Consider the following 144,179-nt stretch of genomic DNA (forward strand, 5'->3'; position numbering starts at 1 on the left):
TTGGCTTGATCAGCTCAAGAATAATGGTTGGCATTTTTTCTGAGTAGGGTTCTTGTGTGAGGTTCCTTCGGATTTTGATGGAAGAATATAAGCATAAACTTGGAAGCATGGTCTATCGTAATTGAAATGCCGATATGCTTGATAAGTCTCCTAAAGGGATTCTTGGTGAAAGGCATACAGAGAAGCTGCGAAGAAGTAAGTGCTAACCTTGATCCTAGAACCAAAGAGCATTGGTAGGCAGCCCATCTTGACTTCAAGGGAGGAAAGCATGCTCTGCATAGAATTTTGAAAGATGTGCATTGGGGGTTCTACTTTACTCTTTACTTTTTCAAAGTAACCCCATGTATCGCAGAATGTTGCACATGTATATGAAAACTTATGTCCGAATGTGCATGTAAATCTGGCGAACTGTGAACACCGAATTTTTAAAATAAAGACTTACTTTTAACCCTTCAGTGCTGAACTCTTTACGTGGTATAGACCCATACATGGTTTCGCATTTACGGCTATAGCGTGAAGAGTTTTCGTGTTACGGATATGCAAATTGTTTTGTTTCCAAGAAGACATTTTCGTGTTTATCAGTGTCGTAAATAAGAATTGAAAATCTTTAAAATGAAGTTGTTTTTGCAAGGATAAGTATTTGTCAAGTAAGTCTGAGCACTAATCACTGCTTTAAAAGAAGTCTGTGTGCCTCATTCTTTCCCACATAATAAAATAAAGAAATTATATTCTGAGAAGTTTGTCTTTTCGCGTGATGTTCTTTGCTCTAATTTTACATTAAGAGTGCGGTTTATTTATTATATTTGTCTTTATTTCTCAGCTTGTAATATTTTCGTAACTCTCCACGAGCGCACTGTGCAGGCAAGAGTTAGTGCTGCTTTCTGTCATACGATACGAGAACCAGTTGTTCATGGTATATATCTCGTTTGAAAGGCGATGTCTCGAACTTTTATCTGAAATATTTATCGAGTTGGTTTTTTCGTCATAAATGTTATTCCCCTCATTCAGTTTCATCCTGCTCTTTTTGGTCTCGCTGCAGCTTGATCAGTCCGTGTGACGCGCCGCGCTCAATGGCTAGCTTCAGCCGTGGTTTGACTGACAGTAACGTGCTTCAAATATTGTATAATTCAGATGAAAGTTTATTCGGAAGTAGTAGTGACAGTATTATCAGCAGTGATAATGAAATAGATGATGTGGCTGTAACGGATGCAGTGGTAAATGATGAGAGTGACGATGAGGAGGAACCAGTACTTGGAAATTTCGTGTGGGAGGCTATGGATAATTATACAATTCCAATGGAAGTTTTCAACAGTGAATTCTGATTCCTGAATTCTCTAATAATATTCAGACAAGTCACAGGGACAAACATTGAGCAGTTATCTTATCGGGTTTAGCTGATGGGAGGTTTGTTTACAAAATACGCTCGCTCGGGCGGGGAACGAAATATTCAAAGCCGGCGCGCATCAGATAATACAGTTCCAAGGTTGCAGGAAAGAAATTTTATCAGGAAATTATCAGCCAAGAGTGAGGAATCCAAACCTCAGAGACGTTGTATGGTATGTTCAAAACACGGCGAAAAGAAGACGTCGGTCTACTGATGCCAGGAGTGTGACTTGGGCCTCTGCCTCGAAGAGTGCTTCGATCTCTATCAAATGAAACTAAATTACTAAGGAAATGTGAAACAATTATGTAATTATCTGCATGTTTTATCATAAGGAATTCCAACTTTCGTGAATATCGGGCTTCTCTTATACTTGTAGTAACGCTTGAAGTGAATCAATGTATTTCAGTCGCGCGTAGTTGAAATCTCATCCGGATGCGGGATAGGAAGCTCTTTAAATGGCCGTGACGCTGAGGGGTTAACGTATTGTTTGAAATTAACTATTAAGATTCTCTCACAATAAGTATTGGAGGAGAAGGAATTCAAGCAATTGCTTCTTTGTGTTACTGAGCAACTGGCCGTATAGCTATCGGCCTGCATTTGGGGAATGCTGGGTTCGGACCAACTGCCGACAGCCCTCAAGTGCATGTTTTCCATGGTTTCACATTTTCACAGCAAACAAATGGTGCGACTGTTCCTTAATTAAGGCCACATTTGGTTCCTTCCCACTCCTAACCTTTTTTAGCTCATCATCGCCATACGACCTATATCTGTCGGTGTGAAAGGGAAATGGTAGAAACCATCAAATAAACAAAATGCCATAGGTTATGTTTATTTAACTTTCACTTGTAAGGCTTCCGTTTATGATTATAACTGGTCACTGTTCTTTGATTGATAATTACATTTTAACTTTCCACCTTTTTGACTCTTTAATAAACCAAGGAAACTAAAATGTTATATACATAGTCAATGAAAATTTACATTTACAGTTTAGGAATAGTTTTTGCTTCAGTTTTGTAATTAGGATACATCTAAATGTGGCTTAGAATTATTGTAGAATAGTTATTTTATTAGTAAATATCATTCTTACTTTAATGTTACTTAATATTTTCATTGTAGGGGAGACATCTGCTTAGAAATGTAGTTAATTCTATTGTTTCTCTTAACCTGTTGTAATTAGGGTAATGTAAGTCCGGTTTAGAATTGAAGAGTAGCTATGTTAATTAGATAGTAAGTTGCTTGGTTTGGAAACGCCAGAAATCTCACGACATCTGCCAGGTTACATCCAGCAGGAATGGTGTTGACTTCATTATGTGCACACGCCTGAAAGATTGAGTTGCTGAGGTTCAGCGCTATTCAGACAGTCTTTTGTCAATTAAACTCGACATTTCATCTTCTCGAACTTGTGTTTTCTTTGTCACAATCAGGCTGTGATAACCTGGATAAGGAACAGCATTGGCAGGAGCTACCAGATCATATTGTAGCGTGTCCTGAAGATGAGTTTCCACTTCTCTGTGGTGACCTTAATGCGCATGTTGGTCACACTAAGAATTGTTATAGCTGCCATGGTGGTAATACCTTCGGTATGTGATATGATGATGGAACTCTTATTTTAGGTTTCATTTGTGACTGCAGCAAGCAAATTGACCTTATCGTTGTTCAGCACCGTGATCTCCAACTAACAAAGGATGTGAATGTCATATCATTTGACTGTGGACCACCTCTGCATAAGGTAGGCATAGCGGATTTAATGCATCGTAGAGGTAGAGGGAAAAATGCCCCCGAGAAGGTCAAGTGATGGAAGCTTAAATACTAGAAGGAGACCCTAGCAGGCAGCATAAATTTTCCTCTCATTGACCTGAATGCAATTGACAACATGTGGATACAGTCTACAGATAATTCACTGCAACCGTCACTGTAAACTTGGGTACGACATAACGTTGTTCCTACTGTATTGAAAATCAAACGTTCTTATGGATGATTCCAATCTAAGAAGAGGTGTAGGAAAAGACAAAGGCATACTGTATTTAAATTGGCTTTCACAAAAGACTCCAGAACACAGAGAAAGAATTTTCTTTGCCGAACGTGTGGCTAAGAAATCTGTCGCTGAATCGAGGCGCACTCACTGTAATTACCTGTGTACAAGGTGTATTAGAACTGTACTGACAAGGAAATCAGGGAAGCTCTTCGTGTAATGTTGAGGATGATGGTGCAGTTGGACTGCCGGGGAAGTGTTTCTTTTTTGAGGAAATGAAGTACACTGACTGACAGTGACAATGCAACACCAAGGAGGAGTGGTTCGAAAGGGATGAAAGTTGGGGAAAAAACAGAGACGGCACGGACGAATAATTGATGTTTATTTCAAACCGATATGCAGGTTACACAATGCGCACGGTATCGACTCAGTAGGATGTAGGACCACCGCGAGCGGCGATGCACGCAGAAACACGTCGAGGTACAGAGTCAATAAGAGTGCGGATGGTGTCCTGAGGGATGGTTCTCCATTCTCTGTCAACCATTTGCCACAGTTGGTCGTCCGTACGAGGCTGGGGCAGAGTTTGCAAACGGCGTCCAATGAGATCCCACACGTGTTCGATTGGTGAGAGATCCGGAGAGTACGCTGGCCACGGAAGCATCTGTACACCTCGTAGAGCCTGTTGGGAGATGCGAGCAGTGTGTGGGCGGGCATTATCCTGCTGAAACAGAGCATTGGGCAGCCCCTGAAGGTACGGGAGTGCCACCGGCCGCAGCACATGCTGCATGTAGCGGTGGGCATTTAACGTGCCTTGAATACGCACTAGAGGTGACGTGGAATCATACGCAATAGCGCCCCAAACCATGATGCCGCGTTGTCTAGCGGTAGGGCGCTCCACAGTTACTGCCGGATTTGACCTTTCTCCACGCCGACGCCACACTCGTCTGCGGTGACTATCACTGACAGAACAGAAGCGTGACTCATCGGAGAACACGACGTTCCGCCATTCCCTCATCCAAGTCGCTCTAGCCCGGCACCATGCCAGGCGTGCACGTCTATGCTGTGGAGTCAATGGTAGTCTTCTGAGCGGACGCCGGGAGTGCAGGCCTCCTTCAACCAATCGACGGGAAATTGTTCTGGTCGATATTGGAACAGCCAGGGTGTCTTGCACATGCTGAAGAATGGCGGCTGACGTGGCGTGCGGGGCTGCCACCGCTTGGCGGCGGATGCGCCGATCCTCGCGTGCTGACGTCACTCGGGCTGCGCCTGTACCCCTCGCACGTGCCACATGTCCCTGCGCCAACCATCTTCGCCACAGGCGCTGCACCGTGGACACATCCCTATGGGTATCGGCTGCGATTTGACGAAGCGACCAACCTGCCCTTCTCAGCCCTATCACCATACCCCTCGTAAAGTCGTCTGTCTGCTGGAAATGCCTCCGTTGACGGCGGCCTGGCATTCTTAGCTATACACGTGTCCTGTGGCACACGACAACACGTTCTACAATGACTGTCGGCTGAGAAATCACGGTACGAAGTGGGCCATTCGCCAACGCCGTGTCCCATTTATCGTTCGCTACGTGCGCAGCACAGCGGCGCATTTCACATCATGAGCATACCTCAGTGACGTCAGTCTACCCTGCAATTGGCATAAAGTTCTGACCACTCCTTCTTGGTGTTGCATTTGCTCTGTCAGTCAGTGTATTTACTGTATTTGCTATACCAGAGAGTCAGCCGCTGCCCCTTGCTGTGCGTAAGAGTAGGCAAAGGATGGGAAGTGAAAAGTGGGAGGCAAAGATAATGCTCGGTGCGAATGCATAAGTTTCTCGTTCATTTCGCATAGTAGCTTCCAAGCTCCAGTAGGCAGTGTACAATTTGTTCTCCACAAATTGACTACAATGTGATCCCCATAGAAGGAGAAGCCGTACTTGTACCAAGAATACAGGCAGCTTTCCAAGTCGTTCGCCACTCACTACACATCCTGGACAGACTCCAAAAGTCACTCACTACTACATTGTGAACTATGCACCAAAATACGAGGGGGCCATATTGAACATCTACTGTAATTAAACCGTTGGGCGTATTGATTCCTTCGTTTAGTATTTCATTGAATTTACAATGTTGTGGGTGAAGGAATGTTAATGTTAATTAATATAGAATATTATTGTGACATACAGACGAGAGGAGAAATAATCTGGTGCTCTCCTTGACTGACAAGTGTGTCATAAATACAGTGTGTTCTTCAACTGTGTGTGCTGTTACGGCTATTTAATAAATGGATATTGCATGTTACAGACGATCCTATTCAAGTCGTATGAGGAATTTTTGCATATGCGCGAAGCGCTATCTCTGTCTGCAACATACAATCCACAACCCCTCCCTACCCTTGTGTTACGATTGTGAGTGTATATCGAATCAAACATGTTTCAGTATGCAGCAATTCATAGAAGACAGCAAATCATATGACGTAATAATTAATAAAGATTCATGGGCAGGCTATCCAGTAAGAAAGAGGCTGGGACCAATGAGAGGTCAATGGAAGGAATAAGAATAATAATACATTTTAACGAAGACCATATATTCTTTCCTCTTAAAAGATAACCCAAAACACAACGTAGCATTCCGTAACATGGCACATTAATAAAACAATCATCCTTAATAATGTATTTACAAGAAATCCCTAGACAATTTACAGAATGTATGAAATGAGGCAATTCAAAAGGCCGTAGCAAACTGCAACCCTCAGCGTAACAGAATAAATTAACACAGTTTCCAAAATAAACAAGAGGAGGAGGAAGGCAGTAGGGAGGGGCAAGTACGGGATCACAACAGAGGGAATCGCCAAGCACTTTGAGTTGCAGAGTACAGAGTCAGTTCATAGTAAATGTTGTTGAGTCCAGGCCTCGTGTTCAATCATTCAAAAACTCTTGAGTCTATTGATTAATTGGAGGTCATATTTTGTTGGAAAGAAACACTCATGTAAAACTGAAAACCGGCAATAGATACGAAGGTAAGTTTAAGGCCCTGACTGCCAAAGTCCATTAGGCAAACAATAATGATAATAATAATAAGTAAAGCACTCTGTTGCTCACCCAATGTGTTTAAAAAACAGAGTTTCCCGGCAGAATACTGGGAACGCCTTCTACGACTCTCCAACCTCACTCGGTATCAGCGCTGGTCTCAAGACCGAGGAATCGAGGAACGAATTTATTACATCACAGAAAGTTCGTGATAGAAGCGCACATGGGTTCTAGAAACATCAGATTGTGACGGAGCGGGTGACGTAATCCAGTGGTAGATCAGTGTGCGATGAGCTGTCCAGCAGGTCGGGCGCTAAGCGAGGCCAAAGCGAAAGTACAAGGCCGATTATATGAGTGTTGGTAGCGGCGAGTAGGGCAAGACATGTGGAGTTCTTGATAATGGCAGCAGTAATTAGGTGGATGGTCGTTCCACTTGTCTTCCCTGAAGCACGGCAGCAGCTCATCAATTTAATCACGCACCCGTAAGTAACAATTTAAAACCATTTTCTCAAAAATTATAATTTTTCCCGTCAGTCTGATTGAACCTATGTTCTTAACTGAACACGAAGAGCATCCTTGATTTATTGTCGGTGTAGTTCTGATAATCACTGTACACCACTGAGCTCAAAGGAAGGAGAAAATAACTATTTTCCAGCTGACCAAAATTGACACAAGTATTGAGCACTCTGTGTGCATTAGAGGCAAAGATGACCAGTGATTACTGGACAAAGAGGAAATCCTCAAACACTGGCTACAGCATTTGTAGATATTTCCTGCAATGAATCACCACATCACCCTATTCCTGATGGTATGTCCCATCTTATGCATCACATCAAAGGAAGTAGACAGTGCCATTAGGAGTATGAAGAACCAAAAAGCGCCAGGACCGGATGACCTTCCGACAAACTCCTGGAAGTTGTAGCAATTTAAAGAACTCATTATCAACTGGCTGACAAGCTTCTTCAGTGCCAGAGTTGACTTTGGCTCTGTTCCCAGTCATAGGGCTGTAAACATCCTTGTGCCTATTTTTAAGCAAAATGGCGATCCAGCAGAATGTGAAAATTACCATCCGAATTGCACCCTATTGTACATGAGAAGATCTTTTAGAGTATCCTTCTTTATTGACTGGGTGAAATCTTCGGCATTATTGTCAACCAATGCATCTTCGTTAAGGGTGCTGGAACAACTCATGCAATTTTTACTGCCAGAATGCTAACTAAAAAGCACTGAGAGCACAAGCAGGCAGTGTACATTGCCTTCCGTGATATTGGAATTACTTTTGACCGTGTTACTACGGTTTGTTGCTGCGTACGGTGTTGAATGTTGAATGTTGACAGATTTAGAAAGGTATGAAGTAGCAATTACACAACATAGGAACGTGTATACTTCATTAGTCGATGGGCATCGCAGCCGTCACTCGTGAAGCATAGGCTATGTCACCAATGGTTTGGTCATGTTCTTTTGCAGTACCTGACGCAGTTGACAATTTCACCTAATCCTTTGAAATTACTTTACAATATGAAACATTGAATGTAATATACAAAGATGTAAAACAGGAAATGCTGCTGGGATGGGAAAAATTTCTGGGCATATACGAAAGTCAATTCTTTGAAATATTGATTAGAGTATCTATGAAGCAGGTGTACCATATGAATGAATAATTAGTGTAGTAGCACTCTGTGTATAGAGAAAATGTGCTAAACTTAAAGCCAGTAATTACACACTAGTCGTCTTGACTTGTGTTGCATGCAAGCTCTTGGAATGCATTCTTTCTGATTATGTTATACACATTTAAGAAATTACCAACTGGCTCGATAGAAGGTAGTTCAGATTTAGGAAACATTATTCCACTGAAACTCATCTTTTAGATTCCAGCAAGATATAGCAGATATTTTAGAGATATTTTAGATTCACGAGGTCAAATGTATCACGATTGGCATATCTAAGGATTTTCGTAGGGTAGATCTCGGGAAACTACTGATAAAAATTAGTGCGTTTGGGATAGATAAAATAGTGGCTAAATGGGTGACTATAAAGAGGTGGCCAAATTATTAAACATTAAAAATTTGAGAATTGAACAGATAAGATGTTACCAATTTTTAAGTTGATACAATAGTACTTGGTATGCACCCCCTTAGCTTTCATGAGTGACTTGATTAGACTAGGCATACCCTTAAACAGTATTTTACACTGACTGCTTAAATTGTCATCATGACACCAGATCTGAACGAGCTTCTCAATAAAGCCAATTTTTGTCGTTATATTTGTTTTTCTTGGACTTTTCTTTGCTATCGCCCAAAGATGTTCTATGGGGTTCATATCTAGACTGTTTCTAGGCTTAGTGGCAAGGAGGCCCATCTTGCATAAAAATAAATTTCCTTTGGCCAAACCACTCTTGCACCTGAGCTATAAAACGGGTTCTTAATGCTATATTGTTCACGTCTCATAGTTCCTTCTACAATATAAAATCGTCCACAGCCGTACCAAGGAAACATACTCCAGACCATCACTGAAGTTGGATGCCTCACTCAATCTGGATGGAATGTTTCTCCTTATCTTCTGACATATTGACTAGTCTCTTCTTTGACAGGAAATACCGATTCGTCACTAAAACAAACCTGAAATAAATAAAACAAATAAGCCTAGCATTAAATGCAATAAGCTGTACAGTTTGAAAGAAAAATTTCATACATTGACTGTACTGTACAGTCACATCACTTAGATTGGGTTAAAATGGAATAATGATTGATAATTTAGGAATTACAGTAATTGTCATAACTTGGATGACCAATTCTGGAGTGTCTTGGCACACTGGAACGTCTTTGCAGCCATAGCAGGAGTAATCTTCGCATTTCCTTTGAGGTCGTCCTGCTTTCATTTCAGCATTAAACAGCTCTCGCCTCAGAGTACTGGCTAATACAAATGACCCATACTCTTCTAATATCGTACGTAAATCCAAACTAGTAACCTCGCGGTTGTTTACTGACAAATTAATCAGTTTTGCTTCCTCCTTCTGGTTAGTTTCTTCTTTCGCCCACAGTTTCCAACACGTTGTTGACATTTTACCTTCCCCTTATCTTCACATTTTAAAATTCTACTTACAGATTGCTGTGATATTTGCAATCTAGAATCTACCTCTTGCTGTGAACAACATTTCTCAACAAGTAGCTCTCTGACAACGCCTATCTTTCTTGGCAAAAAGCCTTTCGTCTCCCCATAACCTCAAAATTTGACAATTCTGTAGTACCACTCTTAAGAAATATCAACTGAACTCGTGAACTCGTAACATACAGAATGCACAGTCTTAACAATAGGTCACATTATTTACTTCCGTACAGCAACAGTATGAGATATAGACGATAAACAACAGAAAATGTTCACTAACAAAAATTACACAAAACCATGTGAATAAAGAAATTACATTGTGGTTCTCACGATAGCCACAATATGAACAAATAAAACAGCGTGGACAGGGATATCCGAAGTGGTAACTTTACCACCAAACATGTTCAAGGATTAGGTAGGCTATAAAGGTCAATAATTTACATGAAGATAGAAATATACCTTTTACTATTAAAATTTGGACACGTCTGGTGTATTTCTAGAAAATGGATCTCAAGGCATTAGAGTAGGTGAAGCTTTATTTGATCCTGTAACAATTATGGGATTGGGTCCCACAGGGCAGTATTATGAGACCTTTATTTTCTGATACATATATAAACAATATGAATAATGAACTGAAATGATGAGGCTCTGTGTAATAATAAGTTTCAGGATTGTGAGTAACTGCAAAAAGACCTTGACAATATTGTAAGATGGACATCGATCAATGCTATATTGGTAAACAGGGTAAAATGCCAGGTTCTGTGTTTCACAAATAGAAAGAGTCCTCTCTGGTTTAATTATTGTGTTGATGGGGTGAAAGTTCTTCATGGCGATCTCTGAAAGTACCTACTTATTCATAATAAGTGTATATCTTCATTGTAGTAATCATATAGACATATTGAAAATTAAAATTTCAGGTCTCTTAATACGATTATGAGTTTATTTAGGTGTTGTATAGGAGAGGGCATATAAATCTCCAGCAAAGCCACAATGAGACTATGGGACTATCACCAGTATTACTTGAGTAGAGAACAGGAAATAATCCACAGAAATAGATCCATTTTCTGTGGGAGATTTCTAACAAGAGAGTTGAGTTACAGAGATGTTGCAAAGTTTCAGCTGGGAAGACTTGGACAAGCTGTTCGAAAAGCTGAGATGTCATTGGAGAGATGGTTTGGAATGGCTTTAGTTGAAGAATACATTTAAGTCACGTTCTTTAAGTGAAGGAAAGGTCACAACATGAAGATAAGTTTGAATTCATGGGTACAAATTTTGGCAAATGTTCACTTATAGGAAGATGATTTAGTGTTTGAAATAATTTACCATGGGATTTGTTTCACATATTTCCACAATCTTTTTCTACATAAACAACCAACAGCCCTGAATGCTGTTGTTTGATTGACCATTCATCGATTGATTCATTTATTGATTGGGACGTTGACTGATTTATGTTTATGGTCTTAATGTGATGTAGAGAGATTGATGATGGATATTTCTATGCTTATGATTTAGCATTGTCCACTTGTTGGAAAAGTGGTGGGAATACTGTGTGATTATTTGATATTACAGTGAAGCGTTTTCGGAAAGAAAGTATGTAGGAACATGGAAATGAACAAGGAAGTGACACGTCAAATCATGTACATAAATATTGAAACAGGGGAATGTGAATATATGAGGATGATGAAATTAGCTAGTCATTGTGGAATTAGGGATCAACTGAAAGGGAAACAGAAGCAAGAAATAGTATTGGGTTATGATTTGGAGATAGTGTTTATTATAATTTATTTTCCTTAAAGTGTGCATGTACACACACACGGAAGTTCCTCCACCCACACATGTATATGTACACATACTCTGCTGAATATTCACAAATATGTAGGTATTTTTTAATTAGTATATTTACAAATGTTCCTACTTTTCTATGCTACCATGTCTACGGCTATCCTACAGTGTGTTCCTTTTCATGTTCTTATCTATCTTATCAGTTTTATGAAAAGCAGTGGCAATAGGGACTCGGGTTAAAACACTGCAGGTCACTATGCAAGTTAGGTTCCAAAAAGGGTAAAAAATAAAATGAATAAATGCAATGTAAATTTCAATCTAATAGAAGTTGTATAGTATTATTTGAAGTAGTTGCACAAGTTGTATATGTGTTGATTATGTTTGTAATACAGGAGATGTTATGAGTAAAATTTTGTAAATTATATACATTTATTAAGGATGAGCTGTGTGCTTAATAGAAAAAAATTGCGTAAATTGTGTAATACTGTATTTTAGGAAATTGTTTTCTTCTCTGTTCTTTTAAAATTTAGTGCTTGATAATAATAATGCATTTTTGTGTACCATTTGTCACCAAGGTAGACACCTCTCTTGCATTTAAAGTAATTTTGATTTTATTGTTCCTTTCCATTATATATATTTTAAATGGGAGATAAATTAATTATACTCTTATTGTGCCACTATGAAATTTATTTTTTCAACTGTTGCTTGTTTAGGCCTATATATTTTTATTCCCTTACTTCTTTATTCTACTTTTCTTATTTCTTACTTATAGCCTTCCGAAGATACTAAGGAGGAAATATTCATAGAGGAACAAACTGATGATCAGCTCTTGCCGTACATCAAAGAAGAAACAAAGTACGTACACTACAAATCCTACATAATATGGAATATCTTGTACCTATTCACAGCTGTGTTCAGTAGTGGTTGGTTTATCTCCAAAAACTGGCCATTTTCATCAGTTTAATCCTTTCTTCACAAGGTTACATTTAAACGCAAATATCTTAAAATTCTATTGGTTAAAATTATCTAAAATATTCAGGAACTTTAAGATCATATTTAATGTTCCATCATGTACTCGAAGCTTTATTCAATATATATCTACAAAAAGGAATCTCTGTTAAAGCTAGATATTTTGCAGTATATTTGTTTACAATATCTTTAAGCAACAATGGAAAAATTGTTCTTTATTTCGCTGTCTCTGCATCATTTGTTCATCACATTCTTATCATCAGAAATGCCATCTGAAACTATTGCCTCCAGATATTCTGAGTAAATTATACGGCTCTTGATGCAACATATCACAGTGCACATGGTATAGCTACTTATGATCTTCATAATATCCAAGATGCCTCACTGCTCTTTCAAACGAAGATGAAGACATCCATTGTGTTGCTGTGCGAGTGGCAGATGTTACTGTTTTTAACATTTATAAAGCCCCAAACGCACAGTGGCCAAGTACCGTTCTACCTACTGCCCAACATCCTGCAGTTTATATAGGCGACTTCAACAGTCAACACGAACTATGGAAGTACTAGAATAACAGTGAATGAGGAACGAAACTCGTAGAATGGACAGAGATGAACAATCTCCATCTGATTTTTGACCTAAAAGATCTTGGTACTTTCCAATCAGCTGCATGGAATAGAGATTCCGATCTTGACCTGTTTTTTGCTAACTGCAATGAGGGAGGACAGCCCTTACATACCAGTCGTAAAGTGTTAAGACATTTTCCCCACAGTCAACATAGCCCCATCGTAGTGGACATTGGCATCAAAATTCCTGTTGTACGGTCGATACCACATGCTCGGAGGAACTTCAGAATAGCAAATTAGTCATCATTTACCGCTAAACTGGATAATGCGTTTGGTGGATTGCTCCCAAGCACAACAGTTACAAGCGTTTCGTAGGTGCACTTATGATGGCGGCTAAGAAGAGTATGCCTGGAGGCCATAAAAAAGAATACATCCCTGGTTGGAATGTTGAGACTGATGCGCTCTATAACGAATATCTGCAGACTGGTGATGAAGACATAGCTGATGAACTTCTTTCCAGCATGGATACTACCCGGAGAGAACGGTGAATTGAAACTGTGGAGAATATCGACTTAACTCATTCCAGTAGAAGAGCTTAGAGTCTCCTCAGAAAACTTGGAGGAAGGACACCTTTGGTGAAGAAAGAGCCTGCAGTTATTCCAGATGAAGTAGCATCTCACATCGTCACAACTTCCCAAACTCCATCAGATAAGAAACATACCAAATACATACGGCGCCAGCTTAAAACTCTGAAATCAAGAACACCACGCACATCAAGGTATTCACAACCGCTTACGGTGCAAGACATCAATGCTGCTGTCAAAAACGTTAAACCAAATAAAGCTCCAGATTTTGATGACATTCATCCCGAATTTCGCATTCATTTAACGAAGAATGCAAGAAGTTGGCTGGCAAGGTTTCTTACCGACATTCTGCAGAACGGACAACTCTTGGCAGAATTCAAACGAACGAAAATGTTTTCCATTTTGAAACCAGGCAAGCCTGCCAATGAACCAAGCAGTTATAGACCAATTGCCCTTCTTTTTTGAGAGGCTACTCTACAACAGAATCAGCGCAACTATTTTTCAGCGTATTCCAGTTGATCATGCCGGATTCAGGCCAAATCGCAGCTGCTGCGATCAAGTGCTTTCACTGACATTCCACATGGAAGCAGATTTCCAGAAACAACTCAAGACCTCAGCTGTATTCATTTTTTTTACAGCAGCATTTGACGCAGTCTGGAGAGAAGGATTAATTTACAAGCTTCTCCGAATTGTACCCTGTAGGACCATCGTGCAGGTTATAAGCAATATGCTCAATGACAGAAAATTTCGAGTGTGTATGGGAAATAGTATGAGTAGAGAAAGGAAGCTCATAAATGGATTACCTTAAGGATCGGTACTGTCTCCCCTACTGTTCAATTTCTATATCCCCGATCTCCCAGAAACATCATCACGAAAATTTTGTTATGCTGATATCACAACACTAGCCACTCATCATCGAGACCTTAGTGTGACAGAAGAAGTGCTACAAAGACACCTGATTTCACTTGAAACGTACTTCAAGAAATGGCAACTGAATCCTAACCCTAACAAAACAGAAGTGTCATGTTTTCACCTGAATAATCGCCAAGCTGGCATTAAACTTCACATACGTTTTTGTCATCAAGAACTTCGGCACAGCAGCTATCCCAAATATTTGGAAATTACAGTTGATCGCACACTATCTTACAAACAACATCTTATGAATCTATCCAAAAAGGTCAAAACACGTAATATTATCCTTCAGAAATTGTATGGCTTAAGTTGGCGTTCATCGGCAAAGACTTTATGATCTGCTTTGGGACTGGTTTTCTCGTGTGCTGAGTACTGTGCACCAGTTTGGCTGGATAGCCCATATACAAGACTAATTGATACTCAACTGAATGCTAGCATGCAGTTAATATCTGGTACTATCCAATCCACACCCCTTTATTGGCTCCCAATTCTGTCAGGTATAATGCCGCCTGATTTAAGAAGATCAAATGCTCCCATTCGAGTGTTCAAGAAGATAGAAATGAACCCTCAACTGGATGATATTCCTGTTCTCAAGATAACGAGGTTCAGGTCACGACATCCATCTTTGCATGATGCTGTCACATTGGCTGATGGGAATTTTTACTCTTTAGAAGAATGGAGAAGTCGCTGGAAAGTTGCCACAGACAGTTCCTTACACAACATCTTTTCTGGTGAACATCTTCCTGGTGAACATCATCCACCGCCTAAGATTAGGACCACTCTGAATCGGGTGAGACAAATCATGGACGATGCAGGGATGCCCTTTATAAGTGGAAATATATCTCATCACCAGAGTGCGACTGTGGTGCATCTCGACAGATGAACCCCATATTGTAAGTGAATGTACACGACGTTCCTACACAGGTAGCCCGTGTAACTTTTTGGAACCAACAGAGGAAGCCATACCGTGGATCACCCAACTGGACATTCTGCTATAAAACATGTTTCTTGTCTGTGTATATTTGTAAATACTATATATTTGTATCTAACTTGTTGCCCTATGCTAATAATAATAATAATAATAATAAAAATAGGTAAATAACGTAGTGATATAATATTCTTTCAAAATTGTAATTATTGTCACTGTAGTGTTTTTGAACTGTAGTTGTGACATTTCTAATTAATTTTTTTGCTGTCACGCCTTGTTACCTGCGTAACAATTTTTTCCTCTCGGTAAATATTTTTGAACTAGCCACATGGCTGTAGAAAAACTGTATTCTTAAAAGTGGTTCGCCGCTTCGTTATTCCTTTTTTCAAAACTTATATGCTGGAAACTTCTCCGCTGAAAAGGTTATTTGTTGTCCAGCTGACTGTATGCATGTCCTGTCTGTGCCTTACTGTATTCTCCTGCACTCTAGTGGCGTAGGTATGTACTACCTCGCGAAGTACGTTACCACTCGGTCGCTCACCCTCTGTGTACATGTGATCGCTGTGGCTGTGCACTGTGGAATCTCGGGAAGACGCCATTGCTGTTTGGTGAGAAGAAGGAGATGGACGTGTGGGGCTTCTCTCTCCCTAGCGAGATGATTTCTCCAAAACTGTTCGAGCTTGGTTAAGGTTACATTGGTAGGGCTTTGCCCTGGTGAAAACTGCAAGTTATTTTTGTTTAATATTCCTCTCCTGGAAATTGTAGTTTATGCATTTCTTCAAAATACGTAAGTAAAATGTACTACCGATGCGTCCTCACAACTTCATCTGGATGAAACTGTAAGTGTTGTTCCAACTAAACTTTTGCTGATTTATTGTGAAAGACCTGAAAATTTCCCTATGTGAAGAAAGTGTGTGCGACACGATGTAATTTGCGTCATCTAAAACTAAGTCTTGCCTTGTGGAATTTCAAATTTTTTGGCTTGTTAATTGTAACATATAGCATGTGTAATTTACGTCAGTTAACTAGGGACTTGCGTGCTATGTGAACGAATTTTTTTTGAATTCTTCGAAATCGTAATTTGAAATCTTGATGTTTATTAATGGCTTTCTAGGCCTAAAGGTTTTGTGGTAAAAGCTATTATTTAACTGGAATAATTAACCAAGCGAGTCACTCCAGGGATGTGGGGGTTACGTGTATATTCTGTTCCGGTTCTTTCTTCTTTTCTTGCTTCTCTGTTTAATTTTATTTTTAAATTAAATTTTTCTTTTATTGGTATTTGGGTAATTTTCTGGGTCCGGTTTTCTATTGTCCTTTGTAAGTATTCGCCTATTGTTGTTTTGAGGCTGGATGATTGGCCCCTTCCTTCCCTTGACCCATTGTTGGTTGTTGCCATGGCAATGCTAAGATTGTTGATGTTGTTCTGATGGGTTTGATGATTTGTATTGATGTGCCTGTTATGAATTCTGCCTTGTGTGCGGTTTACCTTGGTCCCTTTTATTTTTCTTTGGGATTTTAATTTTTCCTTCTGCTCATTTTTCCTCCTGGTGTTGCGCAGCTTATTATTATTATTATTATTTTAATTTCGAGAATTGTGTACGTGATACCTACCCATCCTTGTAGGGACTCGTTTGGATACATCCTAAACAAGGTTTTCAGTATCAATAAAAAAACTGTTTTTGTCAAGGTTGTTTTTCAAGGTTGAAAAGATGTTTGAAAAACTTAGGTACTGGTCAAAGAAACCTTTTGGTTTGTAAGAAACCTTATGAGTTGATGAGGTGTTTCATTAATCTACGTAGTCTTACTAAGTCCTTTAAAAACTAAATAATATTTTCTTTATTAACGGTAGACCGTAGGGTTTTGGTTTGAGTTTTAAGTTTTTATACTTAATTTTATTTTTCCAGCGAGGATATTCGTTTCAATTTTGTTAATTACTTAATTTTGCTGATTAAATATCTCTTGTTCCCCAAGGTGTTGGTGTTTTCCTTTAAAGGGGTGATAATTTGATATGACTAGGTGCACTTTATCCGTTCCTGTGGGGGCTCTGTTCTTTTTCTTATGGTAAGTGCCTTTCTTCCTTTTAAGTGTTAGTCTAGCAGGTTTCCATGTATCTGAACCGTGCCTTGGGTGCATGGTCAGACCTTCGGTGCTGTCACTTGGGGTAATTGCGGCTTTAATTGCTCTAAGTGCTTCAGTTCGTGGCAGCAGAGCTCTGGTCAATTGATTTGTGTGCCTCTTGCTTGGATCTACCCGTAGGTCTGTTGTATCCTCATTAAATTTATATTGCACTGTGTACTATATGCTTTAATCTCCCTTTCAGTAGCTTATCTATTTTGTTTGAGCCAACTACCTGGGTTTTTTGCATTGTCCCCTTAAAAAAAACCTGGTCATGGGGGAACTTTATATTATTTGAGGATTCAAAGAGAGTAAAAACTGAAACTTGTAATGTATCTTCCTGTGAAAGAACGCTTTTTTTTGGATTATTTTTTTAATTTATTGTTTCATGTACATCAACTATGGCGAGGGCTGTGCTGTTCCCATACCAGCTCAGGAAATCAGAGCTAGTTTATGAACTCACTATCAGGGGTATCAATCCTGCTAACACTGTTGCTGAGTGCGCTGCTTTCCTGACATCGCATGTCCAGGTTCCTATTAATCTTGATTCTGTAAAGATGTGCTGCAACTTTGGTGAGTCCCTAAATTTAATTACCGATTCTCATACCGAAATTGAGATTGTCAGACAAGAATTCATTGAAACTTCCCCCACTAAGGGGCAGATTAACAGACTTAAGGCTAGGGTGTGGCATTATTTAGGTCGCATCCAAGATTTCATTACTATGTGTCCCCAACCCAGTCTTGTTTCTGAAAGTACTAAGCTGTTAACCATTGCTTCTAGTATTTCTGCTGAACTAGACATAATGCTAGCAAGTAAGGATATGGAGAATTTATCGGTTGTTGAGAGGGAAACCTCCTCTTTTCCTAATTCTAATAATGCTTCTAGTCACGCTGATGCCTCACTTAATAATCAAGCTTCATGTTGTGCAGTCTCCCCTGTTCTTGAAAATCTGTTACCCGTTTAAATTGTGCTCCTTCTCACTCTTCACTAAAGGATCTTTTCAACGGAGTTAAAAATTTCACCGTCCATTCAATTGAAGAAAGTACCAGGTTTCTGAGGTTCCTGGTAGAAACGACAGAGTCGGGTAGTGTGTATTCTGTTGACGACTTAGGAATTTTCCGAGCCCTATTCTCTCATTGTGAGGGAATTTTGAAACGTGAAATCTCTGAAACAATTTCAAATAATTTAACGATTATGGAATTTCGTGAACTTGTATTATCTAAATTTATTCCTTCCTTAGCATTGCAAAGTTTGATTCCTCAGTATTGCTTTCGGACTCAGTTGCTCCATGAAAATATTTTAAACTATGTACTAGACTTGCAGTTTTATTGCAGGGTATTTCGAATTTCGGTGCCAGAAGAGGAAATGGTGGCCCGTATTCTGAGAGGTATTTCCCCTGCCTATCGATCTTACCTCTCCCTCACGAAGAGTCCGACTAATTTTCTTGAAACAGAAGCTGCGTGTACCTTTGCTGAAGATGTAAAGCACTGGGAAGCAGCAAGACCTATCTGCCACCCTCCTCCTACTGTGAACCCTGTTTCGCCTCAAACTAGGGATAGTGGAATACCAAAAAAATGTTATAATTGCTGGTCACGTGATCACCTTAGGAATGCTTGCCCCTCAGTCAAGCGTGGCTCTGGTCCTTGTTGTTATTTGTGCAGCTCGAGGCAACACCTTAAAAATAATTGCCCTACTTCGTTCCGAAAACGCAGTCAATGACTAAGACCTAATGGTAATTCTGGTGAATCGCTTGCGCCAGAATTTTACGTGGATTCTGAAAAGGTTATTTGCCCGCAGGAATGTAATAAGATCTCTGCTTTGGTTGAGTCTAAAAGTACCTTCGCGAAGGTGGAACTGAATAATGAACCCATTGTTGCTCTTATGGACTCCGGTAGCGTCGTCACCTTTATTGATGCTAATTGGTATGATGAAATGAGGTCCCCTTGTAAACTGCCTGTGTTGAAGAAGGTCAATGTTGCATGTGTCACGGCTAATAAGGATAATATGAAAATTTTAGGGTCCGTTGATGTGAAATTGCGTATTGGTAATTTTACTTGGAAGGTTCTTTGCCTGGTAACTCCAAAGCTAGTGTGTAGCATGATTTTAGTTACGGACTTCTTGTCAAGAACTGGTTTAATTTTGGACCTCCAGGCTAAAGAATTTCACTTTAAATTTTCCCCAAATTGTAAATTTGATATTATTGATGCTCCTTTGGGTACTTTCAGTGTTTCTTGTGTAGGTAGGCCGCTACCTAGGGAGAACAACGACATAGATCAGTTGGATCTTAGTCATTTGGATTATCAGCAAGCTAATCGTGTGCGTGACTTGTGCCACCAATTTCCCAATTTGTTCACTAGCAAGTTAGGAGTTACTGATGTTCTTGAGTATCAGATTGAGCTATCTGATAACACCCCTGTTAGATCTCCTCCTTACTGTCTTTCACCACTTAAGATGTTAGAACTCAAAAAGATTATTGGTCAGATGCTTGCCGATGGGGTCATTAGACCGTCCACTTCTCCTTACGCATCTCCAGTTTTTCTAGTACCTAAACCCTCTGGGGGCTATCGTGCTGTAATTGACTACAGGGCTTTGAACCGCAAGATCATCTTGCAATCAATCCCTTTACCCGATTTGCACACTTGTTTTGGGTGGTTCTCAGGAGCCAATTTTTTCACTGTGTTGGATCTCAATCAGGCGTATTACCAAGTCCCGTTGTCTAAGTCATCCATTCCACTGACTGCTTTCATTACTGATTGGAACCTTTACGAATTTCTGAGGCTCCCGTTCGGACTCTCTTGTGGTGCGGCCGTTCTTACGAGGCTGTTAGATTCGATACTCTCAGGTATTAAATTCAAGTTCGTCCTTCATTACCTTGACGACCTTGTAATATTCTCAAATTCCTTTGAAGAACATGTCGAACACGTTAGAGAAGTCCTGGATCGCTTGAGAAAAGCTGGACTAACTGTTAAGTTGTCTAAGGTAGCATTTGCTAAGCCGAGTATGTCTTTCCTTGGACATGTGGTTTCCTCTGATGGTGTCTCCATCAACCACTCTAGGACTCAGGCTGTTAGGGTTTTTCAACCCCCTAAAGATGTCAAAGGCATCGCACGGTTCGTGGGCATGGTGAACTTCTTCAGGAAGTTCATTCCAAATTTTGCAGAGATAGCAGTTCCTCTAAATCATCTCAGACGTAAGGATGTCAAGTTCATCTTGGGCCCCTCCCAGCAAGAAGCCTTTGAGACCCTGAAGCTTGCCTTGTCAAATGCTCCTGTGTTGGCTATACCCGACTTCAGTAAACGCTTTATTGTACAAACCGATGCCTCAGGAAAAGCAGTTGCTGTTGTACTCTTACAGGAATATGAGGATGGTCGTAGACCGGTTGCCTATGTGTCTAGGATCCTCAATGATCAGGAGAGTAAGTACTCCATCTATGAATTAGAATGTTTGGCCGTGCTGTTTGCTCTTGAAAAATTCAGACCTTTCATTGAACATGTAAATTTCGATCTAGAAACAGATAATCAGGCTCTGTCTTGGGTCTTGAACCGTCCCAAAAGAACGGGCAGAATCACTAGATGGGCGCTTAGGATCTCAACCTTCAGTTTTCAAGTAAAGCATATTAGGGGGTCGGAAAATGTCATCGCTGACAGCCTTAGTAGAATGTTTGACGGGAGTTTTGGTCTTGATGAAAAATCTAAGGTTGAAGAAAATGATGAAACTAATGTTGCTAGTGTGGGTGCCAATTCTTTCGGATCTACCTTTGTTGTACCATGAGTATGCAGATCATCAAAAGGCTGATCCTGATTTGAGAGAAATCATCGACAAAATTAGTGATGGAATTGTGGTCGAACCTTATTCTCTGGTGAAGGGTGTCTCATGCTGTAAAGGTCGAACTGACGCTAAATTCAAAATTGTTGTTCCCAAGGTTTTAGTGCCAATCATCTTCAAGTACTATCACTCTTGTCCCATTGGTGGCCATTTAGGCACCTTTAAAACTAGGCAGAAAATTAGACAATTCTTTGTGTGGAAAAGAATGGATGGTGATATCCGAAACATGATTAGGTCCTGTAAAATTTGTTCTATCAGCAAACCTAGTTTGAACAACCGTGTGGGTCAATTATCTTCCTCACAAGCCTCTCGTCCTATTGAAAGGTTATTCATCGATTTTGTAAGTCCGCTCCCTCGCTCTACCTTGGGAAACACTCATATCTTCGTTGCTATTGATGCGTTTTCTACATTCTCTTGGATTTTCCCCACTAGATCTACGACTGCTCATACGACTATAAGTTGCCTTAATTCTATCTTCGCATCCTTCGGCCCCCCCAAGTTTCTGGTTTCTGACAATGCCAGTGCTTTCACTGGTCACTTGTTTAAGAAGTACCTTTTTGAGTTGAGCATTTCCCATGCCACCACTACCCCATACTATCCTAACCCTTCTTACGCCGAAAGAATGAACAGGAACCTCAAATCTGCTCTAATTGCATATCATCACAATTTTCAGTCCTTGTGGGACTCTTGCCTGCACTGGTTGGCTCATGCCTTCAATTCTGCCACACACGAAACTCATGGTAAAACCCCCATGTCACTTATGTTCTGCTACACCCCGTACTCCCCTATATCCAATGTTCTGGGCATTGATGATCTTCTTCCAGACTTGTCTAAACCAAATGACGTTCAGAAAATCTGGGATGAAGCCAAGAAGAAGTTGTCAGTATCCTATGAGAAAGGCAGGGTTAAGTATAACAAGGGTAGAAAGTCACCTAGGCTGAAGGTTGGAGATCAAGTTTTTGTCAAGACCTATCCCATTAGCAAGGCTATTAACAAATTTTCAGCCAAACTTGCTCCTCGGTATCATGGTCCCTGTACTATTTTACAGTTCTTATCTCCGGTGTCGGTACTGGTGAGTGACCCCATCGCCAAGAGGATTAGACGGGTTCATTTATCCCAGTTAAAAATAGGTTAATGCATGTTTGGATTGGCGGATGAGAGCTACTTTTCAGTGAGCAAATTTGATAGGTCACCGTGGGTTATTATGTAATTATTCTGGTCTGGTGTGAATTTAATCATGTAATTTTTTTCTTCCTTTTCTCATTACTGTATTTATTTTGAGGAGTTTTCGGTATTGCTTATTGTACTTAACTTCTTTTCCTGTCAAACATGGTTGCTTAGTGGGGTGCGAATTTTTACCACGTGTTTAAGCTTTTGGTACCTTATCTGCTGCGTTCACGCCTCCGGTGATTCTTGGAATGACCATGTAGTACTTTCTAGCGTTTACTTGTTCTAATCATTGTATTTTGAAAAGGTAATTGTGGTTTGCGAGAAGCGTGTGTACTTTCTCTTGCTCTATTGGTACCCAATTTCTTAATTGTTAATATCTATTTTTTTTTTTTTCTATTTGCTTTACGTCGCACTGACACAGATAGGTCTTATGGCGACGATGGGATACGAGTGGCCCAGGAAGTGGAAGGAAGCGGCCGTGGCCTTAATTAAGGTACAGCCCCGGCATTTGCCTGGTGTGAAAATGGGAAACCACGGAAAACCATCTTCAGGGCTGCCGACAGTGGGACTCGAACCTACTATCTCCCGATTACTATTGTTAATATCCAACTACTCTTTGAGTCTGGGTGCAGGTCAGCTCCGTCCATCATAATTCGATTATATCCTGATCATTTACGTTTCCAAAATTTTGATCACAAATTTATTTATTGGCTCTTGTACTGCTGTTGCCTTGGTTTGGTACTCATTTTGGAAAATTGTAGGCAATTTCTGCTCTGTGCATTGTTAATCCGGTAGGAAAGCTGTTAGTCTCTTAACCCCTATTTATCTTGCCCTGTCCTAGTTTTTTTTTCCTAGTTCTTGTTATCTGATTCCTTGCAGGTAATATTTCAGTTATCTATTCCAATTGTGGTATTGTTTGGTGTGCATTTGTTGAAATGAATTATCTTTTGGTTATTTTGTTGGTGTAAATTGACTAGGATCTGGATATACCCGGTGTTAGGTCCTGTTGGGTGTTTTGTTTTGCCTGTGGGTATTGGCAATGGCGGAAGTCTGTCAATCGGAATTGGTGGTGGTTGGCTGTTTGTCTTTACGGCATGGACTTCACAGTCTTCACTGCTTTCTGTCTCCTACTTCTGGCGACGTGATTCCCTAGTTTGCGAGTGCTCTGATGTCCTCCCCTGGGGCATTTCTGTTATCTGTTGTGAATTCCCGGTTTACTGAGTTATCTATTCCTAATCATTCTTGTACCGATGGTTTTCTGGTGAGAAAAATCCAGCCCCGGCTAACCGTATTTGGTAAAAATTTTCTTTGGGTTTTTCTTCCTGGTAGTGGTGGTTAACTTAATGGTTTCTTATTGTATTTCTGCTTGCAGGTGGTATTTATTCTACACTCTTCTGAAGTCCTTACTTCCCTGGTTTTAGTCTCTAATGTGGTGTATTATTCTTGTAGTATGTTATTTAAACGAGTTGTAGCTCCATGTCGTCCTGCCCAGTCTATTTGTTATTGTGGTGTTTTGCACATACTGCACTAATGGATCCTGAACCTGAGGAGTGCGGTCTCCTTTCGTGCCTAGTAGGTATTGGTTTCGATCCTGACTTAGTAAAGTTGTAAACGGTACCGTGGTTTGGTTTTAGGTTTACCTTGTGAGGTGGAATGATGGCTTCACGACATGTTGTTGAGGGTAGTTGCTGTTTTCCTCCCTTTTGCTAACGCATGTCCGTTGTGGTCCATTATAGTTGTATTATTGTCGTGTGGTATTGGTTATTTGTTATGGCGCTTCGGTATGGGCGGTGTTCCCTTTAATTTACCCTGTGTCCCCGTAGATTGGGAAATAAATTCTGGCGTGGATTTACAACTCACTGTAGATGTGTCTTTTCTGCTTGCATTTATTGTTTCATGTACATCAACTATGGCGAGGGCTGTGCTGTTCCCATACCAGCTCAGGAAATCAGAGCTAGTTTATGAACTCACTATCAGGGGTATCAATCCTGCTAACACTGTTGCTGAGTGCGCTGCTTTCCTGACATCGCATGTCCAGGTTCCTATTAATCTTGATTCTGTAAAGATGTGCTGCAACTTTGGTGAGTCCCTAAATTTAATTACCGATTCTCATACCGAAATTGAGATTGTCAGACAAGAATTCATTGAAACTTCCCCCACTAAGGGGCAGATTAACAGACTTAAGGCTAGGGTGTGGCATTATTTAGGTCGCATCCAAGATTTCATTACTATGTGTCCCCAACCCAGTCTTGTTTCTGAAAGTACTAAGCTGTTAACCATTGCTTCTAGTATTTCTGCTGAACTAGACATAATGCTAGCAAGTAAGGATATGGAGAATTTATCGGTTGTTGAGAGGGAAACCTCCTCTTTTCCTAATTCTAATAATGCTTCTAGTCACGCTGATGCCTCACTTAATAATCAAGCTTCATGTTGTGCAGTCTCCCCTGTTCTTGAAAATCTGTTACCCGTTTAAATTGTGCTCCTTCTCACTCTTCACTAAAGGATCTTTTCAACGGAGTTAAAAATTTCACCGTCCATTCAATTGAAGAAAGTACCAGGTTTCTGAGGTTCCTGGTAGAAACGACAGAGTCGGGTAGTGTGTATTCTGTTGACGACTTAGGAATTTTCCGAGCCCTATTCTCTCATTGTGAGGGAATTTTGAAACGTGAAATCTCTGAAACAATTTCAAATAATTTAACGATTATGGAATTTCGTGAACTTGTATTATCTAAATTTATTCCTTCCTTAGCATTGCAAAGTTTGATTCCTCAGTATTGCTTTCGGACTCAGTTGCTCCATGAAAATATTTTAAACTATGTACTAGACTTGCAGTTTTATTGCAGGGTATTTCGAATTTCGGTGCCAGAAGAGGAAATGGTGGCCCGTATTCTGAGAGGTATTTCCCCTGCCTATCGATCTTACCTCTCCCTCACGAAGAGTCCGACTAATTTTCTTGAAACAGAAGCTGCGTGTACCTTTGCTGAAGATGTAAAGCACTGGGATGCAGCAAGACCTATCTGCCACCCTCCTCCTACTGTGAACCCTGTTTCGCCTCAAACTAGGGATAGTGGAATACCAAAAAAATGTTATAATTGCTGGTCACGTGATCACCTTAGGAATGCTTGCCCCTCAGTCAAGCGTGGCTCTGGTCCTTGTTGTTATTTGTGCAGCTCGAGGCAACACCTTAAAAATAATTGCCCTACTTCGTTCCGAAAACGCAGTCAATGACTAAGACCTAATGGTAATTCTGGTGAATCGCTTGCGCCAGAATTTTACGTGGATTCTGAAAAGGTTATTTGCCCGCAGGAATGTAATAAGATCTCTGCTTTGGTTGAGTCTAAAAGTACCTTCGCGAAGGTGGAACTGAATAATGAACCCATTGTTGCTCTTATGGACTTCGGTAGCGTCGTCACCTTTATTGATGCTAATTGGTATGATGAAATGAGGTCCCCTTGTAAACTGCCTGTGTTGAAGAAGGTCAATGTTGCATGTGTCACGGCTAATAAGGATAATATGAAAATTTTAGGGTCCGTTGATGTGAAATTGCGTATTGGTAATTTTACTTGGAAGGTTCTTTGCCTGGTAACTCCAAAGCTAGTGTGTAGCATGATTTTAGTTACGGACTTCTTGTCAAGAACTGGTTTAATTTTGGACCTCCAGGCTAAAGAATTTCACTTTAAATTTTCCCCAAATTGTAAATTTGATATTATTGATGCTCCTTTGGGTACTTTCAGTGTTTCTTGTGTAGGTAGGCCGCTACCTAGGGAGAACAACGACATAGATCAGTTGGATCTTAGTCATTTGGATTATCAGCAAGCTAATCGTGTGCGTGACTTGTGCCACCAATTTCCCAATTTGTTCACTAGCAAGTTAGGAGTTACTGATGTTCTTGAGTATCAGATTGAGCTATCTGATAACACCCCTGTTAGATCTCCTCCTTACTGTCTTTCACCACTTAAGATGTTAGAACTCAAAAAGATTATTGGTCAGATGCTTGCCGATGGGGTCATTAGACCGTCCACTTCTCCTTACGCATCTCCAGTTTTTCTAGTACCTAAACCCTCTGGGGGCTATCGTGCTGTAATTGACTACAGGGCTTTGAACCGCAAGATCATCTTGCAATCAATCCCTTTACCCGATTTGCACACTTGTTTTGGGTGGTTCTCAGGAGCCAATTTTTTCACTGTGTTGGATCTCAATCAGGCGTATTACCAAGTCCCGTTGTCTAAGTCATCCATTCCACTGACTGCTTTCATTACTGATTGGAACCTTTACGAATTTCTGAGGCTCCCGTTCGGACTCTCTTGTGGTGCGGCCGTTCTTACGAGGCTGTTAGATTCGATACTCTCAGGTATTAAATTCAAGTTCGTCCTTCATTACCTTGACGACCTTGTAATATTCTCAAATTCCTTTGAAGAACATGTCGAACACGTTAGAGAAGTCCTGGATCGCTTGAGAAAAGCTGGACTAACTGTTAAGTTGTCTAAGGTAGCATTTGCTAAGCCGAGTATGTCTTTCCTTGGACATGTGGTTTCCTCTGATGGTGTCTCCATCAACCACTCTAGGACTCAGGCTGTTAGGGTTTTTCAACCCCCTAAAGATGTCAAAGGCATCGCACGGTTCGTGGGCATGGTGAACTTCTTCAGGAAGTTCATTCCAAATTTTGCAGAGATAGCAGTTCCTCTAAATCATCTCAGACGTAAGGATGTCAAGTTCATCTTGGGCCCCTCCCAGCAAGAAGCCTTTGAGACCCTGAAGCTTGCCTTGTCAAATGCTCCTGTGTTGGCTATACCCGACTTTAGTAAACGCTTTATTGTACAAACCGATGCCTCAGAAAAAGCAGTTGCTGTTGTACTCTTACAGGAATATGAGGATGGTCGTAGACCGGTTGCCTATGTGTCTAGGATCCTCAATGATCAGGAGAGTAAGTACTCCATCTATGAATTAGAATGTTTGGCCGTGCTGTTTGCTCTTGAAAAATTCAGACCTTTCATTGAACATGTAAATTTCGATCTAGAAACAGATAATCAGGCTCTGTCTTGGGTCTTGAACCGTCCCAAAAGAACGGGCAGAATCACTAGATGGGCGCTTAGGATCTCAACCTTCAGTTTTCAAGTAAAGCATATTAGGGGGTCGGAAAATGTCATCGCTGACAGCCTTAGTAGAATGTTTGACGGGAGTTTTGGTCTTGATGAAAAATCTAAGGTTGAAGAAAATGATGAAACTAATGTTGCTAGTGTGGGTGCCAATTCTTTCGGATCTACCTTTGTTGTACCATGAGTATGCAGATCATCAAAAGGCTGATCCTGATTTGAGAGAAATCATCGACAAAATTAGTGATGGAATTGTGGTCGAACCTTATTCTCTGGTGAAGGGTGTCTCATGCTGTAAAGGTCGAACTGACGCTAATTTCAAAATTGTTGTTCCCAAGGTTTTAGTGCCAATCATCTTCAAGTACTATCACTCTTGTCCCATTGGTGGCCATTTAGGCACCTTTAAAACTAGGCAGAAAATTAGACAATTCTTCGTGTGGAAAAGAATGGATGGTGATATCCGAAACATGATTAGGTCCTGTAAAATTTGTTCTATCAGCAAACCTAGTTTGAACAACCGTGTGGGTCAATTATCTTCCTCACAAGCCTCTCGTCCTATTGAAAGGTTATTCATCGATTTTGTAGGTCCGCTCCCTCGCTCTACCTTGGGAAACACTCATATCTTCGTTGCTATTGATGCGTTTTCTACATTCTCTTGGATTTTCCCCACTAGATCTACGACTGCTCATACGACTATAAGTTGCCTTAATTCTATCTTCGCATCCTTCGGCCCCCCCAAGTTTCTGGTTTCTGACAATGCCAGTGCTTTCACTGGTCACTTGTTTAAGAAGTACCTTTTTGAGTTGAGCATTTCCCATGCCACCACTACCCCATACTATCCTAACCCTTCTTACGCCGAAAGAATGAACAGGAACCTCAAATCTGCTCTAATTGCATATCATCACAATTTTCAGTCCTTGTGGGACTCTTGCCTGCACTGGTTGGCTCATGCCTTCAATTCTGCCACACACGAAACTCATGGTAAAACCCCCATGTCACTTATGTTCTGCTACACCCCGTACTCCCCTATATCCAATGTTCTGGGCATTGATGATCTTCTTCCAGACTTGTCTAAACCAAATGACGTTCAGAAAATCTGGGATGAAGCCAAGAAGAAGTTGTCAGTATCCTATGAGAAAGGCAGGGTTAAGTATAACAAGGGTAGAAAGTCACCTAGGCTGAAGGTTGGAGATCAAGTTTTTGTCAAGACCTATCCCATTAGCAAGGCTATTAACAAATTTTCAGCCAAACTTGCTCCTCGGTATCATGGTCCCTGTACTATTTTACAGTTCTTATCTCCGGTGTCGGTACTGGTGAGTGACCCCATCGCCAAGAGGATTAGACGGGTTCATTTATCCCAGTTAAAAATAGGTTAATGCATGTTTGGATTGGCGGATGAGAGCTACTTTTCAGTGAGCAAATTTGATAGGTCACCGTGGGTTATTATGTAATTATTCTGGTCTGGTGTGAATTTAATCATGTAATTTTTTTCTTCCTTTTCTCATTACTGTATTTATTTTGAGGAGTTTTCGGTATTGCTTATTGTACTTAACTTCTTTTCCTGTCAAACATGGTTGCTTAGTGGGGTGCGAATTTTTACCACGTGTTTAAGCTTTTGGTACCTTATCTGCTGCGTTCACGCCTCCGGTGATTCTTGGAATGACCATGTAGTACTTTCTAGCGTTTACTTGTTCTAATCATTGTATTTTGAAAAGGTAATTGTGGTTTGCGAGAAGCGTGTGTACTTTCTCTTGCTCTATTGGTACCCAATTTCTTAATTGTTAATATCCAACTACTCTTTGAGTCTGGGTGCAGGTCAGCTCCGTCCATCATAATTCGATTATATCCTGATCATTTACGTTTCCAAAATTTTGATCACAAATTTATTTATTGGCTCTTGTACTGCTGTTGCCTTGGTTTGGTACTCATTTTGGAAAATTGTAGGCAATTTCTGCTCTGTGCATTGTTAATCCGGTAGGAAAGCTGTTAGTCTCTTAACCCCTATTTATCTTGCCCTGTCCTAGTTTTTTTTCTCCTAGTTCTTGTTATCTGATTCCTTGCAGGTAATATTTCAGTTATCTATTCCAATTGTGGTATTGTTTGGTGTGCATTTGTTGAAATGAATTATCTTTTGGTTATTTTGTTGGTGTAAATTGACTAGGATCTGGATATACCCGGTGTTAGGTCCTGTTGGGTGTTTTGTTTTGCCTGTGGGTATTGGCAATGGCGGAAGTCTGTCAATCGGAATTGGTGGTGGTTGGCTGTTTGTCTTTACGGCATGGACTTCACAGTCTTCACTGCTTTCTGTCTCCTACTTCTGGCGACGTGATTCCCTAGTTTGCGAGTGCTCTGATGTCCTCCCCTGGGGCATTTCTGTTATCTGTTGTGAATTCCCGGTTTACTGAGTTATCTATTCCTAATCATTCTTGTACCGATGGTTTTCTGGTGAGAAAAATCCAGCCCCGGCTAACCGTATTTGGTAAAAATTTTCTTTGGGTTTTTCTTCCTGGTAGTGGCGGTTAACTTAATGGTTTCTTATTGTATTTCTGCTTGCAGGTGGTATTTATTCTACACTCTTCTGAAGTCCTTACTTCCCTGGTTTTAGTCTCTAATGTGGTGTATTATTCTTGTAGTATGTTATTTAAACGAGTTGTAGCTCCATGTCGTCCTGCCCAGTCTATTTGTTATTGTGGTGTTTTGCACATACTGCACTAATGGATCCTGAACCTGAGGAGTGCGGTCTCCTTTCGTGCCTAGTAGGTATTGGTTTCGATCCTGACTTAGTAAAGTTGTAAACGGTACCGTGGTTTGGTTTTAGGTTTACCTTGTGAGGTGGAATGATGGCTTCACGACATGTTGTTGAGGGTAGTTGCTGTTTTCCTCCCTTTTGCTAACGCATGTCCGTTGTGGTCCATTATAGTTGTATTATTGTCGTGTGGTATTGGTTATTTGTTATGGCGCTTCGGTATGGGCGGTGTTCCCTTTAATTTACCCTGTGTCCCCGTAGATTGGGAAATAAATTCTGGCGTGGATTTACAACTCACTGTAGATGTGTCTTTTCTGCTTGCATATAATGTGTGATTTCTGTATGACCTGGTCTGTTCTTTTGATTTTAATTCTCTGCATACCCTAGTAATCTGACGTCATCATGCAATTATCCTGTACTGAAATGTTCTTCTCGAAATAACCTGCCAGCCTATTGGTCCTTTTCCTTCTGGAGTGTTTGAAAACCTTGGCTATCGTTTATCATCTTGTCATCCTACGGTGCGCCACTTGAGTATGGGATCAGCTGGTGCTTCATAGGCGGCATTGAATCCTTCCCACTATCTGGTGATGTGGTTGTTTAGTTGTGTTTCTTATTTCTCTGTTATTTGGAGTGTTTTCCAGCTACCTGGTTCGTGACCTACCTTTCATATCTTATTTACCTTGTACTATATTTGGTGAGGTACCTGTGACTGAGTGGCCACAGTGTGAGTCTACGGATATCACTTATTTCTAGTCCGGATTTGTCCGAGATTTCTTGTGGATAGCCGGTAGGGAATCTTGTCAGATCTGTGCTCCCATATTCAAAGGCGTTGGCTCAATTGTTGTGCTTTATTGAACCTTTTAATTGATTGAGTCGCCCATTGTTAAGGTATATGTTTGTATGTGTGAAAACATTGTCAGAAATATGATTTTAGATTGGGTAACTCTCCTATTTCATTTCAGCCAATTTCTGTCCCGTTTCATCATGGTGTTAAAGATTGTGTTTCATAACCTCTGCTACCCTCCTATTACTCTTTGCTTGTTGTTGTTTTTGGCTCGTTGCTGATGAACCAACTATACGCATACCCTCCATCTGAAAAATCTTGAAGTCTCCAACTGCAGCCTCTACATTCATCTTGTCTTGAGTAATTATTTACAGTAACCCATGAATTTTGATCCTTACCTAGTATCCTGTTTCTGGGAGTTTCTCTTAATGGTAATATAAAAAAGGTAAACTATATCCAATCCTGTTTCTTGTTTATTTGGGTTTTGCATGGAGTGTATTCGTGGAATTAAAATTTATTTATTGCAAAATTTATTTCTTGACTTTGGTCATGTACTTAAAGGGTTTAAGTCTTGTTAATTGGCTCACTGATTGGTGGTTCTATTCCGTTTTAAATTAAACTAAAAGGAGGTTGTAAGCTTAATTAACTTGTAGTTCTGTGTAACGTGTCACAACATGTTTTTCCTTGGTCTGGGTCTTGGTTTGGTAATATTATGTATGGACAGGAGTTTCTCTTAGCCTTTCTGTTATGGGGATCATTCTACATCCATGAGTTGGTGCTTGTCTGTAGTTTATTTCCTGTGTAACGTTAGCCTCCTGGTTTCAGTTTGTCGATGGTGACGTTATTGTGTAGCCATTCTGATAGGGTTGGTTGTATGTATTGAAAGGTGTTTTGTGGAGGTAACTATTTTTAGTTATCTTTTTTTGTTTTCCTTGTGTGTTGAAGAATGTGTCCTTGGCCAAATATTTAAGTTGGCATGATACTTTAAATGTAATGTAATTTGGTATCTTGGTATGGATTGTTTAAATAATTATTGTATTCTGTTCTTGTGCCATACTGTAATCTTAAGTCATGTTAATCTAGTTTAAGGTTAGGTTAAGTATTTTCCGGTTGGACCTTGTGATTGTGTTTTACGCTCACCAATATTGTTTTACTCCTTTTCTTCCCTTCCCTTTCTGGACGTTTTTCCTTTTTTGGAGTTCTCGTTACCATCCAAACCAAAGGGTGGAAACCAAATGAAGGCGTTTCTTATCTAACGCAAGTCCTATAAATAATTACAAATTTGACAAACATATAGTGATTTAAGTCTAAGTATGTGATCGAGTGCAGTTAAGTCCTAGAAAGTCTAATGTTCTAAAAGCAAACATTTATGAACTTTTCGTAAAGGTGTGTAACCGGGCGAGTTGGCCGTGCGCGTAGAGGCGTGCGGCTGTGAGCTGGCATCCGGGAGATAGTAGGTTCGAATCCCAATATCGGCAGCCCTGAAGATGGTTTTCTGTGGTTTCCCATTTTCACACCAGGCAAATGCTGGGGCTGTACCTTAATTAAGGCCACGGCCGATTCCTTCCAACTCCTAGGCTTTTCCTATCCTATCGTCGCCATAAGACCTATCTGTGTCGGTGCGACGTAAAGCCCCTAGCAAATAAAAGAAATAAAGGTGTGTATGTACCACAAGGTAGTGTAACCTTCGATCAGATGACGCATACGAACTTGCGGAAGTTAATTGTTCACATTAAAGTTTAGCAAGAAATCTGGAGGATAAGTATCTCCTGTGATCTGGACCATTAATAATTTGCCTGCGATTTGTGTGTTGCACAGTTTGGTGCATGGAACCTCATTATAATTGAAAGTGGCTAGACATTTGGTGTCGTCTAAGTGAACTGTACTGTTTCTTTAATTCTAACCACATATGTTCGGGTTCTTGATGATTGTTGGACTCGTCCTGCTGGTGGTGCATAAACTGAGACTGGCGATTGGTGGTCATTTTCACATTCGGACTATTCTACCTAAAAATTTGTTTGCTTCAAGACCACCGCCTTATGATTGTAAACATGTGCTGTACATGTCAAGTTTCGGGGAGGGAGACTGTTACCTGCTTAACAATTTTTCCCTCTCGGTAAATACACTGACTGACAGTGACAATGCAACACCAAGGAGGAGTGGTTCGTAAGGGATGAAAGTTGGGGAAAAAACAGAGACGGCACGGATGAATAATTGATGTTTATTTCAAACCGATATGCAGGTTACACAATGCGCGCGGCATCGACTCAGTAGGATGTAGGACCACCGCGAGCGGCGATGCACGCAGAAACATGTCGAGGTACAGAGTCAATAAGAGTGCGGATGGTGTCCTGAGGGATGGTTCTCCATTCTCTGTCAACCATTTGCAACAGTTGGTCGTCCGTACGAGGCTGGGGCAGAGTTTGCAAACGGCGTCCAATGAGATCCCACACGTTTTCGATTGGTGAGAGATCCGGAGAGTACGCTGGCCACAGAAGCATCTGTACACCTCGTAGGGCCTGTTGGGAGATGCGAGCAGTGTGTGGGCGGGCATTATCCTGCTGAAACAGAGCATTGGGCAGCCCCTGAAGGCACGGGAGTGCCACCGGCCGCAGCACATGCTGCACGTAGCGGTGGGCATTTAACGTGCCTTGAATACGCACTAGAGGTGACGTGGAATCATACGCAATAGCGCCCCAAACCATGATGCCGCGTTGTCTAGCGGTAGGGCGCTCCACAGTTATTGCCGGATTTGACCTTTCTCCACGCCGACGCCACACTCTTCTGCGGTGACTATCACTGACAGAACAGAAGCGTGACTCTTCGGAGAACACAACGTTCCGCCATTCCCTCATCCAAGTCGCTCTAGCCCGGCACCATGCCAGGCGTGCACGTCTATGCTGCAGAGTCAATGGTAGTCTTCTGAGCGGACGCCGGGAGTGCAGGCCTCCTTCAACCAATCGACGGGAAATTGTTCTGGTCGATATTGGAACAGCCAGGGTGTCTTGCAAATGCTGAAGAATGGCGGTTGACGTGGCGTGCGGGGCTGCCACCGCTTGGCGGTGGATGCGCCGATCCTCGCGTGCTGACGTCACTCGGGCTGCGCCTGGACCCCTCGCACGTGCCACATGTCCCTGCGCCAACCATCTTCGCCACAGGCGCTGCACCGTGGACACATCCCTATGGGTATCGGCTGCGATTTGATGAAGCGACCAACCTGGCCTTCTCAGCCCGATCACCATACCCCTCGTAAAGTCGTCTGTCTGCTGGAAATGCCTCCGTTGACGGCGGCCTGGAATTCTTAGCTATACACGTGGCCTGTGGCACACGACAACACGTTCTACAATGACTGTCGGCTGAGAAATCACGGTACGAAGTGGGCCATTCGCCAACGCCGTGTCCCATTTATCGTTCGCTACGTGCGCAGCACAGCGGCGCATTTCACATCATGAGCGTACCTCAGTGACGTCAGTCTACCCTGCAATTGGCATAAAGTTCTGACCACTCCTTCTTGGTGTTGCATTTGCTCTGTCAGTCAGTGTATTTTTGAACTAGCCACATGGCTGTAGAAAAACTGTGTTCTTAAAAGTGGTTCGCCGCTTCGTTATTCCTTCTTTCAAAACTTATAAGCTGGTAACTTCTCCGCTGAAAAGGTTATTTGTTGTCCAGCTGACCGTATGCTCGTCCTGTCTGTGCCTTACTGTATTCTCCTGCACTCTAGTGGCGTAGGTATGTACTACCTCGCGAAGTACGTTACCACTCGGTCGCTCACCCTCTGTGTACATGTGATCGCTGTGGCTGTGCACTGTGGAATCTCGGGAAGACGCCATTGCTGTTTGGTGAGAAGAAGGAGATGGACGTGTGGGGCTTCTCTCTCCCTAGCGGGATGATTTCTCCAAAAATATTCGAGCCTCGAGCCTGGTTAAGGTTACATTGGTAGGGCTTTGCCCTGGTGAAAACTGCAAGTTATTTTTGTTTAATATTCCTCGCCTGGAAATTGTATTTTATGCATTTCTTCAAAATACGTAAGTAAAATGTACTACCGATGCGTCCTCACAACTTCATCTGGATGAAACTTTAAGTGTTGTTCCAACTAAACTTTTGCTGATTTATTGTGAAAGACCTGAAAATTTCCCTATGTGAAGAAAGTGTGTGCGACACGATGTAATTTGCGTCATCTAAAACTAAGTCTTGCCTTGTGGAATTTCAAATTTTTTGGCTTGTTAATTGTAACTTATAGCATGTGTAATTTACGTCAGTTAACTAGGGACTTGCGTGCTATGTGAACGAATTTTTTTGAATTCTTCGAAATCGTAATTTGAAATCTTGATATTTATTAATGGCTTTCTAGGCCTAAAGGTTTTGTGGTAAAAGCTATTATTTAACTGGAATAATTAACCAAGCGAGTCACTCCAGGGATGTGGGGGTTACGTGTATATTCTGTTCCGGTTCTTTCTTCTTTTCTTGCTTCTCTGTTTAATTTTATTTTTAAATTAAATTTTTCTTTTATTGGTATTTGGGTAATTTTCTGGGTCCGGTTTTCTATTGTCCATTGTAAGTATTCGCCTATTGTTGTTTTGAGGCTGGATGATTGGCCCCTTCCTTCCCTTGACCCATTGTTGGTTGTTGCCATGGCAATGCTAAGATTGTTGATGTTGTTCTGATGGGTTTGATGATTTGTATTGATGTGCCTGTTATGAATTCTGCCTTGTGTGCGGTTTACCTTGGTCCCTTTTCTTTTTCTTTGGGATTTTAATTTTTCCTTCTGCTCATTTTTCCTCCCGGTGTCGCGCAGCTTATTATTATTATTATTATTATTATTATTATTATTATTATTTTAATTTCGAGAATAGTGTACGTAATACCTACCCATCCTTGTAGGGGCTCGTTTGGATACATCCTAAACAAGGTTTTCAGTATCAATAAAAAAACCTGTTTCTGTCAAGGTTGTTTTTCAAGGTTGAAAAGATGTTTGAAAAACTTAGGTACTGGTCAAAGAAACCTTTTGGTTTGTAAGAAACCTTATGAGTTGATGAGGTGTTTCATTAATCTACGTAGTCTTACTAAGCCCTTTAAAAACGAAATAATTATTTTCTTTATTAACGGTCGACCGTTGTGTTTTGGTTTGAGTTTTAAGTTTTTATATTTTATTTTATTTTTCCAGCGAGCATATTCGTTTCAATTTTGTTAATTACTTAATTTGCTGATTAAATATCTCTTGTTCCCCAAGGTGTTGGTGTTTTCCTTTAAAGGGGTGATAATTTGATATGACCAGGTGCACTTTATCCGTTCCTGTGGGGGCTCTGTTCTTTTTCTTATGGTAAGTGCCTTTCTTCCTTTTAAGTGTTAGTCTAGCAGGTTTCCATGTATCTGAACCGTGCCTTGGGTGCATGGTCAGACCTTCGGTGCTGTCACTTGGGGTAATTGCGGCTTTAATTGCTCTAAGTGCTTCAGCCTTTATTGGTTACTGTGTGAAATTATCGTTGATAATCCCTGTATAGTCTGGGTTTGGTGCTTCTAACCAAGCCCTTTTATCAGCAGGTCATGCAATGGCTAGTCGTAGCCTAAGGTTTGACTTCAAACCAGATTTGTGACAGAAACTACAACTGCTGAATGGTTTATTTGATTTCGTGTGTGGTTAGTCTTCTCGACTCTTATGTGATGCATTGACTTGTTCCTACTGTACTTTCACAACTAGTGGCAAGAAATATTCATGTTGATCCTCAGAACTACCCAGTACCAGCTCACACTCTCTGATTAGTCAGAGTAGAACCATGCTCACAACTGAAGATCGACCAAGTAGTCAATTCTTCGAGGTTTAAATCCTGCAGTTTCTTTGTAATTCATGTGTAACAGGACACAATAGGCTACGTTAGAGAACAATCTTGTATTATGACCACCAGTAAAAATGTTGCTTATGAATCCTTATCACACACACAATCATATTTCTATTTTTGATGTAGTCTAAATTAGCTTTCTACTTTCTAAACATATTTTGTGCAGAGGCACTCTCGGACCAGCAAAGCGACATGCATTTTATGTGTCTTCTTTTTTCTTGGCATATATGTCAGAGGACAGTCCATTGTCTACGTAGCATAGTCCATTTTACATCATAGATTTTAGATGCTTCTGAAGGATTCAGTCGACCGGATCTTATCTGCGACTTCCCACTTTGTTTTATATCTCACCTCACGCGATATTGTTTCCTCACTCTCATTTCAGCAGTCTACAAATATCATGCCGCAACATAAATGACTTCCTTTAAAATGTCTAAACTATTTGCAATGCCAGTTGGGTATTGAATTACATAAGAAAAGATTTTAAGAATCATAAAATTTCCTAATTGCTGACTTGTGGAAATACACGTATTTCTGAGGTTACCAATTAGTGATGAGATTAACTTCCATTTGTGGAGACACACATCGTCCTGAGGTAAATAGTGATGAGGCTTACTTCTGTTTGTGTAGACACACATGGTCCTGAACTAACCACTTAGTTATGTGGCTTCCTTCCAGCTTTAGAGCGTTGAGTGTCACATGGCCCTGAGCTGACCACTTTGTGCCACACCTCCATGCTCTTCATATTTATAGGCGTGATCGGAGTGAAAATAACAAACTGATTAATATGATCGTCTGCTGTCTATGACGTATGTAAGCAGAAATATGAATTGCAAAATTCTATTCAGGCTAGAATACACTGACGGACTCCCCTCTTGTAGGTACTGAGACAGTATTACGGATTTAAAACTGCTTTCCTAAGGAACGGTTTTGATTTGGCCAATTAGCCGTAGAAAACAGTGTCACGTTTATATTCTCAACTTAGATTTCTCCTACTTGTAAACCATCATATTTCTTAAGTAATTAATTTATTCTCTAGAACTTGCTCTCGATACTTAACTCTCATTCTGCTGTGTGCTGCCATCTGTTATGGTGTGGTCGAAACGTGACCTCGCCTCCGACCAATCAGGGAACTCCTCGCCATCTTGTTGAACTGCTCTCTTCCAGCGGGAGTAATCGGCCATTATGAAATGAGAAGAAGCTTGACCATGATGGAGGAAGGACATGCTACTCACTCGCTCCGGCTTTTGGCCTTAGCGCACATTATGGATCCGACATAATATATTAGTGCGACGGCTTTCAGCCATTCTAAAGGTTTAATTTTTAAATTTTGAAGACCGTCCTCCTTTCTGCAGTAAATGCAATGTTTTGTGATATCATTACGTGAGTATGGAGCAACTGACGCTTTGATGTTACTACAAGCCTGATTCTGCAACTGTAAGTTTCTTCTTCATTTCAATTGAACTTAGTCGCCGGAGACCGGAATGATGTTTTGGAAAACATGCCCTCTTCTAGAACTTTCGTGTGTTTAAGACCTTTGAAAAAGCCATAATGCTAGTTGTTGGTTCAAAAATTTAAAAGGCAGTAACTGTTCAAGTTTTTCGGTTTTCCTCTGTAAAAATTTATTTATATATATATATATATAGTATACATATCCTAATGATCTGGATATGTGTGGTGTGAAGGTGTATTTACGTTTCATCTAGTTTGGGAAATTATGAAAAGTTATGATTATTATTAATGTGGAGTTTTGGGAGATAAGGTGTATCTCCTCTATATGTACTTCAAAGGAACTCTACCTCTTGGAAAGGTTTTAGGACCATGTGAGTTTTCTCCAGGGTATCAGAAATTTAGTTTGGGTCTCTTTTAATTTTATTCCTGCTTTTCCTTTTATTTTTTTCTTGTAAAATGTAAATGAATGAGTTTTGGAATTTCCGGGTTCCTTATGTTTCGACCATTGTTATGCTTATGCTTTGTGATTGGTCATTGCCAACTCTTGATGGCGAATGTTGGTTACCATGGCTACTCTGTAGTGATGGTAGTGGTTGTTTTTGGGATTCTGTCGCTTTTGTAAATATTTTATTTTGGTGTCTGTGTGACTTTAACACTTTATCCAAACTTTCTTGACTTGATATTTTCCCGGTTTGTGTTTGTTCGGCTGTCTTAACGTCGGTTTATTCTTCTTGTGTTTATGTCGCTCGAGACGTAATTACCCTGATCCCCTTGCAAAAGCTCCATGATCACACTATCCGGACGAATATAATAAGTTAAATGAAAGTAAGAGTAAATGAAGAGAAAACTTGTACTTTGAAGGTCACCCTTTGTAAAGCACCCCAAAGGCACTACTCACTTAAAGTAATTATCATGTAGTCATGTACCTTTCACACTTATTTCTGGTTGGCCGACCTCAGTTTTTCAGGAATTTTTCTCAGTTGTTAATTGCCTTATATTATTGTTTGTTTTTCTCTTCTATGGACGGTTTTATTTAATTTTATTTTTATAATTAAAAAAAAGGTAGTTCTACTTTGGGTATCAAGATTAAATTATTTTACCTTCTTAAAGGTATGTTGTTGTTCTTTCTTTCACTTTTTGGTGTTCTGATGTCCAGTACAGGGGTTAATTTAAATTATCCACGGTTTGTTGTGACACTTCTCCACTTGTTAAGGTAAGTTTTTCTTGTTCTCTTGTTGTTGGAAGGAGTGTATAGTGTGTGATTAAGCTTCCACTTATTTCTTACGAACTGGTGCAGTTGTGTAACTGCTAGTTCATACCTTGGGCTGGCCGTTATGGTTGTTGTTGTGGTGTTTGGCAATGTTACGGCACAGTTATTGGTAGCAGAGCGTGGTTAATTGTTTTGTGTTCCATTTACTCGTATATTCCGAAGGTGTGTTGTATCCTTCATTAAATTTATTCTGCACTGTACTGTACCCGAATGTTAACTGAGTGAAAGAAGGACATGGTATTTAAAAGGTGTAGAATGTTATTGTAAAAGAAATGCATTCGTCTTGTTTATTTTAAACGATTTTTGTTTCATGTAATGTCAACGCGGAGTTCCTTGCCTTTCCATTTCTTGCTGTTTTGGTAACTGTTTCGAGTCAAGTGTGTGCGGTTGGTAGCCCTGTTACCAGCTGTTTACTCTCGCTATATGCTGCTCCCTTGGTTTCCTGCTTCTCAGGTGTTGTGTACCTTTTCCTCTCTTGTTTCTTCATAAATTGGTGAGTACTGCTGTATTGATTTAATTCGGAATTTGGTGTATTATTGTAAACCTTGAAACTGTTCCTAGTATTTCTATTCGGACACAAATAGATTGGGCTTGGGCTATGAGCATGCTACGGTTTGCAGTGTGCTCTCCGTGATTTGTGTGACTTATCTGTTTTGATATTTTAAAAAACAACGTGTGTGTTCTCTATACTAGTTCGGTGTGCATTAATTTTAATTTCTACTTGGTAAGCTTGTGTGATTTTATTCACCGTGTGAAGTGCAGTTGGTTTTTGGTTTAAACTATGATGTGATAGTTTGTGATCTGGGAACGCTTTATTATATTATTTGTCCTGGCGTTGTGTTTTGATTCCCAGATTTAGTGTGGTGATTATAATTAGTGTTGTTTCCTGGCCTGTGTATTTGTCAGGGTGTGTACCAACATTTTATATTAGAAACTACTGTTTCTAACAGTGTTCTGATGTGCTAGTACTGGCGTGTGAACCGAAATTTTACTTAACCTAAATTTAGGCCTAACCATCTTGTGTTATTCATTTGTGCCACTGGTACTGTACCATCATATTGGAACCTTTCCCACCGTCCCCCAGATTCTGGAAAATCATTTCATTGTTTCCTGGACTCGATTGAATCTTTATTTACCTTCCGGGTACGTCCATTGCTTTGAATGACCGTCATGGTGATTGCCATAACAATAATAATAATAATAACCACGACATACCGAAAAATTTCCTTAAATAAACATTTATTATTTACTTAGTCATTCAGATTTACCCACTGGTCCAATTACGTGCATCCAAGTGTGAACTAAACCAGTTCCTTGTCATAATTGGCCAATCCTATCCATTTTAACTTAGGCATATGTGCCATGCGCCCAATAAAAGAAAGAATATTAAAATCCGAAAATACCTACCGAAAAATGCCGAAAATGCCTACACGCAAATGCCGAAAATGCCGAAAATGCCAACATGGAGGGCGCCATATGGAACCTTTCCCACCGTCCCCCATGACTCATGGGACCATGTGACAACAAACCAACCCTTTCGGGTCACGAACACATGGGACCATGCTCCACGGAAGTCGATAGTCAAGGGATCTTTTTGGTCTGTGCCGATTTCCCCTCATTGGGATTGTATACTTAATCCACTCACATGAAAGGTTATCGGCCATACGACTCAGCTAGATCAAAGCTACTCTCCCGTTCCTGAGGTCTGAACACGGACTCCTCAGGGCCGAAGACCGTTTGCGGCATATAGAGGCTATCAAACATAAACTATCTTAAAGGCCTACAATGAACGGAAGAGGATTCTGGATGCGTGTTTTTCGGTATAGATAGGCGCAAAATGGTTTAGAACAATTTACTATTCAGTCGGTGAAATATACAAAATTTACATACACTCTTGATACTTATTACACAATTGATATAAGCACTCACTTATTTCAGCAGCGGAAAAATCGGTACTGCCATTGACATCCGCTGTTACCTCCACATTCCACAGACAAAATCTATGTGAACGGCAACGTTAGCTGTTACTTTCTCTAATCCAATAAATTTTCCTTTTTGACACAGACGTTAATATCCATATCCCTCTCTACCAAAACAGAGAATAACCGAGAGGTTGTTAATATGATTTCACTTTTTCACATACTATCACTTTGAATTGCCTGTGTCCTATATTGCTTACATAATTATTACATTAGTTTGGATGTATGCTACACAAATTGTTTTGTGTATTATCGCAATTGTTTTGTGCGTGTTATCACCCGGTTTAGCATAAACCACTGAGTACCCTACCATATTCACAAAAAAAAAAAACAAGCCATGTTCCCCCAATGCGAGTATTCCATGGGACTGAATCCCGTATTACACATTAGACTTTATTTACACAAAAGAAAAATGTCCGCTTTTGAATGGTTGGCTAACTTAAGGAATCAATGAAGTAAATATTAAAACATAATTAATCCGAACATTCTGACCATATCAGAAATCCGTCACTAAAACACGGAGAATGAAAAAGAAATGGACTCAAGTCTTCCATATAAAATTAAACACAGACTTGAACAACGAACTATCACTTGCAATCACTACCAGTGGACTTTCACGAAGTCTAGATTCAAATCGACATCGATTATAAGTAAACAAAAAAAACACATCCTGAAAAAGAAAATATATCAAACACATGTATCAATAAAGACGATGGCTGTAATTTAACCCGTTGTAACCCGCTTTCTTAGCGATCTGTTGATCCCTGCTGCGCTCACACGAGGTTTGAACCTGAGACTCTGGTCGTCTCCATCCAGGGCGCTGTAATGCAAAACCCTAACTAAACTAATTATGTCTCATACAGTAGTTACTCTCTACATTGTTTTCCGGATCAAGGCTAATGGACAGTGTGTATTATTTACATAAAATTTGTGTCTTCTTTCACGCAGTAGAACGCAACATTCTACCAGACACGTTTTCTTAACAAGGCGAATTCTTTTCTTTTCTCTGGTCATAAATCCTGACCCAAGTCCGCTCCCCTGTCGCACCACAGCGAGACTAATTCACCACATTCACAGGCGGCCTTCAAGGAGTCCATAACATCATTCAATTTAGTTAATGCAGGGTCACCTGCTCAAATTAGCTCATTACGATCCTTATGACCAATAATTATTTATTTATTTCTATTACTCAGCCAGATTATATCAAAAACTCCCTCGTTATACTAGCAATTGGGATTTACCCATACATTTCCAATCGTATCCTCATTCACACTTCCAATCGCCTTTCCTCGAACGACAACGTCTCCTAATTCCACCCGTGTGTGTATAGATTGTGTACCTGGCATAACATTAACTTGCCATTTTAATAGATCGGCATGAAATCTTCGATCAAAATATGAAAGAAAATAATAATAATAATAATAATAATAATAATAATAATAATAATAATAATAATAATAATAATAATTTTAAAAAATCAATATTAATTTTAAATTATTAAATCCTGCCAAACCACTAACAGACCTTCTACGTGTAATCACAATAGTGTAGTGGAGGACAAGGGTTCAAACCTCGGCACGTCATTCCTTGAATATCTTCAGTTACAGCCAAAACTTATATTATCATGCAACAAACTATATCTTTACGAACATAGTGCTGATTCTAGCCCAAGCCTTTCCTTTCATACGGGCACTTGTTGATGACTCTGTCACCTCGCTAGTCCCTGCGTAACTTAGGCAATAGCTCAGATGAGATCTACATTATTAATCTACATAGCATTCTACTCCTTTTTCCCCCTCAATTCCACCTCAGCACTAATTAAACAAACTATGATAACATGCAAATCTAGCCACTAAAATGGGTCCCATATTCTATACACTAACACAGGATCACTCCCTTCCCATATCTAATTAATTAATTAAAACAAAAATGAATAAAAGGATTCCCGACCATTCTTGGGCGGATTAAGCCTATTTATAATGTTATTTTAACCCTATACTTCATGACTATTATTTACAAAGGGAAATACTAGCATTGGAGAAGAAAACATAACTTTGTACTCAACGGTTGATGTCTTCGGCCCTATCCGGAAGCTCCGGAGGCCTAGCCATGTTGGATTACTCCATGGCACTGGATCCTGGAGTCATGGAGTTCAGAGGTTCCGTATCTTGTCTCGCGTAATCCATTTTTGTAGCACACGGATCACTGAAATTAGATTGTAATTTACACAATTTATCAATTTCTTGCACACGTGTTACCGTTCTCTCCTATTACTTCTTTGTCTACCCACTGCCAGTTACATGGAGATGAATATATCGGCTACTTTCAGCTAGTCAACCCAAATTGCACTGTTAAGCCGGGCGTTCCCAGCATTCGTATGATGCAGAAGTTTCTATCCCTATCTTCTGTATGGTTTAATAGTTCAGGAACACTCCTCACTAGATTGTTAATCAGTTAATAATCTGACCTGCGCTCTGTTCAGAACAGCGTGGTTTTATACAGTCCTTTGTTCTCCTCGAGAAATTCTACGTACTATCAAGTAGTTGTTATGCAAAATCCTACTTCATATTTCACGAAGTCTTAGTCTACTTTGCAACCGATACCTTAAGTACATCTCATTACCGTAATCGTCTGTTGCCTATCACAAATTATAAGCGAAAAAAAAACTGAAAACTTTCACTCCCGCCTTGTTCACATAGTATACCAAGGAGCGGTAATTCGATAGAGAACCGACCGTCGTTTCCCGTCGAAAGCTCCTCAACGAATGCTGAAGCTCCCTGGAAGTGCGAAAAACTTATACTGGCCCGGCGGTAGGGGCGGCAAAATGAGTTCATCCCCCACTCTTATTTCGACTGCTCCTGGATAAACCAGCCTGTCGAAATTAGCAATACGCTAGACTGTGTGACTTGGTTATGCACAAGTACGCTATGATATGCGGAATTGGATATGTTCGGCGGATCTGCAGTAATTAATTAATCAGCTCGGAGGGGAAATAGGGAGTCCCCGAAGGCATCTGGTTTTTCACTAGGCGTACGTACGCTACCGGAGTTATATAAGTTGTTTACCAACGCCTTTCGCTTGGAGAGTATTTTCTACCAGAACTCCTGACTTTATAATTCCACCAAAATTCAGCACACTACTCTAACGGGTGCAGTATTGTTAATTAAGCCTTATTTATGCCGAAAATGCATTAAATTTTGCCCGATCGCTTTGGCATCGCTGTACGCTGGCATTTGTTTTCCAATATGGAGTCGCTAAATCGTGTTCTTCTCCTGCTTCTTCTATGACGTGTGCCTAGTTCGGGGATTCATTAAGCCACCCAGTGGGCGGGTGAAGGCGCCTCTCTGGCGGGCGTCTTATTGCACAACCTGATGATGCTCCCAACATCCACACAAAGAGAGCTTGCTACCAGCTTCCTTACCAAGCATATCACCTGAAACAAATATTAATTGTGCCGATACGGTCACAATATATCAGAAATTATCTTCTCCTAGCATCGTTATTACCTGGTGCCACGTATTTTAATTGTTTCTGGTGTAGTGTGATTTCCCTGGGGGTCGTGTTTTTCCGTGCCGTTTGTGAATATTTATGTATAAAATCGACCTTTGGCTTGATGGTGCGGTTTTCATGCTAGCTCTGATTTTTCTAAATTAAGTGAATCCTAACCGGTGGTGAATTATTTATGCTGGTTTTGAATTTAATACGCTCTATTGTGTATCAGTAACCTTGGCCTTGCAACCTTATTTAACCGTTAATATTTTACGTTTTCATGCAGTGTCTTGTGGCCAGTTACGTTATTACGTTATTTACTGGTGTGATAGCTTGGCAAGCCTGTAATGCCTGTACTAACCTGTGTAGCATCTGTTTTGATTATTTATGGCCTGTTGATGTGATGGCTCTGCTTTTGTTGCGTGTTTGCTGGACTGTGCTGGCTGTGAGGTTGGTGTTTGCAAAATTGCATGAATGAAGTATTTCATTTTTACCCTGTCTCGTGGTTGGTATGGATTGGTGAACTGCTGGATAGAGGTTTGAGTCATTCACCCACCTCGTCCTTAATATTATGTGTTATGGGGAAAGCATTGGTTACGGTTGTATACGGTTTACTTGTGAACCTTTTACCTGCGATGTATGTGATAATGTGCTGTTGGAAACTACCTTTGGCCTAATTGATATCGTTCTCGTGTGCCTTGCTTCTTTTAATATTTATTGAGATCTAACTGTTGAAAATTTATTTAACTAAATTACTGTTTTCATGTGAGGTGTCAAGTATTAGCGACTTTTGAGTTATAATTATTTCTGTATTGCTTAAAATTGTTTACCTTGAGGTTCGGTCATATTTTCTTGTGGTGATATCTTGACTGAGTATTGAAATTATATCTCCTGCATTATTTATTCTGGTCATCTGGGGACTGTCATTGGTGGTGTGTTCCTGTTCCTGCTACGCTATAGCTAATTGTGAGACTGATGTTTGCCTATGGCATAAATATGTATTACTTTTACCCTGTCTCGCTGCTGGTGTGGGCTGGTGTGTTGATGAGCGGTCACTCGAGTTATTTCACCAAAGATTCTGTTTGTGTGGGATTACTGGGTAGGCATTCGTTTTTGTTGAATTCTGTCAGGCGGTAACAGTGTGGATGCCTTGTTGACCCTGTGTCTGGACCTATTCAGGTCTTTACTAGTTCATCTGTGCTGGTTATTGGTTGCTGGTAGTTTTCTATTTCTGATGGATCCTGTGTCCTCTAATTAATTTAACCTGTTCCCTGGTTATGGTATGAATAGATTTCAACTTGGCGCCAACTGCTGCTGTTGTGTGAAACTCCTCTCCAGTAATCTCGTTAATTAGCCAACAAGTGCCATTTGTGACTTTCTCAGTGTAACTAAACTGTCATTGACCTGAAGCATCATTCAGTATGTCCGCGAAAGAAGCTATTCATCGTGTAGCGTCCATTGAAGATGTTATGAAGGACTTCCAAGGCCGCCTGGAACACGTCGCAAGCTGCACCTGCCGCGCGGATGAGCTGCAGCGGCTAAAGGCTGAGTTCTCCCAGTTCCAAGAAAAGGTGTCTAGTGAGCTGAAAGACATAACAAAAAAACTGGAATTTACTGAACAGCGCCTCGAACAACAGGCCGAACTGCATGATGAAGCTGAACAGTACAGCAGGCGGAACTGCTTAGTGCTGCATGGTATTCCAGAGGAGCCGGCAGAGAACGTTTATGACAAAGTTATCAACACGATGAAGGGCAAGTTAAATGTAGATATAACTATGTCTGATATAGATCGTTGCCATCGTTTAGGAGTGCTAAAACGAACCACAGCTCAGGTTGTTGCTACGGGTAAGCGCCCTATAATTATAAAGTTCGTGCGTTACCATGACCGGGACAGAGTTTGGAGGGCCAAGCGGCTGTTAAAAGGAACTGGCCTTCTACTGACTGAATCCCTGACAGGTATCAGAAAACTATTCTAAACAGGGCACGTGATCACTTCGGACTCCGACGGGTGTGGACACAGGACGGCCGCATTGTTGTTTTGAAAGACAATGGACAGAAAATGTTTGTTAGCAGCATGGTACAATTAATAAGCCTTATGTGAGCGACGAGATTGACTAGGAAAAACAATGAGTGATATAATAGCGTATAATGTTTATGTATGTGAATGTGATAGTGTGTGTGAGAGTGATTGTGTAAATATTTCTGGAGGTGCTTATGAAACAACTAGGGTGAGTAGTTTGAATTTTTCTGTTGACAATGGCTAATGTAAATGAGTCAATTATTTATACCGAACAGCATGTCCGTGATGTCATTGACCCTATCCCTCTTCATTGTCGTCCGCCTTCACCCTTACCTTCCCCTTCACCAGCTGTGGCAGGAGACATTCTTAAGGAAATGTTAGCTCCCCACCAACAATATTTTCAGTGTTGTCATATCAATGCACAATCGCTTCTTTGTCACTTTGACGAAATACAGGCTCTATTTAGTAACAGTAACTTGCATTGTATTTGTGTAACAGAGACATGGTTACAGCAGTCACTCAAATCTGATCTCGTAAAGCTGAATAACATGACGTTACATCGCCTAGATCGTTTAAATCGTGTAGGGGGCGGTTGCGCTATATATTGCCGTAGCGACTTAAAAAGTAAAATAATTATGACCTCAGATCCTAAGACTCCATTTCGACCTGAATTCATGTTTGTTGAACTCTTGGTTAATAATCAAAAACTACTGATCGGAGTGGTATACAAGGCGCCGGACATACAACATATATCTGACCTAGAAGTGGCATTATCGAAGTTAACTCCGCTGTACGAAAACATAATCATTCTTGGTGACTTCAATACTAATCTCCTAGTTACAAGTAACGAATCAACATACTTACAAAACCTATTCCATGGCATGGATTACAATATACTAACACTAGACGCGACTAACCATGTTCACAGAATAAACCACACGTCTCACACACTGATTGACCTTATTATAACAAACAATCCGCAGAAAGTGGTAAAACATGGACAGCTTGCTGTACCAGGTATTTCGACCCACGATCTCATATACTTATGTTACTCTCTCAAGGCACCAAAGTACAAAACCAGGTACATAATGCGAAGAGACTTCAAGCATTTTAATACTGAGATAATACGAAATGAAGCATATCAATTGCCGTGGAATGACATTCTACTGACTAATGACATTGATGATAAGGTTGACAGACTGAACTCTTTAATATTAGGACTGTATGACAAACACGCTCCGAAGAAGCAAATTCGAGTTTCTCACCCTTCGTCTCCTTGGCTAACAAATGAAATTAAGTCGGTAATGGCAAATCGTGATGCTTGGTATAGGCGATTTAGGCGAACTGAAAGCACTAGTGATTTCGAAAATTACCGTATTCTCCGAAATCAAGTTAAGAAATTAATTCGTAACAGCAAGTATAAATATATTCAAGAGATAACAAACAGACGAAACTCAGCACTAATATGGAAACATTTGCATCAGATGGGTATAGGTCGCAGCCTGACCATGCAGACACCCAGTATACCACTTGATGATCTAAATTCTCATTTTACGAAAGCAGCATACACTAATAATGATATTACTGACAATAATGACTATGATGCTAACTATCCTAATAATGATAATAATAATAATCATCATCATCATCAACCAGTTGATGACCTAACTGATGATGATATTAACGCCATAAATGCTCATTCCCGAGTAAATCAAGTAAAATTCACTTTCAAAAAAGTTGGGGCGAACGATGTGAAGCGTGTAATTTACTCCCTCAAGTCTGATGCTCCGGGTAATGACGACATACCATTATCTTTCATAAAAAATATTATTGGTGCCATATTACCTATTCTGACGCATATATTTAATCATTGCCTTGTACAGGGAGTATTCCCAACTGTGTGGAAGCACGGTATCGTCATTCCTATTCCTAAGAAGAATTCTCCTAGTTTACCATCAGATTATCGCCCTATATCCATTCTCCCACCCCTTTCCAAAGTACTAGAACGCTTGGTACACGAACAAGTCCTCACTTACTTGACTAACTTCTCACTGCTTGACCCTTACCAATCTGGTTTCAAGAAAGGACACAGCACAATGACTGCCCTACTGAAAGTAACTGATGATATCCGACAGGCAATGGACACTCGACAAGTGACTGTACTGGTTCTACTTGATTTTTCTAGTGCTTTTGATACTGTTGTTCCTCAACTGCTACTTTCAAAATTGGATTCATTAAATTTCAGCAAGACGGCAATAAACTTTTTCAGTTCGTACCTCAAAAATCGCCGTCAGTGTGTCAAAGTAAATAATAGCAGATCTGAGTGGCTTAACAAACCCCCTGGGTGTCCCCCAAGGGTCTGTACTTGGACCATTGCTGTTTGCAATTTACTTACACGATGTTGCCAAATCGATTACACATTGCAAGTATCATCTTTATGCTGATGATCTGCAGATCTACTACCACTCAAGAACTGATAAAATTCAGAGTGCTGTAGAAAAAGTTAATGCTGATTTAAGTCTCATAAGTAATTTTGCATTGAGTAACAATCTCAAAATTAATCCTCTTAAAACGCAAGCAATAATCATTGGTACTTCAAAAAACTTACACGTCTTAAAACATTACGAAATTCCTCCTGTAGCACTAAACAATACCATTATTCCATTTTGTGAAACAGTTATGTATCTTGGTGTGGCTATAAGCGAAACATTGAACTGGTCGCAACATGTGATGAAAGTGTGCCAAAAGGTATATCGAAGCCTGCATCCTCTGAAGCGGTTTAAAAATATATTTCCTCGGTCCTTGAAAATAAAGCTCATTCAATCACTCTTGTTTCCAATTCTCGAATACTGTGATACAGTTTTTATTGATATCAATAACGAGCAAAGCATGAGACTGCAACGTGCCCAAAATGCATGCATCAGGTATGCATTCGAAATACAACCATACGTCCATGTATCCCCATTCTATACACAATTATCTTGGTTACGACTGAATGACAGACGTAGACTCCACGCAACTACTTTGGTGTATCAAGTGCTTTCTGAAAACGCTCCCCCTTACCTATTCACCAGATTTCGCTACCTTAGTTCCCTGCACCTGTTCAATACCCGGTCAGGCTGTACGCTAGAAATTCCTGTGCATCGAACCACAACCTACAACAGATCGTTCACAATCTCCGCCACGAGCTGGTGGAATGAACTCCCCAATGACATCAGGGAAGCTAAATCTAAGACAAAATTTAAAATCCTTTGCCAGCGTCATCTTTTAAGCACTTCCAGTCTTTCTTGAGTGTGAATGGGATGCATGAATGAGAGTTAATATGGTTGTTTATTGCAATGTGTTCCTGTATATAATTTAGTTATACTTTACTCACCTTAGTTTAGTTAGTGATACTTTAGTTGCTTTAGTTATACTTTAGGTTGTAAAGATTTCATATGTTTAAATTTTATGTAAAATATACATTGTATATACATGAAGTGGTTAAGTGTAAGAAAGGGCCGGGAGCCCTAACTTCGCCACAATAAAGATGCTTTAATAATAATAATAATAATAATAGTCGCCCGATGTGTGGTCTTCCTCGAGGTTCCAGCTCATGTATTTTCTGTCGTGCTTTTGAAACCTAACCTGTTGCATCTGTGAAATTCTGCCTGTCAAACATCTTGCGTTAGTTCTGGTTCATGTGTGGATATTCTTAGGTGACTAGTGATTTTCTTGTGTAGTTTGTGTGGTACTCTGCCGTGCTCATTGTGTTCATGGAATTCCTATGTCGAGAAAATTTCTAACCTATTTGTATTTAATTGCATTCCATTTTGAGTTGTGGATTCCATCGGCCTCCCTACCATTTCTACTGTATTGGTTTGCTGTTGAGCAAATGTGGTCTGTAGCCTGAGGATGGAAAAGCCTCTTAACCTAATAGGATTGGGTACAGATCGGTGTTGGGTGATGAGATTGGTACCAAGTATTTGTTGTTTGGGGTTTATATTTCGGGGTGGGCATGATAGTTTCGCAGCATGTCCTTGAGGGTTGTAAGTGCCCTTTTTTCCCTATTTGGGCTGGCGCATGCATGTTGGAGCTAGTCATGGTTGTTTTACGGTTTCTGTGTTGTGTTGTTGGCTCATTATGACATGTCAGGTATGGACCGGTTGCGGTCTTATTATTGTACCTTGTGTCTTCGTAGATTTGGATATACCCTTCGATGTGGGTTTATTGCTCTGATGGAATGATTTTAACTTGTGTTATGTAACTTGTTGGCTTTGTGTGTTGTGGTTTCTTCGCTCAGTTAATGTTCACCTGTCACTCTTTGACATTTTTTCTCTTCAGTGGATCTAATTTGTCTTTCGACAAGGTTGTTTGGTCATCTTACCGTTCTGTGGAGTCATTAACTTGGTATGGGACTCGTTAATGGTCTTTAGGCGGTACCGAAGTCGCCCAACTGTTAGATTATGGGGTCTATGTGTTGAGTTCCTTTATTCTTCATTTTCTGTGAGCATTTTTCCAACGTCCTGCCATCTTTTCTGCCATTTATATTTTATTTTACCTTGTTTCCTGGTTGTATGGAAAGGTACCTGGTTAGCGGTAATGCTACAGTGTGAATCTGCGGATGTCATATATTTCTAGTCTGGTTATCATCGAGGCCTTGTAAAAGGCAACCGGTAGATTAGGTTGGGTAGGTCATTGCTCTAATTTCTTCATGGTCATCTGGTTTGAGGTGGATTCTATCGCCTTTTCTTACTTAATCAGGTGTCCTGCGTGAAAGCATGTTGTTGAGAATTCAATGAAGTTGGAGGTTTTGTGACTTCGGATAGGTTTTCTCTCCTGAATTTCTTTCATCCATTTTCTATTCTGTTATTCCCATGGGGTTAATGAAGGAGTCCTTATGTATTTACTGTTTTCCATCCTTATATTATTCTTGGCTTGGTATTGTTGTTGCTAGTTCGGTTGTTGATGACAAACATTTAGCGCACCTCACCATCTTATTGAATCAGAAGTCTCCTTCCGTACTACCAGCGTTATCTTGTCTCGAAGATTTTTACCTCTAACCCTAGGATATTTTCATTTTCCTAAACTTGCAGTAGGTGTGTGATATTGTTGAATTGAAGTACTGTTTCCTCTCAGTTCTCTTGCTCAATCAGGTGATGTGTTGTGATTGGGAATGTTGAACCAGTAATTGTTGCAAATTTTACTTGATGTCTTTGAAAAGTTTTTGGAAATTTTAAAAATGCATTTGTTGCTCACCGAGCCGCTATATGGAGATGGTTTTGTTCTAATAATTTGAAATTAAGTGTACCTTCGGAATGTCGGCTCCTGTAATGTGTTATGGTTAGGAATTTGTACCTCTGAATATACCGGGGGTTATTTTATGTTCACTGTGATGTGGTTGGTCGTGACCTGGTTTGGTAAGTACATGCGATGTATGCCTTAAATTTGTGTGTTACCTAGTTAAGTGTTCAGTGGTAGTACTGTTATTTAACTTGGCGTTGTGGATTTTTGATATTGTGATGATGTTAACTGGTAATGGACTTCCGCCGTGTGGTGAATCGGAAATTGATAATTGCACTGCTGATTGAAATTGGTTTCGAAATTTCTATTTTCTAAAACTCGGACTTGTGCACTTATTTAAGTGTCGTTCATTCTGTATTGGTGGAATAAGAGTCACTAATGTTTGTGTGGTCTACTCTTGTACTACTCCGTAGGCAAACCTATGCTCTTATGTGGTATGCTCTGGCCCTGGCTCAGTCGATTGTAGTTTGAAATTTTAAATTCATTTCTGCCTATTTGATCTCAGTATCCGTTGTAATGTATTCACCAATTTAGCCATCTTTTCTCTGTTTGCCGGACTGAGTGGCTCAGACGGTTAAGGCGCTGGCCTTCTAACCCCAAATTGGCAGGTTCGATCCTGGCTCAGTCGGGTGGTATTTGAAGGTGCTCAAATACGACAGCCCCGTGTCGGTAGATTTACTGGCACGTAAAAGAACTCCTGTGGGACTAAATTCCGGCACCTCGGCGTCTCCGAAGGCCTTAAAAAGTAGTTAGTGGGACGTAAAGCAATTAACATTATTATATTATTATTATTTCTCTGTTTTCCTTCTTTGCTCTTTTGCGGTCTTGATTGTGTGGTTATGCCCTATTTAATTTTGAGATGAAACAAGAGGCTGCATTTCTTGATACTTGAAACCCGATTATTTAGATCTGCACTGAAACTCCATGTTTAAACGTTAATTGTACTGCCGAAGTGTATTATTCCTGTTAATCCTATTTGTCGTAATCATTTGGCAATTAGAACTCCACTTGAAAAAAGGTTAATTTTACCTGTGCATCTGCGTGGGTGTTGTGTTAAGATGAACTGATTACTGAAAATTTAATCTGCCGTTACATTGAATTAAAGAAAGTGTGTAATGTTGAAGAGACTCTGGTCTAGTGCTCGCAAGTGCTGTGTCAAAGGTGCTGTATTGGTGGTCGTGTCTGATGTGGACTTCATTTTAAATTTAGACTGTTTCTTGACCACTAATCTAAGTGACCATGTTGGAAAACATGGTCAGTTTCGGGAGGGGAGGACTGAGACAGTATTACGGATTTAAAACTGCTTTCCCAAGGAACGGTTTTGATTTGGCCAATTAGCCGTAGAAAACAGTGTCACGTTTATATTCTCAACTTGGATTTCTCCTACTTGTAAACCATCATATTTCTTAAGTAATTAATTTATTCTCTAGAACTTGCTCTCGATACTTAACTCTCATTCTGCTGTGTGCTGCCATCTGTTATGGTGTGGTCGAAACGTGACCTCGCCTCCGACCAATCAGGGAGCTCCTCGCCATCTTGTTGAACTGCTCTCTTCCAGCGGGAGTAATCGGCCATTATGAAATGAGAAGAAGCTTGACCATGATTGAGGAAGGACATGCTACTCACTCGCTCCGGCTTTTGGCCTTAGCGCACATTATGGATCCGACATAATATATTAGTGCGATGGCTTTCAGCCATTCTAAAGGTTTAATTTTTAAATTTTGAAGACCGTCCTCCTTTCTGCAGTAAATGCAATATTTTGTGATATCATTACGTGAGTATGGAGCAACTGACGCTTTGATGTTACTACAAGCCTGATTCTGCAACTGTAAGTTTCTTCTTCATTTAAATTGAACTTCGTCTCCGGAGACCGGAATGATGTTTTGGAAAACATGCCCTCTTCTAGAACTTTCGTGTGTTTAAGACCTTTGAAAAAGTCATAATGCTAGTTGTTGGTTCAAAAATTTAAAAGGCAGTAACTGTTCGAGTTTTTCGGTTTTCCTCTGTAAAAATTTATATATATATATATATATATATATATATATATAGTATACATATCCTAATGATCTGGATATGTGTGGTATGAAGGTGTATTACGTTTCATCTAGTTTGGGAAATTATGAAAAGTTATGATTATTATTAATGTGGAGTTTTGGGAGATAAGGTGTATCTCCTCTATATGTACTTCAAAGGAACTCTACCTCTTGGAAAGGATTTAGGACCATGTGAGTTTTCTCCAGGGTATCAGAAATTTAGTTTGGGTCTCTTTTAATTTTATTCCTGCTTTTCCTTTTATTTTTTTCTTGTAAAATGTAAATGAATGAGTTTTGGAATTTCCGGGTTCCTTATGTTTCGACCATTGTTATGCTTATGCTTTGTGATTGGTCATTGCCAACTCTTGATGGCGAATGTTGGTTACCATGGCTACTCTGTAGTGATGGTAGTGGTTGTTTTTGGGATTCTGTCGCTTGTGTAAATATTTTATTTTGGTGTCTGTGTGACTTTAACACTTTATCCAAACTTTCTTGACTTGATATTTTCCCGGTTTGTGTTTGATCGGCTGTCTTAACGTCTGTTTATTCTACTTGTGTTTATGTCACTCGAGACGTAATTACCCTGATCCCCTTGCGAAAGCTCCATGATCACACTATCCGGACGAATATAATAAGTTAAATGAAAGTAAGAGTAAATGAAGAGAAAACTTGTACTTTGAAGGTCACCCTTTGTAAAGCACCCCAAAGGCACTACTCACTTAAAGTAATTATCATGTAGTCATGTACCTTTTACACTTATTTCTCGTTGGCCGACCTCAGTTTTTCAGGAGTTTTTCTCAGTTGTTAATAATCTTATATTATTGTTTGTTTTTCTCTTCTATGGACGGTTTTATTTAATTTTATTTTTATAATTAAAAAAAGGTTGTTCTACTTTGGGTATCAAGATTAAATTATTTTACCTTCTTAAAGGTATGTTGTTGTTCTTTCTTTCACTTTTTGGTGTTCTGATGTCCAGTACAGGGGTTAATATAAATTATCCACGTTTTGTTGTGACACTTCTCCACTTGTTAAGGTAAGTTTTTCTTGTTCTCTTGTTGTTGGAACGAGTGTATAGTGTGTGATTAAGCTTCCACTTATTTCTTACTAACTGGTGCAGTTGTGTAACTGCAAGTTCATACCTTGGGCTGGCCGTTATGGTTGTTGTTGTGGTGTTTGGCAATGTAACGGCACAGTACTCATAGAATTTCACCGGATATTCAAACTGTCCTTCCCATTTAACACAGATATACCCATTTTTTATTTTGTTGAGTTATAAAGTTTTCTTCACAATGCATTTATAGGAGTCACTTAAACACGAAATCGAGAAGCGTTCAGCCATTCAAACACTATTTTGTGAAAATAAGTTTTTATAGATATCGGACATAGGCTTTAGGGGAGAAAATTTGAACATACAATAAACTAATTTGAATGTTAGGATGTGTAAAATATCCTTTGCACTCCATTTTTGTAACGGAATATTCATCAGTCTGCATCTGGTGGCAGGGCCCGGTGTTGTGGTTCATTGACTCCAGTTAGTTCGGTCTCGGGCCATGTCTGCATGTAGTCTTCCAACTTTCAGGCCGTTGTGCACTTTATCAGTCTATGCTGTTTGGTTCGTCCCTAGCGCCTCTTTTCACCGACTTTCTGTGTAATACTCTGACTTTCCCAATGTATCGTCCTCTACACGCAACACTTGCCCAAACCAGCGCACACGCCTTTCCCCAATTTTCTTCTGGATCGGTGCAATGCCAAAACGTTTTCTAATAACATCATTTGAAATGTGATCTAGTCTAGTTACGCCAGCCTTCCACCTAAGCAACTTCGTATCCATGATGCTTATTTGGCGCTCTACCTCTAGAGCTGGGCAGCATTCGTTGCCGTAGGAAACGACAGGATGGATATCGATAGGACAGATATCAGTTCGGTAGAACTTAGTTTAGAGATGGCCCTTCGTCCAAAGTTCGGAAGGGCGCCTGTTGTCATTCTCCACTTCAGTCAGGCTTTGTATATCCTTAAGTTGACTTCATCAGTAAGTCGGCCATAATCATAGATTGTGGAGCCAATATACTTAAATATCTCTACTCGTGCTATATCTTCAACGTCAACATGCATGGTTCCAACTTCCCGACGATTTAATGCAATGTATTCTGTCTTGTTCTTGTTGAGGCGCGGGGCTTATTGCGCTAGTCGATTGTTCCAGTCTTCTGTTTGACGCTGCAGGTCTAGCTTATTCTCTTCAGCCAAATGATATAATTTGCTTAGAGAAGTGTCCATGGTATTGAACTGCGCAGGTTTGTGGTAATTGTGTCCAACACAAGAATGAGCTGCAGTGGTGATAAGCCGGGGCCTTGATGGACTCCTACAGTTATGCGGAAGTCATCAGACGCCTCTGCGGCAGCTTGAACACAACTCATTTGTTCTTTGTAGAGCAATTATACCCTCTCAGCAAGGTGCTCTGGAATGCCATGTACTTGTAGGGCTGACTGATTAGGTCATGAAGTACCCGATGGAGGGCCTTCTCAGGGTCCAGAAATTTGTGATGAAGCCTCTTATTCTTTTCACAGTGTTTCTCAAGTAACAGTCCGGCAGCATGGGTTTCTCCTATTGCGCCACAATTTTACACAAATCCAGCTTGGCTTGTTGTATGTTTGGCTAAATCGCTAATCCTTTTGTCGAAGATTTGTTCTAAGTCTCTCGTTGCGAGGCTCAGAAGTATGTTCGGGCCGTGATTAGAAAAATCGCCAGGGCTTCCCTTATTTCTGAATTGATACTCCGTCGCCAGTCTGTTTGTTTATCACCTTCTTTGATGATATGGTTGAAAAGCTTGCTTTAGCCACACTGCTGCATCCCCCCATTGAGAGAAACAAAACTCTGCTGGAAGATGATCGGGGCAGATGGCTTTCCCTGGTTTCATTTCCTTCAGCATAGCCTGAACTTTAGTGACGTCATTTTCCTACGTTGGACCTTCAACAGCGGAGGTGATTAGGATTGGTAGATACGAAAATTCCATGATTGAAATGTTGTCAAAGTAGTTCCGCCAGTGTACTCGCGCTTCCCGCCTGTCCAGTAGCAAGTCGTCTGTTTCCTCATTGATGCCGTAGAAACGTTGGACTTCTGACGTTTTGCGATGGCTCGATTGGACTAGCAGTTAAAAATTCCGCTCGAATTCGCGCATGTCATGTTTCACATATAGTGCTGCCTACCGGTTTGATTATGTTACGGCAAATACCTCCTTCATTTTACGAGTGGCATTCTCGTAGGCATTCCAACGAGCAAGAAACTTGTGGTACAGCTGCTTCTTCAACCGTACTGCATATTTAACATCTTCATTCCTTAGCCATATGTCATGTTTAATCCTTCGTTGTCGTCGCCCTGACTTAATTGTTCCAGGAATAGAGCGAAAGGCGTCTTTCAGTTAAGTCCGGCTCACTTCAACTACGGTGATTTGTGACTCTGTAACTTTTGCAACGACGTTAGTCTCCTTCTTCAGGGGCAACCATTTCATCCCAATTTGTCTATTTCCTGCGAAGTATTGGGCTCTTGATGACTTTATCCGCAGCTTAGATGACTGGTCTTTGTTGCATCGCAAGGATTTAATAAGGCACAACAGTTATCATTAGAACATCTTCGAGATTTCACTCTCTCACAAGGATGTAGTCAATGCGAATTGGATGGGAGCCACTGTAGTACTGAGTAAATGAATATCACTCTTTTTGAACCGTGTGTTTGCGATGATCAGTTTCTGCATAATCGCGAATTTGTTGGGCATCGTCGTTCTTTTCACTAGTCCATGAACGGCATGGACTGTTTGTTCTTCTTTCCTCGGTCCGACACGTCCATTCAGATCAGCGGCAGCGATAAGATAGTCAGCGGTCTTCTTGTCAGGCAGTGCCCAGAACGCATCTTTGGTTTCCATGAGCACGTCAGTTTGTGGAGCGTTGCTGTGAAAAATTGGAATTTCCTTCTTTCCCCAGTGCGGACGAGTTACATCAAGCGATTGTCAAACTTTTGCACCTCGGAGACTGAACCGTCAAATTTAGCTGATATGACAATGTCAACACCATGAACTGTCCTTCGGTTTCTGTTGTACACCAGTTAGTAACTACACCTCTTTTCCCATGACTTTTCTCCATTCCATCTTTTTTCCCGCACCTCTCAGATGCCTACAAGCCTTCTCTCAAGTGCAGAGGCTTATTCGCTACTTCATCCAGGCATAATTCAATGATGGGATACAAAATGGGGGTACTAGCATGGTTAGCCGTCACAGCCCGTGCGACGGTAACCCTAGCATACTTTTCATGCTGACTGGGCCCTGCCAATGCGCGTCCCTGCCAGGGGCTGTACTAACCTTGGCTCCGATACCATGAGAAATATTTCTGTAATGATATAATGGTATTATTTTACGGCCGGCTTGTCTTGAGCATTTTAGAGCTCATGACAGAGGGGAGTAACGCAGCTCCGGACATGGAGAACAGATGCCTTTTGCAGCCACTCCTCTAGAGAAGAAACGCTACCCTCTTTTCTGCATTAACTTCCAGAAATTTAGTGTACCTCTTCCGCCACCTGGTCAATACTGAACGTCTCCATCTCCGCCAAAGTTGCCATTAAAGACTTTGTACATGTTTCGTACGCGAGAGCTTTTATATTTTGCTCATGTTCATCGGCAGGCCAGCGGGGAACCCGTATCCGTCACCTAGGACGCGCCACGAGTTACTGCAATATAGCTGGTTCGTATAGAATATTTATCAATGCAAAATGAAACATTATTTTACTGAAAACTAATTGTGAACCTGATAAATTACTTGTCACGAGAATCACGTATTCATGTAAAGAAGAAGGGTTACAGACGTTTGCACCTGTGCTTGGCGTGATATGCCACAGAACGCATGACATACCATCCAGTGTCGTATTTTCTGCCCCCTGCTGTCTAGTGGTGTCAACATCAATATCTTGTTTGATGATCAAGAGGTTTAGTATGTCATATCTGGAATCAATGTCCCCCTTTCATTTGTCCACTTATTTTCTCCAAAGAGTGCAGTAACAATACATGGTCGAGCCTCCCATTACTTTGCTTGTGAGCCAGTCATACATTCGACTGGGCCATGAGAATTCAGTTCATACAGCATGAATTGGAAAGTACCAGTCCATGTTACGATATATTTTAGCCTGCGTGATCGATTTTCCCATGTGGCAGTTGTAAGCGGATCTCACCTTTAACCCTTCTTCCGTAGAATATGTAGAACTACTCTGTGGTGGGGAGACAGGCACAGAATTGGACGCTATCCAACTATGTTATCAATCCACTAAAAATAATCACGTTGACCGTGATCTTTTGAAATAAATAGAATAACATTCCTTCCTTTACATAGCAGCAATATCCACTACAGTGCAACTGCAGTCTTGTCATCTCGAATTTTGGCTCAAGCCTTGATTTTCATGCTCCTTCTATCCGTATTGTTAAAGTAATACTTGTAAGAATATTCAAGGGCATGATAGGTTGCGTTTGGTTTCAAAATCAGAATATTAGAACATTGTAATAAAACGCTACCACCAAAGCCATATTTTTTGTTGCCTTCATAATGTCTATAACAGCAGTGTCTTGAGGAGTAAGGACAGTATCAATGCTAGGGAGAGAGCCGTCGTATACTTGTTATATTTCAGCTTTTCCAGGATTTCATCTGTATTAGTGGTTTCGTGTTAAATACAGCAGTTAAGACGTAGACTGATGTAGTACATGGTAGTAATTATGAACGTCCTTGTATAAACCTACCGTCCTATATATAGGTTGGCTATGTTTGATTGCACATCAAAGATACATATTTCGGAAAAGGGACACAGTGACATAATAAAATGCTATAGTGATATGATAACAATGTACAAATACAATATGTATATTTGTGTGACAAAATAACATTCATAAAAGATTAGCCATGTTTCAACAGATCTTGCTGAATGTCGGCAAACGTTCTCAACTTTATTAATATCTACAACACAGACATTCTCTCAAACAACCTCAAGAACAAGGTCCTTTACAAAAATTATTACTTGCCTGCGACAAAGCGCAGAGTGGTTCAACAAGATCAAAACTCCAAAGCATATGCCGTTCTTTATGTAGGAGAACAGACTACGGATTTCGGTAGAATAATATGTGCTGGATTAAAGAGCTTGTATGAGTATTTACCCTTTTAGGCTGGACCACTTCTCATGCTTTCTTCAAATGAGGTCTATTAACTCGTACATTTCTAAACCGTGATAAGTTTCTTGCGCGTGATATCGTGATTAAGAAAAGACGCAACACATTCTCGTTACAAGTGAGAGGTTTTGAATTTTAACCTCAGATAATGTTTACTCTAAGGAATGTAATGTTTATGTGTAACGTGCTCTCTGCACTGGATATCAGTGATTGGAATGTCCAGTAGCAAATCCCCTGTGTGAGAGTTGTAGTGGAGTTGGCTGTTGAACTATTGGTCACATGGTTTTAATTTGTCACTGTAGATCGAGACCCGAAATGAGCTATAGAGATCATCAACCTCCGGAAGGCGGATCAGCTAGTTTTAGGTGTAGTGTGTGCAGTGACATCCTGGCTGGGAAGTTGGACCTCTTGCGACATCTGAAGAGACACAAGGAAGATCGACCCTTAAAGTGCGATCACTGCGGAAAGGTGTTATGTAGTCGAAGCAGCTTGTCGGAACACCTCAGGATCCACCCGCTCCAAGTGTGCGTATTTTCTGATAAGTGCTTTACAAAGAGGAATATGCTGACAGGGGACACGCGATTGCATACAGGTGGGATTATAAACGAATGCTCAGTATCTCATAAAAATTTCAGGAAAAGGCCGGACGTTATGCGGTATCACACAGGCGAGAAGCCATACCGCTGCAATGTCTGTAGCAAATCATTCATACAGAAAGGCAATCTAACCAAACATATGCGGACCCATAAAGGTGAGGAGTCATACAGCTGCGGTGTCTGTGGTAAATCATTCATAAAGAAAGGCAGTCTGACCGAACATATGCGGACGCATACAGGCGAGAAGCAATTCAGCTGCCATGTCTGTAGCAAATCATTCATACAGAAAAGCAATCTAACCGGACATCTGCGGACCCATACAGGTGAGAGGCCATACAGTTGCGGTGTCTGTGGCAAATCCTTCATACAGAAAGGCAAACTAACCGATCATATGCGGACCCATACAGGCGAGAAGCCATACAGCTGCCATATCTGTAGCAAATCATTCTTACAGAAAGGCAATCTAACCGAACATGTGCGGACCCATACAGATGAGAGGCCATACAGTTGCGGTGTTTGTGGCAAATCCTTCAGAAAGAGAGGTATACTAAACGATCATACGCGGACCCATACAGGCGAGAAGCCATACAGCTGCGGTGCCTGTGGCAAATCATTCATAAAGAAAGGCAAACTAACGAATCATATGCGGACCCATACAGGCGAGAAGCCGTACAGCTGCCATGTCTGTAGCAAATCATTCATACAGAAAGGCAATCTAATCGAACATGTGCGGACCCATACAGGTGAGAGGCCTTACAGTTGCGGTGTTTGTGGCAAATCCTTCAGAAAGAGAGGCAAACTAACCGATCATATGCGGACCCATACAGGCGAGAAGCCTTACAGCTGCAATGTTTGCAGCAGATCATTCATTCTGAAAGGCATTCTAACCGGTCATATGCGGATCCATACAGGTGAGAAGCCATACAGTTGCAATGTCTGTGGCAAATTATTCAAGAAGAAAGCCGGTCTGACCGAACATATGCGGATCCATACAGGTGAGAAGCCATACAGCTGCCGTGTCTGTGGTAAATCATTCATAAAGAGAGGCAAACTAACCGATCATATGCGTACTCATACAGGCGAGAAGCCATACAGATGCAATGTCTGTAGCAAATCATTCATACTGAAAGGCATTCTAACCGGTCATATGCGGATCCATACAGGTGAGAGGCCATACAGCTGCAATGTCTGTGGCAAATCATTCAGAAAGAAAGGCAGTCTTACCGATCATATGCGGACCCATACAGGCGAGAAGCCATACAGCTGCAATGTCTGTAACAAATCATTCATACAGAAAAGCATTCTAATCGGCCATATGCGGACCCATACAGGCGAGAAGCCATACAGCTGCGATGTCTGTGCCAAATCATTCATAATGAGAAGCAAACTAACCGATCATATGCGGACCCATACAGGCGAAAAGCCTTAGAGCTGCAATATCTGTGGCAAATCATACGTAAAGAAAGGCAGTCTGACCGATCATATGCGGACCCATAAAGGCGTGAAGCTAAACAGCTGCAATGTTTGTGGCAAATCATTCATCCTGAACAGCACACAAACTGTTCATATGCGGACACACACAGACAGGAAGTCATACTGTTGCAAAGTCTGTGGCAAATCATTCAGCCGTAATCATTCTTTGGCGAATCTTTTAGCAGGGAAGACAACCATGTTATTCACATGCGTTTCACACGGACGTAAAGCCTTACTCTTGCAATGTCTGTGGCAAGTTATTCGGCAGTAAATCCGTCCATGCTATTCACGTGCGGACACACATAGATGAGAAGCAATAATGCTGCAATGTCTGTGGCAAGTAATTCAGCAGTAAATCCGTCCAAGCAAGTCACAGACGGACACACACAGTTGAGAGGCCATACTCCTGCAACGTCTGTGGGAATTCCTTCAGCCGGAAAGTCCATCTATGCAGGTCACATGCCTACCCTCACAGGCGATATACCACAGTGCTGCAATGTGTTCGGCAAATCATTTATCCAGAAACGCGAGTTAGGAGATCACATGCGGACACACTTAGGCGAGAAGCCATATTGCTGCAATATCTGTGGCATATTCTTCAGCATCAAAGTCAGCCTAGTAGTTCATATGCTGCCTGGCACAGGCAAGAAGCCAATCTAATGCAAGGTTTGAATCAGGGTATTCAGCAGGAGATCCCACCTAGCACGTGGTATGCGGACTCACACGGGTGTGAGGCGCACTGCCGCAATATCTGTTGCAAATCCCTCATCCAGAAAATCGACCTACCAGTTCAAATGCGGACTCACACAGGCCAGAAGCTATACTCGTGTTATGTCTGTGACAAATATACAGCCAAGAAGGTCCCTTTAACATTTCAGATCAGAACACACACGAGTGCTCTGTTTTGCGATAAAATGTTAAGAGAATTATTTAAGTTAACCACGCACATGTAAACCACACTGGTGAGATGCCGCACTCCATTGTGTTTCTTGGCAAATCGTTCGCACGCAGCACCACGCTCTCGGTTCACACGGGCTATACGGCGCACGAGCGTCACGTCACGTCGTGATTAAGCCGCACGTGATTTAATAACAATGTTATTTTGCTTAACGTCCCACTAACTACTACACAAGTGTTCGGAGTTCCACAAGACCTCCAATTCCGGAGATGTAGCAAGGCGCATGCGATCGCACACAGCAGAGAAGTAGTAAGCTCTTCAGCTAGAACAGCACTTTTTCTGCAACTTCATAACATACATCGGGGAGCGGTCCATCCTTTTGTACCATTTTCTCTGAGAGAAAAGCTTCAGGTAACATAATGCTAGGTCGGTGTACGAAAAGAGCAAAGGTCATTTCATGAATTATCTCCTCATTAACCACAGATATACACAACCGCTTGTTCTCAACCATGGACGACCCTTTTTTTGATTTCGGACCAAAGTAGAAGTGTGCTCATCAACAATCGTTTGGGAGCCGTCCAGGACGAGGATAAGAATTAATTCGGATGAACACAGAAGGATCCTATGACAAAGAAAACCGGTAAAAGACTAGAAGCGCATGAAAGAAGTATTCAGACTTATGAATAAACAATTCAAGGCAATTAGCAAGTGCCGAATCATGTCATAATACGATGCAATTTAAGAAATTGTTGCTGAAACCTGAGCATACCTGTGCTCCCGTTTCCTACATGTCGTGTTTTCTTTTAATTATGAGTAGACCAGTAGCTCAAAACTGTACATGCTCCCTCGGCAGTTGTACGATAATATTGTGTCTGTTAGCCGGTTCTGAATGCAAATTGAAATTTCTACTTCAGTGCCCATAGCTATTCATGAATGTCACGTAATTCTCGAGGGGCGTCTTTAAGTAGGGACTCGTATGTTGACAGCTGCAGTATACTTTTCTCCATTTTAGTTTACCTAAGGGCAGTTAATTGGCCTCTCTCTTTTCTCTAACGGGACCACAAGGAAGTTACTAAATATCTCTTGTATCTCAACGTTGCAAGTGTTGAAGAGACATAGTGAGTAATGAACCCTTTTCGTCATGTCATACTGGTGTTTGCCTGTTCCAGGTCTTCAGCATGAATCGTTAACTCTTGTATCTCAGGGGGTGTTAATGGCTCTTCGTCACTTCCAGACATGACTATTGGGGTGTCAAGGAAGGCCTACATAAATTAAAAGCCTACATAATCTAACTATTTTATTCAATAAAAGACAATGAAAAATGATGGCGGGTTTTTTAACAAATATGGCAATAAACAGTGTTCTGCAGTCAGTGATATTAATATAACGCTGCGGCTGGACGATTTCGAGTTGAAATTAATATCCACCACAAGAAAGTCTGAAGGGCTATTCACAGAAAACCAGTTTATGGTTAACTAGAAAACAACATGAGATTCAATCTGCTCAGCTCCATAAACAATTGTGCGTTATGCATCCGATTTCTCGATCGTCTAAATATGAGGAAGTGTTTTCGATACCTTTTTAATTTAGGCCATCCACTGACTGTTTATCAGCATAGGACGAGATACCTGGACCCTCAATGGAATCTGAGAAACGTCGAAATGTACATCACTGAGCTATCATGGTCACCCACTATATTAATGTTTAAGGTTGAGGACCAAAGTGACCTATCGTTGAAGTTAATTGAATGTGCGTGATGACCACAGTGACCCTCCAAAACAAGTGGACTTCAAGTGCCAGTGAATAATTGAATGTGCGTGATGACCACAGTGACCCTCCAAAACAAGTGGACTTCAAGTGCCAGTGAATAATAGCGTAAAATTATACAACATAAAATAGTGTTATTTGTATTGACTGAATGATGTTTCATGAACCGAAATAACAGGTTGAAGTCAGTGATTGGAATAAATTCATGAAAACCTGTGAAAAGAAATTCTGTTAACATTTAGTTATAACCTTCAGTCAAACCCCAAAATATACTTGACTTATGTGTAACCCTTACATATTTTAGGACACGGAGTTCAACTGCATCCACTTATAGTCCTGCTAACATATAAACACACAAAATATTACAACTCCTTTATGAACAACATGGCAAAAAATCATGGGTATCCCATGGACTAATGGCAGGGTGCTACTACACCCTATGGAATACTATGTGGTACTGACTCATTGTGTCAAACAAGAATACTCACCTGTCATCTAGGAGCAGTTGGAGGGCTACGTAATTTCACGATCCTAGCATGGGCGAGCAATCCCAAGAATCCCTTCCATGCACTTCAACCACCATTCTGCTTTCCACTGAAGGACACGCCATCGGCAGTCCTTAACACCTAGCTGCACTACGAATATATCAAGAAATGGAAATCTTAATATCTAAGGACAACCTTCTGACACCAAAGTAATTATTTAAACGCTCAGTGGCAATACGAACTATGACTGTGTTTTGGAAACATCGAAACTAGAATACATAGTCAAGTGTTCGGGAATGTTACTGAGAATCCACTCTTGTCATTTGCCTATCCAGTAGAATTGCAATTCAAATTACTCCCCATTTATTGTAACATCAATAATGTTGTAACACGGGCCTCTATTTCCTAAGAGGTTCCGCGCATATAAATGTGAACACCTGTTATCTCGTCAAACAGGTTTATACCTGCCGCTCTCCACTGGCTTACACAAGTGAGCAAACAGATCTCGCCACGGATGGCCTTTTACTACAGCACAAATCTTCGTCCAAATCCTTGTATTATCACAATATATCGGTCAACATTATTGCCATCACGAATTATTTCAAGTCTATTGGGATCTGTAGAATTTTGATATGCATTTCACTGGTACTAATGGAGTAATTGGATGAACAAAGAATCCCTCTGGATATACGAAGCTGTTCTGTGTTCAAACCATGGACCTTACCATATTTCAAAACACTCTGTCCTGATTTTTCCCTCGAGCATTTTTACAAAGAATCCTCAGCATTATCTACACCATTACCTCTGGAGTATCTACTAGGAGCATGTCTCACAAACTGAGTCGCATGGTTTCAACATAGACCCCAAACCTCAATACACCGAACCCCGAGCTATCACCTCCTGACAAATGTATCGCAGACTGACACTTCACAAAAAAGCATACCACATGGATGGTAACTATTACTCATTCCATTACTTATTATTATTATTATTATTTCAAAATGTTTTGCCCCACTAAGGAGCGCGATTGTACTTATTTTGCAGATGGTTGTCCTTTCTTCTCTTGCCAGAGTTTCTTCCCTCTTTGTTCTTTATTATCTGTTCTTCCTTCTGTGTAACTGTGTTCTCATCTTGGGTTCTCAGCAAAATGTTGTTTGTTCACCAACGTTCTAAAGCTAGGCGTGTCCCATATAATTTCATCTGGTATGTTGATTTCTTGAAGGTCCTTTTCAATTTCGATTATCCAGTTATTCTGACTTTAAGCGAGGAGGCATTATTAAATTTTTTAGTGAGTCTTTCTTCATCTATTCTTTGAATATGGCAATCAAACTTCAATCACCTTTTCCAAAGATTGTATCTAATATTTCCTCAATATGTTGATATAATTCCGGAGACCTCCTATTCATCCACACTCCTATGCAAACTGGGCCATGGTTTCCCTGGGGACTTCCCTATCTTGTTTTTCGATCATTTTAGTTAATGATCTTTCTCGACTGATCAAGGTTTCTGACGTGTGTAATGTTTGAGGCTTAATTACGGTGTTATAATGCTTTAATATAGCGTTGCTTGATACTGATATTTTGTCGTACTTTTCCATGTGGTTCTATGGCCTACTTGTAATATAGAAATCTCTCTCTGTTTTCCTCATGATTTAATGCAGATTGTTTTTTAATGATTTTCCGAAGTATTTGAAATTATTTACCTGAGTAATTTTGCGAAAATGAGTTACCAGATTTTGTTTGTGTAATTATCGAGTAGATCCTCCCATGTATTGAGTTTTCTTATATGAGTTTTAGATTCGTTTTAGATGCAATTGCACGAAGTTTTCCAGGGACTGAATTCGTTCCTGCCTATTGTTGGATAAAATAATGAGACCTTTTGTGAAGGCCGAACATTTGATATGAATTTTATGATTAACTAGCTTCACGAAATTGTCTTGAGGCAACCTCAAATGCTAAATATCTTAGTTATACTGCCGAGATAGATTAAAATCGAACTCTCCCCTGTCTTCAACTTATTAGCGTTATGAAATCAATTATTGTTATTAGTAAGAGATAATATTTGTAAATATTATTTGTTTTAGTGATGTAGCCACACGCCAAATAAATAAATAAATAAATAAATAAATAAATAAATATTGGAATTACTGACATGTACAAATTAGAATTTGACCAGACCTTTCCAATTTGCATACTCAACTGATCCTCTAAATTTCACTGCTATACTGCAAACATGTTCCTCATTACTTCTGAACAAATTTTATGAGAAATGCACTCAATCTAACGTCCCATACTTAAAAAATATGAATAAATGTCGGTTATAACACAGTGAACTTCTACCATACGCAAGCATCGTAAATTTCTACTTGTGTCTTTTCAGCACAAAAATTAATAGCTGAAACTGTGATAAACTTCCACTAAAATATTACACGGTCAAATCAGACCTACAGATAGCAAAATACACCATGCTACGTTGTAGAAGTTACTATAAAAATAATTTCGTGTGGCTATTTCTAGCCGAGTGCAGCCCTTGTAAGGCAGACCCTCCGATGAGGGTGGGCGGCATCTGCCACGTGTAGGGAACTGCGTGTTATTGTGTTATGTGTGGTGTGTGGGATGCAGGGATATTGGGGACAGCACAGACACCCAGCCCCCGGGCCATTGGAATTAACTAATGAAGGTTAAAATCCCCGACCCGGCCGGAAATCGAACCCGGGGCCCTCTAAACCGAAGGCCAGTACGCTGACCATTCAGCCAACGAGACGGACTGTAGAATTTACTGGAATACACAGACTATATTTAACTTTTATCAGCTCCCATTTTCTGCTCAAATTCGTCCTCTGTATGTACAGGTTTACTGGTTTATGTTACGCAAGTTTTCATAATAATATTTTGCACTTTGATTATTTTATTTCTATTATTCACTTAATTTTAAGAATCTGAAAGACAACACAAAATATATAGCCTTGCAATTTACTGGACACTCTAATAATATGCATTCAGGAAAGTCGCCGAGACTAGAATCTTCGCCGTCCAAAAATCAAGGTCATGTGTTTTGTGGTTGAACACCCTCAGTGCTATCCAACATCCAGATCATCTCCCGTGATGACATTGAGACTCTCACAGTAGAGCTCAATCAATAAGCCACCAGGTACTGTATTTAGATTTGTGGAGCCTTCCAGCATCAACATGTGAATTTTTTGGTTGGTGACATCAAGAGTCATAATACAACATGGGGCTACCCAGGTACCGAAGAAAGAGGAGAAGCTGGCGTAGAATGGACAGATTCGTGCAATCTATTTCTACAGCATGATAACAAACTTCCAGTATCATTCAACAGTGCGAGATGGAGGATGGATATTATCCAGATATTAAATTACAGTATCTGCGTAAGCAAACACATATCTCGGTTTTCAGTGAAATCAGTGCGGCAAACAATCCCTCATCGTCCTGTTATATGCCAGATATATGCTGCAATCTGACCGCAGACAGTTCCTTTTCATACATACATCTTCATTACAGACTTTTATGTCTTTCATCGTTCAGTCTGCGACTCTCTGTGAATTTACAAAACGCCACCACAAAATTCTGTTTGCAACTAGTTCCGTGGCCTCGTCTTAGTTCAATACATCTTACCTTTAAATCGTTAGAATCTGAGTGCCTTTTCGAAGATGATGTCATTTTAAGAAGGCTGATTGGGGGAAATGTATTATTTCACTGCACGAGAACATTCTGAATATGGAGCCTTTTCCTTAATGTGATGATTATGTAAATATCGTGAAAATTTTCTCGTATCTCAATTCGCTGACGGTGAACACTATATACAAAAACTATTGAAATATTGAGAAAATATCGTGATCTCTTTGACAACGATCATTTGAGATCCGATACCGTCCAAGCTGGGGAAGATTTCTTAAAAGCGATATCTAATAACAGGAGCGATGGGGACACTGATCTAAGGAAGGATAGCCAGAAAGGCTGGAGGTTTCTTAAACGTCTGAGTTGTAACCAACCAGTTACAGAGGGTCATGCGAATGTTACAGCTAAACAGATTGCCCACCAGCTCGTGGAAAATGGTAAACCTCACCAACAGACTTCAAAATGTTACAGTCAGAAGAATTAGAGTCTAGTCATCTTATGCGGCTTTTCTGTATGGCAGCCATTGGCAGTTGTAAGAGCGGTAAGAGAGTGGGGACACACGACATCAAGTAACAGCAGATTATCCACGAACCTACTACGCTGCCGTAGCATGGGGAGAGGTGTTACTCCCACGTGCTGCGTCCCAGGTGGCGTGTAGGGGGTTCTTATCTGGCTTTCCAGTCGACGTGAGCGAAATAATATGGCTCTCGCGGACCAAACACACAGATCTCTGTGCGTGGAAGACGAGACCAAGGGATGCTGAATTTTGAACCAAATTACTTTGTGCTTAGTTCCACTATCCTTGTGATTTGTACCACAAACTGAGGAATACCGTGTGTCTGTTAGAGGATCACTGAGTATTTATAGTACCCGTGTATAGTACCCATCACTATGACGGAGGCTAACCCTTTGCCTAGATTCGGTTAGAGGATCCCAGGGAGATAAAAGAAGCTAACGTCGCTCGGGTGTTTCAGCATCTGGTTGTGGAAACATGGGTGTGCGTTCCGAGGAACTCCACCGGATAGTACGAGTCCCAGAGATTTGTACAACTATATGGCGAACACCATGGGTTGCGTTCCAAGGAACATCTGAAGTCTAGGTTTTATCTGTCATTAGTACCCACTATGTGAGGAAAACAACGGGAATGTACGGGTCCCTCAGATTTGCACAACTATGTGACGAACACCATGGGATTGCGTTCCGAGGAACAGCACGGGTCTGGGATTTTCCTGACATTCTTCCCCACTATGTGGGGAACACCACGGGATAAAACGGGTCCCTGAGACTTCTGAAACTATGTGACGAACACCATTGGATTGCGTTCCGAGGAACACCACGGGTCTGGGATTTTCCTGACATTCTTACCCACTATGTGGGGAACACCACGGGATAGAACGGGTCCCTGAGACTTCTGAAACTATGTGACGAACACCATTGGATTGCGTTCCGAGGAACACCACGGGTCTGGGATTTTCCTGACATTCTTACCCACTATGTGGGGAACACCACGGGATAGAACGGGTCCCTGAGACTTCTGAAACTATGTGACGAACAGCATGGGTCTGGGATGTACCTGTGATAAGTACGCACTGTCAGGAACACCACGGTATAGTACGGGTCCCTGTGATTAGTTCTCATTCTGTGAGGACCACCATGGGATAGGACGGGTCCCTGTGATTAGTTCCCACTCTGTGAGGAACACCACGGGATAGTACGGGTCCCTGACACTTGCACAACTATGTGACGAACACCATGGGCTCGCGGTCTCAGGATCACCACTCGTCTGTGTTTTACTTGTCATTAGTACGCACTATATGAGGAACACCAGTACAGGTCCCTGTGATTAGTACCAATATGTGATGAACACCATGGGATAGTACGGGTCCCTCTGATTAGTAACACAATGTGAGGAATACCATGGGATGGTACGGGTCCCCGTAATTAGTTCGCACTCTGTGATGAACTTTACGGGATACTACGGATCCCTGAGAATAGTACAAATGTGTGAGGAGCACCACGGTATAATACGGCTCCCTATTATTAGTACCGCTATGTGAGGAACACCAGGGTATAGTACGGGTCCCTGTGATTAGTACCACTATGAGAGGAACACCACGGGATAGTACGGGTCCCTGAGATTTGAACAACTATGTGAGGAAGACCATGTGCTTCGTTCCGAGGAGCACCACGGTATAGTACGGGTTCCTGTGATTAGTTACGCTATGTGATGAACATCATGGGTCCGCGTTGCATGGAACACCACTGGTCTAGGATTCACCTGAAATTAGTACCCACTATGTGAGGAACACCACCGGATAATACGGGTCCATGTGATTAGTACCACTATGTGATGAATTCCAGGGGTTTGCGTTTTGAGGAAAACCACAGGTCTGCCGTTTACCTGTCATTAGTACCACAATATGAGGAACACCATGGGTCCGCGTTGCTTATAACACCAATGGTCTAGGATTTACCTGAAATTAGTACCCACTATGTGAGGGACAGCATGTGCTTCGTTCCGAGGAGCACGACGGTATAGTACGGGTCCCTGTGATTAGTTACGTTTTGTGAGGAACATCATTGGTCCGCGTTGCTTGTAACACCACTGGTCTAGGATTTACCTGTGATTAGTACCCACTTTGTGAGGAACACCCCTGTATAGTTCGTGTCACTGAGATTTGTACAACTATGTGAGGAACACCATGGGTTTTCATTCCGAGGAAAACCCCGGGATAGAACGGGTCCCTGTGATTAGTACCCACTTTGTGAGGAACACCCCTGTATAGTTCGTGTCACTGAGATTTGTACAACTATGTGATGAATACCATGGGTTTGCGTTCCTAGGAAAACCACGGGTCTCGTGTTCACCTGTCATTAGTACCACAATGTGAGGAACACCATGGAGAATCACGGGTCTGGGATTTACCTGGCATTAGTACCCACTATGTGACGAACACTACGCGATAGTACGAGTCCCTGAGATTTGTACAACTATGTGACCATCACCGTGGGTTCGCATTCCCGGGAACACCATGGGTCTGGGGGTCACCTGTCATTAGTACCCACTATATGAGGAACACCACGGGATTGTACGGGGTCCTGTGATTAGTACCACTAAGTGATGAACACAATGGGTTTGTGTTTCGAGGAACACCACGGGTCTGGGGTTTACCTGTCATTCGTACAACTATGTGAACAACACGACGGATAGTACTGTTCCCTGAGATTTGTACAACTGTGTGAGGTACATTTTGGGTTTGCCTCCGAGGAACACTACGGGTCTGGGTTTTACTTCTCGTTAATGCCCATTATGTGAGGAACAACAAGTGTGTGGGTTTTACCTCTCATTAATACCACAGTGTGAGGAACACCGCGGGATAATACGGGTCCCGGTGATTAGTACCAACTATGTGGGTAACACCACGGTATAGTACGGGTCACTGTGATTACTATTCAATATGTCAAGGAATACCGCGGGGTAGAACGGGTCCCTGTGAATAGTACCCACTATGTGGGGAACACTATGGGTTTGAGTTGCCTATGGGTTGCGCCCTTTTGTGTGGAACACCGAATGTTTACGTTATTTTCTAGAAATACCGTTCTCACAACATAAGGTAAATGTCAAGAGTGTTAGCACGACCAGGGATAAAATAAGCAAAAGGACGACTTACGAATTATCCCAACAGAAAGCCGTCGTTGATTGAGGAAGCTCTGGACACAAGAGGCCTAGCGAATCAACTAAAATAAGCTTAATTAACTAATTGGCTGAAATAATAACTCAAATTAAATTGATCAAACAAAATTTAATTAGGTAAATAATTTAAGAATTTTCGACCTCAAAACTTTTTTTTTTTAAATCAATTACCACTGCACAATGAACGTGAACACCTTTCAGAATAATAAATCAAGGATATCAATTGAAAATAAATTATTTTAACACTAACTCAAATTGCCAGGAGGCAGAAAATCTTTTTGAACAATAAACAAACGTAGATCAATAGAAGTTTAAAATCTTAAGACAACTATTACTGAAAGAAAGCTGAAATTTCCCTAATGAATTTCTCGGTTACTCCAGGGCTGCATTAAAATTAAATTAAATCCTCCAAAAAGCATAACTTCAGTTAACACCATGAAATCATCCGAAACATGGACATAAATCCATAAATAGGATAAATAACCCTAATATTCTCCAAGGTACGGTAGCTTAAACCAAATGAGTTAATCAAACTCATCAGGAAAACATTCCATATGCACGAAGATCCACACCAAAAATCAGCTGAAAATCAAGTTATCAACAATAATTCGATACTCAAATGTCAAATTCAACACAGCATGGCCACGGTATGTTTTCATTCTGTTACACAGAGTGTAACAGATGACGAGCACCGAAATCAAAACAAGCACTTGAAGTACCGAGGAAGTCATTAGAAGCCCGACATTTGATTGAAAATATTATAATAATAAACATAACTTGTTTTGTGCACAAAACCTTAATTAACTAAAGTCAAGGAGATAAACAAATGCCATAATGACCATTACAACTCGAAGCCCGAAAATATTACCATATTACAAGATTATTATGAGGACCTGTTTTAGGAAGTCAATTTCTTTTAAAACCACATGCAGAATTTCAATTTTGAGGTTAAATATCTCCGCGTATTAACACTATTAACTAATACATTCCTTGGTAGCTTAGTTCAGTACAGAAGATGGATGCAACTTACTTACGAGGTCGAAGGAAACAAGATATATTAAATATTCTAAAAGGATAACCAAATGTTCAGGCCTATCGCCTGGATGGACAATCCATCATCCAGGGTCTAATTTCTCAACCATCTCCTCTTCTTGCATCATGATTTTCTACTCTTCTTAAGGCACAATCAGCAGAGAATAGGTTCCAGCGTCTTCAGGTTAAGAAGCAAAAATCAGAACAACTGCTATCTGCATTGTCGACTGACTACGACTGAGAAAGCTTCACTTCTAGCGCCCAGATAGCAGCACAACTTATCTAACTCGCTGCTTAAATTCCAAGTCGACCGCTAGATAGCACACCATCACCAATTAGAGAAAGTCCATGGAATCCTGAAGTTTGAATACACGGTGGGCCAGACAAGAAAATGGACACATAATCAATATGCATCGTATCATCGCGAAGATTAATTTTAAATCCATTACACCGTGGTTCTTCTTTACTAGCGATAGGTACCTTTATGAGGGGCCATTCACCTAGATTTTCGACCTCTTTAGACACAAAGCATAATCGATTCAAGGATGTGCTTTGGAAGCAGCTCCTTGGTCAATATATACCATTGTTATAAGTTAGCTTCTGGATAGGTGCGCCATTTCGGAGCGGATCCGCTGATTGTTTTAAGTTCATAATAATTGTTCATCGTCGTGTTTATATTTGTATTCGTAGGATTGATTATTGGAATTCTTCTTAATGTTTAATATTCGAGTTGGATCCGCTGTTTATCTTGGTTTCGTATTAGTCCATTCATTATTCACAATCAAGATATGAATTCCGGTCAGAGGTTGAATATTTGGACATTTAAATTGTTTTTACATTTCGTATCACTAGGGGCCAAGGAGCTAGATGCTAGGCCTCTTTAAACAATAATCATCATCACATCACGAAGATATGGAGTATACTTACCTAATTGTTACTCACGTTGCAGTTCCGTCATGAGGAAGGTAATCACTATACAGCTCAGGAGATTTCTGGGTGTGGCTGTTGTATGTTGAGTGCAGATTGAAGTATGTATAGATGGCCGAGTAGTAAACAGTTCTCCCTCTGTTATACATAACGGAAAGGCGAGGTAAGCTGAGCCACAGCTTGTAGGAACACGTCATTCCACTCGACGGCCACAAGCGTTACCAGATTCCCACTTTCACGGCAGTTTTATTTTGCTACATCTTCAGAGCTACACCAACAAAGTGTTTTATGTTTCCTTTCAGGTAAATTTCTTGCCGCTTCGGATTGCTCTTCCATTTACTGGATGCCACACCTTCAGTACTCTACTGACCTTCATACTGACCGGATTCCTGGGAATGCCCCGCTCAGTTTCCGGTGGGACATAGGCAACTGCTAACGATATTCGACCACGGCATACAGCCAGGACACCGGCCGTGAAAAGCTGAACCGAGAGTCTCAAGGAGATCAGGAAGCTCTGGAGCCTAAGGAGCAGGCAGTGGTGAAGTGACTGCCCGCATCACCAAGGACATCTTAAAATATCTTCCTTCCAACATATTGACACAAAACTCTAAATTCTCTTGGTTTCTTGCCTGTAGCTCCACATCTCCCTTGCTAGTGTCCTGGCCAGGCATATTTCACCATCTTTCGGGTCCCAACGTGTACGCTCTGGGTGCGCCTCAACTCGCAATGAGAACGAGACGCCCCGGGAATGTGGAGCCGCACAGCAGCGCGGCCCATCTTCCCTCGGTCCGCACGAGGCGGGACCTTCACTTTCATTGCGCCTTTAGGTTTAGTGTCAACCCAATGACTCGCGCACATGTTAGACTCCTTGGTCCGTGTTTCAAGACGGATCGTGAAATTACCCGAAGCTTTTGCGCCGCTGACGGGAGTCTAAAAGATTCTTTTGTCCGAGGCATCCCCAAACAAACAGCTGAGCGGGGCGGGAGTCGGGCCGGAGGTCCGTCGTCCATGCCACGCGCCCTCGCTTGTCAGGGGCTGGACGTCTGCCCCGAAGGGCGGCGAATCAACTCCGCGCGCGCGCACACACACACCGTCGAGCCGTCGGCCGGAACACCGGGGGTCTGTCCGACGAACACGCCTTGCGACGCGGACGAACAGGCTACACACCCAGGCCTCAGACCGACACCCAACGGGTCGCGACGTCCAACGAGGGGAGAAGTGCGGCCCACCGACCTCCCCACCACTACCCGGCCGAGTAGAAACCCGTTACCACCCTGACACCGGATTGCTCCGTGCAGGGGGACAGACCCATCTGGCCAAAGCAGGGGAAGAGGCGCGGATAAGGCTTGAATCTCCCCGGTTGAGGTATTTTCGGGTTTCTCACGTTTACCCCCGAACGGTTTCACGTACTCTTGAACTCTCTCTTCAAAGTTCTTTTCAACTTTCCCTCGCGGTACTTGTTCGCTATCGGTCTCGTGGTCATATTTAGCCTTAGATGGAGTTTACCACCCACTTACGGCTGCATTCTCAAGCAACCCCACTCTAATGAGAGATCCTCCCGAAAGCCGCAGCGGTCTCTACGGGCCTGGCATCCTCTGCGGAGCGTGGCCCCATTCAAGAAGGACTTGAACTTGCCGCAGGTTCCCGGTTATGTGGATCCTCCCAAACACCACATTTCCCGGCAGGGTGAACCTGCGAGATTCGGTGCTGGGCTCTTCCCTGTTCGCTACTAAGGGAATCCTTGTTAGTTTCTTTTCCTCCGCTTAATAATATGCTTAAATTCAGCGGGTAGTCTCGCCGGCTCTGAGGTCGTGTTTGGTTTGTGCGTGTCGCACAAAATGTTCGGTCGCTGCACACACAGCACACAATTTCGAGCTTTGTCGCGGGGCAAGGGCGGCGAACCGGCGCCAGGAGACACAAAGACGCTGCGCGGACCAACCCTCCCATCTCACACACTCTTAGTGCTGGTGTCGACCGGTCCAGCTCCACCGGGGTGAAGCTCTTTTCAGGAGACGCGGCGGCGGCCGTGGCCGCACAAACCGCGACGCTCCCACCCTTCGAACGCAATGTCGCGTTCAGTTTTAGCAACCGACCCTAAGCCAGGCGTGGTCCGGGAACGGAATCCATCCAAATGGTGCCTTAAATGAAGACATCCAATTTTGACACAAAGTAGAGGCCCATTTCAACCAGGACCGCTGTTCCTATCATAAGGGTATTGCTGACTAATTTGACGATAAAGATCAGGGGGCTTGATAGCCTATTATCATTGTCACTGAGCTGGCTGCTGTTGGAGTTCTGGCCACGGAATTCGGGAGTTATACGAAGTACGTCCAGAAAGTAAGTTCCGTTTGGTAATAAAACTAAATTGTGTACAGATACAGAAACATTTATTGCACAAAATTCTACAACTCTTAAACTACTTTTCCACATAACTGCCGAAATTTTGCAGACATTTGTCATAGCGGGGCACACGTTTTTGTATACCTTCTTCATAGAAGTTTGCCGCCTGTGTCTTCAACCAGTTGGAAACAGCACTAATTGTAAACCTGCGGTTTTCCCGGATCTTGTCATCAATCGCGTGAACCAGTTCTTCTGTAACCAAAGATGGACGCCCACTTCGTTCTTCATCGTGCACGTCACTACGTCCTTCATTGAACTGTCGGACCCACCTTCTCACCATTGAATCACTCATCGCATTTTGTCCGTAAACGTCGCAAATTTGCCGATAAATTTCAATTGGTTTCACTTTCCAGCATTCAGAAAACGAATCACAGATCTGATTTCACAAGTGGCGGGATGTTCAATCAACACCGACATTGTAAACAAGCACAACAAAGCGTACGTGGCTGACAGCGATCTCAAAATGGCACACGCTTCTTCTCCTTGATACAGAGCGTCTACCGTGCATGTGCGGACCTGCGATCGCAGCGCTGCAGCGGAGATAAATTGAAACGGAACTTACTTTCTGGACGTGCCTCGTAAAATGAAGACATCCTCTGGTTCGGATTCCACATTACACTAGAAACCCTTGGTCATGATCAAGGTATATATGTTCATGAAGGACAGGAAGTTTCCTTGCAGAAGAGACTAATTCATCCTGGTGTTGCTTTATTCCCAGTTGTCCAGAGACTTCTTTGTTTACATGGTAAATTGACTATACTATATGATATTGGTCTGGATGGAAAAGATATACGAAACGTTGCCAACCTGTATTAACATCAGTTCCCATCTCTTAAGGTTGAAAACACCAACGCCTGTGCTAATGAAATGAAGCAAGGGATGAGGCTCTGTTATAACTCCACTCCTCTTCAATATCTAGAGTGAAAGGGTGTTTTTCTGATATCAAGATTGTTAAAGGAATCGTAATAAATAATCTGCCATATGCGGATAATACCCTTCGGTTTGCAATAAGTGTTGAAGGTGCACATATATTAGCGAACTGTGTGGTCAAACAGAGTTGTGCGTTTAAACACGAAATATACTAACTTAATGATCGTAAGAAAACATGTCATTCAACCTATAAACTTGAGAGTAGCTGGCACATCACTAAAGCAAGTCCAGTACTTTAGGTCACTCACCTGCATACTTGATCACAGCTTGAGCAGTCCTGTTGAAACTAGGTCCCAAAGACTGCCTTCAAGAGATTTATTTAAATCCTCTGTAACAGGGACTTCATTTTCTCCGTCCATGTTTACTTCGGTGTTGTGTATCTCCTGTCTTACTTAAGTTGTTGAGGCCTGAACACCATCCTTTGAGATGTGGGGCTACAGTACTCCGAACTGGAGGTCACGTACAATATCGGAATCAATATCATTCGAAATTATGACGTAGTGCAGTGGTTTATACCTTTAGAGAATAATGAGTTAAAACCAAATTCATCAAAAACCAGATCCATGCTTTTCACTTGAGGAATGAAGAAGCATCTTGAAACTTACAGGTCAAGTAGATGGGAGAGGTACTGGAACACAGTGATACACCTATGTACCTGTGGCCACACTTTGCAGGTATCACTGCGCCAACTCCGAGGCAAAACTCCTCTCTCACGATGCTTTGACATGATCAGGCAGGGCTGCTCATCCAGCTCGCCTGAAACTTGCGAAACTTGAATAGAAGTTGCTCCGTAATTACGGAAAGCCCTGGACGACGTGGAAGTCTTCAAAGAGAGTGCGAATTGCGACAACGTAAAGAATAACATCCACCTGATACTAGTGCTCATATCTGGCACTAGGCAGCACCACTGTAATATGTATAATCTCTCTTGTAATTTTTACTGTATTATGCGACTGACACAAAGAAATAAATGACCTCCTTCAGTTTATCTCAAAGATATACTTTAAGGAAAGAGGTGTAGGAGAAGAAGGATAAAATCTTGGCTACGGACTGTACGAGAATGGTATGGACTCGGTACCCCAACTTGCTGAGGACAAGGATCAGATCGCCCCGATGACAGCCGACATATGATAAGGATATTGTAGAAGAAGAACAAGAAGATGAATCATTGCTAGATTTATATTGTGAATATATCTGTGCAACGTAGAATGGAATAAGCCTGAATTATTCCGCCTCGTGTGGCTTAAATACTGTTTTAATAATAGACATGGCCTAACTTTCACTGCTGAATGTTTCATACGGCACAGCGACACATGGCGCACTTCCGTCTCGGAATCCAAGAGAAACAGTGCTTCGCGATGGCGTGGTGGAACATGAACCACGTTTCATAGCTAAGTCTAATTCACGGACTAAAATGTTCGACGTTCTAATAGAGATAAAATATGAGGATCATGAAGTATTTAATGTGCAAATGTACAACGTACAGTATGATAAATATATGATGCACAGTATTGTAGTACCAGCATATAGTACCGGTAATATACAACGTTTCCTTCCTCATTACGCGCTTAAAATGGTACTAAAAGGAATCAATGTTTCCGTTAAATGCACATTCAAACAGTAACTAATGTGAATAATTATAAAATGATTAACGAAAAATAAAAACAGTTCAAAATAGTTATTCTATGTATACGTAATCCAGTTGCAAAAGCAGTCTAAGTAAGTGGACCAACTTGAATAATTATAAAATGAGTAATTAAATCTCAGAAGAGCCCAAGATCGGTATTATGTGTATAGTAACAGACTTGGTCTATTCCAGTTTAAAATTTTACTTCAAATTGAAGTTTTAAAAAATAATTTTAGAAACATTTGCACTTGGCAAACGGAAGCGACTTTCTCTTATAATATGACCCTGCTTTGAGAACAATACTGTAATGTTTCCGTGTGAAAGACCTAACATTGTGGAGTGCATTGTTATTTTAATCACTTGACTCGCGATTCGGAATATAAAGAGTCTCGACTTATCTTCAGGACAATGCCACGCGGAGTGTTTCTATTGTGGCGAGGAGATGAACAAAGCACCGTCACTGTTTCAAAGCTCTGCTGTTCCGAAGCATCGATGTAGCTGACGTGTGTGGGTTCCTGTTCACTCGACACGACACACGAAGTGATCTCAATGCTTCGAAACAGTGAAGACTTGATGCGTTGATTGCGCCGGCACAGTGTTTCGAAGCCTACTGGGCCTACGGTATAAATGTAAGGTAATCTAGAGGCACCTTCTCTGAAATATAAATGCAAATGTTTCGCTTATGAACATTCAGAGTGGATGGCAGATGTTCATACATCTCAGTAGCTTGTACCGTCACGCAGGAGTGTTGGCAGATATCCACCTCGTTAACACGGGGCGCATAACAGTACCTCCAAGCGTTTCGTCGTAGATAAGTACAGAAATATTACGGCAATCACCTCACAACACGATGGCAGCTGCTTTAACATTGGAGCTATATTTCTTTCTCTTCTACTGTTTCTTTTCAAATATTAAATTTTACACTTTGCCAAACAACTAACGATTCAGGTACAGATCTGGCTTGTTAGCTTGGGTACAATGTTGGCAAAATTAGATAACAATAAATTAACAATATGAGCATGAAGCTCCCTAATTACAATTTTTAAATCAGCGCTACTGATCCTTTCAATCAACTGTCAAGGAGACGGATCTTCCAATTTCTACATCAGGGGAAGAGCTTTTTGTTCTACAAATTCACATTTTTGTAGACTATTCTCGAAATTTACAAGTTCCTGGCCCATCCAGGCAAACCTATAATTAACAAAATTTAACAGTAGTCACTGCCCTAACTGCTCAACAGTCCAATTGCCTAAAAATGAAATGAATGATGTTAACTGTATCAGAGCTAACAAGTACCCATTCTACCTTGCCTTTGGTAAAAGCGATAGGTTAAAGTTACTGGCCGAAAATCAAAGTGGTTGGGAGGCGAACACATTCACTACTTGATATTTACATGAAATTCTTAAAACCCTATTTGGGCTTATACAGTACTACGGAGATGACTACGTGGAGAAAATATTTAAGTTACAGAAATGCTAGATGGATTTTAACGGTTACAAAATCATGGTCATCTCAATGTCAACTTGAGAGGGAATACATGAGAGTTACTCATTCTCTATTCCATGATTATGGTTAAGTTCTTTTGACTTGTTTGAATTTTATATTTAAAGTTTGAAATATACATTTGACAAAATAAATGTTACATTGCTAACGGTTTGAAACTTTCCTCTCAAACTAGCTCTCAAAACTATCACATAGTTAAGACGAAACTGCCATTATCTCGAGCTCGTGGACCTCCAGAAGATGGACGAGGGAGCCTCCGTTACGTACACGCTCTAGACTGGAGCGGTCACAAAGGACATCATGGCTCATCAGCCCTCGGCTTTGATAGCGGAGAGGAAAAGCCAGGCCCTGACACACCCCCAATTCTTATTGGTTAATTTAATAAATATCAGAACATTTTTGATTGGTCGATAAATAAATATACAACATTTATCAGCGGCCAACGCTTTAAGCGTGTGGGAAGAGATAGCAGTGTTGATAACCTTTGAACATCAAAAACAAACACTAAATATTCCAGTTTAGGAAACCTTAACGCACAAAATTTATGCTGAATTTCTATAGTTCATCTTCACCCCAGAGGGCACAACAAAAGTCCATAGTAGTGACATATGTCGAGAAACGTTCACACTATTTCCAAACTGGGTTTCAGATTTCATGATCTTCATGGACTTCTACAAGTCGCTACTTTCAAATGCACGGGTCGGGTATACCTCTGGAACGGTAACTATGGCGTGGATCTGTTACCTTGTTGCGAGTTTTGTCGCACATGTGTATTTGACTTTTTTTTTGCGATCTGATGCTTTTCCCGGCGCAAAACCTAGGTCATGGGATGTAATCCCTATTGCGTGTTGGTAGTATTGCGTAAATGTCTGTCTGTTAGGTCATCAGCCCAGAGACTGGTTGGATCCTCCAATTGCACCACCAAAGATTATGCGGTTATACGGAAACCACAAAAACCTATGGCAGCACCAAAATGAGGCGTACTAGGCAAGATAAGGAGTGAGGTAGTTTGCCATTGCTTTCCTCACTGGGTCAGGAAATACTATTGCAGCACGACTGACCCTACAAGCAGCACCTTTCATAACACTCAGATGCACTAGTCATGCTCTGAATGTCATTACTCAGCACTACCCATACCCCAGCAACTTCCATATTATCACAGCCATGGATGTTGACTGGGACTTCGGTGGAAGCTGTACTTTACTCTGGCCTGCGCCAAGAGATGGATGCAAAAGTATTGTATCCATCAACAAATGACAGCAGGCAGAATTGCGTAAACATGAAGGAGAGAATTCCGGGACAAACACAAACACCCAGTCCCCGAGCGTGAACCAAGACCAATTACAATATTATCAGACCTGAATGCATACAGTGGCGGCTCGTGATCAATTCCGCCAGTGGGGCCTGATATAGAGTTTCTGGCCATGGAAATGGGATTGAGGCAGGTATTTTTGAAACATGGTATCTATACTCTACCACATAGACTCCAAAGACACATTACTTATACAGCGGTTGAGCACGCCTGTTCTTCTGACTGGCAAACATGTCAATGACTCTGTTGAAGTTGGGCATTTCACCAGTTTCCTCCTTATGAATTGAAGAAACAGTGAGTGAATTCAGTCTGTTTTGACCCATATTATTCGAAGATAATTATTGTCTAATTTTAATGTGCTGTAACTTCGCTCTGCTTTCGCTGTTGAAACTGGCATAGTTAGTGCAATTGTAGAATTTTGTGTTCCTCAGAGAACGATTCTTCCGATCAATGCTTCATGAAGAATGTGAACAAATCACAGGCAGAAGGAAATATCCTTAGAGTATCATTGCGATAAATCACCGAAAGTTCATTTCTCAATTTATCTTGGTAGATAAATGGACTGAAACTTAATGAACAAGTATTGATGAAATTCGTTGGGAAAATTTATCTAACCGTAGCAAACTTTTCGGAACAAAATTTCGAAACTACTTAATATATGAAACTCTTGGAATTCTTCTTTCATTTGGTTGATCACTATATCCCACACTTCTTTGGCATCTACAATGAGATTTAAACTAGAACTCTATTTAGAGCTTTTTCTGGAGTAGAACATTTATCCTCTCCTACCTGATACCTTTCATTATTCTCTCTTATTTCAGAAACAGCTCATTCAAAACGGTGTAATGCATTGGATATGGCAACTGCATTGGAATTGTGTTATACAAATTATCAATATGTTTCATCGTCTCATAGAAGAATTCCAGAAGAAAACAAAAATTCTGAATTGTTAAGTAATTTTTAAAACCAAAATACTCCTTTATTGTTACATCATCCTAACCATCTTCGATCTCAATCTTCTCAAAACATTCCAATAAATGTGATTTCTTTTAAGCCCATACGGCATGTAGTTGAACTGAAATAGTCCAAAAGGGGTGAGTAGGGCTGAGTTTTCTTTATCTTCATCTGCTAAGCATATCTGGCAGAAGGCTTGTCACGTGTCTAATTCAAGAAACACTGGTTTACCTTGAAGAAAGTAACTGAAGTCATCAGTGTGAAGTATAGTACACTCGTTGAGTCTGCGATAGTTACCACACACACACACACACACACACACACCATGTTAACCCGTCAAAGCCCAAATACAATGTACGAAATAGATCTATGTATTTCATTTTAGATTATGTTAGCTACATTACGAAAAACAAAGCAAAACTAAAAAACTAGAGGGAAAGTGTTCCACAAAAAAAAAAAAAAAGAATACAGGGGTGCCACCTGTAGGTTACATTGGTCAGTATAGTTACAGTTTGCAGCCTGCTGGTAGCCTACTTTCAATTCCGAAGACAACTATTGCTCTTAACGCATATTGGACTGTCGCGGATGCTGCGCTGGTTTAGATCATTGTTAAGGCTCAAAGGCTACGAGGTAAGCAAATCGCGTAGGAATTGATCACTGTTTAAGGCCGAACCTTAGCGGTTTTCCCTTGCTTGGCGCTGTGACGGCTGTAATAGGAAACCATTGCTTCATCCACTACAAGGTCACGTGAACCGATTCCCTCAAATTACTGCCCAAAGTTTTGATTAAGAAATTTGAAGTATTTTTGTACCTTGCTAAGTTCGTTATTGAGGCGAAGATTCATATTTTCTGAAGGATACAAATACTGATTAATTTTTGGAAGTGTATTTCTTCTCATGCTTTGGAAAGTAAGTTATTGTAAACATCTGATTTTATTTCCAAAAAAATTCTTATGTTTTCCAGATGCGTTTTGCCAGTCAAAAATAGTACAGTGATATAAACCCTTATGTCATCTGAATTTATGTCTGACATATGGTTCCTGTGCACAACGTATAATTTTGACATTTTCACAATGATATTCTTCTGCAATGAACAGTAACTCAAAACACTGAACTGGAGACAGTTGCGGTCCGTCAGTTTCTGAAGGTTCCTCATGCCCGTCCCTCACACAATCGGAAAATAAAATTCTCCTCCGTAGCTGCCCACAACTTGTATTTTTCCTTAGAAGGTGCTCGTTTATTTACCCCAGAAAAACCAGGCGCCTGCTTCATTTCATTAGAAGGTACCGGCGTACCATCATCTGCTGATATCATATTTATTTCCATTGTCAATCTCAACATTCTACCGGGAAGGGGATTGAGGTCGACAGAATTAGTTGCCTCATCGCCACTTCCGTCATCTGTAAAATACCTCTAATTTTGTAGAAACATAGTAATATCATCTATAGATCTATAGATCTTCCAACATTTCTAGTACCTCATTCAATGTCAGACTGAAAAGGGAGAGAAAACATGAAATGAATATCAGATACTCTCCATAACTGAAACTGGACAAAAAGCCTACTTTATGTGACCAATGACACATACAGGTAACATCATGCCTTTCATGTCAATAACACATGTTTAAATTGTAATATTATGCTTAAGAATGTATCACATTCATTTCTGATCCTTTAAGCGATATACAAACTTCAAAATGTAATTACCTTTTATCACACGCTTTCCGTGACATAATAACGCGCAGTTACTTCTCCATTTCAATCCAGTCAGTTTCCTCTTGTACTTGAGCGTGAGCTGACTGACCAGTGCAGGCTGCGAATTAAAAATGGTCCATTTCAAATTCCAAGACCTTTCTTCGAGTACTTCCAACAGTCAGAGAAGTTTAAGCAATAAATTAGATTAATATTAGGTGCCACCTGTAGGTGGGGGCAGCTTCGCGGCTTTAAATTTGTGGTGTGCCCCCACCCCCTCCCCAGCCCGCCTTGGTGAGTAGTCACCCCTAAGCTTTTCTCACCAGCCGGACCTAACCCATCCAGCCAAATGGTCTTGTAAAGATTCCTAAGTTGGCAGCCTTGTGTTGCCACTGTTCGATGCGCGCCATATTGGACATGTTCGTGAATGGTGGAGATGGAGATGTGTTAACACATTCATTGGGCTGTATAAAATGAACCCATTCATCTTGTTGCCTGTAAATTATCCTGTGCCTTTCGTCGGAAGGAAGATGATCGGGATCTCCTTAAGTGTTCTTCACACAACATTGATCGAGGATGCCATTCAGCCTACCAGTAAATATTGGCTGTATTGAATTTGCACAAGTTGCTTCATAAATTGTGTTTCTCTAGATGGCATATCATCTCAGTTCTTGTATGAATGGTATGTAGTTGGAGCAGAATGAGTGTTGTCCTTTAGTAAGTTTGCAACACAGTAAGAAGCTGAACCACAGCTTATAACTTACGTTTGTTATACTGAATAACGCTGCTTTAAGGGCTCATTTGTTCGTAGGCTGTCTGAGCTTGGCTCCTTACTCATTGTATTTCCCCCATATTATTCTCTTGGAATCCTGAAAGTTAACTGTGAATTATCCTGTTTCAGAAAACAAGACGGCAGGAAGTGGGTACTTTAGTTGTGATTCAAATTTTGCTGTAATTTTCAAAATGAATTGATTATAATTTTTACGTTAACTTAGTTTAATTAATGAATATAACTTTTCCCGCAGTATCAAAAATGTGTTTGGAATAATGAAATGTGTATAAACAAATCAACTTAAATTAATATGACATGCATTGTGAGATTTTAGAAATCTACTCAATAATCTCGTATGGTAAAATGCGATCAATCATGAAGTTTATTGTCTTAACTTACATTTCCATATCCTCGTCCAGGGATTCAGTGCCACAAACAAGACAAATCATGAAGGTATGTAATATATATGTAACATGTATCACTCATATGTCTTCCTTTTCCATATCATACCAATATTACGTCTTATTTACCTGTAACAATACTTAACATGTTTATAAGTAAAAACTCTCCCTTCGGCAAACTCGTGTCTATATATATGCTTCATAGAGATTTAGAGAAGAGGTGAAGCTCGTTGTTTAATGAAACCGATCTCCGCTGGAAATAGTTCCCCCTACACGTGACAGCTTACACTGATAAAGAGAAGGATCATGGAGGATGAGAGCTTTCCACGGGCTTTTGTCTCTCTGTGTCTCTGCGCGTCTGATAGCGATCACATGATTTCATTGGTACAAATTGAAACATACAAAGCTCGGAGTTTCCATGGCATGGTGTAGCTGGTCTGAGCGCAGTTGCTGTTGCTGTGTCAAAATGAACAGCAATGCTGAGAGACATGTTAATTAGCAAAGTAGGGATGAGACCCTGGCTATGAGAGCTTTCCAATAAAGGCATGTAGAGAAGTGTAAAAGCACCCTTAACTCTTCGTTGGACAATTCGCTGATGTATCCGAAAAAGTCTCCTTCGCTCATTCCACCTCCTCATATGTTTGGATAGGCACTGAACAGCTGTTACTTCATTTTGGAACACTGGCACGGACTGATACACACTTCGCTGTGCAACTCCGTCAAAATGTGCGGCGCAATGCAACACGCCTTGTTCATAAGATTGCTGTGGATTGTGGAACATCTGTTTGCACACTGGATGCTGCAGACAGTCTTCTCTCGTAATTCATATGCAATCCTAGACAGAGTCGTCTGACTGGTAAACAAATTCTTTCAGCACGTCCTATATGTAGGTGTCTACAGGTGTGAGATCCGGAGTGCCGAACAAAGGACCATTGTGAGGTAACACGTGCTGTGACCCAGTGGACACCTTTCATGTTACAATGACAAACCTGATCTTCATAGCTTGTTTGTAATTTCAGCATTGTTTGTTTCTTTCTACTCAAAATGTATTTGTTAGTTCTTTTACGTCTGAAGTTGTCTACCAAGTGATTGAGACTGATCCACACGTTCATCTTATAGGTTTTTTACACAACTCTACGTACTTGTGAATGTAACAGTTATTGCGAGAGAAGCAATTAGCTCTGTAACACGTGACCTAGCTGTGTATCGGCCATCACTTCCTGCAGCTTGTCACACTCTCTCTTCTCCGTATAACTTGGAAGGAGTGATAAGGTAAGTCTGTAAGGCTTCGTGGCCTCATTAAATTTCATACCTTTAATGTTTACCTCATTAGAAACTGAGTCTAACCATCGTCGTCTTAGTCTGCTACTTCATTTACCCTCTATGACTGAGTCCAATATTCTCCTCGATAACACATCATCCTCCATTCGCCTTACATGATCCCAAAAATACGCAGGTTTACACATTTATCGAATGAGTTCATTCATAACTTGGCCTTTATCTCCCTTCATTCTGAATAATCTCCTGCCATTGTCTCCACCTGTTTGAACCAGCAATCATTCTCACTCATTTAATGTCTGTTACTTAAAACTCATGAATAAGATATCCCACTTCCAATAATTTTACTCCCTTGCAGCAAAGTTCCTCTGAAAACAGACCGATGTAGAGATACTGTCTCACAACTGCGAGCTACTTGCAGTAACTTTTCACAAGCAGGGCCGCGACTCACTGTTTTCTCGAGATGTCCACTCCTATTCTGTAGCAACTGGTATCCAGAGTCTCAGTTCCATTTACCAGGTCATTCAGCTGTTGTTCCTGATTCACAAACTGACTACACTAACCTACACCACGAACTATTAATATAAATTTTATACCATGATAACAGGTTTAAGAATTAGTAGGATAACTGCAAGGACTCTGTAGAAAGTAGGCCTAATTTTCACAAGCCCACAATTCTGTAAAAGTAGTTGTTAACATACTGAGTATCCGTTCCCATTAAAAATATTAAAATCGTATGATCATCATGCCAATATTTATATTACATTTTTGTGTATTCTCAGAGTAAATTCAGTTTGTTCAAAAGGTTGTTTGAGGAGAAATATTCTCTTCTCTTGCGTGTATACTTTATTTTATTGATAAACAAATTTTTGAGTGCCTGTAGATAATTGTCGATGCTCGTTATAAAGGTTTATTTATTTATTTAATCGTATGGTGATTATAACTACAAATTTATAAGTTCAGGTCCAAGTGTTTCAGCCACTCTACAGCACTTTCTGAAAAATGAAACAGGTCACTGGGGCTTCCGGTGTAGGTATGAAGAGGGCAGCGCGGGATGACATGGTCCATGGTCTGCTCCTCTTCATTGCATTCACTAATTGGAGAAACCATCCAAACCCACATATGGTGTAAGAAATAGCAGCGTCCATGCCCAGTTCTCAGTCTGTTGAGGCGACACCATAGTTTTCTTGGGAGGTCGAATCCCTTCATTTTCAGGGTTGGATTTAGGTCATGAGCATTTGTTCCAGATGTAGAAATTGACCACTCATCCCGCCAGCTCTCGTTCAGATTAAAATTATCCCTCAAGAGTCGGCCAGCGAGTATACTTGCTGGTCTCCTAGATCGAAGTCGTCGTGGCGATGGGTAACAACATTTCTGGTGAACTGGTAATGAGGTAGATGACCAGATCTTCTTTGCTTCTCTCAGCAGAGCTTCCTTTCTCCTCAGGTGGGGTGGTGGGATATGACTATGTACGGGTAACCAGTGGCGAGGTGTTGCCTTTACACTACCAGTTATGCAGAGCATGGTATCATTCAACTTAGTATCCACTTTATGCACATGTGCACTTTCCAGCCTTACTGGGGCTCAGTATTCCGCTGCAGAGTAGACGAGACTGATACCCGTTAATCGTAAGGACTCAGCCGAAGCTCCCCAGGAACTGCCACAAAGCTTGTGTAGGATGTTATTCTCATAGTTTGCGAGTTGGTTGCTGAGATGAAAACATGAAACCTCGGTCTTAGAAGTACTTGGGATCACACGCCAAGACTTGAACGAAGTTGCCATTTTGACCAAGTCTGCTGAAAGAATGTCTTCTCCATCCTCAAAATTTCTGCTTTGAGCTACCAATGCAATATCGTCTGCATAGATGAACTTAGTAGCTGTGGTTGGTGGTAAGTCATGGATGTCTAGGTTGAAGAGAACTGTGGCCAATACTGATCCCTGTGGCAGACCGTTATTTAATTTTCTTTTGCGACTTTTAGAATCACCTACGAATACTACAAACTCTCTTTCACAGAGCATGTTGGAAATTAGGTTTGCAATTTCCAAGCAGGGAATTACTCCCAGCACTTTAAGAATTAGTCCATGTCGCCAGACAGTATCATATGCACTTGTCAGATCAATAAAGACAGCTGTTGATTTTAACTTCTTTTGGAAGCCTGCCTCGATGTGAGTGGTAGGAGACAAAACTTGATCAGTGCAGCTACGATTTCTTCTGAAACCAGCTTGCTCTGGGGGAATTACAGCGTCAATGAGTGGTGCTATCCTAGTGAGGAGGACTCGCTCCAAGCGTTTATAACTGCAACTGAGAAGTGCTATTGGGCGGTAGTTTTCAGGTCTCTGCTCCGACTATCCAGGTTTAAGAAGGGCGATCACCTTTGACCGTTTGAACTGCTTCGGCAGGTTATTAGTCTGAAGGATGTAAGTAAAAAGAGAAGTAATCCATTTTGTGCTATGTGGACCCATATTTCGAAGGAAATCGTTGAAGATATTATCAGGGCCAGCAGCCTTACCGGTTTTCAGCATTTTGATAGCAGCTTCAACTTCCTGAATAGAGAATGGTCTAAACAGTTCCTCATTATTCTTTGTTCCATGTTTGAGCTCGGTGAGCTTACGTTTCACAGTTCTCGTATGGCATTTATCTCTCTTGGCTCGGGTGACTTCAACCATTCTATTTGCAATGGCATCTGGACTCAAGTTAGTTCACTGCTCTTTAGAATAATGTTTTCCAGTAAGTCGATTTAAGACTCTCCAAGCTTTTCTGCTCGATTTTGCAAAGTCCATATCTTTCACTGTTGCTTCCCACTTTTCTCCCCTGTCCTTGTCTAATGACCGTAGAATCTGTGGTCCTATTTCATGGCTGCCTGTTGTCAAAAGCGTCAGAAGGTTTCATCAAAGTTAATAGAGCACTGTCAATGATAATGATTCCGCCTGTAAGCAAACTATTAATGTATGGCTAAGTTTGTGTGTAATCTGTTCATGGGTATCAGACTCAATATATAATTAGTTTAGCAACATCAGACGATTGTTATCCAAACGCAATTTTTGTTTTATAAAAAAATGTTAGGTCCACAATTTGTGAATGTTTATGTGTAGTGTACCATAATTGTGAATTTTTATACTACCGTACCGTATATCTAGATTAATTCAAACTTAGTACAATACAATCTGTACCTCAAATGTCCATAAAGAATGACCGAAACATGCTTGTTCTTTTAAGTAAACTTGAAATGAATTTGTAACCCCCTCCGGAGGTTGAATAAGGTTTTGAATAGGAGGAAAAAACAAAGAATTATACTTTGCACAGTTCAGCACTGACAATACAGATAATGAAGTTTATACAGTTTAGTCCTGATTATTTTCAGACGTTTACAGAAGAGACTGAAAATAATGTAGTTTACATTAACTTTGTATTTACCTTGATAGTTTAGTAATGGAGAAGGGACCTTCCGCATTTGTACAGAATGAAAGTTACGTTCTTGTATTTGCCTGGGATGTTTCTCAATGCAGTGAAAACTTTGGTAATCGTTGTCTCCGTAACTGAGTGGAAGATCTGAGAACAATAGTTCGAAGATTTATTTGGCACCAATCCCAGGCTAATGGGTCGAATAGTTCATGAGAAAGAGGTCGTATACTTTGGCGTGTTTTTTCGTCCGTTACTTTGCTGCGCGCACTATGCACTCCCATTTCTTTTGTTAATACGCCCATTCTCGCTTCGCTCAGTTTAGTCTGGTGTAGTGCTGATATCGTCTGATTTATTAAACCTGTATTACTTCCCTTTCATTCAAACTGCACCGTGCCATCCTTCCGCTCCACGCAATGTCATTTCAAATTGTCAGCGGGTCAATTAATTATGAAAATCAGCTCAAAATTGGCCTATTGACTTTGTAATTGATTGGGTGGTTTATCTCTATATCCTTTTTCTCAACTAATAAGGAGTCATAGCAGATTTCAAGGCACTGAAAGAATTACGGTATATGAATTCACCAGATGATGTCAACATTCATATCAGTGAAGAGATTGCGATTTCTGCTATCAATCTACATGAGGAAACATCCCGTAATGAAACGTAGATCTGCTAGATTCGTCTTCGTGCTCTCAAGCGGATAGGGATCAGACTATTTCAAACACTTCAGAGAGAAAGGCAGAAACACTGATTAGGGATGATTCATACATACAAGGAAGGTAGAGGTCTTTACCGTCAAAGGTATGCCACTTCCATCTCTACAACATTTATTACTTTAAGAGCAACAACAAAATGATGTTGGTGCTGCAGGTGTCTATACCCCGTATGGATGTCGGCGTCAAAGGGTTATTGTGGGCCAATTGTCAGTTGCCTCAATGAGGGAGATTAAAATACAGTAATTAAGGTACAACACTGCAGGAAGTATGACTTACCTCTTGTTCTAATTCATGTAATGAATTGATTATAGTTTTCACTTAATTTAATGTAACTACTAAATATCACATTTCCTGAAGTACCACAAATGTAATTAAAATAAGGAAATAGGTATAAATAAATTTACAGTAAATTTTTGTGACGTACATGGTCAGTTTTTGAACTCAACTCAATAAACTCGTATAAAATATAAAATAATTCATTATGTTTATTAATTTACTCTTGTCACCTCCTCGTCAGTAAACTCACTGCCACAACCGAGACTAATCACGAAATTATGTAATGTTTATGTTACATATATCACTCAAATATTCTCCTTGTCCATATTGTACTAATGTTATGTATTATTTACTTGTAATGATAGTTAGCATTTTAAGGGAACATGTACGCGAATTTTTTTAAAATAAAAAAAATTGCTCTTATACTATTTCCCAGTCTTTCCTGAATCCAACCATATACAATAAGTACATGTTATTAATGTTTTAGGACCTTTTAAAGCCCTAATCTTAAATATCTGCAGAAATCTGCCACGCCCCTTTAGATTTCAAATGTATTTAAACTTCGTAATATTTCCCGAACAAGTCACTTTGGTGGAGTAAAGGTAATTTCTGTGCAAAAATAGTAAATTTTACCTCCGAAAGTTGGCTAACCTGCACGATGTTCATCTTTCTCCACATCAGTAATAAATAAACTATAGTGTTGATTACAACAGTTTTTCTTAAAATATAAGTAGCAAATATTTCCATAGATAAGCCGAGCACAAGGAAATTTGGTGCTGGCAGGCGCAAGTTTTACGGAAATAGATTTACATCTAAGGAGCAAGAAACACAAATCAATACCAGTAATGGTTCTGGTGAGAGTGAGGTTAAGATGCAATCAAGCGCTTCAAAAAATAAACTGAAATATTTGGACGATTCATACAGCAGTAACTTTAGTGAAGAAAAGATTCCAAACATAAATCCTGGGTCTGTGATAATTGAACTGAGTGTTGTGTGCAGTTTACTGAACAAATATTTAAAGTGTAAATATTGTGAAAGTGATAGTAGTATTGAACTGCTTGAAGATGTAGATAGTAGTAAAGAGTTTAGTCTCAAAACTTATCATTATGTGCAGTGTCTGTGGTCATGAGGAATCTGTGTATACCTCAGGGGTAAATAACAAGAGGCTTTATAATATGAACACAAGACTAGCCTGTGGTATGCGGTGTATAGGCAAAGGGTATAAAGCAACACAAACTTTCTGTGCAATTATGGATCTTCCTCTACGTCCTCACTGCTATTGACAGAATAGTTGCTGAGGCAGAGAGAATGTTGAAGGTGACTTCCAAGGAGGCAAGAACCAGAAAAAGGAATATAAGGAGGAAGAAAGAGGATGAAGAACTTCTGAAACAAGATGATTATGGGAATGGAATGCATTAAACACTCCAGGTTACGCCACAACTTTCATTAAAATCAAAGTTAAACTTTAAGTCCAATTTCCCAAAAGTTTAGTTTTCTGACATATTTAATTTAATAGACCAAAAACTACTCAAGCTAGAAGGCTGAAACTTCGTACATAGAATCAGTACGATAATTGAAGAAAAGTGGACTACAATCATGAACCTATCTTATAATGTTAGGACTTGACTTCAGCTACACCCAACAAACAATTGATCTATTTTTATGTACCAAGTGAAGTTTGTGAAGTTTTAATTAATGCTGCTAATTCATTTCTTTCTGTATGTTCTCCGTAGTAGTCTACTTTATCCACACACATATTCCCTGTATACAGTTAAAATGGTGGATTTTATTGATAAGTTTCAGAGATAAAGGTACCTAAAAACTGTCTACACTCCCAAAAAGAAAATTAAATACAAAGGATAAAGTAGGATAATTATTAAAATACTTGACTAACTAATTTTTCTTTGTTGTTTTGTGGTTCTAAAAGGTTAATTCCACTTGTACAGTGAATTTCGGGTTATATGAAGCAAATTATTGGCGTTATCTTGTGTGTGATTTGTAGTTAAAATTATGGTCCTTCACAGACATGTACCCTTAAGTTCAGGTTTATATGCAAACACTCTCCCTTAAGCATGACTGGTACCAGTGTGCATCCTTCATAATGATAATAGGGAACATGCATGATCCGGGGTTTTAATTTAAAATATGCTAATCTGATTCAAAATTTCATCCAGAATTCAAAAATGTGATCAGAATGTACAAATAATAACTCCAAACATGATAAAAATCTACGAAAATGTCACGTCACGCAAGTACGCGATCTCATTGGTCTGACGTCATCGTACAGGTTGACTGAATTAGCAGACGAAATAACACATAGTGTGCTGTGAGAAGCAGGATACACTTCGCGTATTTCTACTTTACGTTAGTGTCTAGTATGGTTAAATTCGAGGTCTATACATTGGATAATAATCTGAGTGGTATATTTTAGACTTAAAATGAATCGTGCGCAGACAGTGAGGCAGAAAACTTATAAATGGTGTAGAGTTCCGATGTGCAATAGCACATCGCATACCGTACCAAACAAATTGTTTATAAATGTTCCAAAGACGCTAAAACTAGGGAGAAATGGATTTTGGCGAGCCGGAGAAATGCTGGTGATATATCGGGAAAGTCTACAGTTTATTTTTTTTGAAGATTTTAACGTAAGATGAATTTGTTTGAATTTTCAAATCACTTTTCCATGTCAGCTGTTCTAGTGGTAAAACTTTAAATTTTAATGTATGATGCTTTATTTAAATGCTTCAATTACATCTTGGAATATGAAAGTAATAAACATTGCATTAAATAATGCTGATTATTAAAGTATTCTCCAAACCTAACCTATGTTTTGGGTGATCCATGTCAAGATAATAAATCAAAGGGGTTATGAACCATTTTGACAGCTCTAATTCTATCTTGGCATGGGACAGTTATGTATGTCTTTATTGAAGAGCTTAATTGGTAAAGAAATTTAGGCTATATCTAAATACTCTATAATGTAACAAAGAATAGGCGTGTACATCATGAAAGGAAACAACGTGAATTTAACAAATGTATAACTCTACACAAAACCAATGCTTGTCTGTTGGGGTCTTATAAGTTAACAATGCTCAATTATAATAATTATCATAATATTAATGAAATAAATAACATAATTGCACACAGGTGAAAATAGTGATGTAGGTGTTTAAAATATTATCCAACTTCGCCTAAGTTTTAGGTTATACAAGCCATTCAATAAACCGAAGTGTAAAAATACCGCGCGAGTTGGCCGTGCGGTTAGGAGCGCGCAGCTGTGAGCTCGCATCCGTAAGATAGTGGGTTTTGAACCCCATTGCCGGCAGCCCTAAAGATGGTTTTCCGTGGTTTCCCATTTTCACACCAGGCAAATACTGAGGCTGTACCTAAGGCCACGGCCGCTTTGTTCCCATCCCTAGGCCTTTCCTGTCCCATCGTCGCCATAAGACCTATATGTGACGGTGTGACGTAAAGCAAACAGCAAAAAAAAAAAACAAAAAAAGTCACAGCACCCAAAGACATTCCTGTATTGAGCGACTAAAATGTCACCAGGACACTTTTCTTTCCTGATATGCGCAGCTTGTTAAAAGCCAAATGTAATTAATGTTATTGGCTTCACGCCCCGCTAACTACTACGATTTTCGGAGACGCCGATGTGCAGGAATTTAGTCCTGCAGCAGTTCTTTTACGTCCCAGTAAATCTACCGACACGAGGCTGACGTATTTGAGCACCTTCAACTACCACCGGACTGAACCAGGATCGAACCTGCCAAGTTGGGGTCAGAAGGCCAGCACCTCAACAGTCTGAACCACTCAGCCCGACTTGTGAAAACTAGATGAAGTCATATTTATCTTTGTCATGTTTAACTTTTTCCCTCCACAAAGATATTTAATTCTCTTTCATGGGCCCCGGAAGTGGGTAGGCCAGTTGTCCCAAACATAAATATATTTTTTGGGGGGAATGATAGATTATAGCCCTATAGTACTATGATCTTTCTTTCTTTCTTTCTTTCTTTCTTCCCTTCTTTCTTTCTTTCTTAATCAGTTTATCCTTCAGGGTTGGTTTTCTCTCGGACTCAGCGAGGGATTTCACCTCTACCACTTCAAGGGCAGTGTCCTGGAACGTGAGACTTTGAGTATGGTGATGAAACTGGTGAGGAGGGCCATTACCTCGCCCAGGCGGCCTCACCTGTTATGCTCAACAGGGGCCTTGTTGGAGGATGGGAGGATCGGAAGGGATAGACAAGGAAGAGGGAAGGAAACGGCCGTGGCCTTAGGTGCCTGGAGGAGAAGTAGGATAATACGAAAAACCACTTCGAGGATGGCTGAGGTGGGATTCGAAACCCTTCTACTCAGTTGACCTCCCGAGGCTGAGTAGACCCCGTTCCAGCCCTCGTACTATTTGTTTTCAACTTTCATGGCAGAGCCGGGAATCGAAACCGGGCCTCCGGGAGTGGCACACATTAACCGCTACACCACAGAAGCGGACTAGTACTATAATGCTACCTATATGTTTATGTTAGTGCTGAAATCCGATTTCTTACTTTACTAATGCTGAAAGCCCGAAAATGTAATGTTATTCTTTAATATGGGAATCAGTCTAGAAGGAAATTTTAAAAGTGATGTGATATCTATCCAGGTTCGTTGTTATCCTAATACTATGGGTTACAGTGCATTGCACGTATATAAAAGACGCTACTTACAAACTTGCTTGTTATCCGCGAATTTCTGCGGCCACAAAAGTCACATTTTTCAAGAATGATGACATCTACACATGGTAGATTGTCTGACTGTGCTGTTTTGAACCTTCCTTCTGTCATTTCGAAGTTATTCGCGATCATGAATAATAAACAATCGGCTTTTAGCAACGGCTGATGCACAACGGCTGGTAGAGCTCAATGCGGTACTGGATCGTGACGTCACAGCGCGCCGCTTACGTCAGAGGCCGTTTCACTCGCCTTGCGGAAAGGCAGTATTAAATATTTTTTTAATGGTAGAAAACAAGGCAACATACCACAATGCAATACGATTACGTACTATTTCATTGGTGTACTTTTCAAAAAAAAAAATTTTGAAAATGATGCACGTTCCCAATTGTAGATATTTTAATAAGAAATTAGGCTTATTGTGAAGTGAAGTGAAGTGAGTCTCCCCAATACCTGGAAATAGTTGCCATATACAAGACAGCTTACATGGGAAAACAGAGGAAGCACTTTGCATCACAGATATCCATGAGCAATTGTCTCTGCATGCCTCAAATTCTCCCGTAGGAATCACATGATTTCATTGGTACAAATTGAAGCTTACAATGCTCAGCCTTCCCTGGCGTGAAGTAGCCGGTCTGAGTGCAAACGCTGTTGCTGTATGAAGATTGACAGGAACACCGAAAAGCACGATAATTAGCAAAATGGAGTTGAGATCCTGGCTATGGGAACTTCCCACTAAAGACATGTAGAGAATTGTAAAAACGCCCGTAAATGTTCGTTGGATAAATGGCCGATGTCTCCTTCGCTTATTCCGTTTCCCCATATGTTTGCGTAGGCAGTGCGCAATGTGTTAATTTTGAAGCACTGGCACGAACTGGTATGCACTTTGCTGTGCAAGTCTGTCAAAAGTGTGGCCTAATGCGTCATGCATTGATCATAAGATTCCTGTAGATCGTGGAACATATTTGTAAATACTGGTTGCAGCAGAGAGTTTTCTCTTGTAATTCATGTACATTTCTAGAGAACATGTGCTGTACCAGAGCACGCAGATATGTGTTCTGGTTGTTATGCGTTAGATTAGGTATCAAATGTTTAATAGACTGTGGTAAATTGACTTTAACTCAAGCGAGTTGGCTATAATGATAATAATACTCACGAACATCAATACAGAAACTAATGTCCAACCGAAAAAGAGCAATGATAATAGGAATTAACTAGGTTCGTGGAAGCATTTCGGCAACCAGAGATTTTCGCAGGAAAGTACATTATTGACAAAAGATAGTAGAAAGATATTTCAAACAACTCAACGTATAACACGTATTAATACACAATTCAGAGGACTAAGTTAAGAGAGCAACACGGAATAACATTCATAAAACGAATCACTGACCAAGACGCAGTGTACCAGCCGCATATTACTTGAATGGTCGCAAAGATAACAATGCGAAAGTTACTTTAAGAAAATAATCCTGACACCAAATCTCAGATAAACGATAACAAGAAGTGGCGAACATTAAAAAGGAAGAACCCTATCATTGGAAAAAGGAAAAGGGGAATTCGGGGAGGTACATGAATCGAAGCAACCGTCCCGCGTAGTTGAAAATGGCATAAGTAAAGAAAAATTGTCCACATGGCCACACGCAGTTACGTAACCAAAATAATACAAAGGATCGTTAACCACCTGTAATCACTGTGCTTCTCTGGGAACTTCATAAATTTCGAGATAGCATAATAAACACTCGTAGATGGTTGGCTAACGGAGCTGATGAAATGAAGGACTTAATGCTCACAACAAAATATAAATGTCAAGCCTTTTCTCACCCATGCCGTGCTGAACAAGAGTCCAGATAGCAAAGATGTTAAGGCAACTTAAATACACCGAAAGCAGAACCACACCGCTGTCAGAATTGAACTGATTTCTAGAAGCGGAGGGCTGATCTGTTATAGGGCGAGTGTAGAAAGCTCAAAAACACATTTATCATAAGATGATTTCAGACGGCTGTTGTTGTAGTGACATAGAGGTTCCCAGGTTGGAGAAGTGAGGAGAATGAGCGAAGGTAGCAGTTGTACGGCGAGGCAGTATAAAGTCAGCAGCGTAGTAGCAAGCGAGGTAAAGGCAATTTGTGAAATCTTGAGAGTATTTTGCGGGAATGGCACGTTGTGATCACATTTCATGTTATGATGCCAAGTTTTGAAGTATTCTAAGTTGTTGTGTATCTAACCCCCCTTGGCCAACTCTTGTAGGGCACTTTATTCTGATGCTGTGGGGTTCTAAAAGAGTAAAGCTACTCCAGGGGCACCCTTGCCTTTAATAAGAGCCGAGCAACCTGTGCCGTTGTTGTATCTGTATTGGTGAACTAGGGGTATTTAGTTGAATCTAGACATGTTGTGTGCTAAGCTGTTGTCTATCTTACCTCCTGGGCCAACTCTTGTAGGACACTTCATTCTGATATGGTGGGGTTCTATAAGAGTAAAGCTCCTCCAGGGGCACCCTTGCCTTAGGTAGGAGCCGAGCAACCTGTGCTGTTGTTGTGTCTGCATTGGCGAAATCGCGGGGGTCTGTATCTGAGTCTAGGCATGTTGTGTGCTAAGCTGTCGTCTATCTAACCTCTTTGGCTAACACTTGTATGGGGCACTTAAGCCCTAGGTGAGCAGAGTAAATGCCACTCCTAAGGATTCGAACGTGGAGTTGACATAAACTCAGAAACCAAAAGAGCTTAAGTGCATTTCAAATATCCTCACCCTGATTGAAATATGTGTACGATGAAGATGTACTGACTACAGTAAATGTGGAGACGTGTACATGTCAGCAGAGAAAAAAGAATGACTTTGCGAGCTAAGTTGTATCTTTCCCTATCTGGCGTTGTAAAGGAATGCGACAGTGTGTTATGACGCAAGACACCTGACTTGAGAGAACTTGGAGTCTTCAGCTACAGGTCAAAGCTTGTTCGCGGTGACGTCACTACACCTCTTGCTTCTATGATGACGTCACTCCACTCAGATCCTCATTTTTAAGAGGTGAGGTGGAGGGGTAGAATTGCATCAGTGGTGTACTGCCAGTCGTAAGGGTGACTAATAGGGAGGGCTAACTCAGGGGGGAGCTCTGCTAGGACACAGGGGTAAATAGGCATACACAGAGCCTTATAGAGGCAATTCCCTAATTCCTTCTTATTCTTATTCTTTATCTGTTTACCTCCAGGGTCGGTTTTTCCATTGGAATTATCGAGGGATCCCACCCCTACCGCCTCAAGGGCAGTGTCCTAGAGCTACAGACTCTGGGGGTCGGGGGATACAACTGAGGAGGATGACCAGTACATAACCCCGCCTCACCCACGCGTTAACATCCCAAGACCTAATTGCTGACGCGATTAGGGTCAAAAGTGCTAGGTTAACCCATGCGTTTGACGCCAGGCTCAACTTTACAAGGGCGTTACACTCTCAAGTTTGAGATTCGACTTTGATGCTGAGATTTGTGGAAGCTGGTGGCTATACATAGGACTAGGGATATGGTGTAACACAAATGTTTTATTCATAGGGGCGTAATATTGGGAAGCATCTTGGAAATTCTAGAAACGGTGAACCTAGCATGCACATATCAGCAAAAAAATACAGTAACTGCTCGTGCAAATTGACTAGTTTGGATGTATTTGCTGACACATGGAATAAAAAGTTCATTTTTTCTACAAGTTCGCAACTTAGGTACAATCACGCAGGAAGACCTAAACTATATTTGTACTGAATACCCAATATAATAGATAAAAAATAATGTAGTGCCGGAATTTAGCTCTGCAGGATTTCGCGTATTATCAGAATTCCCGAATATGGAATGAAATCCCTACCTACACTACACATTCGATGCTCCTGCAGGCCTGACGTCGCGTTGACCACGCCAACCTCCTAGGACTTGACACTGTACCAGGGAGATGGTGTAAGTCTTAATACACAATGTGCATTATTCATTGAGGCTTAACGCTGAAAAGCGACATTAGGTCTTGGAGAGTGGAGCGACCGCGCAAGGTATCAGCCAAAGAAGGACAAGAGCTACGAAAGGCGTGGAAATTAAAGACTCTTTAGCCCTCGTAAACGTAAGAGCGTGGGGGTCGGAAAAGAACAAGTGTCAACCGAGGAAGGTCGGATAGGAGAGATAAAAGTGAGTGGCCTAACACAAGTAAGTAGAAGCACGCGCATACTGCACCCATGGAATTGAGCTTAGTTGCATTATATTAATAAATTGTAGTCAATATCATAGGTGGAATATTTCCACACAGTGGAAACTCTGTTTCTCACAATACTACAGGAAGCAAGACCACACACAATAGAAGCTTAAGCTGCTGAAGCCTCTCTAAGTCAGTTTTTGTTGCCCCCCAATAAAGTAATTACCTCTGAACAATACAGCGAGAGGACGCGTAGCTACCTAGGAATTTAGGTCATCCCGATGTACTTTTCCGCTGTTTGTGAGACAGAAAACACCTACCAGACACCCCTCAAAATTCAAATGGGAACAGTCCAACGTCCCCCGCTTAAACCCTCTTAACCAATCAGAAACCTGTATTTGAAATATTTCGAATGGGGCGCTCTTGAATATTCAGTCGTTTGACAGAAACGGAAAGTAATTAATAACTTTTCGACGGCAGTAATACTCCAATTTGTGTATCGTAAAGAGTGAGTGAGGTATGTTATGTTAATATGCAGCAATATTGAATTAAGTGAAAACGTGTCTGTGAACGAGAGTGAAGAAATATTCGCGCCATTACCGTCTTACATGCAGTAGTACGACAGAAAAAATATTCCCACCGAAGCCATCTAAATTATTTGAATTTGTGTGATAAATTCCGTGATCACAGTGTATTAATGGAACCACCGGGTGTTTATTTATAAATTAGGACAATAATGAAATTACAGATAGGGATGCATGAATTAAAAGTCGCTCCCGCAGACGCACCGAAGGAGGCACAAGCCGTCAGACAAGAAGATCACTCGTTCGTCAACAGTTGTGAAGTTTAGACGTGTAATCTAAATTCTCTGACTTGAACAATGTAAGATATCTGCTAACAGTTAAACTCCTGAGGAACTTATAGGTTTACTGAAAGACATTACAGTACACTTTACTACATTATTACATCGAGAACCTTATACTAAAATTTGGTGAAAATAAGCTATTCACACTTGATATTTGCGATCCAGAACACTTAGTAACATTTTAACATTACATGGGTGACCGAATGAACTTCCTTCAATGAAAGACAGGCTGTCCTGGAACTACTTCAATTTTGATTCATTCATAAATACCAAGTAAAGGGAGAGACTATGGATGAGTAATTCCACTACAAACAGGTCATTAACACCACTACAAGGGCAAGAAACTCGTAAGGGGATTTAAGCAGCTCGGAGATGTCAGTCCAGGTGCGGGGAAGTACTTTCACTGAGAAGAAGCGAGCCCAGCGCGCACATAATTAGCTCGTAGAAAGCTCCAAGCCCGCGTGTGCCGTGAGAAGAGAAATAGTGTATAATAATTGTCTTCATTTTGTGTATATATCTTTAAGTGTCATTGCGTTAGAATTAAGGCAGCAAGAATATTAAATGCGCGTGCATAGTGTAACAAATACCATGGAGGGATACATCGATTTTGTGAAGATGTATAGTATCTACCCTATACGATCATGTTCTAATTCCAACTCGACGGGCGCCCGATGGCGGGCGAAGCTTCATTGCAACATGTGAGTAAATTCCAATCAGATATATGACTCTAACATGGAATGTACTACCTAATTAGTTAGTTACGTGAGCTACCAATTAGATGTTTAAGTATTGTATTTTCATCCCAGGGTGTAGCGCAGAGGAGATTTAATAACGATGATTTATTCACGCATGATGTGTTCAATTTCATTTATTTTCTTCTTCTTATTATTATTAATATTTCTTTCATTGTTGTTATCAATTTCGATTGATTTGTTTAAATGAATAGGCCTACATTTAAACGATACCAGGGATCATTATTATTTGTTTTTTGTAAGATTGCACATTATGACGGTTCGATTCGTTTAGTCACATGACAGAATTTTAATGGAGTGTAAATTTATTTTATTCATGGTTATTTTGAAATAGTTTATATTAGTTTCAAATACAGTTCGCCTGAATAACGATTATATGGACAGGTGAAAATCGATTTTATTTGTCAACTGATCATAATGGATTTTGGTGAAATAATTTAATATTGTTGTGATATGATAGAGGCATTAAATTGGGAGATAATAATTGAATATTTCGATAATGGGGAATTTGTACCCCACTAAGAAAGGATGTTATGTCATTATGCTCACACGACAATAGAGGTTAATATCATGTGATGATTGAATATGCACTACTGGCAATTATCTCAAAATATGAGAAGTTATTGATATATTATCAGCCGGGGAGCTGAGGATGAATGAACCAGCCGTTGGGGCTAAATAAATGAGATGATATTCAAGCTGTGAAAGCTCGTATCGCGATGTTGGAAATATGTCCCGGCCATGAGGAGCCGAGGAATGAAAGTGAGCGGGAGGACCAGTCTCGCAATGAAATTGAAGTGCATTAAAAATGGCGATTATCACGATGAATGCATGAGAAGGCAATATGACATACCATCTTATACTAAAAAAATTATATGTGAGCATAGCAGATTGACCCCTTGTGAATGACTCATGAGAATAGCCAAAAATCCCACTTAACATGCCAAGATCGTATTACAATGGATATTCTGGTAATTTTTTTGATGTGAGTCAGTGTTTTATCACATTTTCCTTAATTTTATCGCCACCTGATTTTGAATTATTTTACTCTAAATTCTTCCTCGGTATATATATTAATGAATAAAATTAGGAAAGCCATGAGAAGCTAATATGGTCATGGTAGAACGATATCCTTAATCAGAGATTTGGAATTACTGGACTCTGAGTAGGAAAATATATTATCCATAATGATGCAATCTAAATAATATTATGTTTGATTTATGTACGGCTAATTGCGTGAATGAATAATTGTTATATAAATAGTGTAAATATGACATCAATTCGTGCGTTAGAGAGCATTCAACCCTGACGGGTATATTTTAATCATGTTATGAGTAGAATTAGGTAATTCCTCTGTGACTACGATGCAATATAGCTATTTTCCGTAGTTCTAAGCCTATTTGTGTGATAATTAATGTGTTCATTTAACTGTAAATAGAACAGTAGCTCACGTAAAATAAGTACATGAAGTGGTAGATTTGATTATACGCTCACATAACATCGCACAACCAAAATTTGTAGAAATTACTGAACGATTAATTTGGTTACTAAATTGTATTTCAACAGTAAATAATACGATGATATTGATGTTTAATAGTCATGAGAATGTTATGAAAGAAATAATTTTGTCAAATGAGAGTTTGCGTATTTTGAGTGTTGTTTAAAAGTAAAACTTGGTTTAATTGAAGTTCAGTAATATCCAGAGTCAACAATTATATTTGCAGACTTATTGAGTCGAATTACATCACGTTACACAGTGATTTATGTTGAAGATTGCATCGATCCTCAGTATTTAAATGAGGAGATTTTAATGTCAAATAATTTATATAGAATGTGGAGATTATGCTCCCAAAAAGAAAGAAAATGATGGAATGTTCTAAATGTTATAAAAGGTTGGTTTAAATTGATAATAACATCGTAAGTTCTTTGTTTGCTATAGTGTGATTTTCTAATTCAGACACACACAACTTAATTGGTTTTATAATAAAGCAGGTGATTGTACTGGAGATCATTGTGGTATAAATACTTAATTCAACCAATTTGAGTACTTGACGATGAAATATGATCAGACAATTATACTAAGATTTATAATGGATAAATTTATCATAATTATTTTTTTTAGTTATTTAATTAGTCAATTAATCAATTAATCCTTTTTAAGTTAATTACAATTAATTGTGGTTATCTACGATGGTGAATTTGCAGATATATATAAATTTGGACATTCAACTGTTGGTCAAAACCTGATCCAGGATTAATGATTTTACGCATTTGGTAATAAAATTTATTTTATTTAAATTCAGTCTGTGTCATGACAGTTATTTAGTGAGTAGTCATATAGCAACCTATAGCTAGGCATTCCCTCAGCGGCACCCTCCAGGCGACCAAGGACTGAGCACACCTGAGACAGAATCTCAAAAATGCGGTGAGTATTTTATTTACAGCAGCCGAGGCAAGATAGAAGAAGATGTTCCGCAACTCTACCGACTAAAGGGTGCAATACATTGACTCTTATGACACTATCCCGGTGGAGGCTGTGCTAGGGCTTTTTTCACGTTTTACCCCAATTCGAGGTTCTATCCTTCTAACCGGATGCCCTTCCTAACTTGCGACTCTCGGTGGAGTGTTGTAACATAGGTAGGAGGGTGGTGGAATACTTCTGTAAGAAACGACTAAAAAGGGGTGTTATGAGCTCTTAGCTTCCGAGCGTGGTATTAGCGGCTAGAGGACATCAAGCTGAGTCTGGCATTAATTGTAGTTGTTTACATTTCTTTGAATAGGGACTCGAGGTTGCTATTACTTTGAAAGTATGAACTATTCCTTAGACAAACTGAGCTGCCAAGAAACCTAAGACAGAATAATAGAATTTTTAATTAAATATACCGGTATATTAACTTTAAAACTAAAATTAAAAAGTGAAGAATATAAATTTCTCTCACAGCAAAGAAATCTCCAAAAATTCATATCATAGGTAATTGACAGGTCGTAACAATCCTAGAAGTAAACATTCAACCGTGAACATTGAGAAATACAGGTAGTTCAATATAAAACGTGGGGCATTCAAAATGACAGGTGAGGGATCTACAGTACATTGCAAATAAATTCAATGTTTAAATCAACCTTTTAGTGTGCATTTTTCTTTCTTTGTTGGCAACCTGACTATAGTGCCACTCAGCTGACGAAGTAGGTTTCTTGAACATTATAATAGGGTTGCCATGTCTGCCGCACTTCGTAATTTAATCAATTTCCTTTCAGGTAATTCTCATGGTGGCCAGTTTCATTAACATGATCCCATGTAAACCGGCTCTAAGGAGGACTATCTGTTAATTTGTGATGTTATTGTGCTTTGCAGACTCGGTGCGACTGTGTGCGGAACTCCATGGGTCACTGGCGGAACATGTGGAGATGAGGGAATTGCAGCTGGAAGATGACACCAGAGTGGTGGAAGAATTGGTGAGAACCCCTAGGGAGACAGAGAACAGCACGAGTTCATGGGAAGATGTGCTGAAAAAGAGGGAGATGGTGATAGAACAGAGGGAGGCGGCATTTGAGAAGAAAGCAAAGGATGTGGAGAAAGCGCGTAAGGAGAGAGAAGAGTAGTTGGGGAGAGAATGTAAGAAGAGAGAGGAGGAAAAGGAAAGAGCATGTAAGGACAGAGAGAAGGTTGTTGAGAAGAGAGAGCTTGCTTGCGAGATGAGAGAGAAACTTTCTCTCCCGAGATAGAGGATTGGCGGAAAAGAGAGGAAGGTCCACGGTGGCGGGAACTGCTCGTCCAGTACGAACCAGGTCACGAAATTCTTCAGCAAATTCTATATTGGTCCGCTGATCAGGGATATATCAATGTGGTGAATTTCCTTCTTGAAATAAATCCCTGTGTGGACTGGAAACGTACCGATTTGAACCCTGCTGAAGAAGGGGACAGCTGCATGCTGTGGAGGCACTGGTAGGAAAGGAGAAAATCGAGGTCGAGAGGACTGTCCTTTGGAAGGAGTGTCATTGATGTGAACATTGGTACCCACAGACAAGGAGTGCCTGCACTTTCCTTGTCAGCCGTACAGGGCCACGTGGAGGTGGTGATGTACCTGGTGGAGGACGGAGGTGTTACTGGGGAGTTGCTGGGTACTACTCTTGTACAAGCTCCTCAGTGGGGTCACCTAGATATAGTGAGATACCTCACCACACAACACCCACTAGTTTCAATGCAAAGACTAATAGTTGCACAGCTCTAACCCTTGCCATACGAGGGGGGAAGGCACCATGTTGTGGTACACTTCCTAGAGCAGTGCTCATTGAATAAGTAAGTTACTTGGACACACAACAGTAATCTAGTGTGTCTCCCTCTATCCGCAGTACGATCCTTAGCTGCGCCTTGGAGGTGAGGAGGAGCCCTTCCTCCACTCAGGAGGTTCAGTGCTACAACAGTGAGGGATTCTGCCGGTAACAAAGAACTCTGTGTTGTGCCGTTGCCTGGAAGCGAATGGTATTCTATGCTAAGGCTTGTACCAATGTAAATAAATTGTTTCAAGGTAATAAAACTGTTATATATGAGTTAGTGCTGGCCCCAGCCCATCTTCCTTGTGATTAAATTAGCAGCTCTCTGCCTCCTTTGTTCCCGAGGGGTGCAGACCATATGCCGCTCTCTAATTGGGAGTTGAGTAGAGTAATAAACAGTATCGTCGAATTAAGTGGTTGAAGTCGCTCTAGAGGCTGAGGACAGTGTGGATAGTCAGCACCATAGATCATCCAGGTATGTGACCTCGAGGAACGTTACCGTTGAAGACGCTGGCAATGAAATATATAGCCTTCAGATATGGCACAGATGGGAAACTTGAAGTAATGTACGTAATTTTCCCATCACACAAACGACAAGCACATCAGTCATCTTATAATTCTCATGTTTTCACTCCTCACCATTACGCTTACGCTTTCAGTAGTTCCTGCATTGATCCCTGCAGAAGCATTTGAATTACTTTTTAAACAGGGGTGAAAGTGAGAATCGATGCAAGTGGCTGTGTCAGCGGAGAATAAGGCAGACTAATGATCCACTTCCCAGTGCTTGAAATGCGATTTTACTAGGGTATAAAATCAGGCTTGAAATTAGAAAGCATATTTTGATATTAATTACATAGTATTTATCAAAATAATAATGAATGATCTCAATTAACTTATGACGATAAAAATATATTTTGCATTGAATATTTGGTTTGAAAATTTGTTGGCTCAGTAAACTCGCGTCCTCACCCTGAATTAGTGCAGCTAATTCCAGGTGCACCCTCCAATAGAGCCGCATATAACTTTTTAACCACTTAACTGGAATCGAACCCAAAACAGTGGCGTATGCTGCCATCAAGACATGGGCTATCACTAGAGTTACGTTACCCATTTTCGATAGTTGGTTTAGTGAACGTCAAGCCTTAAGGGTTTTGAGCTGCAGCTAATAGCCATCGGAGTAGCCTGCTGTGTTAAGGATGGTTCACAAGCCCTAGACTCTGCTACTGTACATGGTAGCAAAAGCATCAGCCTCCTCGTATTCGTAATTCCCCTAGCTCGGGGACTGGGTGCTTATGACGTCTTCAGCATTCATTTCATCAAGTCACCATTAAGCCTTTTCAGAGGCTATGCATTATTATTATAATTATTTCTTAATTCGTTTGTCCTCCAGGGTTAGTTTTCCCTTCGTACACAGCGGGATATCCCACCTCTACACTCAAGGCCAGTGTCCTGGAACGTGAGACTTTGGGTCGGGGGGATACAGCTGGGAAGGAGGACCAGTACCTCGTCCAGGCGGCCTTGCCTGCTATGCTGAATAGGGACCTTGTGGGGGATGGGAAGATCGTAAGGGATAGACAAGGAAGAGGGAAGGAAGTGGCCGTGGCCTTAAGTTAGGTACCATCCCGGCATTTGCTTGGAGGAGAAGTGGGAAACCACGGAAAACCATTTCGAGGATGGCTGAGGTAGGAATCCAACCCTCCTCTACTTAGTTGACCTCCTGAGGCTGAGTGGACCCCGTTCCAGCCCTCGTACCACTTTTCAAATTTCGTGGCAGAGTCGGGATTCGAACCCGGGTCTCGGGGGGTGGCAGGTAAACACACTAACCACTACACCACAGAGGCGGACATTATTATCATCATCATCATCATCATCATCATCATCATCATCATCATCATCATCTCAGTTGCAAACAATAAGCATGGCCAACAATGAAGTTTGTGAAGTTCGCATGAGCCACATAACCACAAATACTTTTCATACTTATTTACGTTAAAATACCCTTTGTATGGATTCTTGTGTTTCTCCTCCTGTTCACACTGTAACCGAGTAAGAGTTGGGGTAGGCTTATTCTTAATTATCAGCAATTTAACTTCATATTTCAGTTGCGAGAATGGTTTATCCAACAGCTTACACACGGTTCAGCCATTTCACAGAAGTAACATCACAAGGTCACTGTCACGTTAAACACTATAATTTCAGATAAACTAAAATTGTTCTGAGATCAACTGAAATATACCAATATTTCCAACTATAAGCAACCCGTAAGATGTCCTGCACATGCAAAAGCAAATCGTGATACATTAGCACATGGGTGAATCCCATCAATTCGGACACTTCCGGAGAACTTCGAGTCTTTGGGCCTTCTCTTTCCACCACTGTCTCTCGTTAGCGGCGGCGATTTGACGGACCGAAGCCTAGCCCAGCTCAAGGTTAGTATCCCCTCGTTCCCCGCACCTTTCCGACATTCGCCAGCAAGCCTCGCGCGGCGAGTAGAGGGGAGTGAGCAGAAGGCCTGGGCTGCGATGTTAGTCTCCGATGCCTTGCTCTCAGAAATACGAGCGACGTTCTTTCTCAATACTTTCACGTTGTGTAAATGGAAGAATGTGTCAGATGCTTACATTATAATATTTACATTTCCATCGTTCTCATTTGAGGCTTGGGCTTCACTGATAGCCTTGGTAGCCCTCAGTATACGCCACTGAACCCAAGCTAAATTTTATGCTGCCGTAGTTTCAATGAAATGGCAGAATGGGTTTGAACATAACACAGGTTGAAAGGAGGAAGCTGACGGCTGTCATACTGAGCTATGCCCAGGGGGAGAACGGCCAATGATATAAGAGGCCTGTCGCTACAAAAATATTGATCCCATACGAAACATGAGTGGGTCACTAGTTGCACTATGCGATATTATGCATTTCAATCTAAACATTTTAACTCTTACTTGCAACAAATCCTTTGCGAATCTTCCCCCAAGAAATGCCGCATTTGATTCCTTGATGCATTTAGGAATAACCGTGGTGTTGAAACAGGAGGGAGCAACTTTCAGTCAGTCGCCACTGATCTGCATTCAGGGCAGTCACCAGGTGGCAGGTTCACTGTTTGATGTGGACAGGTCTTACGGTGACAAGGAGACAGGGAAGGAAGTTACACTGGCCTTAGTTTGCCTGGTGTGCGATTTGGAAACCACAGAAATCAATATTGAAGTGTGCTGAGGTGGGGTTTGATCCCACTTTCTCCCGACAGTGATGTGGTCAGTAGCTCTGTGGAAACATTTTAGTCATGCTGTAACTAAGCTGTGATGGGAAAAGTGCAAAATAAAAGTGATTGGGTTCAATTAGTTACCCGAGCAGAAATTAATTTCTGAATGTAATCAGTAAAGCTACAATAATCGTAGGACGCGTGTCTTCAGAGAACCACTGAGTTTTTTTACATGGGTATGCCAGAAGGAAATTCATTTGTCTGTTTTGTACCTTTTAGTACAAGGACATTACGTGGCTATCATTGTCGCGTTAGACTAAACAGACATTCAAAATGATAGCTCCCGAGCGAAAATAGAATGTCACTTTCGAGTTTTCGGGGTAACTTATTCAAATAGGGGAGTGGAAATGCCTTACCCCGTTCACCGTCACGTGTTTATTCCGGCTCCATTCTACACGACGTGGGGGCTGTATGAGGCGACTTTAAGGGAGACCAAGGACTGTCAACTTGGGAGTGTCGTTTGGTGACCACGGTTCCGCTAGCTGAGTCTGGTATGAGGCTCCTCCACGGTTTGCGAGTCATCCCTCTATTTTGCCAATACCTTCACTTCTCCATTTTCCCTCTGATTTGTGTTAATAGAAGATGGTTGTCCAGTTGTACTTCCTGTTAGAACAATAATCACCACCACCGTCTCACTATTACCTAAATATCAACAACGTGTGATTAAATGAACGAGTGCTGGGCCTTCAAAGTTAGCAAGCTCTCGATGAGATGTATATCGATTACTACAATGTATCGATTACAATTTTATTTTCAGAAGTAAATTACGAGTAAAAGTTACTAAGAAAGTAGTCGTTACATGTAATTCAATTACTTGCCAACGCTGTAAGTAAGATATTCGTGCTCATGACACAAGCTCGTATTACTACGTGTTAACGGTACTGATGTCGGACCAGAGTACAGTTTACTGTATTGTTACATCCTGATTGTTACAGAGCACTTCATAGGCAAGTAATACCTGTTAGTGCTTGTCCTGCAGTGGAGCAGGGTCTGCTGTTTTTTCAAGCCAATCTTCACTTGGTTCTATAAGAGCATCATTTGAAACAAGATGAACATCCCTCACGTCTTCTTGAAGGTGTTTCTAGGACCGACCACGTGGCCTGTTTTCAGACGGTGTGATGTGAAGTGCGCTCTGTACGCATTACATGGCCACACCAAGTAGGTTATAAATATAATAGCAGAAACACTCTCCAAAGTGCAGCCACTACCACTATCTAGCGGCTCGCTGTCGACTGCTCTCTGTGGCTGCTATGACATAATACCTGAAGCAGAGGTCTCGAAATTTCACCTGCACACGAAAATATATTGGTTTTAAGTTTTAGACGAATTATGGAATAGCTCTCTAAGTACAAAATATTTGATCTGCGGTTATAACATTTTAGTAGTCACGAAATACCCTGAGGCATGAAAAGTAACATCCGTTTTAGGCCTACACCTAGACCAAAACTAGTGGATTTTTCATGTGATAGTCTACTGTCTACAATTTTTACATACCATGTCATATTCATTCAAAAATAAATTATTCTTCCGTTCACATGCTATTTTGTACAAATTGAAGATTAGTCATGACAATTTTCTGTAACAATTTGCATACAACTTCAGGACAGGCAACCATATATACTGACAACCATGCAAATACCATAATTATATATATATACCATCTTATGTACATCCCAATGTACTTGGATATGAAATTACATATGCGTTACCTTCTGTAATTTGGCATTTTGCTTTATCTACTGAGATGTGTATAAACCCTTTGTTTTATTTACAGAAGCTTTATTGAGGACTGTAAAATATTTATGGGCCAACAAGGAATAACAGTTGTCACAAATACCTTCTACACTAACATATTCATTCATGAAGGTCTTCACTAACTTGTCTTTGATATCTTGAGTGCCCAACCAACGACATAATTGTCTGCATTTGCCTGTGTGGTTTGCACATTACAGTCGACGATCTCATTTTCTTCATTACAATTAGGTCTCTTATCACTAATATTTAATCTTTCATTCACAGTGTAACTTAGTTTAAATAATTGTGTTTGGTTAGGGATACTGCAACATCAGCCTCACAATTGCTATCGTGTGAAGGGGATAGTAAGTTATTTATCTAACAGTTCTTAATGCACTGTGAAAATTAGATGCATCTGGAGCGATATTATTGCCCTCTTTACCCCTGTCAATGGGAAATGAATTTTCCAGACAATCCTGTGCCTGTCGTTTAGTGAATAGAAATTGAAAATCTATTGTTCCAATAATTCTGACCACAAAATCTTAAGAGCAGTGACATTATCTACCCAACATTGATACCACCTGTGTTTAACACAATGATCTGCCTTAGATCTTTTCAATTTCTACCAATTTTCCTAAATTATTATAACTACTGCAAAGGTATTTTCAATACTGCTTAGGGCCTGTGGTACTACATTTTGAGGAATTGAAGATGTCAAATAGTATGTCACATATTTTAATTAAATCAGCTCTAATAGCTGCAGAAGGTGGTAGTGAATTAAACTGAACACGCACCTTTATACCACAAGCAACAGATTGACTCACAGTCTGAACAGCTAAACACACTCTCATTGGTGAAAAGGAGGGAAGAGAAATATATTTTTGGTTAAGTTTGGGGCTAGTCTGGGAACAATGGTTGAATCTTTGTTATAAAATTCTTCAGTATGAGACTAGCTAAAACTTTCCCCTCCTACATTTAAGTCATACTTCTTTAGATAGTTTTTGAGTGATTTAATCAAGTGAGGGACATCATAAAGTATATTTTCTCACCATTTATTCCTGTTACTGGGATACCATGGTAGACAGAGGGGAAACAAGGTCGCTCAGCAATGGAGCAAGGTTTCAGGTAGAGAACTAGCTCGGTAGCTTAGATACTAGATAGGAGAAATCAGAAAATCAACCAAAATTGCTAATTAACAATACTAGCTTAAAGCTCCCAATTTTACAAATGTTACTTGAGCACTGTTGCTCCAACCACTCAGTGGTCGAGGAGACAGGTCTCCCAATTTTACAAATGTTACTTGAGCACTGTTGCTCCATCAAGGAGACAGGTCTCCCAATTTTACAAATGTTACTTGAGCACTATTGCTCCATCAAGGAGACAGGTCTCCCAATTTTACAAATGTTACTTGAGCACTGTTGCTCCATCCACTCAGTGGTCAAGGAGACAGGTCTCCCAATTTTACAAATGTTACTTGAGCACTGTTGCTCCATCCACTCAGTGGTCAAGGAAACAGGTCTCCCAATTTTACAAATGTTACTTGAGCACTGTTGTTCCATCAAGGAGACAGGTCTCCCAATTTTACAAATGTTACTTGAGCACTGTTGCTCCATCAAGGAGACAGGTCTCCCAATTTTACAAATGTTACTTGAGCACTGTTGCTCCATCCACTCAGTGGTCAAGGAGACAGGTCTCCCAATTTTACAAATGTTACTTGAGCACTGTTGCTCCATCCACTCAGTGGTCAAGGAGACAGGTCTCCCAATTTTACAAATGTTACTTGAGCACTGTTGCTCCATCAAGGAGACAGGTCTCCCAATTTTACAAATGTTACTTGAGCACTGTTGCTCCATCCACTCAGTGGTCAAGGAGACAGGTCTCCCAATTTTACAAATGTTACTTGAGCACTGTTGCTCCATCCACTCAGTGGTCAAGGAGACAGGTCTCCCAATTTTACAAATGTTACTTGAGCACTGTTGCTCCATCAAGGAGACAGGTCTCCCAATTTTACAAATGTTACTTGAGCACTGTTGCCCCACCCATTCAGTGGTCAAGGAGACAGGTCTCCCAATTTTACAAATGTTACTTGAGCACTGTTGCCCCATCCATTCAGTGGTCAAGGAGACAGGTCTCCCAATTTCATTTACAGAGTACTCACACCGTACAATCTGCCGAGAGCACCTCTTGCTCTACAACGTTACCGCCTTCCAAAAGGCACCATTCAATATTTACACTAACACCTCTACAAGAATAGAAAGAACGTCTATGCTCTATGAATTTATCTAGGAGATTACGCTCCGAACCTTATACCCTTACTGTCTTCTCAAGGCAAACTGCAACTTTTATATTTACAACCAGAGCATCTTTGCCCAATAAAATTAACACTTTCCAGGCCTCTCGAGGCACAACCTACATTTTACAATTCAAACCGTATTCACTCTCTTAAACACTCAACAGTCTAACACCTTAACATTAATCATCAATTTTACAGAAGTATAGAATACCCATTCTACCGGAACTTGGTGGGAGACAAAAATCACAGATTAAAATTACTGGCCCAAAAATCAAAATGATGTGGAGGCGGACACTTGGACTCCTTGAAATTTGCACTCAAAACATCAAAACCCTATTTGGGCTTCGGCCCGAAGTTACAGAGGCTAAGCCTACACTACTGAGGTGACCAGATGGAGAAAATGTAAGTTACGAAAGCTACAGACAGAAAACGGTTACAAAGTCATAGTCACCTCTAAGTCAAGTCGATAGGGAACTAAAGAGTTGTCACTCTCTCTATTCCCGAATTATAACTAAGTGCTTTTCGGCTCGTTTAAAATTTACATTATATGTAGATATTTACATTTTAGAAGACTGAAAATTTAATGTTCCATTGTTAAAGATAGGAAGCCCTCCCCTCGAGTTAGCTTTCGGAGGCTATCACATAGTTATTAAGGTCTGCCATTACATTAATCTGCCGGAATACTCGATGAAGGGCGAGACGCCGCCGCCTCATCTATTAACACACACTCAGTAGACTGGACGATCAATAAGGCAACGTAGCTCGAAAAGGTACCAGATTTTATATCCGAGAGAAAGGTTCTAGAGAGCTCTGGGCTAAGGCTCAACACATCTCCAAAGTTTATTGGATAATCGGAAAGGTACAAGATTGACATTATTGGCTAAAAGGAAAATATACGAAATCTTATATTGGTCGATATTTGTAGTGGACAGAGATAGAGGTGTTGCAAGCTGTAATACACCCAAAACAAAGCATAATCAACACAGTTTAGGAAACCTCAAAATAAAAATTACTTTAGGATTTGAATAGTTCCTCTTCACACTAGAGTGCATAACATACGTTTTTTGGCAGAGATATCTGTAGAGAAAAGTCCAAACTTCTTGCGCTAGTAGTTGCGACATTCATATATCAGATGGCATTCTTCAAGACGCTTCATTTCCCTTATAGTCTCTCCTCGCAGTTAAAGTTTGACATTTCGCTGGTTAGAAGAAAGAATATCAAGTTGTATTTCACAGACAGAAATTTTCTTGAAAAAGTTCATTTTTAAGAAATTACGTTAAAAACAAGTCTTGAAGTCTTCTTTCAGCCGTACTAGAGTAAGATATACAGTTCAAGTTTTGACGGCAAGAGCAGCCGCCGCAGCCGGTGCCCAAGTTGGGTCGCCCGGATCCCCCAAGTACTCTCGGATACATCTCTCCCGCTACCTTGAGAGGGGTAGCCATGGTGTTGGACACTACAGACCAAATATAGTGACACTGCTCCAAGATGGGCAGGCGGTTGAGTTACCGCACCACATCCCTCGCGGGAAAGGATGGTGTTCCAGTACGTCGTTATGCAGGAGACGGGGCCAGAGCAGAGTGGGCCCTTACCCCACGCCGGCGTCCCTCGCCAGATGTTGAAGCACGGCCGCAGATGAAAGAGAGGGGACTGAAACGGTCATTTATTTGGCGACAGGAATTGTTTTTGTGGAGAGCGAGAGTTGTGTATTTTTCTAATTTGCAGTTTCAGATAAGGCGGGCTGCATCGAGAATGAGTGTGTGACTAGCAGGCTTGGACTTAGGGTCGGGGGGAGATACGGGCAACGGGATAAAATAAACCTAACTACAGGTGAAGGTTGTACAGGATTAAGTATATGCACAAGATACTGCCCTTAGGTGGATATGGGAGGGGTAGAAGGCCTCCCTATATACCTTACAAACTGATTTTTTAAAAAAAATTTTTACAGAACTGACGCCGAAGAAATATAACTGATTTCTTACTGCCATGACATACTGGCCTATACTAAAAAACAAACGATTATGCCGGTTTAATCTGCGAAAGTGACTCTAAATATCCCCTCAATGGCTGGGTTACTGACCGTAAGAGTGACAGGAGGTAAGAAGTCCAAAATAATACATGGCCCATGAAATCTGAGGGCAAGCTTGCCTGCAGGTACGAAATTCTTAACCATAACTTGAACTCCAACCTTTAAAATGGTGGGCCCACGTCCACGATCATATCTCTCTCTAACATTTTCATGAGAAGCCTTCAGAACTCTTTCAGCCTTCTTCCATAGGTCTCTGATATTATCAGGACCTATTGTCTCTTGTAATCTGTCATTGAGTGACGAAAGATTAGACAGTGGCCTGTTGGGAAGAAACTTAAACATGAGAGAGGCGGGAGTGAACTTGTGGGACTCGTGAACAGCCGAATTTAAAGTAAAACATAACCAATGCAGAGAAGTATCCCACTTGGAATGATCTCCATGATGAAAAGCGATCAACGCAGATCGGAGATTACGATTGATCCCCTCAGCCGGAGATGATTGAGTGTAATAAGCGGAATTTGTTACATGGGATGTGGACAGATTGAAACAGTATTTCCGGAATAGGTTAGATGTGAAAGCCTTTGCATTATCAGAAACTATATTTTGACAGGGACCAAAAGAAGCAAAGGTAGTATTATGACAAGAAATGGTAGACTGAACGGTAGTCAGCTTAGTGGGGAACAACCATGAAAATCTAGTGAAGCCGTCTACACATTACAATAATAAATTTATTCCCGTGCCCCTTTGATCCCTAATGGGGGTCTCATGATAGTATTTGCAGATCATTGGAGATCATTGGCACAAGAAAGGTTGGAACCACAACTTTCATCTTCTGATCATGCCTCGAAGGGCAACACAAAACCCCGTTCCTCAATATATAAGGGACAACATGTTCCCCACAAGAAAGGGTTTCCATTATCGGAGCCAGCACGGGATCTTCTCGTTGATAATTCTCAGTGTCACGAAACAGCGTAGGGGTATCCGTCAAAATAGCATTGATACTAGGAGGTATGGGCATAGAAAGAGTAGGACTAACTCTTTCATGCTCTCTGGGACACCTACTTCCCACTAATGCTTTTGTGAGATTAAACCCACTGGGATGTATAATTCCCACAAACAGTATGTGCTGTCATCTAGCGAAGAGTCCAGGAAACGTGATAAAGAAATATAGCAATGAAGTTCTTTGACTCGTGTATCTGTCAAACATGGATATCTGACCAAGAAAGCTGTGAATTGATGTAAACAGAGCTGAAAGAGCGCAAAATTGAAGATTTTTCATCCTTACTTCTGAAATCCGTGTACAGGTATGTTTTATTCAATTTTTATGTATTGTTTAAATGTGCTACCTTCATATTAGGTCATAAATAATGAATATCTATAGAATTATAACCCACTTAGTTAGTGGGAAATATATTACCATTAGTTTGCTCTTATGCCATGAGCACGAGTTACTCGACTTTTATTACAAGCATATATACGTTTTAATTTTTATAAAAAATCATATAATTATCTCTAAAGCATATATACTTAGTAACCCCAAGTATCAAACTATGTGGATCATTTATTATTATCCCAATATATTGTCCTTTATATAACGAATGTGAAATATTTTCAGATGGCTCAGAAAGGGTTGTCAGATCTGCTATTACTGGAGACTTTGTATTCTCTTCCTGATGGTGACGACGATGCTGAGGAGGAACACGATGAAGGTGCAGTGGCAAAGATGGCTAATCTGTTTGAATTCAACTTGATGATACTTGAGGAATCCATTGATGAGTCCACAGCCGGTTATGGAGGGGAGACTCAACAAACTTGGAGTCACTGGTCAGCTGACATTTAGTAAAGGATTGGCTCTAAAGCTAATTGGCGGCTACATTCAAGAAAGCGGAGAGTGCTAGTGGCATTCTAGGTACCAAAGTGAGGTGTTGTTGGAGTACCTGATGACATTCATCTGTCACAAGCAGGTATTCATATTCCAGCACAGGACAAAGACAGGTGTAGATGTAGGCAATGCAGTACAAAAATTGAGGAGAAACTCTCAAGATTATCTGTTTGGCTTGTCGAGTACCACTTTGCGGGGTCCCTTGTTTTGCTCAATTTCATGAGTAATAAACTACCTACTAAATCAAAACATTCGCACTATCAGTATGCAGCACTATAAACATTACAGTGGTGGTTGAAAATTGATTACGATCTGTGTGTCAAGTTGTTACTCTTTCTTTTGGGAAATGTATTGGTTTTATGTTTGAGAATACATGTACATATATTACTGAGTTATTATTGTTTATTTCTGAGCATCTCCATACCATAATTATCAATTTGAAATGCTAATGTAATCACAGCATTATAGCATGAAGGAGACCACTGGGACGTGTACTTTCCACTAATTATTTTTCAGAAATGACTCATGGAAAAAATATAGACAACGTCCTGCTCCATTATATGGTTCCATTTATGGATGTTTAGTAGCAAATTTCGCTAAAAATATTAACAGAAATAATTTAGTCACGAAAGGGCTAACTTCTTGTTGACTGGTCTCAATATCACTAGAAAACATGCGGCTTAGTCCATCAGCAACTACGTTTTCTGATCATCTAATGTGTCGTACATGATATGGGAAAGTTGGGATCCTGATAGCCCAACGGGCGTTACGTCCAGTACTACGACGCCTTGCTAAAACCCACCTTAAGGCCAATTCAAATTTGACATGTTCCAGATGAAGGCGGAACTTCTCCAGGGCAAACAAGACTACCAAACCCTCTAATTCATAGATAGAATACTTTGCTTCTTGAGCCGATAAGGTCCTAGACGCATAGACGATGGGCTGCCTTCCGAGTTCCGTTTGCTGAGGAAGGACAGCAGCCACAGCAGACGAACAGGCATCACTTTGGACAATTAATTTCTAAGAGAAATCGGGCATGGCTTGTACAGGGACGTTACAAAGAGCTAATTTAAGGTCTTCAAAAGCGGCTGGCTGCGACGGCCCCCATTCAAATTTTACACCTTTCTTGCGAAATAAGTTCAGGGGCGCCACCCTATTAGTAAAGTTAGGAATACATTTCGTGAAGAAATTCACCATGCCTATGAATCTAGCGATTCCCTTGATGTCCTTCGGAGGCTTGAGGTCACGAATAGCCTGTGTTCTGGAATGGTCAATAGAAACACCATCGGGCGACACAGCATGCCGTAAGAACGACATAGAAGTCTTAGCAAAAGCTACCTTAGATAATTTAACAGTCAACTCAGCCCTCCGAAGGCGATTGAGGACTTCCGTCAGATGATCTAAGTGCTCTTCGGAGGTCACTGACATCATCGAGGTAATGATTCAGATATTCGAATTTGATATCGGAGAAGACCCTCTCCAGCTGTCTAGCAAGGACAGCTTCACACGTGTGGATCCCGAAATGGACGCGGTTGTATTGATACAGATTCCAATCCGTGGCGAAAGCCATCAGGTGTTTGGATTCTTCTGCCAGAGGTATTTGATTACATGTCTGGTTAAGATCTAAGATTGTAAGGAACTTAGCCTTGCGAAACCATGAGAAACAAGAATGAACATTCAGAAGGGGTACAGATTGTAAGAAAAACCTTACGGTTCAACGCCATGTGATCAGCTACAGGCCTGAAACCACCTTGAGGTTTGGGTACAATAAAAATGCCCGATGAATACGCTGACTTGAAAGGTCGAATGATACCATCCCTTAACATCTGCTCAATGATTTCCATAAGAGCCTTCATTTTAATTGAGGACAGCCTATAAAGAGCAAACCTGACTGGAATAGAATCAGTTAGTTCAATCTTTTACTCGATAAGGTCAGTGACGCCAAGGGTATCTGAAAATATGTCAGGAAAAACTGACACAACCCTCTAATACTTTCAGTCTAGTGCTCAGGTAGATGCCTATGATCCAACGACATCTCACTCTGGGTAGGCGAAATAGATGCAAATGACACAGAATTACATTTCAAACACGGGATATTAATGTGACTAGCAAACTTGAATGTGCACATCTTACTCTGAATGTCGAGCACATGACCTGAACGGGACATAAAATCTGCCTCCAGTATTACAGGGCAAGACAATTCTATAATTACAAATAACTTAACCTTCCAGGTAAATTTTGAAATGCGATCTTTAGCGAAAATGAAGCCTAAAGTTTCCAATGGTGACGAGTTTGGTGGAAGAATTCACATACACAATTTCCCTATTGGTCAATTTTGAAGTTGAAGAAAGAGATCGAACTGTTGACAACTGTGATACACAGGAAAGTCAAATCAACTCAGTTTAGGAAACTTTAAAATATCAAATTACTTTGTAGTCTTAATCGTTCCTCTTCACATTGGAGGGCATAACATAAGTTTTTCTTGGTAGAGACCTGTGTAGAGGAAAGTCCGAACATTTTGCGCAACATGTTGGAAGTTTATACTGAAGATGGAATTCTTCAAGGCGGTTCATTGGAATGAACCGTGCGGGTATACCTCGCGGTACAAAGAGTAAATGTTTTTATAGAATGGTGGAAATTAACAATCTCGGTCGTTCCGCAGGAAAACAAACGCGCAGAGTTTTCAAACTTCCTATTAAACAAGCATTTAGTGTTATTCCACTTCAAAGAATATCTAAAATAATTTGAGAGGGAATTTTATGTACATGTCAGGATTTTAAAGTGATTTTACCAAATATATTTAATGCACTTTTCGATTTAGGTCTTGAAAATATAAACCAACGAACTATTTCAATGACGTGGTATAGAAAACAATACATGTATTATTAGTTTCAAGATATGTAATTGTTTAATATAACAATACATGTATTGTTAGTTTCAACGATATGTAATTGTTTAATATAACACGTAAACTACATCACATACATTGCATGATTTGATTATGAATTAATTAAAATATTAATCTTTTTATGAAATAATAGAACGTGTTTTGCCATGGTTTCTAATTGGGAAACTACTAATGCATGTTTTTCATCACGTATAACAAATGTTATTAAAAACATTAAATGGATAATTTAGATCCAAATTCGTTTTAAATATCATGCTATGATGTGTTTAAAGTATATTCTTTGCTATCTACACTTTCTGCACTTAAGCTAAATGCAGTATTAACATGATCATTAATTCTTTCTAAAGGTAATGATGGCTTTCATAGAACTATAACATGACGAAAGTGCTTGGTGATAACGCTCTCTGACGTCAGGGGAGGAAAGAAATGCATCTAACCGTATAACTGGGCCAGATCAGGAGTAGTGAGTTTAGGCCCTCCAAAGTGCCGCCTGTGAGGGGGAAGGGCGTCTGACCGTATAACTGGGCCCTGTAAGAAAAATTACGTCTGTGAGGAGGGAAGGGCATCTGACCGAATAACTGGGCCCTGTATGAAAAATTACGTCTGTGAGGAGGGAAGGGCGTCTGACCGTATAACTAGGCCCTTTAAGAAAAATGGCGTCTGTGAAGAGGGAAGGGCATCTAACTGTATAACTGGGCCATGTAAGCAAAATGGCGTTTGTGAGGTGGGAGGACATCTAACTGTATAACTGGGCCATGTAAGCAAAATGGCGTTTGTGAGGAGGGAGGACATCTAACCTTAAAACTACAACAGGTGAGGAGGCCGGATAGACCCCTCAAAAATCGCGTCTGTGAGGAGGAAAGGCATCTGACCCTAAAATTGGGTCATGTGCCTCCAAAATTGCGACTGTAAGGTTAGGCTTGCTCTCGTGCGCAAGTCTTGAGGTAGGAAGGGCATCTTACTCTAGAAATAATTCTGATGAGGAGGGAAGGGCAGCTGGCCGTAAAAATGGACCCTGTTCCCTCAAAATGGCTACTGGGAAATGAGGCTTAATCTCTGGGAGGATGGGAGTGCATCTGACTGTAAAACTGGGCCCTGACCCACCAAAATCGTGACTGTGAAGTTAGCCTTGCTCACGAGGGGGAGGGAAGGGCATCTGTCCGTAAAACTGGGCTCTGTAAGCAAAATGACAACTGTGAGGGAGAAGGGCATCTAGGCGTAAAACTATGTCAAATGAGGAGGGAAGGGCACCTAACCGTAAAACTGGGCCCTGTGATGTTGGACCGCTTCAAGACGGCGACTGTGAGGAGGGAAGGGAATCTGGCCGTAAAACTTGGCCCTGTGAGGTTAGACCTCTTCAAGATGGCGACTGTGAGGAGGGAAGGGAATCTAACCGTAAAACGGGGCCCACCCACCAAAATATCGTTGTGAGGCTAGGCTCCTCCAAGCTGACGACTGTGAGGAGAGAAGGGCACCTGGCCGTGAAGGCTCTGTGAGGTTAGACCCCTCCAAGACGACGACTGTGAGGAGAGAAGGGCATCTGGCCGCAAGACTGGGCCCTGTGAAGTTAGGGCCCTCCAAGATGGCGACTGTGAGGAGAGAAGGGCATCTGGCCGTGAAACTGGGCCCTGTGAGGTTAGACCCCTCCATGATGACAAATGTGAGGAGGGAAGGGCATCTGGCCGCAAAACTTGGCCCTGTGAAGTTAGGGCCCTCCAAGATAGCGACTGTGAGGAGAGAAGGGCATCTGGCCGTGGAAATGGGCCCTGTGAGTTTTGACCCCTTCAAGACGACGACTGTGAGGAGGGAAGGGCATCTTGCCCTAAAACTGTGCCCTGTAAAGTTAGGGCCCTCCAAGATGGTGACTGTGAGGAGGGAAGGACATCTGGCCGTAAAACTGGGCACTGTGATCTTAGGTCCCTCCAAGATGGTGACTGTGAGGAGATCAGGGCATCTGGCCGAAAGTTGGGCAATGTAAGTTTAGGCCCCTCCAAGATGGCGAATGTGAGGAGAGATGGGCATCTGGCCGTAAAGCTGGGACCTGTGACGTTTGGCCCCTCCAGGATTACGACTGAGAGATTAGGCATGCTTTCGTACGCAAAATCCGCGAACCACCATAGTCCTACTACTGAACTAGGGGTCAATAACCCGGGTCATTAGCCCCTACACTTACTAGTAGGGGTCAATGACCTCGTGGGTACTTGCTGACTCAACACCCTACAACTGGTGTGAAACACTATGCTAACAGTTTTATTTCTGCCTTAAATACGATTGACACAAAAGTTCGCTAGGGATGAGCATACATCCCTTGAATTTTAACTGCTGGACCTGTCCTGGCTCTTGACAGCAATAGGCAACGACAGGCAGCATGATTACCTTAGCGACCGCACGGTACAGTGCTCCACAAGAAATTACGTGCAGCTTGCATTAACACTCACTGTTAATGTGTTTCAAAAGTAGGTTTATCTCACAAATAATAACATAAAGTTTACTAATTTCTTTGCGATCAGTAGCAAACGTAAATTTGTCTAGTGTTTCAATTCAATAGTATTTTAAAAGGCCAAAACATGAAGCAGAGGATAAATCAGGTCAAAATTCTGAAGATAAGGCTTCTTCAAGTGGTGCAGGAATGATTACTATTGAAAAAGAGAAAGGATCTGCAGATGATGGAATACGGACAAGCCCTTCTAGCATTCGAGTTGAAATAGTTAACATTTCAAACATGTCAAATGGTGTTGAGATTATCACAAGGAAACAGGTATTAAACAGTGGCTATGTTCACTAGTAAATAACTTTTGAATTACCGCTAAGCGGTTAGTCAGTGATGAGCAGAATAATTAATAAAGTTAGTCAGGTGTCATGTATGAAGACCAATGTATTAAATTATTATTATTAATATTATTATAGTGCCAGTAGTACGACCCCTTCCTGAGTTTGAATTGCCGCTCATCAGCTGTCAGAAGTTTAATCTAACGAAGTCTGTTTGAACCCCGCTATATTAACAAAGTTGAGTGTATCTTCACAAGATGTCACCACTCTTGTTTCTAAGTGCCACCTAGTGGATTGAACGGTAATGAACATGGTCACCCTAAGATGTTGTTGAGTTTATCAACCAATCTGCTATCTGCCTTATGATGTCATGTTCCACCAACCAGACTCTTTAATTACGTCATTTTCTAGCCTCCTTTACATAGCTGTGAGTTTGAACCTCAAAGTGTCAATCTTCGCCGGGAACTTTCAAAGTGCTACGTTAATTGAGGAGATCTCCTCGGGAGCCGAACGCGTTAAACTGGCGTAAGGTAAAGTAGAACAATCACCTAACTAAGTTATGTGAACTTTATCTACTTATGGCAAAAGGGAGATTCTAGCGTTCTCCTTCCGCATGTAAACGTTAGGTCGACCTGCGTTTTCTCAAGATTAAATGTATGGTTTCTCCCCTACGTGTTGGAACTTAAAATGTAAGATTTCTAAGGACTTAATGTAAAACTCCTAAAAGGGACGCACGAGTGCGTAACCTCGTTTCTCTTATCCACTTTATTGTGCGGTGACTGGGTTTTCAAATTCTAAATGTTCTTCCCTTCTGTTCGGACTCGTAATATTCTTATCTTAGTGTGACGGGGCCTTGTACTAGGAGTGCCTCCATTTCATTTTGGTTCTCGGCTCTTCTTGGCCGTGTGGCTGCTGATTTTCTGGCTCCCCAGCATTTAAGAGCAGAATTCTGCTAAATGTAACTAGAAGTGTTCTGACGCGAAGTCGTTAACCTCATGTGAATTCGAGGCCCATCAGGACACTGTAAAATATCAATTGTGAATTGTGGTTGAGGGTACGGGATCCATATGATATATGACTTTGAATCTGAGTGTTCGATTCCCCAATTGGTAACTTTGTTCTAGAAATCTCTGCGTCTTTCTTTTTGAACAAAGTAACCTTCTATATTCACTCTGATGGGGGACGTTTTTTTAAAGTCTATTGTCTCACTATTTATGCCAATGAATGAAAGTCTTGTGTGAAATGGGATTCCTTTCTCCCTTGGATGCGAATTAACTAACCTTCTAACTTGTCCTTTTGTTATCTGTTGATAAATCTCTATTTCTCCTCTTGTTGTTTTCTCGACATATTTTTCAACAGTGAAGAAAAGGAAAACGGTAAGCATACTTTTCAAAATTGAAGCTTTGGTTCCTGATTTTTCCAGCCGTCTTGCCCTCACGTTTACTTCCCTCTCCGGATCACGTAAGAACCTGGAATTATTATCATCGTCATACTTCTTTGTTCGTATCGGCCAACAGAGGATCACGTTCTCTGCCCAGTGCTCCTTCATTCGTCGCCGGTGTTGCTCTTGTCTTTCTTCCGTCCACGTCTTTCTCGTCTTCTACTTTGGCCTTTTTTTTCCTCCTGAGTGGGTTGTGCTCTTGTGCATATTCATAAGTGATCCCCATCTCCTGTAGGTTCCTTTCCACCTCCTTGACCAAGTTGGCTGGGTCTTCTTTTCTTTAAAATAGGTAAAGATCTGGTTCGATCATCGTGTGGGTTTCAGTCTTAGCAAGTGACCATGAAATGCAATTCTCCTTCTCCGCATGACATTAGAGATCTTCTGGACGTGAGGATACAGCTCATACTTATGCCGACGTCTATGTTCATATTTGTCTTTAATTGGGCCAAGAATTTTCTTTAAGATGTACCTGGTGGAGGACGGAGGTGTTACTGGGGAGTTGCTGGGTACTACTCTTGTACAAGCTGCTCAGTGGGGTCACCTAGATATAGTGAGATACCTCACCACACAAGACCCACTAGTTTCAATGCAAAGACTAATAGTTGCACAGCTCTGACCCTTTCCAAACGGAGGGGAAGGCACCATGAGGTGGTACGCTTCCTAGAGCAGTGCTCATTGAATAAGTAAGTTACTCGGACACACAACAGTAATCTAGTGTGTCTCCCTCTATCCGTAGTACGATCCTTACCTGCGCCTTGGAGGTGAGGAGGAGCCCTTCCTCCTCTCAGGAGATTCAGCGCTACAACAGTGAGGGATCCTGCCGGTAACAAAGAACTCTGTGTTGTGCCGTTGCCTGGAAGCGAATGGTATTCTATGCTAAGGCTTGTACCAATGTAAATAAATTGTTTCAAGGTAATAAAACTGTTAAATATGAGTTAGTGCTGGCCCCAGCCCCATCTTCCTTGTGATTAAATTAGCAGCTCTCTGCCTCCTTTGTTACTGAAGGTTGCTGACCATATGACGCTCTCTAATTGGGAGTTCAGTAGAGTAATAAACAGTATCGTCGAATTAAGTGGTTGAAGCCGCTCTACAGGCTGAGGACAGTGTGGATAGTCAGCACCATAGATCATCCAGGTATGTGACCTTGAGGAACGTAACCGTCGAAGACGCTGGCATGAAATATGTAGCTTGATCTCACTTAGGTAGGTAGCCTTCAGATATGGCACAGATGGGAAACTTGAAGTAATATACGTAATTTTCCCATCACACAAATGACAAGCACATCAGTCATCTTAAAATGTTCATGTTTTCACTCCTCACCACTACATTTACGCTTTCAGTAGTTCCTGCATTGATCCCTGCAGAAGCATTTGAATTACTTTTTAAACAGGGGTGAAAGTGAGAATCGATGCAAGTGGCTGTGTCAGCGGAGAATAAGGCAGACTAATGATCCACTTATCCCAGTGCTTGAAATGTGATTTTACTAGGGTATAAAATCAGGCTTGAAATTAGAAACCATATTTTGATATTAATTACATAGTATTTATCAAAATAATAATGAATGATCTCAATTAACTTATGACGATAAAAATATATTTTGCATTGAATATTTGGTTTGAAAAGCCATTGGCTCAGTAAACTCGCGTCCTCACTCTGAATTAGTGCAGCTAATTTCAGGTGCGCCCCCAATGGAGCCGCACATAACTTTTTAACCACTTAACTGGAATCGAACCCAAGCTAAATGTTATGCTGCCGTAGTTTCATTGAAATGGCAGAATGGGTTTGAACATAACACAGGTTGAAAGAAGGGAGCTGACGGCTGTCATACTGAGCTATGCACAGTGGGAGAACGCCCAATGACATAAGAGGCCTGTCGCTACAAAGAAACTATTGATCCCATAGGAAGCTTGAGTGGGTCACTAGTTGCACTATGCGATATTATGCATTTCACTCTAAACATTTTAACTCTTACTTCCAACAAATCCTTTGCGAATCTTCTTTCAAGAAATGCCGCATTGATGCGTTTATGAATAACCATGGTATTGAAAAAGGAGGGTGCAACTTTCTGTCAGTCGCCACTGATCTGCATTTAGGGCAGTCACCAGGTGGCAGGTTCACTACTAGATGTTCCCCCAGTATTTTCTCAAACCGACGTGCACAGGTCTTACGGTGACAATGAGACAGGGAAGGAAGTTACTCTGGTCTTAGTTTGCCTGGTGTGCAAATTGGAAACGACAGAAATCAATATTCGCGTTTGCTGAGGTGGGGTTTGATCCCATTTTGTCCCGACAGTGATGTGGTCACTCGCTCTGTGGAAACATTTAGTTATGATGTAACTAAGCTGTGATGGGAAAAGTGTAAAATAAAAGTGATTGGGCTCAATTAGTTACCCGAGCAGAAATTAATTTCTGAGTGTAGTCAGTAAAGTTACAATAATCGTAGAACGCGAGTCTTCCGAGAACCACTGAGTTCTTTACATGGGAATGCCAGAGGGAAATTCATTTGTCCGTTTTGTACCTTTTAGTACAAGGACATTAAGTGGCTATCATCGCTGCGTGAGACTAAACAGACATTGAAACTGGTAGCTCCCGAGCGAAAATAGAATGTCACTTTCGAGTTTTCAGGGTAACTTATTCAAATATGAGAGTGGAAATGCCTTAACCCGTTCACCGTCACGTGTTTATTCCGGCTCCATACTCCACGAAGTGGGGGCGGTATGAGGCGACTTTAAGGGAGACCAAGGACTGTCAACTTGGGAGTGTCGTTTGGTGACCACGGTTCCGCTAGCTGAGTCTGGTATTAGGCTCCTCCACGGTTTGAGGTGCTCTAGTCCTAGGGAGTCCTCCCTCTATTTCGCCGATACCTTCACTTCTCCATTTTACCTCTGATTAGTGTTAATGGAGGATGGTTGCCCAGTTGTACTTCCTCTTAGAACAATAATCACCACCACCGTCTCACGATTACCTAAATCTCAACAAATTGTGAGTAAATGAACGGGTGCTGGTGCTCCAATGTTACCAAGCTCTCGATGCGATGTATACCGATTACTACAATGTATCGATTACAATTTTATTTTCAGAAGTAAATCACGAGTAAAAGTTACTAAGAAAGTAGTCGTTACAAGTAATTCAATAACTTGTCAACTCCGTAAGTAAGATATTCGTGCTCATGACACAAGCTCGTATTACTACGTGTCAACTAGGGATGGCAACTATATATCGGTTTTTCCGTAAATGTATCGTTTTTCTTTGAATTATTGTTTTCATAAATACATCCGCACTAGAGAAAGCCGATAATTCTTCAAGAGATGGTGCTAGTGAAAGTGGAATTGCAACCTGGAAATATCCAATTTAATCAGTACCTTGCTCTGAGCCTCTGATAGGCTGGATTATAATTCGAATACAAACGGTGGAATATGTAACACCGTTGCCTACGTGTATAGTAATAAGGCCTCCGCATGGCAGTTTACACAGCGCGAAATACGTTCTAGTTACAGAGTCGCCGCTAGACTTCGTGTTAGCCCTCCATTGTTTAACAACACAGACGTATAAGGAAACTGTGAACCAAAAAGGTAAGTCAGTGCGTTTTTAGGTGAGATAAGCCTTAAAGAGGCGTTGATTTGTGTATTCAGCTTGGGGCGAGTGTATGGTTTATATTTAAACGTAAGAACATAGAAGCCTCCGTGGCTCAGGCGGCAGCGCGCCGGCCTCTCACCGCTGGGTTTCGTGGTTCAAATCCCGGTCACTCCATGTGAGATTTGTGCTGGACAAAGCGGAGGCAGGACAGGTTATTCTCCATGTACTCCGGTTTTCCTTGTCATCTTTCATTCCAGCAACACTCTCCACTATCATTTCATTTCATTTGTCAGCCATTAATCATTGCCCCAAGAAGTGCGACAGGCTTCGGCAGCCGACACAGTTCCCATCCTCGCCGCTAGATGAGGCCTTATTCGTTCCATTCCTGACCCGGTCAAATGACTAAACAAGCTGAGTATTTACATTAAGAAAATGTTTTGTGCATATTGATAAATATGCAAGAGCCGAGAGAGTTTTTTTTTGTAAACATTATATTCACAGGATGTTTAATGCGCGTGATAAACAATGGTTTATTGCTGTGTACCATTCTGCCAAAGTAAACTTCAGAAAGGCAGTGGCATTTCTTTCCACGAGTAAATGTAGAACTACGAGAAAAATGGGTCAGAATTATATCATGTCGGGGTGACGAGAAGAATAGCAAATGGCAACCTTCCTCGAAGTCTGTAGTATGTAGTGAACATTTTGAAAGCACATGCTTTAGCATTTCTACTAAAACTAGCCGCATCAATACCAACACTTTTTTCAGGGTATCCATCATATTTGCATGGCAAGACTAGGCTATGTACTACTACTAAAATGTTCTCATTCCTCACCTGAAGGAGGAGGCGAGCCTCTTAGACGGTGACGCCGTCTCTCAGGCCGGGAGATTTGTCACGTTGAAGGAGATGCTCGGAGAAGGTGGGGGGTTGGTGGCCGTGGCCTATACTAGGAATTGTTCCGGCATTCGCCTTAGTGCAGGAGAATGGAAAACCACGGAAAACCATTCTCAGGACAGTCGACAGTGGGGACCAGCCGTGAGGTCCAGCCCTGTCCCGTCTTCCGAATACAGAGGTGATGAGCCACGGTAGAGCCGTGGCCACCCCTCCTCTGTTCGGTTGGCCGGTCGGAGTGCAGAGCTGTGGGACCACGGGCCAGCCGTGGCCACTTGCGGACCGAGACCCACTCTGCATTCATCGACGTACGCTATGTGAATACTGCAGTGTTTTAAAATATGCTAAGGAGTATTTTCATTTTTATTAGGACGTGAACTTTCCGATTGCAATGATACTACCTGATTCGTATGACCTCATCTTGAATTACTGGGTGATACATTTATTTTTCTTCATTAAACGTCATGGAAATATCACTTTCCTACTCAAAACGCAATGTTTTACATTTGTCATGTGCTTTTATCTGCAAGTTATTCTCGTAATGCCAATTGGAATCGTGCTGAGGAATAGAGGGAAAACCTGACATCAAGCGGCGCTATTTGAACTGCTGCTACTCTGTCAATTTAGTACTTGAAGAGACCGTGCATGCAGAGGCCTTTACTTATCTCGTAGGTAACGATAACGTATAGGGACGTTCCGATATACCGTACTAAAATATCGATATTTCCTTCGATATCGACAACATGCCGATATTATCCTACTATCAAAACAAAATATCGATATATCTCGATATAAATTTTTTTCGTAATCCAACGATTTGAAATTATATTGAAGTTCTATAAAACGGGGACCACGACAGTTCCAAGAAAAACAAGATAATTAAGGGAATCAAATATAATGACCAAAATATTTTGTGTAAAATGGTATCAGCAGTAAAGTACAAAACATTAAAACCTAATTCAACCATGAATTCTAACACTTTAAGTGTCTGAGTTATTGTTATTCACCAGCAAAAAAGACCAATGATATCTTTATTCCCAGAATGCAATGATAAAGCCATAAATACTTGCACGGTAGATTCTGCATCATATTCTTAACTATTTTGGCCATTCCTACTAATTTACGAGGTTTATACGGACTTTATCAAGCATTACTGACACTATTTCTTCACTCTCTTTCACAGGTGTACTTAGTTCTTTCAAAAAGCTAAATATTCAGGGTCAATTCTCGACTGTTGGCGCCTATTGACATAAGTATATCTTGTGGCTGAGGGTCAATGAAAATTTGTGTTTCGGAAGTATAACCGTAGCACCGTGCAGGCTGGTGCTCATCTGAAATTAGCAGCCGTTGATGGATATATTCCATGGATAATTAAACCGCGAATTCCAGTAGCAAGATAAACTCAACCAATCAGTCGCGTGCACAGGCAGAATACCAATATTGATATACAGTATATGCATTGAGGTCTGATGATATTGTTGTTGGTATTGGACCCTTAGGTTATCATTAACGATATATCGATATCGTTTGAGTATACCGATATATTATGTGCAATAAATATCGATTATCGAAAATAAGTTTTCAATATATCGCAATATCAATATATCGGTATTTAAACATTTTTTGCCATCCCTAGTGTTAACGGTACTGATGTCGGACCAGAGTACAGTTTACTGTATTGTTACATCCTGATTGTTACAGAGCACTTCATGGGCAAGTAATACCTGTTAGCGCTTGTCCTGCAGTGGAGCAGTGTCTGCTGTCTCTTGTACGCCAATCTTCACTTGGTTCTATAAGAGCATCATTTGAAACAAGATGAACGTCCCTCACGTCTTCTTGAAGGTGATCAAGGACCGACCACGTGGCCTGTTTCCAGTTGGTGTGATGTGAAGTGCCCTCTGTACGCATCACATGGCCATACCAAGTAGGTTATAAAGATAATAGCAGAAACACTCTCGAAAGTGCAGCCACTACCACAATCTAGCGGCTCGCTGACGACTGCTCCTTGTGGCCGCTATGACATAATACCTGAAGCAGAGGTCTCGAAATTTCACCTGAATAGCTCTCTAAGTACAAAATGTTTGATCTGCGGTTATAACATTTTAGTAGTCACGAAATACCCTGAGGCATGAAAAGTAACATCCGTTTTAGTCCTACACCTAGACCAAAACTACTGGATTTTTCATGTGATAGTCTACTGCCTACAATTTTTACATACCATGTCATATTCATTCAAAATTAAATTATTCTTCCGTTCACATGCTATTTTCTACAAATTGAAGATTAGTCATGACAAATTTCTGTAACAATTTGCATACAACTACAGGCCAGGCAGCTATATATACTGACAACCATGCACATACCATTATTATATATATATTGAAACAGGAACGCCCGTACTTCAATTGCTCGGAGAGCATGGATGACGTCAAGGCGTGTACGGCCCATGCTTAGAGAGTGTGAGAGAAGAGTAGTGCAATACATTTATGATTAATGGGGAACTTGCTGTATATTCAAGAGATAAGCAAAGGAATTATATCACTTTTTACAGATGTATTGTGAGATTGCCCTTAAAGGTGCGGAGGAGACGTTATTCTGCGGCGTCGGCGTCGTCCTTCGTCGCCGGTGTCGGCGTCGTTCGTGTTGTCTCAGCACAGGACGTTGATGACGACTCGGACCTGAGGCAGATCGTGCAGCGTGAAACAGTTGTTAAGGAGCGGAGAAGTGAAGAAGTCCCGCACAGAATGCCAAGGGGATCTGGTGCGACATTTTTCTACCGCACCGCGAATTAAGGCGAAGCACTTTTGAATAGTTTCCCCAGTAATAGTGTTGGACGCACTTTCGAAGATGAAATCAAAGTCACAGTAGACACTATCGTACTTGAAATGAACAATGAAAGCGATCTGGAACCTTCCGAGATGCAATGCTTAAACACTTCGCTCAATCTCAAAAAAATAAATTCCTTGGATACAGTCTTTGCACTGTATACATAAGTACAACACGCACATTCACGTTGAAATAAACTAGAGCTTCGACGAAAATATAAAGAAATAGTTTATGACAGTCCAAGTCCTGTTACGTGGTAATTTTTCAGAGACAAGGTCATCACTGAGGCGCAATTTTTGACAGTTTCATGAGGGAGTTTGACATAGTCTTCGAATGAAGTGAAGGTTGGCACAGTTTATGCTAGGAAATATTAACACTTTTCACGCGGAGCGATAGACACAGTCTTGGAGGGAGAAAAAAAAAGTAGGCACTGTTCTTTATAAAATAACGTAACACTATTCGTAAAAGAACTGCTCAGTCGCTAGGACACAATTTTACGAGGTAGCTCAACACGGTAGAGGAAACAACTACAGCACAGTTTCAAACGTACAGTCTCTTTAAATTCACAGTCCACAAACGTAACACAAATGCACAGCTCTACAGACTGATAGAAACGAAATTAAGCTTTCGTTCACGCGCAAAGTCCAAGTCCACGGAGAAGGCTTTCAACACTAACACTTTCGAACGCAAGTACCCATCCGGACAGAGTGACGAACCGTATAGCGATGTGTTTGCTTGCATACACACACTGAGTGACACACGCACTCACCGCATACTGCACACACTGCTTTACTCAAGGCTAGCGACTGCCTTTTATTGCCGATGGTCGGAAGGCGTGGTTGCACATGTGGGCATCTAGAAAAATTTATATCTCGGCCATCCTTCTGCCGATTTACGTGAAATTTCGGTTAGCAGCATTTATTATTCAGGCCTACAAGGTGACGTCCTTGAAATTATGATATTACATTCCGTTCGTGATGAAATGTCATGGAACAGGAGAGAACTTTCGGTGTGACGTCACTTGGCCTTGGCTGGTACTCTGGAGCAGCGCGAGCTTGCATGTCGTCTTCCACAATACCTGCGCGTTCGGCGCTCGTTTTGAATGCATACAGCCGGGTGTTAGTGAGTTCCTCTCAAGAAATGAATGAACGTGAATGCTCGCAGGGCATTCCTGTTTCAATATACACTAACTTATGTACATCCCAGTGCACTTGGATATGAAATAACATATGCGTTACTTTCTGTAATTTGGCATTTTTCTTTATCTACTGAGATGTGTAGAAACGATTCGTTTTATTTACAAAAGCTTTATTGAGGACTGTAAAGTATTTATGGGCCAACAAGGAATAAAAGTTGTCACAAACACCTTCTACACTAACATATTCATTCATGAAGGTCTTCACTAACTTGTCTTCGATATCTTGAGTGCCCAACCAATGACATAATTGTCTGCCTTTGCCTGTGTGGTTTGCACATTACTGTCGACAATCTCATTTTCTTCATTACAATTAGGTCTCTTATCACTAATATTTAATCTTTCATTCACAGTGTAACTTAGTTTAAATTATTGTGTTTGGTTAGGGATACTGCGACATCAGCCTCACAATTGCTATCTCGTGAAGGGGATAATAAGTTATTTATCTAACAGTTATTAATGCACTGTGAAAATTAGATGCATCTGGAGCGATATTATTGCCCTCTTTACCCCTGTCAATGGGAAATGAATTTTCCAGACAATCCTGTGCTTGTCTTCTAGTGAATAGAAATTGAAAATCTATTGTTCCAATAATTCTGACCACAAAATCTTAAGGGCAGTGACATTATCTACCCAACATTGATACCACCTGTGTTTAACACAATGATCTGCCTTAGATATTTTCAATTTCTACCAATTTTCCTAAATTATTATAATTACTGCAAAGGTGTTTTCAATACTGCTTAGGGCCTGTGGTACTACATTTTGAGGAATTGAAGATGTCAAATAGTATGTCACATATTTCAATTAAATCAGCTCTAATAGCTGCAGAGAGTGACAGTGAATTACACTGAACACGCACCTTTATGCCACAAGCAACAGATTGACTTACAGTCTGAACAGCTAAACACACTCTCATTGGTGAAAAGGAGTGAAGAGAAATACATTGTTTTGTTAAGTTTGGGGCTAGTCTGGGAACAATGGTTGAATCTTTGTTATAAAATTCTTCAGTATGAGACTAGCTAAAAATTTCCCCTGCTACATTTAAATCATACTTCTTTAGATAGTTTTTGAGTGATTTAATCAAGTGAGGGACATCATAAAGTATATTTTTTCACCATTTATTCCTGTTACTGGGATACCATGGTAGACAGAGGGGAAACAAGGTCGCTCAGCAACGGAGCAAGGTTTCAGGTACAGAACTAGCTCGGTAGCTTAGATACTAGATAGGAGAAATCAGAAAAATCAACCAAAATTGCTAATTAACAATACGAGCTTAAAGTTCCCAATTTTACAAATGTTACTTGAGCACTATTGCTCCAACCACTCAGTGGTCGAGAAGACAGGTCTCCCAATTTTACAAATGTTACTTGAGCACTGTTGCTCCACCCACTCAATGGTCAAGGAGACAGGTCTCCCAATTTTACAAATGTTACTTGAGCACTGTTGCTCCAACCACTCAGTGGTCGAGGAGACAGGTCTCCCAATTTTACAAATGTTACTTGAGCACTGTTGCTCCAACCACTCAGTGGTCGAGGAGACAGGTCTCCCAATTTTACAAATGTTACTTGAGCACTTTTTCTCCAACCACTCAGTGGTCGAGGAGACAGGTCTCCCAATTTTACAAATGTTACTTGAGCACTGTTGCTCCATCAAGGAGACAGGTCTCCCAATTTTACAAATGTTACTTGAGCACTGTTGCTCCATCCACTCAGTGGTCAAGGAGACAGGTCTCCCAATTTTACAAATGTTACTTGAGCACTGTTGCCCCATCCATTCAGTGGTCAACGAGACAGGTCTCACAATTTCATTTACAGAGTACTCACAACGTACAATCTGCCGAGAGCACCCCTTGCTCTACAACGTTACTGCCTTCCAAAAGGCACCATTCAATATTTACACTAACACCTCTACAAGAATAGAAAGAACGTCTATGCTCTATGAATTTATCTACAAGATTGCGTTCCGAACCTTATACCCTTACTCTCTTCTCAAGGCAACCTGCAACTTTTATATTTACAACGAGAGAATCTTTGCTCAATAAAATTAACACTTTCCAGGCCTCTCGAGGCACAACCTACATTTTACAATTCAGACCGTATTCACTGTCTTAAACACTCAACAGTCTAACATCTTTACATAAATAATCAATTTTACAGAAGTATAGAATACCCATTCTACCGGAACTTGGTGGGAGACAAAAATCACAGATTAAAGTTACTGGCCCATAAATCAAAATGATGTGGAGGCGGACACTTGGACTCCTTGAAATTTGCACTCAAAACATCAAAACCCTATTTGGGCTTCGGCCCGAAGTTACAGAGGCTGAGCCTATACTACTGAGGCGACTAGATGGAGAAAATTTAAGTTACGAAAGCTACAGAGAGAAAACGGTTACAAAGTCATACTCACCTCTAAGTCAAGTCGACAGAGAACTCAAAGGGTGTCACACTCTATTCCCGAATTTTAACCAAGTGCTTTTCGGCTCATTTAAAATTTACATTAGAAGTAGAAATTTACATTTAAAAGACTGGAAATTTAATGTTCCATTGTTAAAGATAGGAAACCCTCCCCTCGAGTTAGCTTTCAGAGGCTATCATATTCTTGTTAAAGGGCTGCTATTACCTTAATCTGCTGGAATACTCGATGAAGGGCGAGACGCCCCCGCCTCCTCTATCAACACAAACTCAGTAGACTGGACGATCAATAAGGCAAGGTAGCTCGAAAAGGTACTAGATTTTATACCCAAGAAGAAGGTTGTAAAGAGCTCTGGGGTAAGGCCCAGTACACCTGCAAATTTTATTATATAAACAAAAAGGTACAAGACGGATCTTATTGGCTAAAAAGAAAATATAAAAAATTATATTGGTCGATATTTGAACTTAGTGGACAGAGATAAAAGTGTTGAAAACTGGAATACACCAAAAACAAAGCATAATCAACTCAGTTTAGGAAACCTCAAAATGAAAAATTACTTTAAGATTTCAATAGTTCCTCTTCACACTGGAGGGTATAACATAAGTTTTCGGGTAGAGAGATCTGTAGATAAAAGTCCAAACTTCTTGCGCTAGTAGTTGCGACATTCATATACCAGATGGCATTCTTCAAGGCGCTTCATTTAAATGAACGGGGCGGGTGAACCTTGCAGTATAGACCTTCCCTCCCTTAAAGTCTCTCCTCACAGTTAAAGTTTGACATTTTGCTTGTTAAAAGAAAATGTACCAAGTTGTATTTTACAGACAGAAATTTCTTGAAAATGTTCCTTTTTAAGAAACTACGTTAAAAACAAGTCTTGAAGTCTTCTCTCAACCGTACCAGTAGAAGATATACAGTTCAAGTTTTGACGGCAAGAGCAGCCGCCGCAGCCTGTTGCCTGGTGGGGTCGCCCGGATTCCCAAGTACTCTCAGATACATCTCTCCCGCTACCTTGAGAGGGGTAGCCATGATGATGTCGCCACAGACCAAATATAGTGATAATGCTCCAAGATGGGTAGGCACCACAGCCCTCGCCGGAAAGGATGGTGTTCCAGTACGCCGTTATGCAGGAGACTGGGCCAGAACAGAGTGGACCGTTACCACACGCCGGCATCCATCGCCAGATGTTGAGACACGGCCGCAGATGAAAGAGAGGGCACTGAAACTGTCATTTATTTGGCGAAAGAAATTGTTTTTGTGGGGAGCGAGAGTTGTATATTTTTCTAATTTGCAGTTTCAGATCAGGCGGGCTGCATGTGTGACTAGCAGGCTTGGGCTTAGAAGCGGGCAACGGGATAAAATAAACCTAACTAGAGGGGAAGGTTGTACAGGATTAAGTATATGCACAAGATACTGCCGTTAGGTGGATATATGAGGGGCAGAAGCCCTCCCCATATACCTTACAAGCTGATATTTTTAAAAAAATTACAGAACTGACGCCGAATAAAAATAACTGATTTCTTACTGCCATGACTTAGTGGCCTATACTGCAAAACAAAAGATTATGCTGGTTTAATCTCCGAAAGGAGGCTCTAAATATCCTCTCAGTGGCTGGGTAACTGACCAAAAGAATAACAAGAGTTAAGAAGTCCAAAAAATATATGGCCCATGAAATCTGGGGGCAAGTTTTCCTGCAGGTACTAAATTCTTAACCATAACTTGATCTCCAACCTTTAAATTGGTGGGCCTACGTCCACGATCATATCTCTCTCTAACCTTTTCATGAGAAGTCTTCAGATTACTTTCATCCTTCTTCCATAGGTCTCTGATATTATCAGGACCTATTGTCTCTGGTAATCTGTCATTGAGTGACCAAAGATTAGACAGCGGCGTGTTGGGAATAAATTTCAACATGAGAGAGGCGGGAGTGGACTTGTGGGACTCATGAACAGCCGAATTTAAAGCAAAACATAACCAATGCAGAGAAGTATCCCACTTGGAATGATCTCCATGATGAAAAGCGATCAACACGGATCGAAGATTACGATTGATCCCCTCAGCCGGAGATGATTGAGTGTAATAAGCGGAAGTTGTTACATGGGATATGGAGAGATTGAAACACAATTTCCGGAATGAGTTAGATATGAAAGCCTTTGCATTATCAGAAACTATATCTTGACAGATACCAAAAGAAGCAAAGATAGTATTAAGACAAGAAATGGTAGACTGAGCGGTAGTCAGCTTAGTGGGAAACAACCAAGAAAATCTAGTGAAGCCGTCTACACATACAATAATAAAAATTTATTCCCGTTCCCCTTTGATCTCTAATGGGGTCTCATGATACTATTTGAAGGTCATTAGCACAAGAAAGGTTGGAACCACTACTTTCATTTTCTGATCATGCCTCGAAGGGCAATACAAAACCCCTTTCCTCAATACATAAGGGACAACATGTTCCCCAGAAGGAAGGGTTTCCATTATCGGAGCCAGCACGGGATCTTCTGGTTGATAATTCTCAGTGTCACGAAACAGAGTAGGGACATCCGTCAAAATAGCATTAATACTAGAAGGTGTGGGCATAGAAAGAGAAGAACTAACTTCCTGTTCACTGGTCTCAATATCACTAGAAAACATGTGGCTTAGTCCATACATTTTCTGATCCCCTAATGTGTCGTACATCACATAGGAAAGCTTGAGATCCTGATAGCCCAACGGGCGTTATGTCCGTTACTACGAGGCCTTGCGAAAACCCACCTTAAGTCTGCTTGTGTCTTTCCAATTCAAATTTGACATGTTCCAGATAAAGGCGTAACTTCTCCAGGGCAAACAAGACTGCAAAACCCTTTAATTCATAGCTAGAATACTTTACTTCTCGAGCCGATGAGGTCCTAGACGCATAGAAGGTATGCCGCCTTCCGAGTTCCGTCTCCTGAAAAAGGACAGCAGCCACAGCAGATGAACAGGCATCACTTTCGACAATGAATTTCTTAGACAAATCAGGCATGGCTTGTACAGGGACGTTACAAGGAGCTAATTTAAGGTCTTAAAAAGCGGCTGGCTGCGACGGCTCCCATTCAAATTTTACACCTTTCTTGCGAAGTAAGTTCAAGGGCGCCGCCCTAATAGCAAAGTTAGGAATACATTTCCTGAAAAAATCACTATGCCTATGAATCTAGCGATTCCCTTTATGTCCTTCGGAGGCTTGAAGTCACGAATAGCCTGTGTTCTGGAATGGTCAATATAAACACCATCGGGCGACACAGTATGCCCTAAGAACGACATAGAAGGATTAGCAAAGGCTACCTTAGATAATTTAACAGTCAACCCAGGCTTCCGAAGGCGATTGAGGACTTCCGTCAGATGATCTAAATGCTCTTCGGAGGTCACTGAAAACACGACGACATCATCGAGGTAATGTTTCAGATATTCGAATTTGATATCGGAGAAGACCCTCTCCAGCTGTCTAGTAAGGACAGTTGCATACGTGTGGATCCCGAAGGGGCGCGGTAGTATTGATACAGATTCCAATCCGTGGCGAAAGCCGTCAGGTGTTTGGATTATTCTGCCAGAGGTGTTTTATGATATGCCTGGTTAAGATCTAATATGGTAAAGAACCTAGCCTTGCGAAACCATGAAAAACAAGAATGAACATTCAGAAGGGGTACAGATTGTAACAAAACCGATATATAAGGCCTTCAGGCCTCCTCTTCCGTCTAACCAGGAAGTGAATTATACATATATTACATTGTATTACTTACAATAAGTAGATCTCATACAAATTAATAAAAATACAAGGATGGTGAGATTACATTAAGATGAAATAAATTAAGATTAAATGAAGATGAAATAAATCAGATATAATGAAAGGATAAATTCTTCAAATTAATATTATACATGTAAAAGAAAGAGGCAGTACATAAAACTCGATTTTAAAAAGAAATCGGATAAGAATTTTAGACTCTCTACCAGGACATCCATAACAAAAGAATGGTTGTAAGTAGCAGCATCAAGTTTACAGATGATCCTTACTAGTGCATAAAAGTCTCCAAAGTGCTTCCTTAAAAGTGCGAATAGCGCTTAACCCCTTGATACTTTCGGGAAGGATGTTCCACTCACGGCAGGCAATTACTGTGAATGATTTATCGTAGATGGCAGTTCTATGGGTAGGTAAAGCAAGGATGGAATTATTAGCAGATCTGGTGTTAAGAGTATGATAAGAGGATAGGTATTTGAAACATGAAGTAAGGTAAAATGGCTTTGAAGAATTAAGGATTTTATGGAGATGGCATAGGGTACGCACAGTGCGACGGATTTCTAGTCGGGGCCAAGATAGGTGGTTATATGAAGGAGTTACGTGGTCATAGTACCGTAGGTTACAGACGTATCTCACACATGTATTTTGACCACGTTGTAATCTGCTCAATAACATGTTCCGAGTGTCTCTATAAATCGCGTCACAATAGGCGAAATGACGGAAAACCAGAGCTTCTACCAGTATTTTTTGAGTTTTTCAGGAAAATAAGTATTTATACCCGCGCAGCATGTGCAATGCAGAGAATGCTTTCTGGGTGATGTTTGTAATATGCGTTTTCCATGACATGTCATCATCGAAAGTAACACCTAGGACTTTTACTGATGACATGAATGGTATGTTAGTATTACACAACCTTATGGATGGAATCTCTGGTGGATTGACCTTCGCGAGTAGTTTCGGGTATTCAAGGATGACGGCTTGCGTTTTTGCTGGGTTTAACCTAAGACCACATCTCAAAGACCAAGAAGAAAACGATGTTAAATCCTGATTGATTTTGTCTACGGCCAGAAATATTAGATTTGGAGATGTATGGAGGTACATTTGTACACTATCAGCATAAATATGGTATTTGCAGTGTGTTAGGATTTGGGAGACGTCATTAATGTAAATAGAAAAAGGAAGGGGTCATAACACCGAACCTTGAGGTACACAACACTGCACAGACCGCCAAATTGATTTGTTTATTCTATCTGTAACACACTGCCGACGGCCTTATAAGTAGGAATGCAACCAAAGGAGGGCGCTGTCCGAGTAATAGAGGAAATACAATTTCGAGAGCAAAATGTCAATTTCAACAGAGTCAAAAGCTTTGCTCAAGTCTAGGAGTATTAAAACTGTCACTTCCTTGTTGTCCATAGCTTCTCGGATGACATCTGTGACCTTCAGTAGTGCCGTTGTAGTACTGTGTGCTTGACGAAAACCAGATTGTAGTGGATCAAGTATGTTGTAAGTCGTCATGTAGTCTGTTATTTGTCTATGAGCGATGAACTCTAGCGCTTTGGATAAAGCAGAAAGTATGCAGATGGCTCTGTAGTCAGATGGTTCAGAAGGGGATGCTACTTTTTTAGAGGACGTATAATGCCCACTTTCCATATTTCGGGAAATGTGCTCTCTACAAGGGAAGAGTTAAATTTGTTAATTAGTGCAGGTAATATCACATCCAGAATAAGTTTTATCATCTCTATTCCTATACTGTCATTTCCTTTTGCCGCTGATGTTATCCGATTTATAGCAAACCTGACTTGTGAGTGTGTTGTTGGACGGAAGTAGAAGTTTTCTCTATCTGTTCGGGTCTTTGCATAATTCCCGTCTAGAACTTCCTGTTTCAGGGCTTCATTTAATGTGCAGTTAGATGAAAAATAATCGTTCAGGTTTTTCAAGGGTACATTTTTTTCGTCGTCGACTCGTCCTTTGGTAATTCCAAAGCTATTTATGGATTTTCACAATACAACTGTTGAAACATTTGTTTGAATTAAACTGCGAGCGTGTCGTAGTTTCGCGTTTCTAATCTGTTGGGTCGTAGCGTTTCTTAGTCTCTTATAGTTCAGTAGATTGTCAGGAGTGCAATGTTTCTTAACTCGTTTATAAGCAGTATCGCGTTCAGCCATTAGTGCTCTAATCTCATCTCGCGTAACTCGAGCCTTTTTTTCAGGGGCATGTCTAGCGTACAGTTCAGTCATATGTTGATTGAAGAGAGTCACTTTAAGTTTCAATATGTCATGCCATGGCACTGCAACTGTGTCTTGTAAAAGTTTATTCTTATCAATTCTTCGTAGATCTCTGTATGAAATTATTTTCGGTTTGAACTTGGGACTTTCAATAGAATAGGCTATAAATATAGCATCATGTCGCGATATGCCTGGGGCACTAATTTGACCGCGATGAAGAACTACTTCAGGTTGGTTAGTGGTAATGAGATCAATTAAAGTGTGTGATGTGTCTGTGTGATGTGTAGCGTTGAGAGGGAAAAACGTTAAATCGCAAGCTTTAAAAGAAGTTAGGTTCAAGAAGGTTTATGTTGAAGTCAACCGTTATAATTATATTTGAGTAATCAGGGACTTAATCTTGTATTTGAGTCTCTAGATCGCATAAAAAACCCGCTTTCGGTGATTTATATACTACACCCAGAAGACATTTTACTTCACTCACAGTTATTTCCAGGAACATGAACTCAGGTTTTCGCTCGTACGGACCTGGAGACCTACAGATTATTTTAGGGCGTAAGCTGGTCGTAACATATGCGGCAGTACCCCCGGAGGGATTACTTAATCTGTCGGATCTGAGAAATGTATAACCCGCCAGCTGCAGTCTTTCAATTGCGTGGTGTCGTTTTAACCAACATTCAGTGATGAATATTGCGTGGAAACTGGGAGGCATAAATAGGGCTTTTATTTCATCCATTCGCGCCTCCGAAATGAAGCTTTGAGCGTTTATATTGCAAATATTTAAAGCATTACTGTACGGAGAAAGCTGGTGGTTAATGATGTCCCTTGTCGACTGGGAATGGCAAGAAAGCTCAGATGACAATAGATGTGTGTTGCCTGCACAGCTGGTTCCAGCGACAGTGGGGGAGGGTGGAGTAAATGAAAGGTTTAGAGGAATGTTTGCAAGGAATAGAGGAGCCTGTTCGTTTGTCTCAAGTTCATCAGGGGGACTGTAACTTACGTTGTTCTCAGTTACGTTGGAGAAGATTATGACAATAATGGGAATGGAAATAACTATTTACTGCGATCAGTACGATAATGGCAATGTGTCAATAATAAACACGACAAAAATAAGGCACTGAACCAAGTCTGCTGCTACTAACACCAATCTACCACTACGGCAGGCAAAAGTAAACTATATTACTAATTACGTTCTAATAGGGAGTTAAAGTTAAAAATTACGATATACTACAAGGATAACTCTAAAATTAAACTACAATATAAATTTACAAAATGTTGTGACCATTTCTCCCGCATATCATTTTAGTTCATTTAACTGTTCCATAGCGCACACTTTATACTTATTTGATCCTATTTGTGTATTAATTAGTCCATCAATGGTCCATACCTGGCACAGAATAACGCGAAACACAAACAGACAGTTCTTGAATTAAAATAGAACAGAGTGTTTTAGGCAAGTAGAAATAATAAGTTAGGAATATGGCCCCCAGTAACTTAGAAGTAGTCGTAGAAAACCAGTTTGAAAAATGAGTATGATGTGACACTAATTTCTACAGCGATAGCCAGTCCAAAACATAAATGGGGAAGGCTAGAAAACTTGCCTCGTTAACGGTGTGAGACACCTCCACGGTTCTTCTAGCTCAGTCTTGTGTGAGGCTCTTCCACGAATCCGCTAGCTCGGTCTTGTGTGAATATCCTCCACGTTTTCGCAAGCTCAGTCTTGTGTGAGGATCCTCCATGGCTTCGCTAGCTCGGTCTTGTGTGAGGCTCTTCCACTGGTCTGCTATCTGAGTCTTGTGTGAAGTTCCTCCACGATTCCGCTAGCTCAGTCTTGTGTGAGGCTCCTCCCAGGTTCCGCTAGCTGGCTTTTGTGTGAGGCTCCTCCCAGGTTCCGCTACCTCAGTCTTGTGTGAGCCCCTCCACTGTTCCTCTAGCTGGCTCTTGTGTAAGGCTCCTCCA

Source organism: Anabrus simplex, chromosome X (assembly GCF_040414725.1).
Source record: "Anabrus simplex isolate iqAnaSimp1 chromosome X, ASM4041472v1, whole genome shotgun sequence".
In the NCBI taxonomy this organism is placed as follows: Eukaryota; Metazoa; Arthropoda; class Insecta; order Orthoptera; family Tettigoniidae; genus Anabrus; species Anabrus simplex.